General features: G+C 52.4%; 1 protein-coding gene across 1 annotated transcript; it reads left to right on the top strand.

The window, feature by feature from the left end:
* The first annotated feature begins 37,341 nt into the window (after positions 1 to 37,341).
* PTPRF (protein tyrosine phosphatase receptor type F) lies at positions 37,342 to 137,139 on the top strand. The gene is made up of 34 exons (XM_023221366.2): positions 37,342 to 37,489; positions 41,174 to 41,273; positions 50,696 to 50,775; positions 57,479 to 57,614; positions 66,440 to 66,585; positions 66,749 to 66,890; positions 82,284 to 82,472; positions 91,553 to 91,663; positions 101,815 to 102,084; positions 104,032 to 104,613; positions 104,873 to 105,009; positions 105,525 to 105,669; positions 110,808 to 111,113; positions 111,780 to 111,973; positions 116,834 to 116,951; positions 117,029 to 117,607; positions 118,320 to 118,417; positions 118,603 to 118,856; positions 118,942 to 119,035; positions 119,656 to 119,880; positions 120,218 to 120,372; positions 123,089 to 123,204; positions 127,271 to 127,368; positions 130,955 to 131,078; positions 131,244 to 131,419; positions 132,142 to 132,261; positions 132,568 to 132,722; positions 132,804 to 133,089; positions 133,197 to 133,375; positions 133,609 to 133,735; positions 133,969 to 134,094; positions 134,337 to 134,491; positions 134,583 to 134,718; positions 135,410 to 137,139. Exons 4-34 carry the CDS (start codon positions 57,524 to 57,526, stop codon positions 135,476 to 135,478), a joined length of 5,703 nt encoding a protein of 1,900 aa, XP_023077134.1. The 5' UTR covers positions 37,342 to 37,489; positions 41,174 to 41,273; positions 50,696 to 50,775; positions 57,479 to 57,523; the 3' UTR covers positions 135,479 to 137,139.
* The last annotated feature ends 4,264 nt before the right edge of the window (positions 137,140 to 141,403 follow it).

The following is a 141,403-nucleotide window of genomic DNA, read 5'->3' as shown; positions in this document are numbered from 1 at the left end:
AGATGCCACATCCAGCCCCCATTTTAAAATTGGGTTGTCTTTTTTTTATTATTGAATTGTAGGAGTTCTTTCTATTCTAGATACAAGTTACTTGTCAGATATGTAAATTACAAATATTTTCTCTCATTCTGTGGGTTGTCTTTTCATTTTCCTGTGAGTGTCCTTTGATGCACAAAGGTTTTTAATTTTGAAGTCTAATTTATCTATTTTTTTATTTAATTGCTTGTGTTTTAGGTGTCATACCTAAGAAACTATTACCTAATCCAAGGTCATGAAGATTCAGCCCTATATTTTCTTCCAAGGGCTTTATAGTTTTAGCTCTTAAGATCTTTGATCTGGCTGCAGGCACTGTGGCTCATGCCTATAATCCTAGCAATTTGGGAGGGAAAGGTGGGAGGATTGCTTGAGCCCAGGAGTTCAAGAACAGTCTGGGCAACATAGTGAGACCTTATCTCAAAAGAATAAAAGACAATCTTTAATCCATTCTGATTTAGTTTTTTGTACATGGTGTGAGTTAGGGGTCCAAATTCATTCCCTTGCATGTGGCTATCCAGTGTCCTACTACTATTTGTTGAAAAGATTGTTCTTTTGTTCTTTTCTCCATTGCATAGTCTTGGCATCCTTGTTGAAAATCAATTAACCATAGACTCTCACTTTTATTCCATTGATCTATATGGCTGTCCTTTTCCAGTACTACACTGTTTTAATTACCGCAGCTTTATAGTAAGTTTTGAAAATCAGAAAGTGGGAGTCCTCCAACTTTGTTCCTTTTCAGGATTATATTGGCCCTTCTGGATCCTTTGCATTTTCATATGACTTTTAGGATCATCTTGTCAATTTCTGCAACAGAGGCAGTTGAAATTTTGATAGAAATTGCATTAAATCTGTATATCAATTTGGAGAATATTGCCATTGCAACAATATTAACTCTTCCAACTTAAGAAAACAGGATGTTTTTCCATTTATTTAAATCTCCCTTAATTTCTTTCAATGGTGTTTTGTAGTCTTCAGTATAGAAGTGGTATTAGACTATTCTCACGCTACTATGAAGAAATACCAGAGACTGGGTAATTTATAAAGGAAATAGGTTTAATTGACTCACAGTTCCACATGGCTGGGGAGGCCTCAGGAAACTTACAAGCATGGCAGAAGGGGAAGCAAACACCTTCTTCTTCACATGGTGGCAGGAGAGAGAAGTGCCAAGCAAAGGTGGAAAAGTCTCTTATAAAACCATCAGATCTCATGAGAACTCACTCACTATCATGAGAACAGCATGGGGGTAACCGCCCCCATGATTCAATTACCTCCTGCCAGGTCCTTCCCATGACACGTGGAGATTATGGGAACTACAATTCAAGATGAGATTTGGGTTAGGACACAGAAACAGACCATATTAGAAGTCTTGTACATCTTTTGTTAAATTTATACCTAAGTATTTTGTTCATGTTGATGCTATTATAAATAGAATTGTTTTCTTAATTTTATTTTCAGAGTTCATTGCTAGTGTATATTTTATGAAATACAATTGATTTTTGCTTGGTTGTGGTGGCCCATGCCTGTAATCCCAGCACTCTGGGAGGCTGAGGTAGGCAGATCACTTGAGGTCAGAAGTTCAAGACCACACTGACCAATATGGCAAAACCCCATCTCTACCAAAAATACAAAAATTATCTGGGCATGGTGGCCCGCACCTGTAATCCTAGCAACTCAGGTTCTGAGGTGGGAGAATCACTTGAACCCAGAAGAAGGAGGGTTCAATGAGCCAAGATTGTGCCACTGCACTTCAGCCTGGGTGACAGAGTGAAACTCCATCACAGAAAAAAAAAAAATACAATTGATTTTCGTATGTAATCTTAAATTGTGCAACCTTAAATTCTGCAACAAAATATCTTGTTGATTATTTCTAATAGTTTTTAAGTGGATTCCTCAGGATTATCTGTAACAGCATTATGTCATACCACTTACAAATAGAAATAGTTTTACTTCTCTTTTCAATCTTGATGACTTTTGTTTCTTTTTCTTGTCCAAATGCCCTGGATAGAACCTCTAGTACAATGTTGAGTATAAACAACAAAAGCAGACACCTTCATCTTATTCCTGAACTTAGTAGGAAAACATCCAGTATTTCACCATTAAATATGAAGTTAGATGTGGGTTTTTCATAGATGCCCCTTATCATGTGGAGGATGTGCTCTTCTACCCAAAAAAGACCAAATGCACTTTATTCTCAAGTGCACATGGACTATTCCGCAGGATACACCACATGTTAGGCATAAAACAAGTGTCAATAAATTTACAAAGATTGAACTCATACAATATATCTTCTCCAACCACAGTAGAATAAATTTAGACATTAATTTCTAGTTTGTTGAGTGTTTTTACATGAAAAGGGTTGGATTTTGTCAATGCTTTTTCTGCACCTATTGAGATGATCATGAAGTTTTGAGGTTTTACTCTATTGATACAGTGCATTATGGTAATTGATTTTCAGGTATTAAACTAACCTTGCATTCCTGGGATAAATCTCACTTGGTCAAAGTGTATAATTGAGTTTATATGTTGCTGGATTCAGTTTGAAGTTTTGCATCCATATTCATAAGCGGTATTGATCTGTGGTTTTCTTGTCTTGTGATGTCTTTGTCTGGTTTTGATATCAGAGTAGTAGTGGCCTCACAAAATGATTTGGGAAGTGTTTACTTTTCTCCTATTTCTTGGAAGAGTTTGTGAAGAATTTGTATTAATTCTTTAAATGTTTGACAGAATTCACTAATGAAGCCATCTGGGATGGGATTTTCTTTGTGGATAGTATATTATTATTATTACTATTACTACTACTACTACTATTAATTCAATCTCTTTACTCGTTATTATGTCTATTGAGATTATTTGTTTCTTTTTGAGTTGGTTTCAGGAGTTTGTGTCTTTTTTTTCTTTTTTTTTATACAAAGTCTCACTCTGTCACCAGGCTGGAGTGTAGTGGCATGATCTCAGCTCACTGCAACATCCACCTCCTGGGTTCAATCAATTCTCCTGCTTCAGCCTCCCGAGTAGCTAGGATTGCAGGCATGCACCACCATGCCCAGCTAATTTTTGTATTTTTAGTAGACCATGTTGGTCAGGATGGCCTTGATCTCCTGACCTCGTGATCAGCCCACTTCAGCCTCCCAAAGTGCCGGGATTATAGGCGTGAGCCACTGCGCCCAGCCTAGTTTGTGTCTTTCTATCAATTTTTCCATTTCATCTGGAGTATCTAGCTTATTGACATACAACTATAGTCCTTTTTTTTATTTCTGTAAGGTCAGTAGTCCCCACTTTCATTCTTAATCTTAATAATTTGAGTCTTCTTTTTTTAAAACTGTCTAGTAAAGGTTTGTCAATTTTGTTGATCTTTTTAAAGAACTTTTAGTTTTGTTAATTTTCTCTATTATTTTTCTATAGTGTATTTTGTTTATTTCTGCTTTAATTTTTATTATTACCCTTTTTTTTTTTTTTTTTTGAGACGGAGTCTCGCTCTGTCGCCCAGGCTGGAGTGCAGTGGCCGGATCTCAGCTCACTGCAAGCTCCGCCTCCCAGGTTCACACCATTCTCCTGCCTCAGCCTCCCGAGTAGCTGGGACTACAGGCGCCCACCACCTCGCCCGGCTAGTTTTTTTTTGTATTTTTTTTAGTAGAGATGGGGTTTCACCATGTTAGCCAGGATGGTCTCGATCTCCTGACCTCGTGATACGCCTGTCTCGGCCTCCCAAAGTGCTGGGATTACAGGCTTGAGCCACCGCGCCCAGCCTATTATTGCCCTTTTTTACTTGCTTTGGATTTAATTTTCTTTTCTTTTTCTAGGTTTTTAAGGTGGAAGTTTGGGTTGTTGAATTGTGAGTTTCCTTCTTATTTCATGTATGCCTTTAACAGCTATAAATTTCTCTCTAAACATTGTTTTTCCTGGATACCTTTTTTTTTTTTTTTTTTTTTTGAGATGGAATCTCGCTCTGTTGCCCAGGCTGGAGTGCAGTGGCATGATCTTGGCTGCCTGCAAGCTCCGCCTCTGGGGTTCATGCCATTCTCCTGCCTCAGCCTCCTGAGTACCTGGGACTACAGGCCCAAGTTAATTTTTTGTGTTTTTAGTAGAGACAGGATTTCACCACGTTAGCCAGAATGGTCTCGATCTCCTGACCTCATGATCTGCCCGCCTTGGCCTCCCAAAATGCTGGGATTACAGGCTTGAGCCACTGCACCTGACCTTTTCCTGGATTTTATAAGTTTTGTCATGTTGTGATTTTTTTTTTTTCATTCTGTTCAAAGAAATTTTTAATTTCCCTTGTGATTTCTATTTTTTGAGATAGGCTCTTTCTATGTTGCCCATGCTGGTCTTGAACTCCTGCCCTCAAGTGATCCTCTTTGGCCTCCCAAGTAGCTGGGATTAGAGGCACACACCACTCTGCCCAGTTCCCTGGTGATTTATTGTTTGACTAATTGATTATTTAGGAGTGTGTTGTTTAATTTTCACATATTTATGAATTTCCATATTCTTTTTGTTTTTGAAGTCTAATTTCATTTTGTTATGGTTGAAGAACGTATACTGTATAAGTTCAATCTTTGTAAGTTTATTGACACTTGTTTTATGGCCTAATATATGATCTATCTTCAGGAATAGTCCATATGTACCTAAGAAAAATGTGCATTCTGCTATTGTTGGGTGGAGTGTTCTATAGATGTCTATAGTGTTGTTTAATTCCTCTTTTTCTTTGCTGATCTTTTTTCTAATTGCCAATTTTTGCATTTGTAATTTGAAGCTATCTCCAAAATCACTATTTCTTCCGTAAGATCAAAATTCTTATTTAGCCCCTTTAGTGAATATTTTATTCTAGTTATGGTATTTTTCAACTCCAGAGTTTCCATTAAAAAAAAAAAAATTTCTCAGCCAGGCATGGTGGCTCATGCCTGTAATCCCAGCACTTTGGATGGCCAAGGTGGGTGGATGGCCTGAGCTCAGAAGTTTGAGACCAGCCTGGACAACATGACAAAACCCTATCTCTGCCAAAAATACAAAACATTAGCCAGATGTGGCGTGTGCCTGTGGTCCCAGCTACTTTGGAGGCTAAGGTGGGAGAATTGCTTGAGTCTGGGAAGCAGAGATTACAGTGAACTGAGATTGTGCCACTGCACTCCAACCTGGGTGACAGAGTAAGACCCCAGCTCAAAATAATAATAATAATAATTTATATCTCTCTATTGATATTTTATACCTGGTGACACATTACAGATACAGATATATTCTCATACTTTCCTGTAGTATGCAGTATTCAGACATAGATTTTTTTCAGTGTTTTGAATATATTTAAATAGTTGATTTAAAGTCTTTGCCTAGTAAGTCCAACATGTGGCTTTCTTCAGAGGCAATTTCTATGTATTCCTTTTTTCTTGTGAATACAATTTTGTTTCACAATGTTTGGTTGAAATTGGACTTTTTAAATGCTATAATGTGGTAACCTGAAAGTCAGACTCTTCCCCCCTCTCCTTTGTTGTGTTGTTGTTACAGCTGTTTATTTATTCAGTGATTTTTCTAGATTAATTCTATAAACTCTACATTCTTTATTGTATGTGGCCAATGAAGTCTCTAGTCAGCCATCTTAGTGGTCAGTTAATGATTGGCCAGTGATTTCCTTTATTAACTAGAAGCAAAAAAGTCATCCCAGTCTTTACTGAGGGGCAGTGTGTGTGTGTGTGTGTGTGTGTGTGTGTGTGTGTGTGTGTGTGTGTTGGGACACACTTTTTTTTTTTTTGAGACAAAGTCCCGCTCTGTCACCCAGGCTAGAGGGCAGGGACATGTGATCTCGGCTCACTGCAGCCTCCACTTCCCATGTTCCAGTGATTCTCCTGCCTCAGCCTCCCAAGCAGCTGGGATTATGACACCCACCACCATGCCCAGCTAATTTTTGTATTTTTGGTGCAGACTGGGTTTCATTATGTTGGCCAGACTGGTCTCAAACTCCTGACCTCATGATCCACCCACCTTAGCCTTCCAAAGTGTTGGGATTACAGGCGTGAGCCACCTCACCCAGCCTAGGAGGCTGAGGCAGGAGGACTGTTTGAGCCTAGGAGTTCAAGTCCAGACTGGGCAACATAATTTTATAAATTATAATAAAAACATAATTTATTTATTTACTGAGACAGGGTCTTGCTTCTCACTATGTCGCCCAGTCTGGACTTGAACTCCTGGGCTCAAACAGTCCTTCTACCTCAGCCTCCTGGGTAGCTGGGACTACAAGTGTGCACCACCATGCCCAGTGCCAACGTGTTGCTGATGGTTTCTATGTGAGTAAACGAAGGGGGATGAATGCAGAAATAAAGATAAATACAAGAGGATCTATTTTAAAAGAAGGGGTCAGGGGGCTCCTTGCTTCTAGTGAGCAAACGCAGCCCTGAGCTTCCACAGCCCTTCATATTTATGAGGTGGAAAGAGCAGGGAGGGAGAGGTAATGGTTGGTCAGTTGCTTGATTTATCACAGGTACACATAATTTCTTTTTTTGTACAACAGGCTTCAGATTTCCTATAGATAATCACAAGGAACACTGTGCTGGGGGGTGGGAAAACCCTCAGTATCCCTTCTGGCGGCAGACGCAGTTGTCAGTTTTCCAACATCCTGCTTTCGTGAAAACAGTTTTCCATTTGCTCATATAGTCTCCAGTGGTATACTGAGTTGGTCACGACCCCCATTTTCTCGGCCTGTAACACCAATGAGTGTTTTTAGTTTAGTTAGTATGTTTTTAGTACAATAATTTTCATTAGGGTGTTTTGTTTTGTTTTGTTTTTGAGATAAGGGTCTCACTCTGTTGCCCAAGCTGGAGTGCAGTGGTGTAATCATAGCTCTCTGCAGCTTCAACCCCCTGGGCTCAAGTGATCCTCTCACCTCAGGCTCTTGAATAGCTGGAACTATAGGCATGTGCCACCGCACCTGGCTAATTTTTTTTATTTTTTTGTAGAAATGAGGTCTAACTATGTTTCCCAGGATGGTCTCAAACTCTCGGGCTGGGATTACAGACATGAGCCACTGTACCAGGCCAGGCTTTTTTTCTTTTCAATATAATAGCTTTATTTAAACATAATTTATATACTATACAGTTCACTGGTTACAGTGTACAACTGAGTTCACATTTAGAGTTGTGGTATAATCACAGAGTTGTAGTTTTTTTTTTTAACCATTTTTATATCTCTATTGAAATTCCCCATCTCTTAACACATTATTTTTAACTTTTCCTATGGGATCTTTAACACATTTATCACTTATCTTGCCTGCTAATTCCAACATTGGATTAGCTGATAATTTGTTTCTATTATCTTATTTTTTTCTTAACTAAGAGTCACGTTTTCCTGTTTCTCCACATGTCTGGTAATGTATTATTGCGTACAGGATGTTGCAGGTAAAACATTGGGGAGATTCTGTATTCTATTACCTGCCTTCAAACAGAGTTGAGTTTTGTTCTAGCAGACAGGTAGATTACTGGCATATCACTCAGATCTAGTGGAGGCTTGGTTTTCACACTTTTTAGAATGCATTTATTTAGTTTTGTCCTCATTCCTAAGGAGAATCTCTTGGACCTGGACATGGTCCCCCTGGGATGTCAATGGAAAGCCCGAGGTGTTTACCAAGCTCGCCTAACATAATGAGACTCAAACTCCAACACTGTTTCCCCTGAAGTGCACAGGTACTGACATCTCTGCTCAACAATTTCAGGCTTCCAGCTGTTATTCTCCCCTAATCTCTTTGGAATCTCCACTCATGTAGTTTAGGTGTCAGCCGCAGATTTGAGAAAAATGTGCACATAGATTCGGTGCTCTGCTTTTGTAGCTCCCTCCTGTCCGGTTTTACCTCCTCAATTTCCTGCCACTCCAGCAATCTCCAACTCTGTCCTCTGACTCCTCAGGCCACAACTTCTAGTTGTTCTGTGTCCCCATGTTCCACAAGAACTGGGAGGTGCTCTCCAAAGAAAGCTATAGAAATGTGGCTCTCACCCAGCATGGTTCCTTTCTTTTAAGAATTAAATCCCATCAAGTTTCTGCTTGTTTTTTTTTTTTTTTTTTTTTTTTTTTTGTCATTCTCCAGCAGCTTCATACCATTTAAAACAATATTTAGATCAGCGTTTATCATTGTTATCTTAAAGAGGACTAGTCTGATATAAGCCACTCTGCCAATACCAAAAGTTAAGACCTTGCTCCAGAACTGTTACCCTTGTACTATGTTATTAGGTATTCATTACCTATTTTATTGTACAAGTAATAAATCCTCATATATTTAAAAATTGCCAAATGATACAGAAATGTACAAAAGAAAATTTAATTTTTAAGTAATTAAAAAATTAATCACTTTAATTATTCTCACCCTACTCCCCTCTCCATGATAATTTGGCATGCATCCTTACAAACACACACAGACACATACATGGCTTTTACATAAATAATATGATTTTATGTGTATTATTTAGTAATCTACCTTGTTTTCACTTAGTATGTTTTTTAGTGATTTTCTGTGAGCACATATTTATTCTTTCATTAGGTGTTCATAAAGCATTTGCTATGTATCAGGCACTGTTCTAAATCCTGGAGATAAATGAGTGAACCAAACTTGCCTTCATGGAGGTTATAGTCTATCTAGGGTGGGAGGAGGTGAATCAGAAATAAACAATTAACAAAATAAATAAGGTGTTACGTGCTGTGAAGAAAAATTAAGTGGGAAAGGCAATAGGATTGCTAACCATCTGGGAAGAGAAGGTGTTTGCAAATTATTTAAAGAGTGAACAAGGAAGGTGACGTTTGAGCGGGTCAGAAGAAGTGAGGTGGTATGAGAGAACAACTCTCCAGCCACTGGGAACAGCAGGAGGGAGGACTTGGCAGGTGCCTGCCAGTGTGTTTGGGGGAACAGTCAAGGCCAGTGTGTGTGATGTGGAGTGAGCAGGTGCAGTAAGAGACAAGGTCAGATTGCTGTAGAGGCCCAAGTGGTACCGCACCTTGGAGACCACTGTAGTTTCCTGTCTACATATCATTCTGTGAAAGTGGGTTAGCTGGATCCCCTTTCACTTCAGCTGGCACCACAGGGTGTTCCTGTTGAGCCCTGGCCCCCACAGTCCGATGAATGTGTCTCTTCTCTGTGCTTTCTTGCTAGCCTGAGTCTTTCTTAGTGGTGCTGCAACTTAGCTATAGATTCTCAAAACAGCTTTCCCTGTGATTTCTTGGACACTTGCTTTGAGTCCAGATTCTCCCTTCATGGTGATTTCCCCACTGGAAACCATGGTGTGTTCTCCTGCCAGCAGACCTACTTCAGGATCAGGCTTCCCCTGATCAGGTCTCTCCCCAATCTCAAATATCAGAGAAGAGGGGCTGAAATGACCATCCACTCCTTCCCGGAAGGCCTTGGACTTCTTTGCAAACCTGTTCACCTTCTCCTCAAAAACCAAGTCTACATATTGAAGACATATGTAAGAATCCTGCTTTTATGAAGCCTTAAAGGCTCCATTTCACCATTCTCTTAGGGCAAGGAGTCCCTATCTAATGTACACTGCCATAAATAACAGACACCACTAAAGTTATCCTACTCTGAAAGGAAGAGACCTGTTTCAAGGTGAAACATTCAATCTATATAAGCAGAGAAGAGGGGCAGCCCCTTGGCACTCTCTTACATATGGATGTACTATAATTTAATTGGTCGTTCTTCTACTTTTGAATATTTCTTTTCCTCCTTTTTTATTATTATAAATAATTCTGCAATGAATATCTTGGCATGAGTGGAAAATATTTCTTGAGACTAGATTCTTGAAAGCAGAATATTGGGTCAAAAGACATAAGCATTTAAATTTAAAACATTCCCAAATTGCCCTACAAAAATGCTTTACCAATTTTTATTCCCATAGGAATGTCTGTTCCCCCCTCCATCACCATCACTAAATATTAAAAATCATTTTTCACCTTTGATATTAGTATTGTTTCAATTTCCATATCTCTGGTTGCTAGTGAGGTGGAACATTTTTTACATTTATTGGCTGTTTTTCTTTTTCTGTAAACTGACTATTCATAACCTTTGTTTTCTATTGGATCGTTTGTCATTTCCTTATCTTGCACATGTTGCTTTAAGTCTATTCCTAGGTATTTTGAAGTTGTTGTAAATGATTACTACAGATTAATAGAAAAGCTATTGATTTTTAGTACATCAGTCTTATTTCCGGCATTCTTCCTGAACATTTTTCTTGATTTTAATAGTTTTACAATTGATTATCTTTTTTGCTTAGGGAGACTATCGTATCATTTGCAATAATGGTTTATTGTGATTACTGATGTATTTGGACTTATGCCTACTATTTTTGTTATGTATATATATATATATGCTTTTTTAAATTTTTTTGTTTTTATTTTTACTTTTATTTTTGAGGCAGTTTCTCTCTTATTGCCCAGGCTAGAGAGTGCAATGGCGCCACCTTGGCTCACTGCAACCTCCACCACCTGGGTTCAAGTGATTCTCCTGCCTCAGCCTCCTGAGTAGCTGGGATCACAGGCACCTGCCACCATGACCGGCAATTTTTCTTTTTTTTTCAGATGGAGTCTCGCTCTATCCTAGAGTACAATGGTGTGAGCTTGGCTCACTGCAAACTCCGCCTCCCGGGTTCACGCCATTCTCCTGCCTCAGCCTCCTGTGTAACTGGGACTACAGGCACCCGCCACCACGCCCGGCTAATTTTTTATAATTTTAGTAGAGACAGGATTTCATCGTGTTAGCCAGGATGGTCTCGATCTCCTGACCTCGTGATCTGCCCACCTTGGCCTCCCAAAGTGCTGGGATTACAGGAGTGAGCCACCGCGTCTGACCACGCCTGGCTAATTTTTTGTATTTTTGGTAGAGACAGGGTTTCGCCATGTTGGCCGGGCTGGTCTCGAACTTCTGACTTCAAGTGATCCACGCGCCTCGGCCTCCCAAAATGCTGGGATTACAGGCTTGAGCCACCGCACCTGGCCTCTAGTCTATATTTTCTTCCATTGACCATGCTTTCTGGTTTCTTTTTTCGTTGCCTGCCTGTTGAGGTTTGGTAGCATTTCTTTGTTCCTTTTGTGGTCTATAAGTTCTATGTTCTGTTTCTATTCCTCTTGCATATTTTGTTAAATACTGAAACAAATTTTTCTGTCAATGTCAGAAATCCAATCAATTCGTAACCCCCCCTAAACAAAGTAAAATCATTAATACACTTGAACCCAACTTCCCAGGCCTCATTTCCCTTGTTTTATTAAAATAATTTGAGATCTTAGTACTAGATTGGGTTTTAAAATCTTTTTTCACATTGTGCCTCTATTACTTAGGGATACTTTGTTTTTTGCTTTTTGCTATATAGAAGTTATATTTTCTTCTGTCATCTCCCGTGATTCAAAAGATAGTAATCCTGTTTTTAATTTTATTACTGATCAACTTTTATATTCATGAAATTTCTCTGATGATGAAAGGTAAAAACAATCGATATCTCCTAACTCCCTTACTTGATGTCAAATGAAGGTTTTAATGTACCTTTATCCGCCTTGCCCACTTCTCACTCATTTCCCAGTCTTTTAAAATTTACTGTGGGTTTATAAATCCAGCTAGCATTATAATTATGTGCATCTTTTTTAAGAATAGATTTTTTGTTCAATTCTTATGATTTACTTAGTTGGTTTTAATGCTTGCAACCACTCTTCTATATTACAATGTTCCTATTTCCAAGATTTAATTTTAATTTCTCTCTCAAGTAGCTGAAGTTTGTCTTCAAGTTGTTTACTTAGGGAGAACACGTTTCTACATCATTCTTCATAAATCTGGATGATATTTCTGTTGTTTTCGCACAACAATGACAACTTGTTGGGTACAAAATTTTCATGACCATCTTTTGTACTCAAAACTATAACCATTGCTGCCTATCTTCTGGTGTTTAGAAATGACAAGGCAAAACCTAAGGCCAGCCTAAATTTCCTGCTTTGTAACACAATTTCATGTATGGATTCATTTCTTTTTTTTTTTTTTTTTTTTTTTTTTTTTTTTTGAGACGGAGTCTCATTCTACTGCCCAGGCTGGAGTGGAGTGGTGCAATCTCAGCTCACCAAAACCTCCGCCTTCCGGGTTCAAGTGATTCTCCTGCTTTAGCCTCCCAAGTACCTGGGACTACAGGCGCACACCACCATGTCTGGCTAATTTTTTTTTTTTTTTTTTTTTTTTTGTATTTTTAGTAGAGACGGGGTTTCACTATGTTGGCCAGGCTGGTCTTGAACTCCTGACCTCACGATCCACCTGCCTCGGCATCCCAAAGTGCTGAGATTGCAGGCATGAGCCGCCGCACCTGGACAGATTCATTTAATATTTTTCCTTCATCTTGGAAAAATTCTTTTTCTTTTTAGAGACAGGGTCTCATTCTCTTACCCAGGCTGCAGTACAGTGGCATGATTATAGTTCACTTTAGACTCGAACTCCTGGGCTCAGGCGATCTTCCCACCGCAGTCACCCAAGTAGCTGGGACTACAGGCATGTGCCACCCCACCCCAAAAAAACACAAAATTTTTGTATTTTTTTGTAGAGATGGGGTTTTACCATGTTGCCCAGGCTAGTCTTGAACTCCTGGACTCAAGTGATCTGCTTGCCTCAGCCTCCCAAAATGCTGGGATTATAGGGGTGAGCCACCACACCCCCAGCTGAAAAGACTTTTTTCAGTAAGTCTAGGTCCTGGTATATAATTCTGTATAAATTTTCTCTGGAACTTATTGATTGGTTTACCCAATCATTTTCAGCTCAGGAAATCACTTCTTCTTGGGTATGTGACTATTACATTTGTTTGTTTGGTTGTCATGATCACTAATATCTCTTGGCCATGCCCTCCTCTCCATCAGCTCCCACCAGAAAAACACAACAGCCTTCAGATGGATCTCTCTGATTTCCTTCAGCCCACTTCTCCCTTTTCTGTCAATGTCAGGAAACAAATCAATTCATAACCTCCCTTAAACAAGAAAACATCATTAATACACTTGAACCCAATTTCCCAGGCCTCATGTTCCTTGTTTTATTGAAATCATTTGAGATCCTAGTACCAGTTTTTTGTTTGTTGGTTTGTTTTGTTTTTCTTGGAGATGGAGTCTTGCTCTGTCGCCCAGGCTGGAGTGCAATGGCATGATCTCGGCTCACTGTAACCTCTGCCTCTCGGGTTCAAGAGATCTCCTGTCTCAGCCTCCTGAATAGCTGGATTACAGGGGTCCGCCACCAAGCCCAGCTAATTTTTGTATTTTTAGTAGAGACAGGATTTCGCCATGTTGGCCAGGCTGGTCTCAAACTCCTGACCTCAAGTGATCCACTTGCCTTGGCCTCCCAAAGTGCAGGGATTACAGGCGAGAGCCACCGTGCCCGGCCAGTACCAGGTTCTTTTTTAATCTTTTTTCACATTGCATCTCTATTACCTAGGAATACTTTATTTTCTGCTTTTTGCTATATAGAATGTTCTATTTCTTTTGTCATCTCCCGAGATTGAAAAGACACTAATTTTCTCCACTTCCATTCATTACTTTTGAGGGCAAAGCCCCTGACGGCTTCACTTACTACTGTGAATGTTGGCTGTCTACGGCTCTCATAATATGACCCAAACTCCTTAGCGTGGCCATGGCAGCCTCTGGTGAGTGTCCCCAACCTTAGTGGCCTCACCAGCCATGACACTCCTCCCTGCTGCCTGTGATGTAGCTGCACTGGCCTCCTCTTTCTCCTTCACAGATACCTGTGCCCTCCTGCCTTCTCTTCACTTTCTGTTCCTTCTGCCTTCATGGTCTGGCCAACCCCTCAGGGTTGTTTAGATGTCAGCTGAAATGTTGCTTCCTCAGGAAAACTCTCCCTAACTCCTCCACTTCTACTCCTCTTGATGTTCTGTTATAGCTCCCTAAACTTTGTCTTTCATTCCTTTTTCCACATAAGTATTTATTGAGTGCCTACTATGTGCCAGGCACCATTCTAGACATCAAGGATACTGCCGTGAATGAAAGAGACTAAGGTTGCTGCTCTCATGGAGCTAAATTTCACGGATGCTCCTTCATAGCATTTCTCAGGCTTATTATTTAAACTAATTGATCGTGGAATTGTTTTTGTTCTGTCTCCCCCACAAAGCAGTAAGCTGTATGAGGGCAGGGATCAAATCCACTTGTTGAGTCTTATAACTCTAGGATATAAGATCATGCCTGGTATATAATAGATGTTTGATGGGTGAATTAATGCTATTTGTGGAAGTCAGGACTCTTTCACATTGCAATCTGTCTCAAACTAGCTACAGCAAAAAAAAAAAAAAAAAAAAAAAAAGAACAAGGGGTGGATTTATCAGCTCACTAGCTGGGAAGGCTGTGGGCAGCTCTAGTATCCAGCACAGCTGGGTCTGGAGTCTTGCTCAGTGCCAGCAGGGCTCCCTCTGCTCCCCTGCGTGTGCTGATCTTATTTTCTCCAGCTATAGATGGATTTCCTCCATGTTGCCAGGGGAGATGGGTACTGACAGTTCCAAATTCACATATCCTCAGCTTAGCAACACCAGGAAAAAAAAAAAAGAAAGAAAGAAAAGAAAAGCACTTGTTTCTCTCAGCATCTGTATATACACAGGGCCCAGACACCTGGGGACTGGTCTGGCTTCCATCCCCTGGTGTTTTTGCTCTGTCCAAAAGAAAAAACCATTCTGATTGGCCAGGTCTGGGTGGTCCACCTCTCCCTAAGGGTCTGGGAAAGTCAGGTAGGCAGGGCAGCACAGTTGACCTTTGCCCCAGGAAGTCTCAGAGTTCAGGAGGTATAACAGGTATTACAGGTATTACCAACAAGAAGAAAGAAGTGTACCACCTGGACAAATGCAGCAGCTCCCCCATTTTTTGCATAATGGGCTTCTTGCCTTTCTTACTTTCTGCAGCCAGTGCTTTTCACATCTGCCTCCCTCTCAGCCTGCCCCATCTGTCTTTTCGTTAGTAACAGTTTCCTGAAGGTGCTGGCTTCGTGCTGAGGGTGAGAAATGGAGGAGTCCAAGGCACCTTGTACCTGCTCTACACAAAGCTACATTTTGAGGACAGGGGCCTCAGGTGGCGTCCTCATACTTTGGGAAGCTCTGCATCATGGGCACCGTCGTCATGATCCACCGGAGAAGAGCTACACAGACTCTATCAAGTCATTTTGCCCCTCTAAGCCTGAAAAGCAGGTTAGTAGAACCGCCCCACCCCCGATAACCCTCTGATTTCAGGTGTTGAGAAGCTAGCGTTTCATCTGGAGAGGGGCTGCCCAGATGCCCACTTCCCTCTGCCTCCTGTGTTCAAGGGCCAGGCCACAGACTAGAGCACCCTTTCATGCATGTGCAGTGCCCTCAGCATTTGCCGCATCAGTTTAGAGGCTCCAAGTCCCAGGGCCACACGGTTCTGAGGACACCACACACTGTTTTCATATAACACAGAGTTACGGTCTAGATTCAGATCATTATAAGCAGGTTTACGCACTTGCATGGAAGTCCAGTGTGATATTCCCGAGTCAGGCAGGATATGGAGCCATTTTCCACTGTGCAGGATCGTCCCGGGCTCCCAGAGCATCCAGCGTCCCTGGCCCCTGACCACTAAATGCCAATGGTACACACCCCTTTAATCATTGTGACCACTAAAAAGGGTCCCCCACAATTTTCTAAGTGCATGCTGAGGGATTGTCTACACATGGTTTCTCATCTTTTGAAGGCTTTGAACCTGGATTTACTGTTCCCCATACCTCCCAGTCCTGCCGGTACCCCGAGCCACTTCACTCCCTCATGGATCCCCTCTCCAGGAACGCGGTAACTACAATGTAGATCAAGGGAAGAGTGACCTTTGTTTTGCTTAGAACTTTTCCAATAGTTGCTCAGCATTTAGGAAAACCACTGGGAGCAAAGCCCCTTGAGGTATTTTCGTGCCAACGCATCACAGTGTCTCAGACTGCATTTATGCCTGTGATTGCCTGTGATGTTCAGTGACTGTACATCCACATATAAGCCTGTGGCCCCTGCATGATGTCTACAGTGCTGTCATGATTGAGATCTAATCCTGTATCATGTTCCCTTTATGTCACCTTTATGTTACTGTGGGGCCCTTATTTGAATATTTTGACATTTGAACATGTTAGATGTTTGAAACTATATACATAGTAGGTAATATTATTTATGCATTTGTTTCTTTTTTTTTTTTTTTTTTTGAGAAGAAGTCTTGCTCTGTTGCCTAGGCTGGAGTGCAGGGGGATGATCTCGGCTCACTGCAATCTCCACCTCCTAGGTTCAAGCAATTCTTCTGTCTCAGCCTTCTGAGTAGCTAGGACTATAAGCGCCCACCACCATACCCGGCTAATTTTTGTATTTTAGTAGAGATGGAGTTTCATCATGCTGGTCAGGCTGGCCTCGAACTCCTGACCTCAAATGATCCGCCTGCCTCAGCCTCCCAAAGTGCTGGGATTACAGGCATGAGCCACTACGCCCAGCCTATTTATGTATTTATTTCAAGATGGTAAAGAGAATGTTATTTGGTTGGTGCAAAACATTTGTTATAAATATGAATTGGGTGTGATAGACTTGAGAATAATAAGCCTAGAAGTTAGGCAGATGTCAGCAACAAGAAGGAATTTTTTTTTTTTTTGTTATTCAGAACGATCTTACTTTTTTTCTTTCTTTTTTTTTTTTTTTTTTGAAATGGAGTCTTCCTCTGTCACCCAGGCTGGAGTGCAGTGGTGCAATCTCAGCTCACTGCAACCTCTGCCTCCTGGGTTCAAGCAATTGTCCTGCCTCAGCCTCCCTAATAGTGTGCCACAATGTGAAGCTATTTTTTTTTTTTTTGTATTGTAATTTTTTTTTTTTTGTATTTTTCAGTAGAGACGGGGTTTCTCCATGTTGGTCAGGCTGGTCTCAAACTCTTGAGTTCAAGAGATCCACCCGCCTCGGCCTAGTGCTGAGATTACCGGCATGAGCCACCAGACCCGGCCCAATCTTATTTTTCTTAATAACAGACCCATAGCAAAGACATAGGACCTGCCTTTCACCAGGCGTGTCAGCCTTTGATACAGCTGGGGTCCCAAGAGCACTATGTTTCCGATTCCTCCACCTGTTACTCTCACAAGCATCACACCGAGACACTTCTGCTCCCCGGTCGGCCAGCCCTGGAGACGGAGAGTCCTGCCAGTGACAGACTGGCCAGGCTTGGAGAGGGCCCCTCCTCCACTCAGCAGTGGCATTATCACTTGCTCAAGGCCACTGCTTTTCTCAGGATCTCCTAGAGTCCTTCCATTTTTTCCTGAATCCTTTATAGCTGTGAAGGACTCACACTTCATGGGCCTAGGACCCAATTCAAGACAGGCACTGGGGGCTCCCCAATCCCCTTTTCCCCAGACACAGGTCCCCTGAAATACTCTCCAGGCCAGGGCAGGCAGTCTGGCTGGAGGTGGTCTCCAAATGAACACAGCCTGCACTCCCCATCCGTGCTAGAGAAGAGCTGGACGCCTTCTCTGAATCCCGTAGCCATTCTTCTGTCTTAACCGCCCTCTTCGGACTGCATAGAATCATGTTTGTTCTGGAAAACAGAGGAGCAGAAATAGGAGGTCTTCATTTGGATTCCAAGCACAGGGTCCTCTCTCACGTCCCCACTTGAACCTTCTCTGGGTCTCGCCGGCTTATCATGTCGCCTATGTGAGTGGACTGCGCCGAGCTGGGCCTGCTCCTCCTGACAGCCTTGAGGACAGTCCCCGCGTGTTACTGCATCCCAAATAAACAGAATTCCAACTCCAAAGGCAGTGACGGATAATGTGGACTTTTTACTGAAGGTTTTGTGAGACGACTCAGGAGTCATCATGCCCCCCACAAGCTTGTTCCCCCAAGTTCCCCACCCACAGCAGCTGCACACTCCTCTTCTTGCTCTCCGACCTTTCTTCCTTGCCTTCTCTCTCTATGTGCTCCAGCCTCCTCCCTGACACCCTCTCAAAGTTAGCGTGTAAAACCTGGGCATCCTTAGCCAGAGGCCCCCTAGGAGGCCTTGGTTCATCTCCCCACCCTCTCCTGCTAGAAATACTTGTGGTCTTCAGCAAAGAGAAGTGGGTGTGTTATTTCCAGCTCCAGCCCAGCCCCACAGCACCCTCGTCCCCTCCCCGTCTCCCTGTATCCATTGCCTTCAACTCTGAAACTTTGCTTATGGATATTCTTGCCAGCCCCAGCCTGGCCCGCGGGGGAACCCTGTGATTACCACCAGCACCCTGGACAGGTTCCGGGTGATGTCCTGGAGCCTGTCTGACTCTGTGGAGGGATGTCCGCAAGACCTGGGATTCACCTGGAACAGAGCCAGCCTGCCCGACCTTCTGCCTGGGGCAGCTCCTCCCACCCATGATGGCACCCCGACCCATCCCTCCCAGGGGAAAGGTAGTCTTTGCCAAGCTCTTTCTCCACATCACCGTCTGCCACAGATGGCTTTCACTGCCGTCAGCCATACATGTTTCCAGGGCATGAGAGGGTGGAGGGTGCCACAAAGTCCTGGGCTGTTCTGGGCTGTCCCTGAGGCTGTATGACCCTGGCCCTGCAATCCCAACCGATTAAACTTGCCCCCTCGGAAACATACCAGGAACGGTGTCCCGCCAGGGCCAGGGGCTGACAAACGGCCCCTCAGAGCAGGGCCTTGTCTATTGAGATTGGGACCTGCTCACCTTAAGCTCCCCACATTCATCTCCCCTCTGATCCCAACTCTGATTTGGGTTGCCTCCCTCTCTGCCCGCTCACTAAGGGCTGGAATGCAGGTGACCCTCTAGATTCTGGAGGGTCTAACATTGTTAGGAAACCCTGGCTAAATTGGTCCCACTCCAGCTGGCTTCAGACATTCCAGATTCTCAAAGCTGTGCAGTGCCCCTTGTCAAATTCATTCCGAACACCTCTGGAACTCATGCACATGTGTGGAGCGCCTTCCCATGTCTGGTAACCCGGGGTTACTAACTCAAGACCTGGCCTCCTAGCTGTCCACCGTCAGGGATCAGAGCCCTCAGCTCACAGAGCCACAGGGACAATAGCTTTAGCAGCTGGGAGTTCGATGTGGGTTCCCTCTTCAGAAGCAAAGCCCAGAAGGAAGATTCGCATGCAGGTGATTTAAGAAGAGTTTCCAGGAAGAGCCAGTAGGAGAGTGAGGCATGGGGACCAAGAAAGGAAGGGGGTTGAGTAACGGTGGGCTATTGAGCAGTGTCCCGCAGAGGGTGACTTTGGCCCAATCCCTTCATAGGACTTTGAGGCTGGTGCAGGGCACATGTCAGTTGGCCCTGTCCAGGAAGCGGTGGAGCTGCAAGGTTTAAGCCTGAACCCCTTAATCCCTGGTAAAGGCTGCCCTTGCCCCACATAAATTCCCGGGTACTTGCACCCTCCTTGCATTCACTTAAAATGGGTTCCAGGAGCCTGAGCTCAGCCTCTGGCAAAGATAGAGTATAGGCTGTTATGGGTGAAAGCACTCAGGTTGCTGGTGTGCAAAAGTGACCCGGGGGTATAGGGGCAAAATGCAGATGACATTGGCTACAGAGTCTCTCTGTAATCATTTCTCAATGCAAACTCTTTCTATTCCAGGCCTGCAAACCTCTCATGCTCCCCTAGCATGTTCCAGCCTCCACTCTCAGCCTCTTCCTATCCTGGGAGCAGAGCCCCTTGCTTGCTGCAGGGTCTGTCGCCTGGCATCTGCTTACCAGCAGGTGAGGCAGGCCTGGAACCCGATCCAGTCCAAGGGTCTCTGCTCCCAGCTCCTCTCCTCTCCAGAAAAGGATTCAACCCCTTAAGAAATGGGAAATCTGTTGAGGTTGGAGTTTCCTATATCCTCATAAAGGGGTGTGGAAATCGCTTCCACATGAAGGGCAGCAAGGGCCTCGGGCATACCACCTGCCCCGCAGAGCAGACAGCCTGTAGACAAGTGGGAATGTTTATCCTAGGCAAAACCATCCTCTAAGCCCTCACCCGAATGATGAGTGGATTTCTCTGAGCCCCCAGGGGAGCTGAAACATGCCCCTCTGCTTCAGCACCAAGCTCTCCACCCGCCACTCAGGCTAGGAGGGAATCACCGGTCCTTTGTTGCTCCTCTTTTCCTCTTCATTATATTTTGCCGTCTCCAGATTAAATGTGGTGGAGAGACTTTGGGAGGCCGAGGCAGGTGGATCACTTGAGGTCAGGAGTTTGAGACAAGCCTGGATAACATGGCAGAAACCCCGTCTCTACTAAAAACACAAAAAATAGCTGGATGTGGTGGCACATGCCTATGGTCCCAGCTACTCAGGAAGCTGAGGCACAAGAATCACTTGAACCCAGGCAGTAGAAGTTATAGTGAGCCGAGATCACCCCAATGCACCCCAGCTGGGGTGACAGAGCAAGACTTCATCTCAAAAAAAGAAAATGTGGTGGAGAGGGCTTCCCACATCACCACAGATGTATGGGTGTCTCACCCCAACCTGGAGTCAAGGTATCACGGGGTTTTCGTTTCAAAGGGTCACCGGCCAGCTTTGTCTCCCCATCCTCCTCCTCACCATCCAACTCCTACTCACTCCTCATCAAAAAAGAAGGCTGGCTTCTCTGGGGCATTTCCTGTTTAGCTTGTCATGGGAGGTATAGTCAGTGCCCTTAGACAGGTGGATTCCCACTCCTCCAGGTCTCCTTTGGGTGGCTGGCTGTTTGGACATACCACCTTAACAGTCCTGGCCTCTGGTTGCATGTTAGAAACTGTCAGGAGTCCTGCCCCATCCCCTCTCAGATATGGAATTTTCTCGATTGCTAAGTTATCTCCTGCCTATCTGGGGCCACCAAACCCATTTTGAAACTCAATCTCCAGTCTGCAAACCTGGCTCTACACCTGGATAAAATGAAAGAAATCTTTCAGTTGCAATAACAGAACAGCAGCTCAAATTACTATAGGGAAAAAATGGGGGATTTGCTGGTTCATTCATTGAAAAATCACAGAGGCAGTTAGCTTCAGGCTCAGCTGGATCCAGGTGCTTAAACAAAGAGTTGGTAAATGACAGCCTGTGAGCCAAATCTAGCCTGCCACTTGTTTTGTAAATAACTTTTTATCGGAATGCAGCCATGCTTATTTGTTTACATATTGTCTATGGCTGCTTGTACCCCACAACCACAGAGCTGAGTAGTTGCAGCTGAGACCACATGGCCCACAAAGCTGAACATATTTACCACTGGCTCTCTATAGAAAAAGTTTGCCAACCCCTGGCTTGAACAATATCATCAGGAGTCTGCCTTTATCTCTCATTGCCTAAAGGCTGTCATTAATGTCCTTGCCCTTCCCCCTAAACTGCAAAGACTGAGAGTGGCTGAGGTGTGACTCCCCAAGTAAAGACTGGGGAGAAGGATAAATGGCTTTGGAGCAGGCCAAAACAACAGATGTCTGCTCTACAGGCTCTGATCTTGTTTTCTGTGCAGTGACAAGCCATAAGCCACTTGGAGTTTATCCTTCAGCTTGGTGGCATCCTGAATGAGACTGTCCCTGTCTCCTTGTTGTGAAGCCCAAAACAAAATCAACAAGTGATCATGGCTGCAGCCCGACTATCAAGATAGACTGCTCAGTCAGCAGCACCGTTCCGGGGGCAGCGTGTGGATAAGGACATCTTCACACCAGCCCTACGGCCCTATCCGATTTGCATAGATCGTGCCAAGCACATTTAATAATGTTCCGTTCAGTCCCTTGGGCTGGGGAGTCCCCTTGGGGAGCAATTCCAGTCTTGCCAATTAAAGTTCTGCGGGTAAAATAATTCTTAAAATCTCACCATTTTTTGGTGAGAAGATCTCAAAACAGAAGATCCAAAAACTGAAAAGAACTTCTCCCACCACCCTCCTGCCACCGAGGATGCTGCTTGATCCTTGCTGGGGTAGCTGGGCACGGGAGGAAGTACGCCCTCCAGACTCGACTGTCCAGTTTCAGAAGACAGCAATCAAGGTGTGCCATTTTCAAAGAGCATCCCACGCTAAGTCATCTCCAGACGGGCGGGTTGGCGGGCAGTGTTTCCTATGGACTGCACTGGGGCGCAGGTGTCACATTTTATCTGGACATCCTCTGCCATCCTGGGCCAGAGGAATCATGCCCTAATTAGCCCCAGCATCTGTTCCCTCCCCAAGGCCTAAAATCATCATGCGTGGACTCAGCGCCGCGGGGTAGCCTTTTTGAAGCAGTACCAACTGCTTCCACAGACCATGTATGAGGCACGAGGAATCCTGTACAATACCTAATAATTAGGGCAATTTCTGTCATTCCTAGAGAATGGCGTTCAGGCCGTAAGAGAAGCTTTGTACCCTTCCTGCCAAGAGACCTACTTCTTCCCTTTCGCTGTCAACCACAGCTAGACATTTTCTTAGCAAAGCTCTTTGCCAGTCCCCTACATTCATCTGGGGCAGGGAGCTAGATTTGGGTTATATAATTCAAGGCTCTAAGTACAGCTTCTGAGCATTGCCCTAGGCTGTCAGCCAAGCCTCTTTTCCAGACCCCTTTGCCATTCCAAATGGTCTATGCTCCCTCATTAAAGATGGTCTCAGTGACCCGAGGATATGACCTTTGTAACACAGCAGCTGCACCTTCAGAGCACATGAAAACAACGTTGGAATTACAGGCCACTGGAGCATCCCCCCAGCCTGCCTCCCAATACCCAGTTCAGTGCTGGGAAGTGAAGGGTGCGACAGCCCACACCTGAAGGGTGCTCCAAATTCACATTCCTTAGATGTATTCTGATAATCCATATCAGCATTAAAAATGCTGGTCTGGGCCTGCGGCAGTGGCCAACACTTATAATCCCAGCACTTTGGGAGGCCAAGGCAGGAGGATCCACTTGAGCCCAGGAGTTTAAGACCAGCCTGGGCAACATACTGAGAACTCATCTCTACAAAAAATTTTTAAAACTTAGCTGGGCATGGTGGCATGCACCTGTAGTCTCAGCTACTCAGGAGACTAGGGCAGAAGGATCACTTGAAGCTGGGAGGTCTAGGCTACAGTGAGCCATGATCAAGCCACTGTATTTCAGTATTTCAGCCTGAGTAACAGAGCAAGATCCTGTCTCAAAAAAAAAAAAAAAACCTGGTCTGTTCATGGAGTATTGGACCTTACTGCCAAATGGCCATTGATGAGCAGCATCACAATTTTATTATCCCCATCGACCTGATATAACACCACCTTCCATCTGTTTGTCCTAGATCAAGACTGTCTGCCGGCATTCTTTCCTTTAGGGAACCACCCCTTCCTCATTCCATGTGGCTTAGGGGGCACTGATCCCCACTCAGTCCTCATCCTCAAGACCCAAAGGTGGGTGCGTGACATGAGCCTGCAAATCAGACTACTCCATTTCCAATCTCTAGCCATAGTGATTAGTTCAGGGATGGGCACATGACCAAGCTGGGCCAATCAGAATCTTCCCTGGGAGTTTTCTGTCAGAACTATCAAGAAAATGCTCCTGTATTCTCTGAGAGTGGAAGATGGAGCTGCCTTAGCCATTTTCACTGTCCATGTGAAGGAATAATTCTGCAATAGAAGAGAATGAGGGCAACAAGCAATGTGAACCAGAGAATAAACCAAGATGAGAGATGGAGAGGGAAGGAGGCACAGAAACAGAGAGAAACGTGGTAACTGTTATTTGAGTCCCTGAACCCAGCCATTTCTGAGTATCTAATCTAGGCTTTGAGAAAATAAAATATTATAAGCTCCAGTCTATTATTTCATCTTTGTTTAACATTGTAATTGAAACCAGAGGTTTCAATCCCAATAAATAAGGAATCTTCAGAGAATGAATAGTTATTGACACAGTGCTTTTGAGAATGCAAAACACTGGACTGGACATAATTTTTTGTGTGGCAAAAATTAGGAGTAAGGGGAAAGGTACAAAGTACAGAGAAAGGGAGACAAATACACACACACACACAGAGAGAGAGAGAGAGAGAGAAAGAGAGAGACTATTAACCATATGGAGTTAAGATCTTATTTCAAATTACATTTATTCTTATTTTATACCTTGTCATGATGATATTGAGTAGTTTGTATGCATGAAGCTCTCCTCTGACTTTCTACTCTAACTGCAATGGTTTATTGTTTTATAACCCTTAACCCTGAGACTATGACGCTTGTTTATTGTAGAAAATTGTATTTACTCCTTGTAAGTTTGTTATAAGGAATTGAACTTTCCAGCAACCCTGTAATATTTCACCTGAGCTGAGTATGACTTCAGTACTCTTGTTTTATTTAAACCAACCAGCAGTACAAGGCTGGTATACTTTCTTGGTGTTGGGAAAAAAAGTATTTGTAAAGTTTTTTTTCCCCCTTGCATAAGTTATACAAGAAAAACAAATACTGGTTATAACGGACTCACATTAAAAGCACAATGCACAATTTAAACTTTTTCTTCCACACTCTGGGCTTTTGAGTTATCTCAACCAATATATTGTCCTTTCTCGTTCAGGTGCAACAGAAAGAATCTTGAGTAACACACCTTCTGAGGGGGAGTGGTGAGGGAGGCAAGGGCTACGTGGGTCAGCAGGGTAAGGTGAGAGCATGGACTAGCTGATCCCTACTGTTCCTAATACTCTACCCTCTTTCAGGGCCTGAGGCTGCCCCTGACATTTTCAAGATACCTGGATACCATCTCTGAGCTAACACCGATTTCTAGAACTCCAGAATGCTACCGTGATGCCGTGGTCAGAGTGGGAATGTACGGGGTCAGGGTAAACGGAGCTGTTGACCTGAGTCCACCCCACGGAAGGCCCAGCAAGGCCCCAACCGTATCTTGCAGTCATTCTCCTGGTTTCTGAAGGTGTCATTGAAATCCACAGCACTGGCAGCCTGCATTCCCGCACCAGATCCCCAATCTACACGGATTAAGGGCTTTCTTTTTTTCCAGCGGAAGGACCTAGTGTGATCTCCTGCCTCCTCCTTCCCTAGCCAAACAAAATAAAAGCTATACTACATCCCTGGGATAATTAGAGATGTTAGTGAAACCACAAACAGCTTGAAATATACAGAATTGGTGATTGCTACCACATACCAGCTAATTCTCCAATTTGGCTGTAGCCAAAGAAAGACAGGCCTTGGAAAGTGGCAGTGGATCACCATATGGTTCGTTAGTGACAACAATTTGCGGCTGCTGCCTCAGACCTGGTCAGATCACATGTGTCCCCACAGCTGTCTTCCCAGCTGCCTCTCCTAGAGGTTGTCTGTGGCTGTCCGGTTGAACCATCAGTTCTCAATAACCACATCCCCTGGCAGTGCCAGTGCCTGGAGAGACTGCAGCCTCCCCCATGGGTGGCTTCTTGTTCCCTCTCATGCCAGACGCCCTTTGTTCCTGGGTGTGTTGCTCACCATGCCTCGGATGCCACCACGCTGGCTCACTTCACAGATGTGTTGGAATCTGGTCACAGCTGACACTGGCCTTACTCCACACTTCTGGATGATTTCACTCCAAGATACAATCTAAGCATGCAAGGAAGGAAACAATTTCTCATAAACAACCATATCAGTCAAAAAATGCACACTTGAGGCATAGAAAAATGTACAAAATCCTGGATGCAGTGGTAATCCCAGCACTTTGGAAGGCCAAGGCGGGAAGATCACTTGAGCTCGGGAGTTTGAGATCAGCCTGGGCAATATAGTGAGACTGCTTCTGTACAAAACAAAACAAAACAAAAATTAGCCAAGTGTGGTGGCACATGCCTGTAGTCCCAGCTACTCAGGAGGCTGAGGTGGGAGGATCAACTGAGCCTGGGAGGTGGAGGCTGCAGTAAGCTGTGTTTGCACCACTGCATTCCAGCCTGGGCAATAGAGCAAGACCCTGTCTCAAACAAAAAAATCAAAGGAAAATGTATGAAATCATTGTTGACATCTGACTTGAGTGTTTCTTTCAACACATGAGGAGAGTAGCCAGAGAAATGTTTTCGAAAATGGCTGGACCCAAACAGCACCTTAGTAAGCAAGGGCCTTTTCATGTGGGCGTTCACTGCACCCCAAATGGCCACCTGCTCAAGGCCAGAAGGAGGAAAACTTCTTCCAACCCTCTAGCACTTTCTCTGGCCTGGTCGTCTCCTCTAATCTCTTGCCTCCTCTCCTGCAGTAGTCTGCCTCTACCTCAATGAACAGCTATCAGCTGTTCATTCCCTCAGTTTCTCTCCAGATGAGGAAGGCTGGGGTGGAGATGGGCACCACTGGTTGGTGGAATATTGACAAGAAAGACAGACTTTTCACACTGCCAAGATCCATCCCCTCTTGGCATATGGCCTGTGTCATGATGCGGAAAGAGCTGTCGTCTGGTGACAAGTCAGGTGACCATATGTCCCTTTTGTCACCCTGGTCATCGTACATCTCATGCTTCAGGAAGGCAGATGTGGGCACAGAGAGGAACTTGCACCACCATAGTTGTCATTTCTGTCTCAGGGTGGTTGCCACGGTTTCCCCCTGATTTGGAGTTGGTATTCCAAATTCCATCCCCTCTCAGGCTGATCAATCTTCATTTCTTTGTGCCATAAATCTGCAAGCTTGGCAGTCCTAGTGAAGTTATACTCTGGAGTTTGAAAAGAACAATTTAACCATGATGCAGGTGGGTATCACTCGATGGGGAGAAAATCCCAGACAAGGCCCAGCTTTTAACCCACACATGACTGGGTCCTCTTGAGCCATTGCGTCTGACACCCAAGACCAGACTTGAAGTCAGTCCCTACATACCATGAAATGCCCCTCAGTACAAAGCCAAGTGACTGAACATTTCTTGAAGAGCTGGAGGAGGTTACGTGACCCTATGCACAGCAGAATCCCTGGAGAATCTCCTTCCAAATCCATACCCCTTTAGCATCTCTCCCAAGGGCATTAACCACATTTTTCCCCTTCTCATTCCCCTTCTCCCACCCACTGTCCACTCCACAGCCTCTTCCTGCCAGGCTGGCTCTGGCCCTCTTCTGTTTTGTATATAAAAATCCTGCCAGCCCGAATATACCATTCAGCAAATGAGAAGCTAGCCAAAGGGTACTCTGCAAAACAAAAGCGCAGTCATTAACTAAACAGCTCAACTAACCAAAACATTGTTCCACAAGTGTGCCCTGATGGACCTCAGTTTATCCCACCATGCCATGTTCAAAAGCCCAAATATTATCTATGTTAAGCCTTGTCCTATTTTTAAAAATAAAATTTCTACTCCTCTCCCCAACCTGTCTTTCTGTCCCTGTTCTCAATGTGTGAGGTTATGAAAGTAGAGTTAAAAGCTCTGCCCTGGCCAAAGTTGAGACTGCTTCACTCTCTCACCACCATTTTCAACTCCCAACTTTTATGTGTTTTTACTAAACTGCCCTCCAAACCAGCAGGTCCAACAGAACTTTCTGCATTGAGGGAAATGTTCTATATAGGCACTGTCCAGTATGGAAGCCACTAGCCCATGTAAGCATTGAGAACTTGGAACTGACTAGGGTGACTGAGGAACCACATTTCCAATTTTATTTAATTTTAGTTTAAATAGCCACATGTCGCTAGTGTCTACCATATTGAATAGCACAACTCTAGCTTCATTCCTCCAATGACAATAAGAGACAGTATATGAAACTGTCAAAACATATTTAAAGTCACCGTAGGCTGGGCGCGGTGGCTCGCGCCTGTAATCCCAGCACTTTGGGAGGCCAAGGAGGCCGGATCACCTGAGGTTGGGAGATCGAGACCAACCTGACCAACATAGTGAAACCCCATCTCCGCTAAAAATACAAAAAATCAGCTGGGTGTGGTGATGGGCGTTTGTAATCCCAGCTACTCGGGAGGTTGAGGTAGGAGAATTGCTTGAACCCAGGAGGTGGAAGTTGCAGTGAGCCAGGATCACACCAATGCACTCGTGGGTGACAGAGCAAGACTCTGTCTCAAATAAATAAATAAATAAATAAATAAATAAATAAAATTCACTGTAGGCTAGTATCCAGGATGTTCACTAGTTCATGTATTATCCTCTCACTAGAAGAAATTTTTCTTAAGTATAAGGAACTGAAAAAACAAAGCTGTTCCTTAATACCTAGTTTAGTTTAGTTCTTAATCTTAAGGATACCTAGGAATCACATAATCAAGCCTGTTTCCCTTTTTCCTTTGACTGTCAGGAAGCTCAGTCATATTTGAGTCCATCTCTACTATGAGTACCTTCAGATCTTAATATTACCCTCGGTTCCGTTTCTTTTTTCTACCCTGTTGTCTTTTTTAAAAAAGTATAGTTCAATAACTTTTATTTATTTATGTATTTATTTGCCATGACAGAGTCTTGTTCTGTCACACAGGCTGGAGTGTGGTGGCACAACCTCAGCTCACTGCAACCTCCACCGCCACCCTCAGGTTTAAGCAACTCTCTTGCCTCAGCCTCTGGAGTAGCTGGGATTACAGGCACGTACCACCACATCCAGCAATTTTTTTGTATTTTTAGTAGAAATGGGGTTTCACCATGTTGGCCAGGCTGGTCTTGAACTTCTGACCTCATGACCCACTCTCCTCGGCCTCCCAAAATGCTGGGATTACAGGTATGAGCCACCCCGCCTGACCAGTTCAATAATTTTTAGTAAATTTACGGAATTGTGCAACTATCACCATGATTTAGTTTAAAAACATTTTTATCATCCCCCAAAGAATCCTTGCACTAATTTCCAGTCAGTTCCTTTTCCCACAGTCAATCACTCATCAACTTTCTGTCTCCATAGATTTTCTTTGCCTGGACATTTTCTACAAATGGAATCACACAATATATGATCTTTTGGGTCTAGTTTCTTTCACTGAGCATAATGTTTTTGAGGTTCATCTGTAGCATCTATCCATATTGCGTTCCTTTTTATTGCCGAATAGTATTCTACCGTATGGACATACTCCATTTTGTTTATCCATTCACAGTTGATAAAAATTCGGGTTGTTTCTACTGTTTTGGCTATTACGAATAATGCTACTATGAGCGTTCTCACATAAATCCGTCTGTGGACATATGTTTTCATTTCTCTTGGGCAGATAGATACCTAGGAGTGAAATTACTGGGTCACATGGTAAATTTATGTGAAGAATCTGACAAACTATCTCCAAAGTACGGCACCATTATACATTCCCATAAGCAATGTACGAGGGTTCCAGTTTCTCCACATCCTCATCAACTCTTGTTATTGCCTATCTTTTCTATTATAGCCTTTTCAGTGGGTGTGAAGAGGTATCTTGCTGAGGTTTTAATTTGTATTTCTCTAATGACTAATGATGTTGAGCATCTTTTCAAGTGCTTATTGGCCATTTATACATGATATTTGGTGAAATGCCTCTTCAGTTTTTATGCCTTATTTTATTTTTTGAGACAGAGTCTCACTCTGTTGCCCAGGCTGGAGGGTAGTGGCATAATCTTGGCTCACTGCAACCTCTGTTTCCTGAGTTCAAGCGACTCTCCTGCCTCAGCTTCCCATGTAGCTGAGATTACAAGTACTCACCACCATGTCTGGCTAATTTTTGTATTTTTAGTAGAGATGGGGTTTCACCATGTTGGCCAGGCTGGTCTCGAACTCCTGACCTCAAGTGATCCACTCACCTCAGCATCCCAAAGTGCTGGGATTATAGGCATGAGCCACTGCGTTCATCTGCAATTTTTTTTAATTTTAGTTTTACTTTTTATTTGTTTTTATTTTATTATTTATTTATTTATTCTAGAAAAAGTCTTGCTCTGTTGTGCAGGCTGGGGTGCAATGGCACAATCTTTTTATTTTTATTATTGTACTTTAAGTTCTAGGGTACATGTGCACAACATGCAGGCTTGTTACATATGTATAAATGTGACATGTTGGTGTGCTGCACCCATCAACTTGTCATTTACATCAGGTATAACTCCCAAGGCCATCCCTTCCCCCTCCCCCCTCCCCATAATAGGTCCTGGTGTGTGATGTTCCCCTTCCTGTGTCCAAGTGATCTCATTGTTCAATTCCCACCTATGAGTGAGAACATGCGGTGTTTGGTTTTCTGTTCTCGCGATAGTTTGCTGAGAATGATGGTTTCCAGCTGCATCCATGTCCCTACAAAGGACACGAACTCATCCTTTTTTATGGCTGCAATGGCACCATCTTGACTCACTGCAATCTGCACCTCCTAGGCTCAAGCAATTCACCTATGTCAGCCTCCCACAATTTTTTTTTTTTTTTTTTTTTTTGAGACGGAGTTTCCTTCTTGTTGCCCAGGCTGAAGTGCATTGGCATGGTCTCGGCTCACTGCAACCTCCACCTCCCAGGTTCAAAGGATTTTCCTGCTTCAGCCTCCCAAGTAGCTGGGATTACAGGTGCACGCCACCACACCAGGCTAATTTTGTTGTTGTTGTTGTATTTTTAGTAGAGATGGGGTTTCGCCACATTGGCCAGGCTGGTCTTGAACTCCTGACCTCAGGTGATGAGCCTTCTTCAGCCTCCCAAAGTGCTGGGATTACAGGCGTGAGCCACCGTGCCCGGTCATCCCACGGAATTTTTAATTGAGTTATTTGCCTTCTTATTAGTTAGTTGTTAAGAGTTCTTCATATGTTCTGGGTACAAATCTTTTTATTAGATATATGATTTATAAATATTTTCTCCCAGTCTGTGGTTTGTCTTTCCATTTTCCTAATGGTGCTCTGTGAGAAGTTTTTAATCTTTATAAAGTCCAACTTTTCATTTTTTAAATTATTTGTGCTTTTTGGTATTGTATTTAAGAACTCTTTGCCTAACCCAAAGTCATGAAGAATTATTACTATGTTTTCTTCTAAGAGTTGTAGGGTTTTATCTCTTACATTTAGGTCTATGACCCATTTCCAGTTAATTTTTACACATGGCATGAGACAACAGTCTAAATTCATATTTTTTGCATGTGGATATTCAATTGTGTCAGAGCCATTTGTTGAAAAGACCATCCTTTCCCCATTGAATTTCCTTGGCACTTTTGTGGAAAATCAATTGACCATAAGTGTAAGGGTTTATTTCTGGACTCTCATTTCTGTTCCATTGATTTGATGTCTATCCCATGCCAGTGTCACACTGTCTTGATTCCTGTTCTTGTTGTCATTTTTTCTGTTTCTTTATATATTTATCTTTAATTTTATTTAACTGGGAGTATAGGTCCTCTCCTTTCCCTTTCCCCAAATTGATATCAGCCCTTGGCAAGGATGTAATTGAGGCTCCCTAAAATCAAACCATCAAAGCCCCTCTTGTGAAAATTATTGAGAAATCATTAAAGGGACTATGACCATATTCTTATTCAAACAAACCCCGAAGGGGATAAAGAAAGGAACAGACATCTACCCTTGCCACAATAATCGGATTTACTGATTCCCAGGGAACAGAGAAGACACACTGCTAATTATGAGGCAATTAAGGAATTATTTCCTTTCTCAATGTGGCTTTAGAATGTACTAGACCTAAGAAGTAATGTCTGTGTTCGAGCTACAGATACAAATGCATTTTATTTAGTAGGTTCAATATGTAAAGAAGCCAATGGGAATATTGGATATTGAAAAGAAAATCCTATTAGATGATCCTCACCCATCTTGAAGGATGGGCTGTCAAATGCCAACACCCTTCTCCACAAGAATGATCTTGGAAGGAGGTTCCAACTGGAGCATTACTGATGCTGATGCAACTTGATGAAGCCTGCAGACATGACTCCAAAGGAGTTATCCTGACTGGGAGAATTGCACAGGGAAAGGAAGGAAGCCATGAGTCTGGTGGGGAAGGAAGGGATTTTCTGGAAGTGAAAAAACCTGCACTGGTGGGTGTGGGAAGAGTTGATGAAGAATGCAGTTTGGAGAGAGGCTGTCTAATGGAGGACAGGAGAGAGAAGATAACACTTGATTCGTAGGTACTTTTCTCTTTGGTCTCTGGGAAAATCCTCGTTATTACCCAGCTATCACATTCTCTTCCTGCATTGTAATTCCTCTTTCAAGTTGCACTGCCCTTCATTAAAGCAAGTAAATATGGCAGCCCAGTGTTGGGCAATGGTCTTAAAGAGAATAAAAAGGGGCTATGGTGAAGGGGCAGAGAACCTGCCTCATCCCCCACCTCTTCATTGGGACCCATGGAAATCCTTCCCAGCAGAAACAAATTGCAACACGTGGCAGCCCTTAAAATGCACCACATGTCCTTAAAATGGTTTGCTTATAGAGTTTCTTATGGATAATAACAACAGCAAATAATAACAACAGCAAATATTTATTTTCTTGAGGTAGGATATTGCAAGCTCCAGGTGGTGACCAGCATTATGGGATGTGATTCCCGGCAGAGCTTAGACGAGCATTTGAAATGGTGAGCCAGCTCCCAAGTGAACAATTCAAGAGAGGCAGAAGACTGAGTCTTCTACTTCACTGCTTATGTTTGATGAAACCCACCTCTGAAGGGGCACTGGGGAGAGGCGAACATCTATGTGACATTTCAAAGTGTATTCATCTACTCACAGCTAGATAGAGAGCCCTACTATGTGCCAGGAATCTTTTATTCCATGTTTTTTTATAAGTCACTGAAATCTTTTCTGCAAGAAGGTAAAGTACGGAAATAGAAAGAGGAAAAAGCACTCAATAAATCTTAGTTGAATAAATGAATTGCAAGAGCCAGATGGCATGAGCCTTAAATGAGCAGGGATTTTTCCATGAGGCTGAAGGAATAATGATGTGGGAGTGGCTTCTGAGAGTGAGGAAGACGCTGCTCTGCCTCACTACTCTGTGGTTGTGGAATGGTGGCCTCCCCTGGAGGCAGCTGCTGTGTCCTCAGTTAGGCGGGAATTGCAGGGAGGAAGTCTGAAGGGGCTGAGAGTTTAAGAGGTTGAGGAAGGAGCAGTGGGGAGCTGGATGGGGGAGGGCGACTGCAGAAGAAGGTGGATGGATGTTGAAACGGGCTCTCATTCAGACAGTCAGGGATTACCAGGGTATGGAGCCTGATGGGATTAGCTTTTAAATAGTTCTCCAAACTGGTGCTATTAGAGGCTCAATTATGCTAATTCTAATAATCATCAAATAGCTTCTATTTTCAAGAACCTACAATGTGCCAGGCTCTGATGAAGCTCCTTACAAACACAATTTCATGTCCTTCCTGTAATGCTGCAAAGTAAGTATTATCCCCTTTTTACAGAAGAGGAAACTGAGACTTAGAGAAGTCCAAGACCACACAGCTAATAAGTGCCATGGGTCTTATTTAGAGCCAGGGCCGTATTTTCCCAAATATAAGGCCGCCCTCTTGCAGCCTAGTCTACCCTCACTGAGGCCAGTTTAGCCTGAGGCATTGGGTGGTGTTGGTGGCACGTGTATGGGGAAGTGTCCATGACATGCACCTATGCAGCTTCAAGCCCCTTGCCAGAAGCTCCCCTATACTTCTGAATCCCACTGCCCACATGCCTGGATCCCCACGGGCTCCATCCCACTTTGCACAAAGGGCTGGGGACCCAGAGAGATACACAGCCTTGGGGTAATGTCTGCTGCCTCAGAGGGGAGTTGACCCTCTATGGCCCCTTTCACAAGCACAACTGTGCAGGTCACATTCTGGCCAGCGCGGTGCAGCTAGCCGCCTATACATACGTCTAGAGTTACCTGCCTCTCACCCAACTGAGCGCTCAGTGCATGTGCCTAATTCACTAATGCATTCATTCAAAAAAGATGGATTGAGCACCTCCTGTGTGCCAAGCACTGTCCTAGTGCTAAAGATCTGGTGAGAGTCAAGTAATGGAGATTCCTGCCCTGCTAGACCTTAGAGTCTAGCAGCAGAAACAGTTGTTAAACAAAAATGAAATCAAACTAACTACAGAGGCTTCTAAATTCTATGAAGGAAATAAAGAGAGTGCTGTTGCAGTGATAGAAAACTATTTTAGATAGGGTGGTCAGCAAAGGCTTCTCTGAGACAGTGACATTTCAGCGGAGACACGACAGACCCCTCAGATCCCCTTCCACCATTTTTGGTGAGGGGATGAGAGGCAGACACAGCCCCGCCTTCAGCGTGCCTTGCCTTCCAGCAGCTAGCACCAGCTCTTTTATGGAGGACTGTCCTCGACTTCCTGGAGACACTCTGTCTGCATGCAAGCTAGAAAGGCCCCGAAGAGGGTGTACTCATCACCCACCATTCTCAGCCCCACTGTAGCCCTCAACAGATGACCAAGGAGGGTAGGTGGTATGAAGGCTTCGACGCCCTTGGCGGGGGTGGGGACAACACTGAGGCATAAATTTCTACTCCGGGACCCCTGAGGTCAGGCTGAAGCTACCCTTCCAAGAACATGGCCTGAAATCCCCCACTTGCTTGGTTTCTCACCCTTCTCTGTTCTGCTTCCCCTTCTGCTTTGCCAGTTTCCCCCGGGAACCCTTCCTTAATAAATCACTTCATCTCAGGGTCTTCCCCTAGGGAACCTGACCTAAGACAGACATGAAAAATGAGAAGGAGCCAGCCACGCAAATATCTGGGAGAAGAGCTCCAGGTGCCACAGGAGGAGCAGCATCTGAAGGGTGAACCTAATAGAGGAGATGAGTGAAAGAGTAACTTTCCCCTGCTTTTCTTCTTTCCTCCCTAGTGACCGTTCCTTTGTTCTCCTTTGTGGGCTCCTCTGTCTTTCCTTGGTCTCCAGATATTGAGGATAACAATAGCTAACATTTATTGGGTAGTTACTGGGTGCCAGACATTACTCTAGACACCTTATATGGATTTAACATATAGCTATTGAGTGAATGACATGGATGACAGGCATCAATCCACTAAAGGTGTAATGAGAAGTGTAAAGGAATGCTCTGGCAGACAGCAACAGGGCCCTGTACTTATTCAGACTAAGGGTCAGGGAAAGGCTGCCCCAAGGCAGTGATGCTTGAGCCAGAAACGAAGAATGAGTTACCATGTGAAGGAGGTGGGGTGGAAAGTCTTCTAGAAAGCATGGGGAGAGGGAAGGGGAAGATGCAGTATGTTTGAGGAATTGAAAGGAAGCTGGTGCCGCTGCAGAGGACTGAGCCGGGAATGTTGTGCTGGATGAGGCGGGGAGGTAGGCAAAGGGAGGGCGTTTCATCCATGTGGAGGAGTTGGCTCCTAATCCAGCCCCATGGAAGCCATTTGAAGGTTTTCATGGGGGAGTGACATAACCCCATTTGCGGCTGCAGCGCAGAGATAAGATGGGGGAGGGGCAGAGCAGATGTAGAGAGATCAGTGAGGAGGTGCTGCAGAGGTCCAGATAAGAGTTAATGGTGGCTTGGACCAGTGAGGCATCAGCGGAGTTGAAGAGAAAGGTGCAGATTAGACAGGTGATCTGCAGGTAAAATGAACAGGATTTGGTGATGGGTCCTAGGATTCTGGCTTGCCTATAGATGGACAGTGGGGCAACTGACTCAGACGGAGAACTCGAGAAAGGAGTCAGAGAGTAAAGATCGGGAGGGAGGTCTTGGGCATGCTGGGGCTGAGGTGCCTTCGGGACACAGGTGGAGATGTTGACTAGGCAGTTGGGTGGGCTCCTCTCCATCAAGGGCTTACACAAGAGGTTCCCTGGGTAAGAGTCATAAAGGTGTGAATCATCGGCAGATGGACAGTACTCAATGCTATAGGCATGGATGAGATCACCAGGGCAGAGTCCACAGTAAGAAGGGGAAAGACCAAGGCATGGGCCTTGGGAGACAGGAGCACTTAATGGATTGAGTGGAGGAGGAGGACCCCACAAAGGAAACTGAGAAGAAGACCAAGGAGTTAAAAGGTAAACCAGGAGAGTATGGTGTCAAGGGAGCCAAAGAAGATAGGGTTTGAAGAATGCAGTAATTAAGAGGTCTAAGAAAATGAATACTGGAAAAAAATGGCCTTCAAATGTTAAGACATAGAGATCATAGCACAAACACTGTGTTTCAGGGAAGATGTTGGGGGCAGAGATAGTAAAAGCCAGATTTGACCAAATGTTGGATGAAGTGAGTAGGAATGCCATAATGGCAAACAGAACACTCTTATGAAAGAAGAGGCTGGGGCCAGGCGTGGTGGCTCACGCCTATAATCTCAGCACTTTGGAAGGCCAAGGTGGGCAGATCACTTGAGGCCAGGAGTTCAAGGCCAGTCTGGCCAACATGGCGAATCCCCTAAATCCACTACAAAAAAAAAAAAAAAAAAGGCAAAAAAAATTAGCCAGGCATGGTGGCATGCACCTGTGGTCCCAGCTACTCAGGAGGCTGAGGCACAAGAATCACCTGAACTCGGGAGGTGGAGGTTGCAGTGAGCCGAGATCGCACCACTGAACTCCAGCCTGGGTGACAAAGTGAGACGAAGGAAGGAAGAAAGGAAGGAAGGAAGGAAGGAAGGAAGGAAGGAAGGAAGGAAGGAAGGAAGGAAGGAAGGAGGGGAGGAAAGGGGGGAGGGAAGAGAGGCCGGGAACTCAGGAATGGAAAACTAAATACTATACATCCTCACTTACAAGCAGGAGCTAAGCTGTGAGTATGCAAAGGCATACAGAGTGGTATAGTGGACTTTAGAGGCTCAGAACGGGGAGGATGGGGATGGTGAGGGATACATATTGGGTACAATGTTCGATACTCAGATGACTGATGCACCAAAATCTCAGAATTCACCACTGTATAATTCATCCATATAATTAAAAACCACTTGTACTCCAAAAGCTTTTTGAAATTTTGAAAGAAAGAAAAAAAGAAAGAAAAGGCCAAGTGCTGTGGTTCACATGTGTAATCCCAGCACTTTGGGAGGCCAAGGTGAAAGCATTATTAGAAGCCTGGAGTTTGAGACCAGCCTGGGCAATATAGCGAGACCCCACCTCTACAAAAAATAAAATAAATAAATAAAGTTGATAGAGAAAGGGACGAGAAAGTAAGCATGCAGGGAGTAGGTTTATGGATGGCTCCAGTTGAAGGTTGGGGTTGGTGCTCAGGGAAGAAGGGGACAATGGATAGATGAGGGGCCTGAGAAACAGGAGAGGGTAGGGAATCTAGGATTGGCAGAGACACTGGCCTGAGAGAGGAAGAGGGTGCTTCCTGTAAGGCAGCAGGAGAGAGGGCAGATGTGGGGAGGTGTGTGAATGTGCTCGTCGAGAGCCGGGGAAATTCTGTGATGGCTTTAATCCTCTCTATAAAGAGGTGGCAAGGTCCCATCTGACAGCAAGGGCAAAACGGGCTGGCTGAAGGTGTAAAGAGAATGGGGAGGGCTGGAAATAACCATTACGGACAGTGGGGTTCCAAGCTGACTGGAGAACCACGCGGAGGGCCCCTATGCAGTCAGTGGCCCCGCTTTAAGGGAACATCCGTCTGACCTGTGGAGTCATGTTGTTGCTTGAGCACCGCCCTGTGACAGCAGACAGGAGGGCTCACTTGGAGCTGGCTTTTTGCCAGACAAATGTGATAAAAAGTCAGAGAGGCGAAGAGGCTTGGGGTATTGACAAGAGTGTTATTAAAATGTTGGACCTTGGCATCTAAGTTGGACCAGGAGAAAAGTGAAAAGGAGAGAGCTGAGGAGAGCTCTCTAGGAGAACACGAGGTCAACAGCACAGAGATCCTATGAGATGGAGCCGTGATCACGAGGTAGAGGGAGCAAGTGGGAGCAGGAGAGGAGCAGTTTTGGAAGAGGACAGGACCCAGCGTGGGATACTTAGAAAGAGTGGGCTGGGCAGCCTTTAGGGGTCGGCCACTGTGACGAGAGGTCCAGGAGCTGTCTGTCTGCACCGGCACTGAAGGAACCCAGGCTGATGGCAGGAAGTAGCAAAGGCCACTGAGGAGTCCACTAAGCTGGAAACAGAGGCCCAGCCGTTAGCTTTGGCAACATGGAGGGGAAGAGTCATTATGTCAAGAGCAACATCAGGCCAGGCATGGTGGCTCACGCCTATAATCCCAGCACGTTGGGAGGCCGGGGCAGGCAGATCACTTGAGGTCAGGAGTTCGAGATCAACTCCTGGCCAACATGGTGAAACCCCGTCTCTACTAAAAAGACAAAAATTAGCTGGGCGTGGTGGCAGGCACCTGTAAGGGTGGGAGGGTGAGGCAGGAGAATCTCTTGAATCCAGGAGGCGGAGGTTGCAGTGAGCTGAGATGGCACCACTGCACTCCAGCCTGGGCGACAGAGCAAGACTCAGTCTCAAAAAAAAAAAAGAGCAACATCAGTGAAAGCCAGAAAGCAGGGTTGTGGTGGGCTGGGGAGCGAGCAGGAGATGGAGGAATAGAGGCGTCTTATAGAAATGGCTCTTGGGTTTGTGGGGAAGGAGAACAGAGAGGCACTCGAGTCTCTCCCACTCTGGAGAGGCGTGTGGGGCCAAGGGAGGGAATTTTTTTTAGGATGGGAGAGACATGAGACATGCGCATGGGCAGATGGGAATATGCTGTAGTGAGGAGGGTGCAGTGGACGGGGGATAGAGAGCAAAGCCTGGAGGCGCCGGCGCACCCTGAGCATAGGGGAGACACAGCGGGAGGAGGAGAGGTGTGTGGGTTTGAGGATTTGGTAGTGGGAGATGGGGGGGTCCTCCAGTGGTAGCTTCTGTTTTCTCTGGGAAACATGAGCAGAGTGTTCATTGAGAAATTAACTCCTGTATCTTTTCTCCCTGCCCATAGTGACTCAGCTAGAAGAAATGAAAGGCATTAGCCAGGGCCAGGCACTGTAGCTCGTGCCTGCTGTAATCCCAGTGCTTCGGGAGGCCGAGGCTGGAGGATCTCCTGAGCCCAGGAGTTCGAGATCAGCCTGGGCAACATGATGAGATTTTGTCCCTACAAAAAAAAAAAAAAAAAAAAAAAAAAATTGTTTTTTTAATTAAAAAAGCATTAATCAGGCTTTTGTGTTCTAAGTCCTGGGCCTTTTTTCTCCCACCTCATACCTGAGAAAGTAAACAGGCAGGGCGGGCGCGGTGGCTCAAGCCTGTAATCCCAGCACTTTGGGAGGCCGAGACGGGCGGATCACGAGGTCAGGAGATCGAGACCATCCTGGCTAACACGGTGAAACCCCGTCTCTACTAAAAATACAAAAAACTAGCCGGGCGAGGTGGCGGGCGCCTGTAGTCCCAGCTACTTGGGAGGCTGAGGCAGGAGAATGGCGTAAACCTGGGAGGCAGAGCTTGCAGTGAGCTGAGATCCGGCCACCGCACTCCAGCCCGGGCGACAGAGCAAGACTCCGTCTCAAAAAAAAAAAAAAGAAAGAAAGAAAGAAAGTAAACAGGCATTTTGTAGTTCTCGTGCCTGAGCTAAGAGGGAGAACACCACTGTGTCTTGGGGAATTGATGCTTTGGCATGGAGGAGAGGGGCGGGGGGACAGACATTCTCTATCCCACCCTGACCTGCCCACAAGAAAGTGGCTGCATGCGATTCGAAATGCCAAGGACTAAGGGCTGCAACTGTGGGGACTTGTGGGAGAGGTCCTCTTGAAAGAGCTGGGATGGAGGGAGTAGAGGGTTATCTGCCCAAGGACCAGGTCGGACAAGTGAGGCCCTGAAGATGGGCAAAAAATAGCGGAAGCCCTGTGACAGTGACCACTGATGTCTGCAACAGCAGCAGTCTGCAAATTCCTTCCACCTTTCTCTGCAAGGCTGTGGAGCATGGACTGACCATTTCTGGGACTGTGCAAACCCCTGGAGTTCATGGATGATCGGAGGGAGGTGAAGGGCAGCCATGAGTGATAGGGAAATCTTGCTGATCTGGTGGGTAGAGACTCAAGCTGAATTTAATTTGGTTTAGACCAACTAAGGGATGACTAAGAGGTATATTTACGTCATGAGTTTGCAGAGAGTGTCCAGTGGGCCCAGGACCTGGACAAAGGGTGAGCAGTGAGTGGGAGCTGACATCTGGCTGTCTCCTCACCCTGCACCCTGGGGCTGGAACACAGCAGACACACAACGACCATGTGATGCTACTCGGCCTTCACAGATGAGCACAAGGACATCCCTCCCCCCAGGCCCAGGAGCAGGGCAGCAGGGTAGCCCCACCTGGACCCCGTACTCACAGTTTGGCAAACTGGACAGAGCCTTGGCTCTTCTCCTTCAGCAGCTATCATGCTCTCCCAGGCCCAGCCACCTGATCTTCTCATCCATGTGGCTTCAGCATCTAGGCCTCTAGTTTCATTACCTTGGGTTTGTATCTAGTTCCAGATGGCATACATACAGAGATCTGGGCAGGCTGCTTACAGGCATTCTCTTGCCCTGCCTCAGCAAACACTTTGCCACATGTGGGTGAATGAGAGGGCAGATGCCAATGGGTTAGGATTCTGAGACCCCTGTGTCCCTGTGGGGTTTGGAGCAAGAGCCTGGTTGGTAGAACAGTGAGCACATTTGCTATTCAACCACAGGAAACCAGGGGTCCCAGCTCACCTACCTTCCAGTACTGTGCTCAGTAGCCCTGGCAATGCAGGGCAGAGGGAACAGCCCTGCCAGAGCTTCAGGACCACCAAGGCCCAGGCTAGCAGGCACACAGGCTAGCGAACACCACGAGCCCCTCTTCTAGTGCATGCCAGGGCTACAGAAGACTGGGGCTGGATGAGCGCTAAGACTTGGTCAGGGAGCTGTTTCCTCACTTAGTCATTTATGTCTGATGGTTCCTTGAGCACGGATAGGAAAGTCAATCTTCATTCCTTTAACAAATACGTATCTATTGTGTGTCAGGACCCTGTGCTGGCCACTGGGATATGACAGGGGACAAGGTGGACTCATTTCTCCTGCCTGCAAGGAACCTGCTGTCCATAGATCGGGGAGACAGACACAGATGCAAACAGTGGTGACAGCCAGGATGACTTCCTGGAGGAAACAATGGTTCCAAACAGATACAGTTGGCTCTGAGGTGCCAAAACACACTAAAGGTAGAGCAAGTCTTTTTTTTTTTTTTTAACGGAGTCTCACTCTGTGGCCCAGGCTGGTTCAAGCAATTCTCCTGTCTTAGCCTCCCAAGTAGCTGGAATTACAGGTGCACAACACCACATATGGCTAATTTTTGTGTTTTTTTTTTCTTTTAGTAGGGATGGGGTTTCACCATGTTGGCCAGGCTGATCTCGAACCCCTGACCTCAGGTGATCTGCCTGCCTCAGCCCCCCAAAGTGCTGGGATTATAGGGGTTAGCCACTGTGCCTGGCCAGTAGAACAAGTCTTAAGGGGCATTATATTATAACTGCATGCAAGAGAAGTTAGGACCAGTTTGGCTTTGTGTGTGTGTGGACTGAAACCCAAAAGCCAGAAACTCTCTGCATGTGTCCCTCGTGAAGCCATATGGTCTCTAGTCTCTATTTTTCAAAATTTGCAGGACTGATGACTGATTGGACAGTGATGCAGGAGGGAAGGTCTCTGCATGTCAGTGACTAAGTGACTGAAGATGACACTGCCTGAGACGGGGAGTATTGAAGGTAAGCAGATCTGGGGTGGGCAGGACAGAGGAGGCTCTTAGTTATACGGATCTGGAGCTCACAGGAGCGGCCCAGACTGGACATAGAGACTTAGAAGTCATCAGCATATGGTTGATAGTGGTCAAGATGGTCCAGGGAAAAGGGGCAGAGCAAGAGAAAAGAGGAGGCCTAGGACAGAGTCCCAGAAGAGCAGAAGAGGAGGTGGTAAAGGAATCGGAGAGAGGAGCCAATGAGGAGAGGGTGGGCCAATGAAGCGAAGGAAAAGAACTGTTTTAATAACTCAGCAATGGGCAGGCATAATTGGCTGAAAAGTATACTTTTAAAATTTGGGGGCCGACAGGGAAACTCTAAATCCTCAAAGTTCTGGAAAAAAAGGCAAAAATGCTTAAAGATGCATAAAATTTGCAATACTTCCCCTATGGTGCACCAAAATTACCAATTGTGAAAAACCACACACTGGAAATATTCATTTTTGATCCGTTTGTCATCCAAACCAAATTGTCTGTCCAGAATCACCAGAGCCAGTCCCATCCCCTCCTCACACACCAGGGGGCGCACACGCACTGTTTGTGAATTCAAGTTCAGGAAAAAAACAGGCAGTGAATCAGGTGGTTACCAGAACCTGATCCCTCAGCCCAGATCCCTGAACATCACAGCAACCTTGCCCTGCACATTACCACGTGATCCCTGAATCCAGGCACCTCAACAATGTCCAAATTTTATTTCTCACCTGACTCCAAACTCAGGTGTTATACCAGAAACACCCCGCAGAAGAAACCCCACAGAGGAGAAATGTCATCTCTTCTTCTGCTCAGTTACCTGACCCAGGGCAGTGGGGGTAGGTTCCCCCATCCTTCATGGTGAAGCCTAGCAAGCAGTGGCAGAGAATGGGGGGGGGGGGGGGGGGGGGGGGGGGGCGGGGCAGTAGATAGGAAAGAGCTGGTGTGGCTTTGGCTGACTCTTGAGTGGTTGTAGCATGGATTGCACGGGGGCGGGGTCTGGAGGCAGGGGCTCTTGGGTTGAAGCTTATCAAATCCCTCCAATCAGTAGGTCTTGGAATAAATCTTCAGGTAGGTTATTGGTTTCACCCAGACATTTCTAGGGTCATCATTTGAGTTTGATATGAGAAGTCAGAAACTCAATACTGAGATTTAAATTTGACTTGGAGGGCATTATCACGTCTTTAATTCCGAGGCCAATGTAAGGGTCACAGTTGGAATTGGTATAATATTGGGGTATTAGCCAGCCTCTATTTGGGGTTGACACTAGGTCAGAGAAGTGGAGGGTGAGCATGAGAATGAAGGGGCTTTGTGTGGGGTTTCTGCAAAGCCAGTCTCATCTTGGGTTCCAAGATTATTATTAAAGCTGGGTTGGTTTAGGGTCCTAAATGGTCTCAAGGTTGGGTGGGGTTTCAGGTCAGTATCTGTGTTTGGGGGTCCTTTTCTGGTGACTCAATCCCAACTCTGGAATTGAGAATCCCAATTCAGAGTGCATTGGTGTTGATCTGGGAATGGGAGAGCAGTACTGGAGTTTTATGTAAGGCTTGGGGTTCAGAAGAGAGGGAATTGCGGTCCATAGCAAGGTAGGTTTTGGACTTTAGGGTTCATTTAGGGACTGGGGGCTTAGCATTAGCACAGGGGTCCATTTAAGGTCCAGAGTTGGTGCTAGCGTCACTATCAAGGTTAGGGCAGGTAGAAGTAATAAAGAGGTTTAGAGTCAGAATTGGTATTTGGGATCAGTACAGAGGTTCCAAACAAAATTCCTACTTGTGCTAATTTGGGGGCAGATTAAGGGCTTTGGACTCAATATTGGGTTTAGGGCAAAGTGTGGGCTCAGTATCAGGTTCAAATCTGTATGGGGAGGAAATGGGGTCCTAGAGTGGTATTAGGTTCATGCTAGGACTGGGAGCCACTAGAAGGATCTGGATGTAGTATCAGAGTTTGGTCTGTCCATGTTCATTATTGGGGTTCGGGATCAATATTGAGGTCCCGGTCGGTTTCGACTTGGCGTTGAGTTGTGGCCTCTCTGGGCCTCCGCGGCTCCGCGGCTCTACGAGCGAGAGTGCACGAGGGGAGGGGCGGCGCCGGGGGCGCGCACGGCAGGGGCAGGGGCGCGGGCGCGAGCGAGAGGGGAACGCGCGGCTGGAGCTGGCGCGGGAGCGGCGGGAGCGGTGGCGGCGGCAGAGGCGGCGGCTCCAGCTCCGGCTCCGGCTCGGGCTCCGGCTCCAGCTCGGGTGGCGGTGCGGGAGCGGGACCAGGTGGAGGCGGCGGCGGTAGAGGAGTGGGAGCAGCGGCCCCAGCGGCTTGCGGGGGGACATGCGGACCGACGGCCCCTGGATAGGCGGTGAGTGACCCCCGGGCCCCCCGCCAGCCCCCTCCGCGCTCGTCCCTTCCCCGTTCTCCTTGCCCTCCCCGCTAGTCCACCCGGCGGAGCTGGGGGCGGTCCCGGGGGGACGAGGGCGCCGCTGAGGCCGGGCCGCGCCCCCACCTGCCGCGCCCGCAGCCTCGGCGAAGCCCCCCCCACGCCCCAGCCTGGCGGCTCCTCCCCGCTCACCCCGCGGCAGACGCGCCCCCAGCGCTGCCGGCTGGCTCGCTCCCCGCCGCCCCTCGCTGCCTCCCTCCCTCTCCGCCGCACCTTAGCCGCAGCCCGTCCCCCCCTTCCCCCGCCCAGTGCAAAGTTTCCCGTTTGCGCTCTTGCTCCCCCTCATCAGTCCCGCCTCGTCCCCCCTTCTAGCGCGGACGCGCTCCGGGGGCGGCCCTCAGACCCCTCAGCGCCGGACTCCGGGCGGGTACAGGCCGCGCCCCCGCCCCCGCCGCACAGGCGCCCCCTCCCAGCCGACTGGGGATCCGCAGCCGGCGCGCCCGGGTCTCGCTCGCGGCCCCGGCGCACGTGCGGTCCCGGGCTGCGCCGGGCGCGAGTTTGGAGCCCCCCACCCCCTTCGTTCGCGAGCACGGGGTGGGGAGGGGCCGAACGGGTTGTACCCGCCCTCAACCGGGTGCAACGCCCTGGAGGCCCTGGAGCGACCTGTCCCATGAGGACGTGGCCACTCGGACCTACTCCGAAAGTTTACTCAGTGGCCGCCCCGCGTCCCGTCCCGTGCCGTGCCGGCTCCCCATCGTCGTGCCCACGTCTCTGTCTCGGCTGCTTTCTGTTTTCCTTGGCGTCTTTGCCTCCCCGTGTCAGTGCCCCTGCAATCCCAGGGTCTCTCCGGCTGTCTCCGTTCTTTTTCCCCAGGTCACTCTGTTCTTTCTCTCCAGGTCACTCTGTTCTTTCTCCCCAGGTCTCTCCGTTCTGTCTCCCTGGGTCATCTTGTTCCCTGTTCCTGAGTCTCTCTGTTCTCTCCCCTTGGGTCTCTTCTGTTTCCTCTCCCTGGGTTCTGTCTCCCTTCCTAAGTCTCTCTCTGCCTCTTGTCTCTCACCCATCTCTTGGTGTCTCTGCACCCTCTGCTAGGCGCCCCCCCATTTCCCTGGAATGCTGCCCCTCTGGTTCTTCCACCCCGGAGGGGGAGGGGCTAGACTTTCTCCCCATTTCAAACCCCCTGCCCTCCCAGTGCAGGGCCCCTGAGTTGGAGCAGGTTGGGGGTGGGGAGCGCTACCTGCCTGAGCTGTGAAATGGGAGAGGGAGGCTGCCCCAGCCTGCAGGTTGTCTGGATCTCCCTGAGGGGCCACAGAGCAGGGCGGGGAGGCTGGATTAGGATGAGGAAGGCTCCACTTCTGAAGGAACAAGGGCAGGGATCCAGAGCAACCTGGTGCCAGATCTGGCCTGAGAATCAGCACTGGAGTGAGAGGCGTAGAAAAGGATGTGGGGTGGTGGTTCCAGGCGGGTGCTCATGGGGAGAGATCTGCTGAGAAGGGAAGATCTGATGGGGGATCCTTTGGGAGGCTTCGGGGATCTGAGGGATCCAGAAGAGAGTTCTGACAGGCTATCTAAGGAAATTTCTGTGCTTAGCGCCTTATTAACTCTTGCTTCAGGGAGCATGAAAATCCCTGTTTTTTACTGATTATATGAATGAGCCTAGGGCTTCAAGAAGGAGCAGGTGTAACTCCCCAAGTACAACCCCCTACATTCTCAGCCCCAGGCACAGGCCACACTCTCTCGTACCCTCTTGCCTTCATTTCCACACTCAGCTCACCCCCCTCCACCCCCACACACACTCCTTGTTCAGCTGCTTTCTTGACCCCACTCACAAACCTGGACCCGCATGCCGGCCAGGTCTCAAGCAATCTGTGCCTGCACACTCGCAGCACACCTGTGCACATGCACAGTCATCCTTGTGCATTTTTGTATATGCACTTTCTTGCACATTTTACTTGCTCTGTCTCCCTCATCATTTGAAGTGTCTGTATAGTGTTGTTTTTTTTTAATTTCTTTTTCCAACTGCTCTTCCTCTTCCCTCTTTCAAGAAGAAAATTGTTTTGACATAATTCCTTCCTTCCTCCGTTTCTTCCTTCCTCTTGCAACTACTGATACCTCCCCTTTATCCAGCTTTGTGTGCCCTGTGCAGGTTGGCTTGGTGTACAGGGCTGCCAAGAAAGGAGGGGCTGGTTGGGTGCTGGTGAAGAAATTTGGCGGGGCAGAGTTATAGACTGCAGCAGACGTAAACTAGCAACACATCTTTTGTAGGTAATCATATTGATATGCAGCAAAATACCAGCCCTGGCAATTTGGGCACAGTCCACCCTTTTTTCCATCAGCCCGAACTATGGGAGTCTAGCTTTAAGGGTCCTCACTGGGGGCGGGGAGGAGGGGACCCAGACCTCCTGCAATAGAGGTTGTGATACATACCACGGCTCCTCCACTTTCCAGCTTCAGGCCTCAAAGAGGCCCCTTTCTCCCTGAGTCTCAGTTTCACTCCCTGTAAAATGGGGCAGCTAATCCAACCTGGACTTGGTCCCAGGGCTGTTGTAAGAATCCAAGGGAACTGTGTGGCAGTGCATCAGCAGCAGTGGCAGTCACTTCCCATGTGACGGACACTGCTGTGTGCTTGGTCCAAGCTTGCAGCCAGAGCCCTGCCCTTGAGAAGCTCGTGGTCCCTGTGGGAGCAGGTTGCACCATGAGAATGCAAAAGCAATTCAGTTACCTGTTATTGATTGCTGACTGTGTGCCAGACCCCCGGGTAGGCACTTTCAGCCCCAGCTGCCTTGCTTTCTTTGGGACTAACAGCTATGTAGAAGAGGCAGCCCACACCTAAGGTTCAGGCATCTGCTCAACTAAAGCAGCTGCAGTTCTGAGTTGAGTTAGAACATTGGAAGAGTTCATCAAGAGACAGGGGAGAGTTCAGAGGTCAGGGTGAGATGAGTCCCAGAGGAGACCAAGAAGGAGTGATCTGAACTGGGTTTGAAGGGATGAATAGGAGTTTGAAGAAGAGAGAAGGGACTTGAGGCAGATAAAAAATAGTATGAATAAAGACTGGGAGGTGTTGTCACTTGTGAAGTGTTCAGAGATGTGGCAGATCACAGAGGGCATTGAATGCCCTGTTAAGTACCTGTCATTTTACTCTGAGAACCCAGAGAGAAAACACCAAGCTTAAAGCTTGGATAGGGAGGGTGGAGTGTGCGTTGGTCAGGTTTATGTTTCCAGAAAATGCTCTGTGGCTATGGGAAAAGGATGGAGACAGGATGCCCAGTGGGGCAAGAGGTGCAGGTAAGTAAGGTAAGAGAAGACGCTGGCTTTGATAGGTGGTAGCATGGAGCCATCTTGAAGGCACACTTGTCACGACAGAATGATTATTGCATGTGGGAATGAAGGAGAGGAAGAGGAAGGAATCCAGATTCCTGGGAATGGTTGAGCAGGCCTTCACTGAAGGCCCTGAAGCTTCACTGAGTTAGGGACTTGGTGAGGAGGGGCAGAGAATAAGCTCTTAGTTGGATATGTGGCCCTTGAGGTATTTGGGGCATTTGAGGCTCAGTGTGGGAGGCGCATCAAGGAGGGGCTTTGGTGTGAGGGTATGGGAGAGAAATGTGGCCTGGACAAAGAGAAGCAAGAGCTGTGTGAGAGCGCAGAGCTGTGCCCATCAGAGAAAGTAACCTCTGACAGTGGTTACTTGGATTCCAGTGCTAGGGTTGGACTCTGTTTACTAGCAGCGTGACTTTAAGCAGGTGGCTTAACCTCTCTGAATCCATTTCCTCATTTGTCAAATGATTATAATAAAAACCCATGCCTTATAAGGGTTGTTATGAGGATTAAAGATAGTATATATAAAGTGTGCATAGCACAGGGCTTGGCATCTAGTGAGTACTGTTGTCTGTGTTTGCAGTTACTGTAATCATCCTCAACGCGGCGGGGGGGGTGTAAACCCACTCTCCCATCAGGGGTCACATGAGGTTGCCTTTAATAAGAAGATAGACTGCTAAGGTTAGGGTACCTGTCTACCTAAGGTTGCTGCAATTCTGGGCTGAGATTAGCAGGTCGAGGAGCTCAACAAAGGGGATGCCCAGCCCCCATTGTTATCGATGGGATTGTGAATGTTGCTCAGGTGTTTGACCTTCAGGTCTTGAGAAGACTAGAGGTGAGGCCTGCAGAAGAGACTCCAGGTTTAGGGTAGGTGGAAGGGAATTTTGAGAAGGGGCAGCCTTGGGGTATTGAGTTCTCCATTTCCTTCCACCCTCCCTGGGCCCTGGGCTTCTACTGAGGCTCTTTCCACCAGCATCTGCCTCTGTGGTCCAGATGCACCACGTCTCTGTGGGACCATGACTTCTAGGTCTGAGAACTCCGGTTTTAGCTCCTTAGCAGTATTTTAGCTGCTGTTTCTGGGGACTGTTCCCGGTGCAGCCCCAGGGGCATTCTGGGGGTTGCTCCAGAGGGCAGCTGTGCCTGTATTCCCCTAGGTATCTACTTGCTGCTGACCCACTGCCGGGCCAGGTTTCAGGCCTGGCAGATGATGGGGAACCCTGCTGGGGCCAGCCCTGAGTTGACCCCAAGGGCTTTCTTTCTTGATATTGGACATGACTGTGGACTTCACCCCTTCTGAGGCCTTTCTGGGTGCAAAGCAGTGTGATTTCTTTTTTTTTTTTGAAACGGAATCTCACTGTGTTGCCCAGGCTGGAGTGTAGTGGTGCAGTCATGGCTCACTGCAGCCTTCACCTCCTGGACTCAAGCAGTCCTCCTACCTTAGCCTCCTGAGTATCTGGGACTACAGGTGTAGTCCCACCTGGCTAATTTTTGTATTTTTTGTGGAGACGGGGTTTTGCCATGTTGTCCAGGCTGCTCTTGAACTCCTGGCTCAAGTGATCCGCCTGCCTTGGCCTCCCAAAGTGCTGGGATTACAGGGGTGAGCCACTGTGACTGGCCAGCAGTGTGGTTTCTAACTTGGGTCCTGAACCATTCAGGCCCTTTCTGAGTAGCTTTCTAGTTAACCTTCCAGGTGTCAGTGCCAGCTCTGTTCTGGGGGTGTATCTGGTTGTCCTGATTGTTCTGGGCTCTGTCCCAATGTGAGTGTAGAGTAGTTCTGGGAGCTGCAGTTGGTGAATCTGAGTCTTTATTTGGTTGCCTGATAGGTTGTTTTGAGACCAGTTTGATCCCAGACTGATGTGGTTCAAAATTACTGTCTGGCTTTTCTAGGATTCTGCCCTCGTGCTGTTCTGTGTGCCTCTGGGTCTTTGCAAATGTTTAGTCTTCTAAAATGGTCCCTGGCCGCTTTGGGTACACTCCTCTTTCCAGGTGTGGCTTCTGCTCCATGTAGGGCCTATCTCAGATTCCAAGCACGAGACCCTGCTGTGGCCCTGGGTGTGGCAGCAGCGCCTGGCCAGCTTGGGGGAGGCCTTTCCCATTACCCAGTTCCCTGCCTTGGACTCTGCCCCTCTGCCCAGGGTCTCTGCACAATGGCATAGTCAAAAACCTCACTTGAATACTGTGAGGCCCTGCGGGCATCTCTAGACAAATGGGCCTTTAAGTTTGGGGCCTGGAAGCTGGTTTGTCTGGCCAGACCCGCCAGGCAGCCTGTATGCTGGGAGCAGCAGCTGCTGGAAACGAGAAACTCGACTTGGGGAGCTAGGAGGGAAGCATGCAGAGAGGGCTGCGGGTTCTGGTGCAGGTAGGTGGGGCAGTGGAGGCTGGGTCGGTGAGCTGGTGAGGGCCGTCTTGGGTCATTTGGGATGGCCTTCAGTTGATGAGAGCACCCCCATATTGGCAGAGGTGGTTAGTGCAACTTGAGGGTAATTTCCAGGTGCAGAGGTGTGTCCTTGATTTCATGATGAGGGTCAGTCTTGGGCCGGTAAGGACATTCCCATGCACCACCCTCCCACTGTGGTTTCTTTGTGTCCGTTATAGGAGGAGCCAAGGTGGCAGAGTGGAGTGGGGCGAGGATCACTGTGCATGTGGGGGCATGAGGTGAGAAGCCTGCTACAAGGTGCAGCTTACATCAAGTAGGCCAAACAGCTGAGCTTCTGTGAGGTGGTGTGGACGTGTCTGACCCCCAGCCCCACTCAGGATGGCACCCACGCTGGTGGGGGCTCAATAATGGCTCTAGAAGGAAGGGGCTGGGCTCTGTCGCTGCATGTGTGCCAGCGGAGGAGGCATCCAAGGGTACATCTTCATTTTAAAAATTATTAGAGAAGCAGAAAGTCAAAAATAAATATTGCTTCTGAAGCTGCTTTGAAGACTGGAATGTATGTTGGAGTGTGTTCTTCCAGGCTGGGCTGTTTTCTTTGAACTCATCCATGCGTTCATCCACTCATTCAGTGTATGTTGACTGAGCACCTACTACGTGCCGGCTGTCAGCCAGGCGCTGGGAATATGGAGATGAGCTGGGCAGCCACAGTCCATGCTCCTATCAAGCTTATGGTAGTGACTCAGTCATTGTAAAAATATGTAAAGAGTCATGTTTGTGGTCACGGCTCCAAGCCAAGGTCCAGGCGGATAGTCTGGGACATCGTGGAAGGCTTCCCTGAGAAAGCGCCACTGGATCTGAGATCCGAGGGTAAATTGGCCAGAGGAGCACGGGTAGCCTGTGCCAGGCAGTGGCATTCAGCACTGGCAAGGTTGGGAGACAGGAAGAAATTTGGCACATTTCAGGATCAGAAGAGGAAGTTCCCATTCTGGCAGGAGGAGAGCACGGGCAGGTAGGGCTGCAGAGGTGGGACGGGCCGACTTTGCTTGGCTCCGGGGTCATGCTGAGGAGCTGGGCCACATAGTCTATTGCTGAGGTCAGGGACTTGGTCTGTGTGGCTCACAACTATATGGCTAGTGCCTGGAAGGACGCCTAGCACATAGTAGGTGCTCAGGGAGTATCAAAATGAATGAACGAGGGAGTGAAGGGAAAAGATGGGCATTTTTACCAGATGGGGATGGTTCTACATGAACATTTCCATAACCTGCTTTTTTTTCTGCATAAACAGCAAATTTTTAATGTCTTTCTGTGTCAATACATATGCTGCTGTGATGAAATTCTTGATGTTTTTTCATATGCTTTCCTTTCTGTCCAGAAAGGAGCGGAGGCCCTGGTGCCCTGCCCTTGGTGCTGAGTATCCAGCAAGAGTGACTGGGGTGAAGAAGCAAAGACCTGGTGAGTGTGCCCCAAGAAGTGGCCAGGAGCATGAGTGCATAGGGGTCCCGTGGGCCAGGCTGAGCAGCTTAGACTTTGGTGCAGGGTCAGTGGAACTATATAGGGGGTGTCAGCAGGGGGCATGACATGATCCAGTGAGTGCTGGTGAGAGATGTGGAGGCATGGATCAGGGAGGCAGTGACAGAAGTGGAGAGAAGGGATGTGAGTGCTATTTAGGAAGGTGGAGTAGACAGGACATGGTGAAGGATTGAATGCGGAGCATGAGGGAGGGGAGGTGTCACGGATGGTGCCTGAGTTTCTGGCTGGAGTGGATGATAGAGGTGGATGGGGAATGACATATAGCTCGTCAGCTACTGTAGGTGTGAAATAGGCTTCTGGTGATGTCCTGGGACTTAGACCAGGATCTATCTTCTGCTTCTCCATTCACCACGTTTCTGTAGAAAAGACTGTTCCCATCGACTGTAGGTTGTGGTAGAAAGAAAATGGTGCCTGCAGGATCTGGGCATGTCCTCTGCATCTCTTTGAGGTCCCCTTGTCCTCCTCTCTGTTAGAAGCACAGAATGGGTGGGCTGGAGTTGTAGGGAATGAAGTTGGCGAGTTGGTTTAGAGTCAGCATCATGGGCCTTGGATGTCAGGCTAAAGACGTTATTTAGACTTTTTCCTGAGGGCAATACAGCAGCACTGAAGGTTCTTAAGCAGAGAAGCAATATCCATGCATTCATCTGTCCATTGCCCATCCGTTGATTCATTCATGGAACACTATCTGAGGGCCTGCTCTGGAATAAAGTGGCAAACAAAAGTGCAGATTTGCATTTTTATGTGCTGAAAGGTGGCATTGGTCTGTGTGCAGGCCAGGTTGGAGGGGAGTGATGGAAGGCAGGAAGCCCACCGAAGAGGCAGGAAGTGATGAGGTCTTACTAACACAGTGGTAGTGAGGATGAAGGCAGGGCAGATTCAAACTTATTGATGGGTTAGATGTGTGGGATGAGGACAAGGGAGCATTTAAGGAGGGTTTGCGGGCTTGGTGACTGAGCAGATGGTGGAGCTGTCCCCAAGACTGCACACCCTGGAGGAGGAGTGGGATTGGGGCAGATGAGTTCTGGTTGGGCCATCCTGAGCCAAGAACTCGGTGGGTCTGTTCATTCTCTGTAAGCTCCTTGAAGGCAGAGCCTCTGACTGTCTTGTTCATCACCCTGCCCACTGAACATCTGGATGGGTGGCTGAACTAACAAGGCTGTGGAAGAGATGGGTCTGGCCAGGGTAGGGGAAGGAAATGTGTGTGTCTTGGGTGTCTACTGGAGTTCAGGCCCTATGCTCGGTGAGATGGGCACTGGGGTTATGTAGAGGGTGCAGCAAGAGGGACTATGTCACAGGCTGGAAAGGTCAGATGGGGAGGGTGGGTATAGGGACATCATGTGTCTCTTCGCCTCTCCATCCTCAGATGATGGTCTGACCTACCTTGAAGTTCAGTCTTGCCAGAAGAGGTACCTGAAGGTGGAGCCCTCTGTCTTCTGGGGAGGCCGCTAGCTGATGGCATGTCTGATGGGGTGAAGATGGGGTGTGCTATAGTTCCTGACTTCTGGAAGCTGGGTAGGGCTGATATGGGGGTACAGGGGAAGGTACTCTGAGGTCCCAAGGCCAGGAGCCAGCTAGTACAGGAATTAAGCCAGGTTGGAGCTTCCTTGGGTACAAGGCCCAGGGTGCCCAGGGAACTGGGTTCTGGGGCAGGGGCCAGGGCAGGCTCTAGACTCAATTGGCAAAGGATCTTGTTGTCTGTGTTGGGGTTTCTCAGCCTCAGCACTGTTGATATTTTGGATCAGATAACCCCTTATTGTGGGGGTGGGGCTTGTTATTGTAGGGTGTCTAGCAGCATCCCTGATTTCTCCCCACCAGATGCCAGTAGCATCTCCCCGCTTTCCCCAGTCTCGACAATCAAAAATGTCTCCAGTCGTTGTGTAATGTCCCATGGAGGCAAAATTATCCTCAATTGAGAACCTCTGGTCTACAGCCTCTTGCTGCTTTCACTATACTGTGTAAACCTGGAAAACTGGGGCGGGTCAGTGGGGAAGATGGACAGTGATGGGCCACTTGAGCAGAGTTCTGAGGGGTGAGGAGTGCTGGGGCAGGAGAAGGTCATTTTTTTCCAGTAGACAGAACAGCAAGTACAGAGGCTTGGAGGCAGCAAAGTTGGGGAACAGTAATCCAAGAGGGACCCCAGCCCCAGAGGAAGGGGCCTTGAGGCTTAGGGATTACAGCTGCAGGAAGATACCTCTCCTGGTCCCCTTTGGTTGCTTGCCCCCAGAGCTAGTCTCCTGCTGACCCTCTGCCACCTCCGAGTCTGTGACACTCTTCCTAATCTCCCCCTCCACTCCTCAGTGAGATGGAGAAACTAAGAGCTGCAACAGGGTGGGACTCAGTCCAGCTGGTGGGAGCCCCAATACCAGCCGTGGGAGGGAGGGCTGTTCCTGGCTCTGCTCACAGATTCCAGCCAACTGGCTGGAGGAGGGAAGGCGGCCTCGCCCTCTTCCCCACAGGCCCCTCCTTCCCTAGGTCAGGGGTCCTGGCTGAGACTGTGATTTATTCCTGTCATAATCCAGTGGTTGCTTTGGTGAGAGTTGGAAACATGTTGGTTTTCCCTTCCCAAGTCTAACAAGGCCTGTTTCCGCCTCCGCGGCCGCTGCTGCAGTGCCACGCGGTGAACTGTCCAGGACATGACAAAAGGGCTCGGTTAGCTGCCCGCTGGTTAGAAGATGAACAGCTCAGAGCTCGCCCTGCCGACAGGCTCTTTCCTTCCCGTTGCCCAAGTGCTGGCCTTTCCTCTTGGCCGTCTGCTCTGTGGGGCCCTGGATACCCCTCCTTCTGTTCATGTCCATTTCTGGGCCCCAGGGTCCTGGCCTGGGGAGGTAAGGTAGGGGAGGCTGCAGAAACAGGTGGTATCTGGAGACTAATTAATATTTGTGAATAATAATGCTTGCCCAAGGAAACAAATCAATCTGTGTTTGCATATTTATGACGACTCAGGAATGATCCCAGCTGTTCTCCAGCCAGGGAACCCCCCATCATTGGTGTCACATGGTCCCTTGGGCCCCCACAGAGGCTGGCAGGGTGCTTAGGGTGGGCTGCATGGAGGTGGCATGGCTTCTGTGTTTTGTAACATGAACCTTCTGTGACGTTCATACGCGAACGCTGTGGCTTGCTCTAGTGCCTGCTTCTTCCTTTTCCCTCAAAGCAGTGATTCCCAGGCTCTTTGGTTTCACGAACCAATACAATTTCCAAAAGTACTCAAGAGCCAGACATGGGGTTGGCAATTTTTTATTTTGCCAAGTAAAGGCATTATAAAAAAACAACTGTTATCTGCTATCCCCATCATTTCATACAGGAAAGAACATTTTAACACCAAGGATAAAATCTGAGAATAAAGGACAGTTCTTCCCAAGAAAGGGCAGTTGGCAGCTTTGCACTGACGTAGCAAAGGAAAAGGATATATTAAAACCATTCTGAATGTGGAAAAATTGTGTCCAATTATATTCTATAATATCATACCGTATGTAATTGTGTTCCTACCCAAGTATGTCAGCTTGGCAGAACGGATGGTCCACAGTGCAATTCAGAGACGAGCTTGAGTGCCCAAGTGCCCCGGCCTTGTTTTTATCTCGGTTGTTGAAAGCCCAGGCTCACCCAGCCATGCTGGTGAAGTGGGTGCTGTGCTGTGAAGACCGTTGCATGGATTCACAAGGTGCTCAGCCTTGCAACCGCATTCAGGCTAGCAGCAGCCCTGCCCCCTGTTCCTCTCCCACCTTCTCCCTGCAGGTGACCCTGGGACTCTGGGGGCTGGTGTAGGGCCAAGGTCTAGACTTTAGGCCAGGCCTGGGGATCCAGGGCTGCTCTGCTCTGATGAGGGAGGCCCTGGAACTGGGAGTGGCCTGAACCGCCTGACACCAGGGCAGGCTCTGTGCCCGGAGTCCGGGGCGGGAGGCAGTTTGCTCTCACCAGGAGCTGGTGAGAGAGAGGCCCTGGCTCGTACAGCTGTGTGGTTGCCAGAGTAGTTGCCTGAGAATGTGTTTGTGTGTGTCCCTTGTGTTTCGCCATCTCCCTGGGCATCTGTGTCCTTGTGTCCATCGTGGACCACTGGAGGAAGCTCTCTCTTCTACTTTCTGGATCTGAACAAAGTGTCCTGAGCACCCCAACCCAGAGACACGGGGTTCCTGGAGGCCCCAGGTTGGGGGTAGGGTTACCTGAGGCCCAAGTTCTCTTAACACCCATGGCCAGACTCTCATCCAAGCTTGTACCACATGGGTGTCTATTCTGGGAGTTTACCCCCACGATGGCTCTCTTGGGAGCTCTGCCCCCACCGTGATGTCTGTAACAGCACGTTACATCTCTGTGATGATGTATGGGGAGTTGCACCCCTGTAATGTCCTTATCAGGCAGCTGCACTGTACCCTCTGGGTCCACCCACGTGATGTCTAGACCACATGGTTACACCTCCATGATGTCTGCACCTGGGAGTTACACTGCTATGATTACTGCACCAAGGCGGCTACAGGGGATTAAGCCTCTGCTCATTGTACTGGGGAGCTGTATCCTGTGATGACTGTACTGTGCATTTTATTTTCAGAGCAGGGAGATATGCTCATGCTGGGGGCCTATGTCCCTATGAAGCCTCTCTGGCAGGGGTTACATGCCTGGAATGCTTGTTCCTGGGAGTTAACATCTGTGACTATTACAGTGTTATACCCGTGATGCCGGTACAAGGCCGCTGTACCCTGTCCTTTGGTGCAACACAACTATTGTGTTATAAACTCATGTATCTCAATCAGGGGCTCCAGGATGGTCCATCAGAGGCCCATACCCCCATGATGACCTGGCCTGGCATAGGATACCAGATGTGTCCACAGGCCCAGGGAGGAAGAGCCACTCATAGTCCACCACCTGATGGCTGCTGGGAAGGTGCTCCATTGTTGGCTGCATGTGGCACCATAGCGCAAGCTCAGGCAGGGCCTTAGTGATGTGTGACCCCCATCCCAGCGTGGCCTTGCAGGCGTCCTTGTGGTCTCAGCCGCCTGAGCTCTGGGATCATGGAGCAGATCCCCCACCAGCTTGGTGTAAATGGACACCCATCATGCCCCTTCAATGTTCTTACTTTGTTGTTCAGCTCCTGTCTCAGATTTTTGGTGAGATCCTGGGACAGGGGACAACTCCCACCCATTTTCCTTTGTGTTTGGCCCCATCCCACTTTGCAGTCCCACCTGCTTTATCCAACACCCTTGCTCAACTGCTGCTCCCTGACCTCATGACCTTTGATTATCTCAGTTGAGACAAGGGTTCAAATTTCAGAAAGGACCAGAGCACCTTTGAGCCCTGCCCCTTCCTGTTCGCCTGCCCTGTCACCTTGAAAATTCTGTTACCATTGTGGGTCAGCGGGGACCTGGGTCTGATCACAACTCCCTGACCGAAGTCCATGGGTATCACTGCAGGGCCCCAGGGCGTGTCCTTCGTCATGGACTCTGATCTGTTGTGTCTTCACAGCATTCATGAGGGATTGACCACATCTCATCCCTCTGCCCAGAGCATGGTGTGATCAGAGCTTGTGGGCACTTCCACACATCCTCTGGTGCCCCCCGTGAGGGGTATGGGAGAGAGACCCTGGGGAGCTCACCAGTGGGGCCAGGGAGCGATAGCAGCGTATCTCCCGTGTACAGTGCGGCCACACTAGAGGCTTCACCCAGGTGTGCCTGGGGGCACTCCAGGCCAGGAGCCTTGGGAGTAAAGGCCTAGAGGCATTCAGCCAGTCCCAGAGGCTACTCAGTCTTTTTGTGCATAGCTTCCTGTCTCAAACATGGGCCCCTGAGGCTCACACCGCATCCTCCCTACACTTGTTCGGCTCTGGGCTTCTGGGGCAAGGGCAGAAGAGATGTGGGGTTTGAATTCTAGGGTCTAGAACCCCCATTCCTGGCCACTAAGGCCTCCCTGTGGTTTCTCTGTGAAGTGGGAAGGTACCATGGGAATTGGGTAGGATGAAGGTGGCCAGGCAGGGCAGCAGCAGCTTGTCAAGAGCACGTCCTGGCGAGCACTGATGGCTTGTGGCTTTGGCTGGAAGCCTCTGATACCTGGAGCTCATCTGCTAACAAGCCTGTGTTCTGGGGCCTGTGCTCAGCGTGCTTGTGGAGTCTGGCCTCCCACCTTCTCCCTCCCTGCTGGGGAGAGGAGGGGCAACAGAATTATCCCAGGGAGACTCCAGAGTCAGTCTGCTTAGCCCTTCACTGCACCTTGTCTCTGTCTTGTCTCTCTGTCTTCTGTCCCACCTAAGCGTCTCTCTGACCCTGTTTCTCTGTCCTCTTATGGGGGTGAGTTAGAAGCTCAAGGTCTGGAATGGAACACACTGTATACATTCTCTAATGTCACCCACTCCCTGTACCCCCTACTCAGGTTTAGAGAATGGCCTGAAGGCCTCCTGCACTCTTTCTCCTTCCACTGTGACTATTGGGCTGTCCTTATGGGTGCTGGGGAACCAGTGAGGAACTTGGGTGGTCACTGGGGTCAGAGGTCTAGGTGGTCATTGCACAGCCCAAGTGGCGGAGGGGTCTGTTGAACTAGGCTCTGGATGGTCAGTTGGTCAGTGGGGGTCAGGAAGCGGCAGGGGTGGCCATTAGGGATACCAGTAAATACCAGCTAACTAGCTCTGCCCTTCTCTCCATTACAGGTTGATTGTCCTGGGCTGTGGCTGGCTGTGGAGCTAGAGCCCTGGATGGCCCCCGAGCCAGCCCCAGGGAGGACGATGGTGCCCCTTGTGCCTGCACTGGTGATGCTTGGTTTGGTGGCAGGCGCCCATGGTGACAGTAAGTCTGAACCCTCAAGGTGCAGATCCCCCAGGTTGAAAGGTGGCATCCTTCCCAGCAGGACTCTGGGATGGGGACAGACCAGCTACTAGGAGAGACAGGATGGCCAGAAACTCTTTTTTTTGTCTTTTTTTTTTTTTTTTTCCTTTTTGTGGAGAACGGGGTCTCGCTGTACTACCCAGGCAGGTCTCGAACTCCTGGGCTCAAGCTATCCTCCCGCCTCTGCCTCCCTGAGAGCTGGGATTACAGGCGTGAGCCACCGCGCCCGGCCGGCCAGAAACTCTTGAGACCTTCTGTCCTAGAGAGCCCCCACTGCTTGGAGAGCCTCTTTCTAAGGAATGCCTGGGTACTTAGGAGCATCTTTAGGCACCAGAGTGGGGCAGTCGAATCGTGACCGTCTTACAGGGCTAGGGTGAGACCTGTCCTGGATTCATGTGGTCACTGTGTGGTGTGTGCGTGCGTGTGCTGTGTCCACTGTTGCAGATCTGTGCTGAAGGCACAGTGTGAGCTACAGCCAGAGGTCGGCATGGGAATCGGGAGTGGCACGCAGGGCATGTGTATGGATGCTTGCCCAGGGTGCCGGGTGTGTCCATAGGCCCAAGGAGGGTCAAAAGCAGGAGCCACCCATAGCTCTTCCCCTACGCTGGACCCTCAGGATCCAAATATGCAGATCTGAGCCCCTCCTTCTCCTTTCATGGGGACCTTCTAGGCAAAGGAGCATCCCCCCCACCCCAGCTCCTCAGCCCTGGAAATGGGGGAAGGATTGTGTTTGGCCGGCAGGAAGCTGAGCAACGCCCCTCTGTGTGTGTTTGTGTTAGAAGGGGGTGGAATTGTCCCCATCCAGATCCAACTCCGAACTTTGGTCCCTTTCCTGCTGCCCTTCCCCCTGCCTGGCACTATGAGACTGGCCGCAGCCCGCCCCGTCACCATGGTTACCACTGCTTGGTTACTGGTGGGAGGCGGGGCACAGGGCAGATTTAGCCAATCTGCAAGCTGAGGGGGAGGGGCGAGGTCGGAGCCAAGGTCCCTGGGGGAAGGGGCCGTTCCCAGCCTGTCCAGAGCCCAGGGGTGATCCAGGGCCAACCCTGGGGTCAGCCCACGCGTCACCAGGCCATAGGGCTCCCCCACCCACCTCCGCCTCCATATCTCTGGGCACAGATCTCTCCCCTTGCCCCACCAGGGCTCTTTCTTCTAATGGCTCATTAATTATTCAGAAACTGATTCTGGAGTGGGGTGGGACTGGCATGGTCCCGCCCTTTGTCCTTAGGTGCTGGGTCCTGGGTGGAGCTAGAAGGGAAAGGAGAAGGGGCAGGCATTCCCAAGGGGTGGGGCAAAGGGCCATGGGAGCACCAGGTACCAAAGAGAGGGCTGCAGAGGTGAGAGCAAGGAACAAGACAGGTGGGGAATCACATGGGGAAGTGGGGCAGTGTATCTCCAGGCTTGCCTGGAACCTGCAGGGGCAGGTTGGAGTAGAAAGCCCTATCAGGTGTGACCCCCGTGGTTGGCAGGAAGGTGAAGGCTTGTCCAGGTGTGGTCAGCAGCTCTTGGACACTGAAGTACTGCCCTTGCCCTCCCCGCTGACCCAACCCCAGGCACTCTGAGGGCCTTCAGACAGAAGCTCTAGGGCAGGGGAAGGATGGCCCAGCTGGGCTTCAACAGATAACACATTCTGGGAGAAGAGCTGTCCTCCTACTGCCTCAGACCCAACGCACTCCAACCTGTACCCCTCACTCTCATCCCCCAGCCTGCTGTCTTCCCGCGTTCTCTCCCGTGAAAGGCATTACCACCCACCTGGTCACCCAAGTCAGAACCTGGGCCTCCTCCCAGCCTCCTCCCTCCGTGCTATCCCACATCGAATCCATCACCAAGCTCCGTTGCTTCTACCTTCTGAATATCTTTGGAATGCATCCACTTCTCTCTCTCCCGCCTTCATCCAAGCCACCCTCGGCTCTTGGGCTTTTGCACACAGCAGCCTCCTGACGATTTCCCTGCCTCCAGTCTTTTCCTTCCTAATCCATTCTGCATTCCAAAGGTAGAGTCATGTCACCAGGTGAAAACATCATCATGTCCCTCTTCAGTTTAGAATCCTTCAGTCCCTCCTGCCCCCAGGCCCCCAGGGTTGTAACCCTTCTCTAGGCCCTGCATTATCAAGCTTCTATCCACCTCGTCCCTTGCTGTCCCCCCACCCACCCCACTCACCCACCATGCTGACTTCTTTTAGTGGCTCATCAATTCCCAGTAGGAATTGGTAGGGGCAAGGCGGAACAGTTTTTAAAGCAAAGTCAAGAACCTCCATGCTGGTTCCTTAGGAACCAAAGCCCAAAGACCAGGTCTTGAAGGTAGAAAGCAGCTGAAGAAGCTGAAATCCTGCCTTATCCAGGTAGGGAGTTTGGGGGACTCAGGCCTTCTCCCAGGCAGAGAGCCATGGGGCAGGAGCATGGGCTCGGGGTCATGGTGACTGAGCCCCAGGAGCCAGGGTCTGTCCTCCGGGCCTGTCTTACACTGCACACACTTATGGATCTCTCCCTGCACTGAGGCCAGTCTCGGGCTGAGCTTGAGTAACTACTAGCCAGGGGCAAGTGGCCATACATGGACAGGGCCACTGCAGAAGGTAGGGTAGGCCCCCCAGAGAATTGATGGCTGGGGCAGTGAAGCGCGGAGCGGACAAATGTGTTTCAATAGGCCTCTTAACGAGACAAATGAATGGGGGCCCTGGCCTCTGAGGGGAGTGGAGGGAAGCGGGTGGAGAAGCAGCTGCCAAGAGTTAGCCCAGAGGCCCCAGCGTCAGTGCCACACACGCAGCTCCAGTGGAGATCTGGGCACACATTGGGGTAGGATCTGCCACAGCGCAGCTTCCCCAGCCATGCTTCGTGGCTTCTCAGGAGGGGAGGTTGTGGGGCCAGAGGTGTCCTGAGCCAGGGCAGAGTTTTTTGCTGATCTCAAGTGCGTGTCACGTGCCTGCCTTCAGGCAGGACCTGTAGTGTGGAGGCACCGGCTTGTGAGCAGTGACCACAGGGTGTGCTGGGTGGGTGGCACTGACACAGGCCATGGTGGAAGCATCTTGGGAGGGGAGTTGGGAGGTTTCCTGGAAGAGGGGAGCCCTGAAGGGTGAGTGGACATTTGCTAATGGGGGTGTATTGCATAATGAGGTGGGGTTGGGGGGAAGAAGAAGGAATGTGGCTGGGCTTCTCTGTGGAACTCATGGGAGAGCCACGGTGAGAACCTGACAGCATGGGACAGAGGTGGGGTCCCAGGGCCAGGTGGGAGTGAGACCCTGGTTATGGCCCATTTACCCAGAATCCTAGGAGCCCAGAGCAGGATGCGTGCTGGCTGGAGGGGTGGGTGGTGGGTGGGTAGACAGAGGTGGACAGAGGCTGAGGAGCTGGGAGTGTGTCTGTTGTGTCATTTCCCTCCTCCCCAGAGCCTGTGGAGCACACAGGGTCTGTTGTCTGTTGTCATGCTCTCCCCCTTGTTCTATGGGTGGCCTAGCTAGACTCTGCTCCCTGTGGGACTTCCCACAGGTTCCGTTGCTTTCTCTCTCTCGGCCTGTTTTCCTATTGCACAATGCGGATGATCACTCCTACCTGGAAAGGTTAACTGAGGTCACGTGGACGAGGCGCCTGGAACCTAGTATGTATTCCCCTTATCTGAGGCCATGACCTGGGGCTCTTGCTGTGTCCCTGGGAACCAGGCTTGTCTCTGAATGGGCTCCAGGAGCAGTCAGAGGAGCTCACTGAGTCCCCGCCTAAGCTGCTCAGAGCCGGGAAGATCTGCCTCTCCAGAAGCTCCCTGCCCTGCCCTTGCTGACCCTCACAGCCCTGCCTCCGTGTTCCCTTTGTGTACATGTGTATGTGTACTCCATGGGAAAGGCACAATATAGCAGTCAGTTTCTATAGAAGAGCCTTGATGGTGGCCCCGTTTGACTGTCCCTGGGGCTGGACCCCTACAACCTCCCTGGGAGGTGGTTGCAGCCGCCCTTCTCCAGCCACTTCCACTTATTCCTTTCTTAGGCCACTTCCTCCCACCCTGCATGGGTTTGGTGGCCCGAGAACGTTGCCGTGCATATCCCGGGAGCTGAGCTGAAAGGGCTGTGCGGCCCGCGACCACTGTGTGTGTCGGGGAGGGGGCATGCTCTCGTGGGGCGTCAGGCCAGGTGGCAGTGGGTAACTGGCAGAAAGGCCCTCCTGGTGTGTTCTGGTGGCACCCTGTTGACCCAGTCTCAGAAGTTGTGTTCAGATCTCCCTGAACACCAGCTGTGGGTCAGGCACTGGGCAGAGTAGTCAGAGTAGCTTGGTTTGCTGCCTGCCTGGGGACCTGACACTGTGGGATCTGGTCAGTGCTGGGATGGGCGCCTCAGGCCATGGGACACAGAGCAGGCTCCTACAGCAGCTTGGTCAGGTGGGACATGAGAGAGGGGCTGGGCTGGGCACGCTCAAAGGCAGGGAGGAGCCTGAAGACCTGGCCTGTCAGGGTAGCCTGGGTGGTGGGTCCAAGCTGTGTGCTCTGCACAGTGCCGGGCCTATACTATAGTAGGTGATCAAAAAATATGTGTTGAAAAAGTAAAGAAGCCGAGTGTGGTGGCTCACGCCGGTAATCCCAGCACTTTGGGAGACCAAGGCAGGTGGATTGCCAGAGCTCAGGAGTTTGAGACCAGCCTGGGCAACGTGGTGAAAACCCTGTCTCTACCAAAAATACAAAAAATTAGCCAGGCATGGTGGTGTGCACCTGTGGTCCCAGCTACTCGGGAGGCTGAGGTGGGGGGATCGCTTGAGCCCAGGAGATGGAGGTGGAGGTTACAGTGAGCTGATTGTGCCACTGCACTCCAACCTGGGTGACAAAGTGAGACCCCCCTCTCAAAAAAAAAAAAAAAGACTAAAGAAAGGTGAGCCTTAGAGCTTAGGAGGACCACATTTCAGAGGGGAGTGGAGAGAGGAACGTCAGGCCTGTTGGTAGCTGAGGAGAAGTGTGGTTAGATCTGAGCTCCCCCAAGATTCTCTGCTGAACGAAAGGGGCAACGCCTTGTCTCCGGTGCTGTGTGTCCTGCGGGTGGAGGTGGATTGGAGGGAAGCGGAGGGCGAGGCCTGGTTGAGGGGCGGGGCCTGCCTGTCTGGTCCCCCGGGCTGCCCTGGGCCAGCCTGGCCGAGTCTGTTGGGTGGGTGGGCAGGGTGCAGGCTCCTCTCCAGCCTCAAAGGGAGGGGAGTTGTTCTGCCTCCTCGATAGCCCCAGGCCTTGGGCACAGCCCAGCCTCCCACGGCTCTCGGGCCCTCCTCCTTCCAGGCCGCCGGTGACCCACACCTGGCTCTCCTCCCCGGCGTCTCCTCTCTGCCTCTTTGTTTGGAGCTGAGGCCCCGCCCCGCCCCGCCCCGCCCCCAGGCCCACTCGCCCGGCCATTCCGGTTCAGCAGGTTCCAGCCCTCGGTTTCTGCCGCTGCAGGTCCCGGCAGGAGCTAGAGGGGCACTTTTTCCCCGGGTTTCTCTCCCCTGGTGCAGCAGGGGCCGCAGTCCTCATCCTCCTCAGTTTCTCAGTTCGGTCCTTCTTTCATTCTCCACTCCTGGGTGCCAGGAACTGGGTCAGACACTGGGACAGGAAACCAAACAGGCATGCTCTCTGCCCTGCCCGGGGTTATGTTCTAGGAGGGGAAGCAGCCATTAATCAAACACCAAAAATGTGGAAAAGTAATAGCCTCACACGTGTGCATAATAAACCGTGAGTGAAAGTTAGAAGCTCAGCAGGTAGGTAATAAGCTAGGAGCAGTGCTGTGGGAGGCAAGGGAGTTACCCTCGAGTTTCAAACCAGGAACTGAGCACATGGGTTGGGGGCAGGGGGACTGGAGAAGGCAGTGATATTCAAATAGAGAGCAGAAGGATGAATGGAAGTTAGAGGGTATGGTGGAGGTTGGCAGAAGCAGCAGCTTATGCAAAGGCCCTGTGGCTGCAGGGAACATGACATTGCTTCTTTAGAGGAGTCAAAGCTGGGGCTCTGGGGAGAGCACCTCGGTCAGACCCTGCGGCTTTGTCTGCCATAATAGGTGTTTTGTTTTGAGAGTGATTCGGGGGCCTTTGGAGGGTTTTGATGGGGCTGGGTGTCGGGGGAGTCTGTCAGCTCACTGTGGACACTAAGTAGAGAACAGACGGGAGGCATGGGGCAAGCCTGGAGGCAGGGGCTCCCGCGTGTTAGGCCAATGGAGTGCCAGTCAAGGGAAGGTGGTATCTGGACTAGGGTGTGGCAGCGCAGATGGAGAACCCTGAGCTGCTCTGTGGAGGGCTTCAAGTGTGAGGGAAGAGTGTGTGGTATGGGGGTGGGGGACAGGAGACACCCCCAGTGGAGCCTGAGCAGGAGAGTCGTGTCTGAAAGGGCCTGTCTGGAAGGAACAACAGGGGCCAACTTTGCAGACAGCTGTAGTTGGGAGAGCCTGGAGCCTCATTCACATGGCATTCAGGGGAAGGGCAAGGCACGCTGGGGGGTTCTGGACCTTCTGTGGTGTCTCCTTGTCTTTCTGGCCACTACAGCCTCCCTGAGCTGGCTGCCCAAAACTGCCCTAGGCACTCTAAGAACATAGTCAGTCCCAAGGTCTCCCGCCAGGGAAGGCCATAGGCGAGCTTAGGAGTGAGAAGGCTGGATCAAAGCCTGGCTCCACGCCTGCATCCCTCTGACTTGCCAGTCATTTCACCCTCTGAGCCTCTATTTCCCCACCTCTTAAATGGGGATAATAATACTACCTACCTTATGGGATTGCTGTGAGACTGATAATAATGTTGATACGAATGATGGCCTCACTCATGGAAGGCCCACCACGTAAAGCAGTTTACAGACATTCCATCTATGACAGAATCCCGTGTCACTGTTTTGGAGATGGGAAAACAGAGGCTCAGAGATGGTGAGTGACTCGCATAATAATTACATAAATCCCCCAGAGCCCCTGGCCCCTGGAGTTCTCAAAAGTTCCTTCCCTGCTGGTACCTGCAGCTGCTCCTCTCTACCTCGCTCCCATAGACCCTCTCCTCCTTGGAGACTGCCCCATCTGCTGACCCTTCTCTGCTGGATCAACACCTTCTCCCTCTCTGCTGGCTCCCATCAGTGTTTAAACATTGCCTTTCATATCTGTCTTCAAGAAAAAAAGAAAAACAAAAATTCACAAACCTCCCTTCCCCCCTCATCCTTTCCAGCTGCCGGCTGTATAGTCACCTGTACTTCCCTCTCTCCCTCATCACCTCCCAGTCATTCTTTGGCTGGCTTTGGTCTGGCTTTGGCCCCCCCACCCACCACTCCACTGACTCTGTTCTTGTCAAGGTCCCTGACAGTCTCGTGTGAACTGTTTTGTACCAGGTGTTTTACAGTCAAACATGCCTGGATTCAGGTCCCAGATGTGCCCCTCATTGGCATGTGACCTTGGACAAGTGACTTGACTCCTCTGAGCCTGTAAACTGGGAATAATAGCAACGAAGGACTAAAGATAAAGAACCTGGTGCAGAGTGGGTGCTTGGCAAAGGATTGTGATCATTGCACACGTTTCTGTGCCAGGTACCAGGCTGGGCCTGGACTCCTGGGGACTGAACAGGTGGTCTGAAAGGTCATTTCTCATGGCACTAGCCCTTTTTGGAGCTGTTCATTGGCCTGATTAATAGGAAACAGATCAGCTGTCAAGATTAACGAGTTATTGCTATAAGATTGTAGCAGATGAGTTGGGCTTCTCTGGGTTCATGACCCTAGGTGGTGGAATTCTTAGGGATAGGGGCTGCAGGTTGGCCCTAGTATGTGTACTAAGGTGATGAGGGTGTGGCAGTGCCATATCTGAGGCCCCACCTTTCCTTTTTTTTTTTTTTTTTTTTTGAGTCTCACTCTGTCACCCAGGCTGGAGTGCAGTGGTGCGATCTCTGCTTACTGTAAGCTCCGCCGCCTCCCGGGTTAACACCATTCTCCTGCCTCAGCCTCCCTAGAAGCTGGGACTACAGGCGCCCGCCACCACGCCTGGCTAATTTTTTTGTGTTTTCAATAGAGACAGGGTTTCACCGTGTTTGCCACAATGGTCTCGATCTCCTGACCTCGTGATCCGCCCGCCTCGGCCTCCCAAAGTGCTGGGATTACAGGCATGAGCCACCGCGCCTTGCGGAGCCCCCACCTTTCTTTTCCTCCCTCTGCCTCCCTGTGGACACCTTGAGGAGACTGTCAGAAGGCAGTAACCCAGTCAGTGGGGGAGGGATGGGAGAGGCAGATTTACAGGAAAGCATTCACCTGGGAAGACATCCAGAGATACTTAGGAACTGGACTGGACTGTCTAGGCCGTGGGGACTGCTGCTGGTATGTGGGGGCTGGGAGAGAGGGAGGAGTCACGGTTCCTGGCTAGAGCCCCGGGGTGGATGGTGGTGCCATCACTGAGATGGAGAGCAGGGGGAGGGACAAGTCTCGGGGAGAGCTGGAGCTCTTCCCAGAAGCTCTCCAGCATGCCGTTTTCCTGGAGCTTGGAATTGATGTGGGGAGGGCAACGGAAGGGTGCGGTAGTAGTGTGAACTCCAGACTCCCAACAGCTGGATTCCGATCTTAGCTCTACCACTTACCAGCTGTGTCATACTGGACAAATCCCTTAACCTCTCTGGGCCTCTAGAAACAGATAACAGTTGTAGCACCCACCTCATATGCTTAACAGAGTTAACAAATGTTAAGCTCTCTGAACAGTGCCTGGCACATACTAAGTGCTGCATAAAGGTGAGGTGTCCGTGTTTTCTTTGTAGGTCTTTCTCTCTGCTCCCATGACTGCCACCTGCCTCACTGGCCATTCCTGTAGTGACTGTGCCGTCTTGGTGACTTGGTGTCTCCATCTCTTCCAGGCAAACCTGTCTTCATTAAAGTCCCTGAGGACCAGACTGGGCTGTCAGGAGGGGTAGCCTCCTTTGTGTGCCAAGCCACAGGAGAACCCAAGCCACGCATCACATGGATGAAGAAGGGGAAGAAAGTCAGCTCCCAGCGCTTCGAGGTGCGTCTGTGGTGGGAAGGGGTAGGCAGGGCTGAGGGTCTGCCCACACTCTCTCCTTTCAGTCTCCCTCCCCATGGACCTTTTGGAGGTGGGAGGACAACTGACCCTGAGCAGGCTCCTGTGTCCTGAGTAGGCTGTGACCCCATGTCTGTCCCCTTGACAGGTCATTGAGTTTGATGATGGGGCAGGGTCAGTGCTTCGGATCCAGCCATTGCGGGTGCAGCGAGATGAAGCCATCTATGAGTGTACAGCTACTAACAGCCTGGGTGAGATCAACACTAGTGCCAAGCTCTCAGTGCTCGAAGGTACGTGCTAGGGAGACATGTGGCACAGTGGGCTGCCGGGCTGAGGTGTGGGAAGAGCCAGCCAGCCCTGATCCTACCCTGGGCCCATGTGCATTTGGCAGAAAGGAGGACTGGCCACCTTGGGGTCGGTGAAAGTCAGTGGTGGACAGTGATAGTCATTGGATCTGACCTGGATTGTGTGGCTTATGCTGAGGCCAGCCATGTGGGGCATGATGCCTTTGTATTCTACTGCTGAGCTGGGTCGTCGCTTGGGTGGGGTCTGGGGTCTGACTCAAGGTGTGGAGCTGCAGCTGTGTATCCCTTGGGTTACGTGGTTATGGCTGTGGCTGTGGCGGTGACCCTGATTTCCATGTGGAGCCTGGCCGTAGGTGTCAGGTGTGTTTCTTGTTGCCCCTGTGAGCTGAGGGTTGGAGCTGTGTCCGTGGATTTTAGTGTCTTCTCTCACTTGGTGGCTTCTCCATTCATTCACAAGCATTCCCTGGATCACCTTGAAGTCCTCTGAGCATGTGTCTAAGCCAAGTCTTGAGGACAGGTGGGAGTTGGGGGTGGCGGTTGGCAGCTAGGCTGGTGCCCAGGCCCAGAAGCAAGAGAGAATGGAGCTTTCAGAGAGCTCTGAGTAGTTCAATTTGGGTTTTCTGGAGGGCAGAGGGGGAGCTAGAGAGCACAGGAAAAAGGGGAAAGCAATTCAGCATGAGTCTGGAGAGGTTTGGAGGGCAGATTACACAGGCTCTGGCTGAGAAACGAACACTCTCCTAGGGACATAGGAAGCCACAAACAAGGCGGGGGGTGACATGATCAGACCCCAGCCACAACGGATTCATCGGTCTGAATTAGTATTTTCAAAATATAGCATCGATTGTTGCTTTCTCTTTTTTCTTTTTCTGTTCTTTTTTCTTTTTTTTTCTTTTCTTTTTTTTTTGAGAAGCAGTCTCACTCTTGTTGCCCAGGCTGGAATGCAATGGTGCGATCGCAGCTCACTGCAACCTCTGCCTCCTGGGTTCAAGTGATTCTCCTGCCTCAGCCTCCCAAGTAGCTGGGATTACAGGCGCACACCACCACGCCCGGCGAATTTTGTGGTATTAGTAGAGATGGAGTTTGGAATGTTGGTCAGGCTGGTCTTCAACTCCTGACCTCAGCTGATCCGCCTGCCTCAGCCTCCCAAAGTGCTGGGATTATAGGTGTGAGCCATTGCACCTGGCCAATTGTTGCTTTCTTTTTTTAAATGTGATGTCGATACCTGTTCCTTTTTGAAGAATTGAAAACTATAGAATAGCACAGAGGGAAAAATTAAAATGTCTCCTTCTACCTCTACTAATAAATTTGGTTATTTGCTCATGGCCTATTTTCTGTGCATATATATACATATATGTGTGTGTGAACAGAAATGGGACCACATACTGTCTGATGATTTGTAGACTGCTTAAAAATATATATATATGACTAACATCATTCTTGCCATTAAATATTCTTCTGTATCATTAATCCTTTTTTTTTTTTTTTTTTTTTGAGGCAGAGTCTCGCTCTGGAGTGCATTGGTGCCATCTTGGCTCACTGCAACCTCTGCCTCCTGGGTTCAAGCGATTCTTCTGATTCAGCCTCCCAAGTAGCTGGGACTACAGGCGCACACCACCATGCCCGGCTAATTTTTGTATTTTTAGTAGAGATGAGGTTTCACCATATTGGTCAGGCTGGTCTTGAACTCCTGACCTCGTGATCCGCCCACCTTGGCCTCCCAAAGAGCTGGGATTACAGGTGTGAGCCACCGTGTCCAGCCTGTATCATTATCCTTAATGGCTATGGGTAAGCTGTCACATGGAAGTACCCTACTTTATTTAGCCATTCCCTTATTGTTGGACACATATGTCGTTCTCAGTTTTTTGTTTCTATAAATAAGGTGCCATACACATCGTTGCAGATGGATGTGTTCACCTTCCTGATTATTTCCTTATTCTAGATTCATGGAAGTGGAATTGCTGAGTCAAAAGGCACATGCATTTTTAAGCCTTTCCATATTTCCAGAAGATTGTGTCAGTTCATACTCCTGCCAAGCAGGGCAGAAGAGTGCCTCTTTCCTGCACATCTTCCCCAGTGTTGGGAATTATCATCAAAAAATTTTTTGCCAAGTTAATAGGCAAAAAGTGGCATCTCAATTTAATTTGCATATCTTTGATTACAAGAACAGCTGAACATCTTTTCACATTGGCCGTTTTTACGTTTTATCTGTTCACACCCACATCTCATTCGGTTACTCTTTTTGTTGTTGTTGTTGTTTGATTTTTGGTTTTTTGTTTGTTTGTTTGTTTTTTGAGATGGAGTCTCTGTTGCCAGACTGGAGTGCAGTGGCGATCTCAGCTCACTACAACCTCTGCCTCCCGGGTTCAAGTGATTCTCCTGCCTCAGCCTCTCCAGTAGCTGGGACTACAGGTCCACCACGCCCAGCTAATGTTTGTATTTTTTGTAGAGATGGGGTTTCACCATGTTGGTCAGGCTGGTCTCGAACTCCTGACCTCGTGATCCACCCACCATGGCCTCCCAAAGTGTTGGGCTTACAGGAGCTACCACGCCCAGTGCCAGTTACTCTTTTGCATCTGTGTCTCATGTGAGTCCATGGGCTCTACAAGCTTAGAGGATCCATGGAGGACAGTGGTTAAGACTCTGTACCACTCACTTCCCATGTGTCTTTGGGTTAGTAACTATGCCTCTGAGCCTCATTTGCTCCATCTGTAAATGAATATAATGCCTACCACCCAAGCTGGTTTGGAAGATTGAATGCTCTGTTTATGAAACACTTCCCAGGAGTGTGGTGGTGGTTGCTGTGGGGCTGGAAGCTGTACATCTTGAGGCCTCACCACGTGAGCTGAAGGTGGTTGGCCTCTGTGCTGCCTGGCATCATCCGGGTGGTGCAGCCCCACTGCCTACTCCCATGGGGGGACTTACCTGTGCAATAGGAACTCAGAGAACAGGTCCTGGGCCAGCATCACTGATTGCTGAGTGTTCTCAGGCTCCTCCCTGCCACTGCTGACCTCAGTTTCCCCACTCGTGACCTGGGGCAAGTATTTCAACGCTGTCCAGTCTTCCTGTTGGCATCTGTCCTAGCAGGGAGCCATCTGCCCTGCCCTGATATTTGGTAGGCAGCTGAAGGACCAGATGCCCCAGAGGGCTTCTTTTCAGGCTCTCAGATTGGGGAACAGGGCCTCCTTGTTAGTGTTGAAAGAGAAGTCCTTCAAAAGCGCCTAAGCCCCAGGTCCTATGTCAGGAGCCCTCTTACCTCTGCCACTGCCCTGGGCAACCTTATCTTTTAAAGGGTTGAGGAGGATGGAGGTGGTCTTTCAGGCCTGGGGTGAGGAGAACTGACTCAGACTGACAGCAGGGGCTGGGTGCGGTGGCTCACACCTGTAATCCCAGCACTTTGGGAGGCAGAGGCCTGCACATCACTTGAGGTCAGGAGTTCGAGACCAGCATGGCCAAAATGGCAAAACCCCATCTCTACCAAAAAAATACAAAATTAACTGGGCGTGGTGGTGCACGCCTGTAGTCCGAGCTACTTGGGAGGCTGAGGCAGGAGAATTGCTTGACCCCAGGAGGAGGAGGTTGCAGTGAGCTGAGATTGCACCACTGCTCTCCAGCCTGGGCGACGGGAGACTCTATCTCAAAGAAAAAAAAAAAAAAGGGACTGGCAAGAGGTGTCCCTGCAGGAGGTGTCTCTGTTTGGTTTCTTTATCGGGGCGGGCGGTATGTGTTTGTGCTTCTGGGGTGTGAGACGTGTCTGATGAGGCTGGGGAGAGTATGGTGCAAGTACCCAGACCCTGTCCATGTTCCGGGGAAGGGTGTGGAGCTGTGGGCCTGAGTGAGCCCCTCCTGCTTCTGAAACACAGCACCAGGAAGACAAAATGCTGACTTATCCTGTTGGTCTGTGTAACCTTGACCAGCATTGGGCTTGACAGAAAGGCATGCTGGGGGAGAGCCAGAGGGTGAATACCCGCCCCCCGCCCCGCCTCACCCTACCCCTCCCCAAGCTGGGTGCCTGCAGGAACTGAGTGAAAGGATGGCTAGACTGGAACTCTGGGGTGGGGCCGGCAGGAGCCAGGGCCATTCTTGGGAGGCCACCACAGGGTCCGAGGAGGGCTGGGGAGGGGATGGAGCTGGTTGGGATCTGAGAAGTAAGAGTCCAGCCCCCCTCCTGAGTTGCACACAGCTCTGCCTGTGAGCTGGGCTCCTTGGAGAGTGGCTGAGGGCTGTCTGGAGTGAAATGGCTCAGGTGAAGATCAATGTGCCCCCAAAAACGAGTCCAGGCCTGCAGTCTGTTCTGTGGCCTCTGCCTTTGCCTCATGTCACACCAGGCCCAACTACTCTGGCTCCAGGGCCACTCCCAACACAGCCTGTGGGAGTGCCCCCCATTCATCCCCCATAGCCGTGCCCTTTGCACCCCGCTTCTGAGCAGGATTGTCATTCCCAGTGTGGCCTCCCCTCGACACCCCTGCCAGGGCTGCATATGAGGTGGGGGTGCCCAGCACAAGCTGGCCGGGGTGAGCCCGTCCTGGCTGTGATGAGCGTGGGGCCCGCTGCCCAGCGTTCCTGTCTGAGTGGTAATTGAAGCCATTAGCGCGCCAGCCTCTCCCTCGCCGGGTAATGGCAGGAAAAGCTCTTCTCGCTCCGCACTCTTGAGGCGGCGGCTGAATCACTCCCCCTCCAACCCGCCCGCCCGCTGCCGCCACTGAGACAGGGAATCTGACATTTTCCCTCACCAGGGAGGGGGAGCCCTGGGGGGAGGGGAGGGAGGCAGGCCTGGATTCCTGGCCTTTCCCCCAGGAGGATGGGGGGCAGCGAAGGTCTTGGAGCTCAGTCTGTAAGTCATGGATTCACCTGGGGCCGCGGGTTTCAGGCCTGGAAGGACTGGCTGGGAAAGCCCAGGAGGCCGCCAGACATTTAGTGGTGTGGGGAGGGCACTGATGACTTTGGGTAGCTTCTGGGAGGGACAAGGAGGCGGGGAGAAGAAAGAGACTGTGGAGGAGAGATGAGCTGTTTTGGACTTGTGGGGGGCGGGGGGTGCCTAGCTCCAAGGTAGCTAGTTTGTCTTGGGGTCTGAGTACAGGTAGCATTGTTTGTCTTGGGTTCATTGATAGGGCAGATAGCGTGCACCTCTGTGTGTGGTGTGGGTGCCCTGTGTTCCATGATTAAGGCAGTGTGTGTGTGAAGTGTGTGGTGCGGTGTATACAGCAGGGGTGCTGCCTTGCAAGCTGTGTGCACAGAACAGGGTGTGCAGTAGTCGGTGCACATGTGAGCTTCAGGCAGTGGGGAAGGGGCAGTGTGTGCAGGAGGCACTGCATGCTTTATGGGCAGTGTGTGCAGCACACAGTGCTTGTGTGCATCAGGCAGTGCGTGGGTGTGGTATGTAAGCAGGTGGTGAGTACCTTATGGGCTATGTATATACAAGGGATATGCATCAGGCGGTGGAGGCAGTAGGCAGTGTGTGTGTTTGTGTGTATCAGGCAGTATATGCGTGCAGCGTGCTGTGCGGCAGGCTACCTGTGTTTATATCAGGCAGTGTATGCGTGTTTATGTGCAGCAAGGGTGTGCAACAGGTGTTGTGCAGTAGGCCGTGTTTGTGCAGCAGGCTGTGTGTGTGTGTACAGCAGGTGGTGTGCAGCAGGCTGTGTGTATCACACTCTGTGTGTGTGTGTGCAGCAGGCAGTGTGTGTGTGTATGTATCAGGCAGTATATGGTGTGTGTTTATGTGCAGCATGCAGTGAGTAGTTTGGTGCACAGCAGGTGGTGTGCAGCAGGCTGTGTGTATGTATCAGGCTCTGTGTGTGTGTGTACAGCAGGTGGTGTGCAGCAGGCAGTGTCTTTATCAGGCAGTGTGTGGTGTGTGTGTGCGTGTTTATGTGCAGTGAGCAGTTTGTGGGGTGTGCAGCAGGCAGTATGTTTATGTGTGTGTGTCCAGCAGGTGGTGTGTAGCAGGCTGTGTGTGTGTGTGTGTGTGTGTGTGTGTGCGCGCGTGCAGTGGGTAGTTTGCAGGAGTGTACAGCAAGCAGTGTGCATGGCATGTACATCAGGTGGTGTGCAGCAGGCAGTGTGTGTGTGCGCGTGTGTGTACAGTAGGTATGCAGTGGGCAGTGCGTGTGTGTGCGTGCAGCAGGCTGGTGTGTACAGCAGGTGGTGTGCAGCAGGCTATGTGTGTATACATCAGGCAGTGTATGTGTGTGCAGCAGGCTGTGTGTGTATATGCGCAACAGGCAGTATGTGCAGCAGGCCACGTGTGTGGTGTGTACAGCAGGTGGTGTGTACAGCAGGTGGTGTGCAGCAGACTGTGTGCTTGTACATGCAGCACATAGTGTATGTGTGTGGATGTCAATGCTTGTGCATGTGTGTGGTGTGTACAGCAGGTGGTGTACAGCAGACTGTGTGCCTGTACATGCAGCACATAGTGTATGTGTGGATGTCAGACAATGTGCATGTGTGTGGTGTGTACAGCAGGTGGTGTGCAGCAGGCAGTGTGTGTGCCATGTGGATAGCAGGTGACGTGCAGCAGGCTGTGTGTATAGGTGTGCCTCGGGCAGCGTGGGGGGTGGGAGTGAACAGCAGGTGGTGTGTGCCTTACAAGCTGTGTGGGCAGCAGCAGGAGTGGGCAGCAGGCAGCCTGAACTGAAGTGTGGTGGGGTCAGTCTGGCACTGGCAGGAGGTCAGAGATGCTGTGTCTGGGCTCGTTGTCTCTGGGACCCTGCAAGATCCCTGTTTGGAGCTGTTGGTCAGCCAGGAAGCTGGGCAGAGTTGGATGTGGCCAGAATGGTCTGGCTGAGCTGTTCTCAGCACCTGCAGTGGTCCCTCAGCATCTCCTCTGTAGCCAGGCGAGGAGGTGGGGTGCACCAGATAGGGATTCTGCCCAGGCCTGCCTGCAGGAGGTCTTGGGACACTTTCCTCTCCCTCTCCTACCCCACCGAGTCCATAATCCCTTCTGTCTGTTCCCACCTGGCCTCAGTATACCCACCGGCCAGGACCATACTACCTATGCCATGCGGGCCAGGGAATCCAGGTGTCTGGATGGAGTGCCTCGTGTCGCCAACCTTGGAGCAGGCTCTGGGGAAGGGCTGTCAGGCACATGAAGTAGTGACCAGGGTGGAGGCAAATCAGTGCTGTACTGAGCTTGGACTTCTGGGTTCTGCAGGAGCTCTGACCTGGCTGGCTTTGGGGCTTGGAGGATGATGAAGGACCTCTTAAAATACCCCCTGACCACTCCCCAACACAGTCCTTTTGGAAACAGCTCTAGAGACAGAGGGCCAATGACAGACGTTTGACTCCGTCCTGAGGTATCCTGGGCTGGGCTGGAACTGGAGCAGAGCTGGCGAGGGAGCTTACATTTGCAAGATGGGTGCATGTGTGTTTCCTCAAGGAGTCTCTCTCCCTGCTCCACCTCCTGCCCTGTTCCAAACCTGTATATTCCTCCCACCCATGGTGGAATGACTTGGCCCAGGCCTGACTTTGATGGCTGGGGAGTTTGGGTAAAGGGCTATTGCAGGCACAAGATGGCTTCCCAAGGGGCAAGATGTGATCCCTTTCTATTGTCTACATGTGTGTCTGGGGTAACAGTCTGCTTTGGCAGAAGCTGGGCCTGTCACCTACCTGATTTCCAGCACAGAGGATGTAGAAATGGCCCCAGAACCTGGAACCCAAGCCAGCTTCTACCCCTCCCTTAGCAACTGAGGCATGACCTATATACCCCTGGTCCAGCTGCTGTGGTCCTCTGTGACCTGTCCTTCCACCCCCATGACCATAGTAGATTTCAGATCCACGCAGACATGAGGTTCTACAACCATTTCCTGGAGGTTCTAGACCCCAGGCATGGGGATGGGAGAGGTATTAAGTAAGTAGGCACTGCCGGGAAGGCCTTAAAGGTCAGACCCTGGGTTTCTTGGTACCTAGACTCTCCTGTTTTTATTAACTGTGATCTGCCTTCAAGTGCCCAAGTGGACTCCCTTCTGAATGGGTGCTCCTGTTTAGGAGGTGGTACCTCTGCCTCTTCTGTTAGCCGTGGACGCTGGGCACTTCCCCTGTGCCCAGCCTGACCCCCTGTCCCTATAGTCATGGGTACTTGCAAGGCCTACTGTGCATGTTCCCTAGCCTCATGACCACAGTGGAGCCAGTGGCTCTGGGAACAGGCTCACCAAGATGGAGGTTTAAATGCCCAAATGCCCTGTGCGTGCACGTTCTCCATCCTTGGTAAGGTGCTCCCTCCCACTGGTTTGCTTGCTGGGGAGAGAGGACTTTTTTTTTTTTTTTTAGATGGTGTCTCACTCTGTCACCCAGACTCTGGAGTGCAGTGGCACTATCTTAGCTCACTGCAACCTCTGCCTCCCGAGTTCAGACAATTCTTCTGCCTCAGCCTTCCGAGCACCTGGAACTACCGGCATGCGCCACCACACCTGGCTAATTTTTTGTTATTTTTAGTAGAGATGGGGTTTCACCGTGTTAGCCAGGATGGTCTCGATCTCCTGACCTTGTGATCCACCCACCTCAGCCTCCCAAAGTGCTGGGATTATAGGCGTGAGCCACCGCGCCTGGCCCTGAGAGGACTTTTTTTTTGAGATGGAGTCTCGCTCTGTCACCCAGGCTGGAGTGCAGTGGTGTGATCTCGGCTCACTGCAACCTCCGCCTCCTGGGTTCAAGTGATTCTCATGTCTCAGCCTCCCAAATAGCTTGGGATTACAGGCATGCGCCACCACGCCCGGCTAATTTTTTGTATTCTTAGTAGAGATGGGGTTTCATGAAACATGTTGGCCAAGCTGGTCTTGAACTCCTGACCTCAAGTGATTCGCCCGTTTTGGCCTCCCAGAGTGCTGGGATTACAGGCATGAGGCACCGCTCCTGGCCACATTTTAATCAGAGGTATGACATGATTAAACTTAAGCTTCAGAAAGGTCTGTGTGGGTGCATAGTTGGGGCTGGAAGGAAACCAATGACAGGTTGTTGCAGTCCAGGTGAGAGATGGCATTGGCGCAAATCTGGGTATGGGTAGGGGAAGATAGGGGAACAGATCACTAGAAGGTTAGAAGGAGGCTGGGCACGGTGGCTCATGCCTATAATCCCAGCGCTTTGGATGGCCAAGGTGGGCAGATCACTTGAGGTCAGGAGTTCAAGACCAGCCTGGCCAACATGGTGAAACCCCGTCTCTATTAAAACTGTAAAAATTAGCTTGGTGTGGTGGCGGGAGCCTGTAATCCCAGCTACTCTGGAGGCTGAGGCATAAGAATTGCTTGAACCTGGGAGGCAGAGGTTGCAGTGAGATGACATGGCACCACTACACTCCAGCCTAGGCGACCGAGCAAGACTCCATCTCAAAAAAAAAAAAAAAAAAAGAAGAAGATTAAAAAGAGTAGAGGCCTGCCTGGCTACCTGTAGGATTGGGGAGGTGCAAGGCTCCAGGTTCCTGGCTCTGGGGCTGGGTAGGTGGTGGTGCCATTTCTAAGATTCATGTACTGGAGGAGGACCAGGTTTGAGGAGGCAAGTTGGCGAGTCCAGTTAGAAATCTGTTGAGCCAGGTATGCGCAGGCATCCAGGGGAGGTGTTGAAGAGGCCTCATACACATTTGCCTGGCACTCCAGGGGACATCTGGAATTGGAATCTTGCAGGCTGAGAAATAGCAAATCTCAGGGAGCCAGAGCCAGGACAGAAGGAGCCCCAGGAACTGAATCTTCGTGTTCGGAGGAGGTTCCTGAGAGACTGGAGGGAAACCAGGACTGTGTGAGGCCAAGAAGATCAAGAGAAAAAAGTGTGTGAAGGAGTGGTCAGCAGGGCCGGTGCTGCTGAGAGGCCCAGCATGTGTCCTTAGCAGTTAGTTCTGTGGAGCCATTGTTGGCCTTGGTGTCGGGAGACAGCAGGGTGCGGCCGGTCCACAGGGCTGAGAAGTGAAAGGGAGGCTATCAGTCTAGAGTGATTGGAAGTAGGGCCTGAACCTAGGGAGTGAATGGATGACAAGAGTCTCCCTGGAGTAGGACTGAGGTTGGGGAGCCACTGAAGGAGAGTCCAGTGTGGACCAGAGTCTGGAACTGCAGTGTGGGTTGGGTGTATGCGTAGGGGATGGCCCCCGGGTTCATGTGGTGGGGAGGCCTCAACCAGGTTGAGTAGGGTGATGTGGGGTGCCAGGGAAACCCGAGGAAGGGGGGATAGGACTGGGAGGGGGAGGCCGCGCCTGCCAACAGGCCCCAAACAGCTCAGATTGAAAAACAAAACAGGCTTTTAAGATGCCAAGTTTGATGAAATCCGAGTGCTGGAAGAGGTGGGAGTTTGCTCTTGGAAAAACAGCTGAAAATCGAGACTCAAAGCTGCGAAGGGAGATGGGCCCAAGGCTCCCCAGGCCCCCCTTACTGCCTGGAAGCCTGGGGGTGGGGCTGGGCTCTCTGGGAGTGTGTGGGAGCATGCAGATCTGGCAGCCTTTGACTTTTGGGGGGCATCTGGCCCTGGCCCTGCTGAGGATGGAGCTGCTGGAGGTGGCCTCGGCTTCTGTGAAGAGGCTGGAGGGCAGGGGGAGCCAGCACTCCTGCCACCTATGAGGTTCCTTCATGTGTCTCATCCCTGCATGTGTCTCCAGGCGCATGTGTCTTGGCATAGGTGTGTCTGGCTCTGCATGTCTCCACATGTGTGTTTGTGTGTCTCTGTGTGCACCGCCTCTGGATCTGCTTGCATGTGTCTGTTTCCACAGGTGCTTGTCACTGCAGGTGCCCCTCCACATGCACATGTAGGTTTCTATTTTTACACCTGTCTGTTTCTCCATGTATATTTCTGTGGGTTCCTGGCTGTGCATGTTTCTACGGTGTCTGTGTGTTGAGAGGCAGGGTGAGGCCAGGCCCAACACTCAAGCTTAGGGGAGGCGGTCAGGCTCACAGACGGTACCACCCCAGGGAGCCTGTGTCTGTGTGTGCGGGTGTGTGCCTGCATTTGCACGGAGACGCCACGAAGCTGGGTAAACACGGGTGAGAAGGTCATACTGACAGACGGTGCTGCCTGCCCCGGGACCCTGCAAGGCGTCTCCATCTGTCAGCTTCCCTGGTGCGGCCCCTCCCTCTAGCCCAGAGACTCCCCCTCAGGCGTCCAAGGCTGAGCTGGACAAAGAGACCTGTGTGTACTTTGTAGGGGGCCTCAGCAGCCTCCACCCCCATCTTAGGCTCATCTGTCAGGACCCCAACACATGCCCCAGCTCCCACTAGACTCGCTTTGGTACTGTCATCTCACCACCTTCCCCGCCAACAGCCTTTACAAAGGCAGTTTTCCCCTCCTCCCTGGAAAGCTTTCTGCCTCCCATGCTCATGTGTTTCCTGTTCTTGAATCTCCCTCCTCCAGGAAGCCACCAAGATAGCAAGTGAGCTGTGGAGTCAAACCGATCAGCTCCAACACTGCTGTGGGAGGTTAGCCAAGTTCTCACCCACTTCTGAACCTTAGATTCCCACCATCGACCCCCGACCCTCCCCCCGCGAGGGTTTGTCATCGTCTTCTGCCCATGGGGCAACCAAACCTCTTCACAGAAGGGGACAGGTCTCATTGCTGCAGTGGCTAGAGGCCAGCTCTGTTAGGTGCAGGAGGCATTCACACACACGTGCACACTCCCCACCTTGCACACAGATCTGCGCGAGCCGGGGAGACCCTAGGGAATGTGTGTGCATGCTGCCTACGCATGCAGGTATAATCCGCAAATGGTGTGGGGAGTCGGGCTCCTGCGTACCTCTGCAGGCCCCTAAAGTCCCCATGGGCTTCTCCTTCCATCCAGGGGACCCTCTTATCAGGCGATGGCCTGAGATGCGTAGTGCGGACGCCCCCGGCGCTGAGGCTGCGGAGGCAGATGGCTCCTCCCCGCACTGTGCGGGGTACCCGGTTGCGGGTAGAGGGAAGGGCCGCGTCGGTGAAGCAGGAAAGCCTAGTGGGTGGATTCCCTGGAGCTGGGGAGCCGGGGCCTGGGAAGGGGCGCGGAGGCTCCACCCAGGCGGGGGCGGGAAGGGCGGTGCCGGGGCGGACAGCGGACGCGCGCGCCTGCACGGACTCGGGCACACGCAGCCCTTCAGCCGAGGCACCCGCCGCTCCGCCGTCGCCATGGCTACCGGCTGGTCTGGAGCGGGGAGGGGCCCTTCCTCCCCTCCGCGCCAACAGGATGCGATTTGAGGGGAGTCGGCATGACTGGTGCATCCCCGGGTTGGAACGTGGGTGCGTGCCTGCAAGTGTCCACACGTGGGGGACCCTGGGGTTCGCTTTGCGGTAAACACAAACGCCGCGGCGCTGTGCGGGGCTCTGCAGTGGAGCCGAGCTGAGGCGTGGTGTGGGGGAGGGCTGCCGGGCCCCTCACTCTCAGGGTGTTCATGCCTAGAGTGCTGGAGCTGGGGGCCTACCACCCGGTCTCCTCCCAGCCCCACCTCCGATTTGGCTATGTGACCTTGGGCAGGTGTTTAGATGTCTAGATCTCTCTAAGCCCCTGGTTGCCTATATACCTCATAAGGGTTTGGTAAAGATTTAAGTCATTTAGTAAAGCGTTTTAACCATAGTACCTGGAACCTAGTAAATGCTCCATAGATCTTACTGTCCCTCATACCTGGGTCTCAGTGTTCCCAGTTGTTGATGGGTTTGGAGTGATCATGTGACATCAGCTGAGGAGTTGCCCAGGTCCTCAACCTGAGTGTTGAGGCTGCAGTAGACCCAGCTCCTGCGGGTGCCTGTGGGGGAAGGTGGTAACTGTGCCAGTCTGGCTGGTAGGTCAGTTTACACCAGGATGCCCAGTGGCTCAGCCGGGCCAGGCGCATGGTGGGCATCAGGAAGGGGTTGCTGTACTTGGGTGAATTGAATGTTCAGATGCGCCTGGATGGGAGAGAAGGAAGAGGCAGCAGTGAGTCGCTCCTGAGGGGCTGAAGCCCTCCTGTAAGACCCACTTCCCTTCCCAGGTGGCAGAGTGGCAGCTTTCTGCATGCTGCCTGGAAGCCTAGTTGGCACAGGGGACTGGCTTTTGGGTCCTGCTGTTTTATGGACAGCTCTCCACACATTCTGGTTTTAGGCTCTGGAGGCAGTGCCTGAGGGATGATCTGAGCCAAGGACAGAGCCACTGAGGGCGTGATAATTGAGGGAGGAAAATTAATTGTCCTTAATTTGGCATAAATCCCAAAGACCTTCCCCGTGTAAAGAATTCAGAGTAGATTCCAAGACACGAGGCTGCACACATTTGTACTTCCCTTCCCTTTCCTGTCTGCGGGTGGAGATGAAGGCCACCTGACTCCTGGGCCCTGACTCTGGCAGGCCGTGGCCATGTCCTCCCCATGAACTGAGCAGGTAGGAATGAGGTCTTGGAAGAACTAGACTGGTGCTCTGGAGGGCACCTAGGATGGCCCTAGCAGCCGTGAGTGTCCCCAGGTATTGGGGAGGTGAACCCTGCACCTCTGGTCCCCCTCAGGCCTTCGTATGGAAGCAAGCAGCAGCTGGGCCAAAGGAGGTTCAGTCCTCTTCATTTCTGTCCTCCTTCCCTTCTCTTGCCACTAGTGAACATTTTACTTTTAAAAATCAAAGCTGAAAGGGTGCTGTGGGATCATATTTACAGCCAAGGAGACACTGGGTTTATATCCAGAACTTCTAGGGCTGCAGGTAGGGAAACGTGCAGCCAGGTCCCAGGAAAGGATGGGGTGGCAAGGCCGTCCTGGGAATCCTGCTGCTCCCTAGCCTGAGACCTCTGCTCCTCATGGGCCATAGTCCCTTTGGGATGCCCCTGGCAACTGGAGCCTTGGGAAGCGTCCCCTGGGGTCTGGCAGCAGATATATAGGTATCTTGCTCCTGCCTGTTGGGGCTCCTCCAACTCCCTCTTCTACCCCCCTCCCAATCGCTCCCCCCGGGTCTCCAAGAGGCTCCAGGGCGAGCTGGTTTCTGCCAGCCTTTACCTTCACGTCTGAGGGTGCCATGTGCCTTTACTCTGGCATAGAAGCCTGACTTCCCTTGGCACATGTTCCCACACACCCATCTTGTGCTGGGCTTGTAGAAGGGAGGTACAGAGTGGTGCTGGTCTCCCCCACCATGAGCCCAGCTCCCCCTCTTCCCCAGGAGACAGACAAAGGACACACATTCCCCTTGCCCCACATTGCGTGTGCCTGGCATCCACAATGGGAGAGACGCTCTGCTGAGGCCTTGAAAACGCTTGGTGGTTTGGTCCTAGTGGGAAGGGCCTCTCACCAGCCTAGGAGCTTCTGACTCTAGTCTCAGTACCTGTCTGCCCCAGTGGCTCAGCCCTTACTAGTTACACCAGCTAATATTCACTAGGAGTGAATTCTGCATCAGATGCTCTGCAACACCTTGCATGCACTATCAGATACAGACCTCACAATGGCCTTACGAGGTGGGCACTTGAACCCCGTGTACAGATGAAAGCAGACACAGAATGAGTAACATACCAGGCCCTAAAGCTAGTTTGTGGTGAAGGTGGGAGTCCCATTTGGCCTATGACTAGTCTGAGCCTGTCCTGGACTTGTGCTTCCAAGGGCTGGAGAGTGGATAGCCTTGCCCTCCAGGCCCTCGGGGCTGATATGGGAGCCCATGTGCAGTGGGAGTGGGTTTGCTGCTGACATCTGTTCCTCTTACTCCATGCCAGTGACTCCTCTGTGTACCGTCAACCCCTAGCAAGCTGGGAGAAGGCAGCCAGGAGGGCGTTTTCCCCATCCCCACCAACTTTTGGTGTCTTTAGAGCTTTTTTATCTCCTGTGCCTCCACATGCTCGGGCATGGTCCGCAGCCCTGACTGTGACTCCCAGGGTCAGGACTGAGTGAGAAAGCTCAAGGTCAAGGCTGCAGTAGAGAATAGGTCAAGGTCAGGATCAGAGTTAGAAGGGGATCATTGGTAGGGCTGGGTGCCCAGGGTCAGGGCTAGAGACCAGGCAGTGACCTGGGGCCCTGCCATGTGATAAAACTGAAGGCCAGATGGAGGGAACACTGTGTGTGTGGACAGGGGAGAGGGGGCTGGACAGCACAGAGGCCTTCAGGCTGAGCTGTGGCTGTTGGATGCTGCATGAGCTCCCCACTAGCCCCCACCCCTTGCAGCCCAGCATCCATACAATGCTTTCTGCTGTGACCAGCAGAGCATCGATTCTCGTTCTTCTCAGGGCCTGGAGAGATAAGTGCTGACGCCTTCAGTCTGAGGCATTGCCTCTCAGACCTGGAAACTCCCTGACAGGGGCAAGGGTGCCCCACTGCAGCCTCTGCCCTGCCAAAGAGACCTAGGGCCCTGTTTCCTCAAATAGGGGTACACGTCTTGCTTAGAAGTCAAGGATGGGGGAGGAGAGTCTTGAGGGCCCTGGCCAACCTGGAGTTGGGGAAGTTACCCCCAGAGGGGTTATAGGGGCCAGGCAGAGCCAGCCCTAATACACACATTGCTCTTCGTCTGCAGAGGAACAGCTGCCCCCTGGGTTCCCTTCCATCGACATGGGGCCCCAGCTGAAGGTGGTGGAGAAGGCACGAACAGCCACCATGCTATGCGCCGCAGGCGGAAATCCAGACCCTGAGATTTCTTGGTTCAAGGACTTCCTTCCTGTAGACCCCGCCACGAGCAACGGCCGCATCAAGCAGCTGCGTTCAGGTGAGCAGAGGGCAGGGGTCAAGTGACCATTCAGACCTCAGAACAGGCCTCTTGCCAGATCCCAGCACAGCCTACCCCCTTGGGCCTGGGCGCCTCCAGGGCTGAGCGGAGGGGACCTAGTGGGGTGGGCTGGGTCTTACTGCAAGTGTGCCTGGCCCAGGGAATAGAGCTCATGGTTGGCTGTGCCTTTACCTTCTTGGGATTGTCAGACTCCAGACTTTGGGCCAGTTCTGCCCCTCGCAGCACATGTGACGTGCCAATGTGGTGGACTTTTCACGGGTGCTCTATGGCTGTTCACCCTCCTCCCTGGCCTGAGACAGGGCCTGGATGATGCTTCTCTTTGCTTCCTCAGATGGCAGGGCTTAGCTGGGAAAAGAGGCCAAAGGTGCCTGATTCATCAGGCCTCAAAAGGCTGGACCTTAGGGGCCTGGAACTAAGGGGACTTGCTGTTGTCTCTCGACTACCAGAGCCACCTGTCTCCTCGGGATGTCTTTGTTGAGCCAGCTCGGAGCCCTGGGAGCAAGGATGCCATCGTGCAGGAAGGAGGTGTCGCCCCATTGATCGATCTGCCTGTGAGGCTCCCGCCAGGATAATTGATTCAGTTTTTGTGGGAACAGAGCAGGCGGGAAAAGAGGCTCAGAATCAGCTTGGCTGCATTCTGCATCTGCTGCCAGCACAGCCTGGACCAATAGTCTTTGCTTCAGAAGCTCTCCTGCTAGCTATGGGATGGTGGGCCTCGGGCAGGATGGCCAGTGCCGGCCAGAGCCCCTGCTGCCTGTCAGCTGTGATGTCAATGCTGAAAAGGAGGACATGACTCTTGCCCCTTTTAGGGGCCTGCAGGCTTCAGAGGTGCCCTCCCACTCCCTGGGATACCAGCCCCTCCCCATCAATTCCCACCAGGCTCACAGCCCCTTGGTGACCTGCAGGAGGAGGGAGAGACAAGCTTCCCAGCAGGGCAAGATTCTGGCCCCAGCCACGGCCGCCTGAGACAGCCCACGAAGTGTTAGCTCATTTAATTTAATTAAAACTCAACAAGATGGAGGCAGCTGTAGCGCAGTTAATTAAAACAGCCATAATCAAGGCAGCAAACGGCCGGCAGTGTTTGTGGCCGCTGCCCAGCGCAGCACAGCGGCCGGCACGGTTCGGCTCCTCTGCGTTTTCTCAGAGTTCCCCCAGGCAGGCTCCCCAAGCAACCAGACACTCCTCCCTGCAGGCCTGGGCCCCTCCATGGAACCACATGGACTTGTCTGGCAGCAGCTCTGGGAAGGCTCTCACACGTTGGTTCAGCTAGCATTTATATAGTGCTTGGGGTGCCGGGCCCTGGGCCACCCCTTCCTTGCCTGTCACTCCACTGGATGCCCCTCAGACCCCATCCCCCTTGTCCTCTCGGCAGCAGCTAACATTCCTCCCTCCTTCCCAACCACACTCCCATTTTCCCTAGCCTTCCAGGACTCTTATCTCTTGCGACTTCCCTCTTCCTAGCACCCCTTCCCTGCAGCAGCATTTTCCCTTCCACCAAGGAGCCTGGGAGCCCTGCCCTTGCCCCATGGACACAGCCTTGCCCTGGAAGAGCTCACCCCTCCTAAAGCTCCAACTGCCATCTCCTCACCTGCAACTCTAGCTTCAGTCTTTCCAGCCCAAACCTCTTACCTGAGCTCTGGATCCAAAGATCAACCTGCCTTCTGGTCTCCCTGACCAGTGATGACCAGTGATGAGTATGACCTTCCTGCCAGACAGCCATGCCCTCTTTCTGTAAGTGGCACCCCCCAACCTAAGGAGCATGGGTCTCAAGTTGGTTTGTTTTGAGAGCTCTCAAATGTATCACCCTTGTGGCTCTCAAATTGGCCCCCTTCTCCCCTCCTACTGCATCAGTCCTATCCTAGGCACCAGATGCCGCTTTCTGTACCTCTAGGCCCTCCCGAGAATCCATCGTCCTGCAGGTCAGGTTTGCTGCTCGTATCCTTCCTGTGCTCTCACCACCTCAGTGGTGTCTCCTTGCCTACCTGGTCAAGTGACGCTCCTGAGCAAGGCTTGGGGGGCCCTTCTCAGTCTTCGCCTGCCCGTGTCTCATCAGGTCCTGGCTACACCACTTACCAGCTCTCTGGCGTTGGTTGTTTAACTTTTTCGTGTGTTAGTTTTCTCATGTTTGAAAAGGAGTTACAGTAAGCAGCGAGTGAGTCAATAGCAGTCAAAGCTTGAGTTGGTGGACTGGCCTCTGGTGAGGGCTTCATGGAGCTCTTTCTACTTTCTATGCCCTCGACCGTCCTAACACTGAGCTGTGCTGACCTGTCCTTGGTCCTTGCCCACCTCCGGCCCTCTGTGCACCTTCCGGCTGCTCCACTTGAAAGCCTCCACCCTGCCCAGCCTCTGGCTGCTTCCTCAGGCCTCACCTTGCTTTACATTGTCACCATCTGGCTCCAGTTCTGCTCAGCTAGGCCTTGCAGGGAGGACCTGGGTCTGATCACACTTGCTGAGCTCAGCTGTAGGACAGGTCTTCTCTGAGCCCTCGTCAAGTGAATGATTTCATGAACTTGACCTTTGGCACTTGTCCCTATAGGCTAATATCTGCTCTAATGTTCACTCCTCCTCCTGCTTTCCAGGTCCAAGGAAGACTTCCTTGTTTCTTTTTCTGCCACCTGGAAGTTGTGACCTCAAGGTCATGGGCCTAGGGTCCAGCTCCTGGAGTGGAGCCAGATGGCACCTAAGGGGCCTCTACCATCCCACCGTTGCAGTAATAACTGGGCTCTCTCCCCTCCCTGCCTGACCTGGCCTGGGATCATTGGCCTCAGTTGTTCCTGGCCTTATCCCATTACCATTTAGAAGGGTGCTGAGGCTATTCCATGCACATTTTTCAGGGACGACCCTTCATGGAGTGGACTCAGGCCCGTGAGCACTCAGCTGTTTACAGGGACCTTCATGGTTTACGCATCACCGACAGTTTACAACAGAGCTTTCCCCGCTTTTGTTGCAGCGGATTCTCTTGCAGCCCTGTGAAGTAGGACAGACTGTGATTACCATGCCCACTTCACAGCTGATTTAAGGGAGTCACTTGGGGTCACGCATCAAGACTCGTCCTAGGAGCTCCCCTGTGAGATCACCACAGGACCTATTATCACAATAGCAAACCTGGGGCCCTGAGGAGCAACTGGACCCTGCTGGGGCTTCAGAGCTGCACATTCCCAGATTCTCCAGACCCCAGGCCCCCACTGACCAGTACCCAGAAGTCTTCCACCATCTGCGACCTGAGCCACAGCACATCTAACCAGGGCATGACCCCCTCTCCCCCAAGCAGGAGCTAGACAGGAGGTAGCTGACGGCATGCACTGCCCAGATGTGAGCTCTGCTCAGCAGGCCTTTTCTTCTCTATAGTGACGTGACATGCTGCCAAAACCGCCTCCTGGAGAATTGGAACTTGAGACTGGGGTAGGCCCAGGAGGAACAGGAGCAAGCTTATAGAGTGGAAATGGAGTTGTGAGCAGGGGCTTAGAGCCTCTGCTGGGTCCTGAGAGGAGCTGTTGGCCTGCAGGCTGTGCCGAGCCTGGACAGGGCTTGAGGAGATTCCCTCGCTCCTGCTGTGGCCTGAACATATGAGCCGCCATCCTTTGTCATAGAGGACAGCCTAACTCACTGAGTCCATGTGCTCATCCAGAGAGCAGTCTCTTCCCCACCCCGAGCACTCTGAGGCAAAACCTGAGGGTCTTAAGAAGAGATGCAGCCTCTGGCTGCAGGAGGAGGCTCACGGGTGGGACACAGAGGGCTTGCAGCCCCTCACGCTGCTGGCTGGCCCCAGCTCTGGCTGGAAGAACCTGTCCCCGCCCCCCACTCTGCCTTACCATCTGCGGGGCCTTCCAGGAGGGCACACTGCCAGTGCGTACTCACAATTTCCTTTTGGCCCAGAGTTCCCTGGCACCTCTCGGGCACGAGTACACCCCTAGGGATGCTGACTTCTGGGCCCCTTCAGTCCCTCACACCCGTCTTGTGAAATGGAAAAGGCAGATTCTCTGTTTGGTGGGGAAATTACTGTTAGGTTCTTTCAGAACAGATTAGGTTCTGGAAGAGCTGAGGCCAGGAGTGAGGGGTGCCAGTCCTGGACCACATCCACTGCTCCCACCCCCCACCAAGCCCTGACTTGGATGACAGGAGATCAGCATTGTCAACTTTTTGGTCTCAGGACCTCTGCTTGTAAATATCAGAGAACCTCAAAGAGCTCTTGTTTGTGTGGGTTCTTTTTTTTTCTTTTTTTGAGATGGAGTTGTGCTCTTGTTGGCCCAGGCAGTGGTGCGATCTCGACTGCCCGCAACCTCTGTCTCCCAGGTTCAAGCGATTCTCCTGCCTCAGCCTCCTGAGTAGCTGGGATTACAGGCATGACTCACCACAACTGGGTAATTTTGTATTTTTAGTAGAGACGGGGTTTCTCCACGTTGGTCAGGCTGGTCTTGAACTCCCGACCTCAGGTGATCCGCCCGCCTCGGCCTCCCAAAGTGCTGGGATTATAGGGGTAAGCCTCTGTGCCCAGCTGTTGTGTGGGTTATTTCTATTGATGTTTACCGTATTAGGTATTAAGATTGAGATGATTTGAAAATATTTATTAATCTATTTTAAAATAATAAAAATCCATGATATATTAGCATAAATAACATTTTTAAGGAAAAATAATTATATTTTTTAAAACAAAAAAAATTACCAAGAGGGACAACATTGGTTTACCCTTATTACGAATCTCTTGATTTGGGGCTTAGTAGAAGGCAGCTGGATTTCGTAACCACCTCTGCGTTAGGTCAGTTGTGATGGCACATGTCATGTAGCCTCTGGATTTCATAGCCACTTCTGCGTTAGGTCAATTGTGATGGCACATGTCATTAGCCTCTGAAAAGCTCTGTGTTCATGAGAGAAAGTGCATAAAGCAAATAATTTCTTAGTATTATGAAAACAGTTTTGACCTTGTGGACCTCCCAAAAGGGTCTCTTGGAGAGACAGAATCACTGTGTGGGTTCTTCCCACATAACCCTCACTCCCAGGACCCAGCCTTTGCCCTCTCCCCTGCTTCTGCATCTGCAGGACTGGCAGCCTCATCCTGTGGGCAGGCTATGAGTTAGATGGACCTTGTCAAGTCCTTCTGCTTGACTTAGAAGCTGGTGTGACCTTGGGCTTTGGGTAGTTCCCTGTCATCTCTCGGCCTCTGTTTTCTCATTTGAACTTACAGATGAAGAATTCCTCTAGGTGCTGTTGTCAAGTCCCCTGAAACAGGGATTGGCGTTGGTTTTTCTGCACACTTCCCAATCCCCAGATGTGGGCAGGAAGCGAGCAGCAGGGCAGGGTAAATACAGCTGGACCTGGGCCCATCTATGGGCTCCTCACTCCTCTGGGGGAGGCAGTGGTTGCACAGGGGGCTTGAGCCTCAGAGAAGGTACCTGTTGGGGATGAAACCTGCTCAGATTTCCTAATAGGCCTGGATATAGAGGGTGAGCGCCTGGCCCTCAGGGTTACCAACCCTCAGGGTTATGAGGTGCCAGACAGGGAAAGGTTGGGCACTGATCTCTGCCTCTCGCCAGCCAGGCCAAAGGGGGGAAGTTCAGTAGTCCCCCAGTTTTTAGCGGGGTTGAGTGGGCTTTCTAAGGACTCTGCCTCTGGGCTGTGAGTTTGCTGAGTCCTGCTGCCCTTTCCGCTGGGCTGGGCTGCATGTTGTGGGAGGCCCAGTGTGCTAGTAGCCCATGGCAAGCCTTCCCTTTAGCCTCTGTCCTGTCTGCCTTAACACCAGGCTTTGTTTTGGTAAGTGCTTTGTTTTGGAATCTTACCCACCGGTGGGATTTGGGTGGCCCTGTGGGGTGGGGTTGCTACCTCTTTTCTTCACCTTCCCCCTCCATTGGCCCCAGCCAGTGTGGTCTGCAGGAGTCCTGACTCACCTCCCTGATTCTCGTCACCCCCAGCCCCACTGAGCCCCCTCCTCGTCCCCAGAGCAGAGCCAGTGACCTGGGACACAGCTTCACCCACACTCAGCCTGGCTCTGCCTGGTGCTTGCTCACACATCGTCCGCGTCGGCCTAACTCAGGCCTCAATTTCTCCATGTATTTAAGGTCTTTTCTTGTGTTTTATTTTACCTGATTTGGCTTTGTGTGGCTTTCCTTCCTTTTGTACTAATGCTTCTCTCTGATCTTATTTGCATTCAAATTACCTCGCCAGGTGGTTCACCAATCAGAGGTAAGAATGCTGTCCGTGCCTCTCGCCACACCACGCCTTGCCACTGCCGTCACCTCCACTCCATCCCGTCCAGTGTGTCACCTCCCCATCCCCATCCCAACCTCTTCAGCCTCCTCATCTCCAGCTCCAGCACCCCCAACACCACCGGCCACCACACACATCCACTCTCAGTCATTCCCTCCTGTGGACTCATCCATTGCAAGTCTGAATTGTGAAGATACTCGCCGAGCCCCGTCCTGGACGGCAAGCCCTGCTGCCCAGGTCTTCCGGGCCATCCCCACAGAAGGGACCCCATCAGCTCCTGCTGTGAAACTTAGCCTACCCCTAGCTTCCCTAGACAGAAAAGCTTCCTGTAAGGTTGAGGAGCATGACCAAGCCTTGCCTTTTCTCTTGACAGTCTCCTCTTTTGGGGGGACCTCAATTATTACTTGACTTTCCCTTTAGTATCCTGGCTCCGTACTGTAGTAGAATGAGGATCATCCCTTCAGCCTGGCAAGGATTAGGAGGAACGTTCACTTAGGACTTCCGTGTAGGTGCTGGGATGACAACAGGGAGGTAAACAGGCTCGTGCATAACTCCATCACCTGGCCTGTCAGCTCGGAGTCCCCACTGGGCTGCCTCCATGCAGCAGGGCCCTGCAGCCTAAGAGTTAAAAGCACAGATTCTGGACTCAGGAAGATCCAGGTTCAAGTCTGACTTACCACCTATGTGATCTTCAGAAACTCAGTTCATCTCTCAGAAGTGTTTCCTCTTTAAATTGGGGCATGGCCACCTGCCGCACAGGGTCATGAGAATTAGAGGAGAGGAGGATGTGTAGTGTTGGGCGCAGAGCAGACACCTGTAAAATGGTGGCTTGTCTATTCACATCATTTTCTCCCCAGTTCTCTCAGTGTCTGTGGGCACATCTAGACCTTCAGAGCTCAAGACCAGGATGGTCTCAGGGGAGAGCAGCTGCCTTCCTGGGTGGTATCTTGCCCATCACCCTGAGGCTGGCTCTTGCTTCACCTGGTAGCCCCCCAATCCCCGTGCCCATCTGCTCAGCCTGTGCTGACTCTTTGCTGTGCCTGCTGCTGGGTCCTGGTGTTGGTTCCAGATTTGGGGGATTCTGTATGCAAATAGGCACCCGGTCTCTGATAGGCCCCCTGACCACTCTTAGGTTCTTGTTGCAGAGGAACCTCCTGTTTTCTGGGTCAGAAGTTCCACCCAGGCAACACTTTCTGCTTTAAGCCTGTGGCACCAGCCACCAGGTCTCCCCCACCCCACCCACACCCCCTGCCTCACTGAGGTGACCTTAGGGCAGCCTCAACCCCTCGGGCCTGAACCGCACCTGCTTAAATGAACGTTTTCTGTAACAGTGTCCATCCATCCCATCAGCATGACCTATTGGGTGCCCTTCAGGGCTGCTCTTGAAGGAGATGGTATTTGGCATGTGCACTGGGCCCTGGTGCTCCCTGGCACCTGGTGGGGAGGGCTGAGGCCAGCACCACAGAGGCAGACTGGTCCTGCGTCCTGCATTGGTGGCCTCCCCTCTTCCTTCACCTCCAGCTCCCAGCCCCCTGGGGGTTCCCAGCCCCTCCTGCTGCCCTGGGTTAGATGGTGGAAGAGGGACATCAGGCAGTGAGGGGGCTATAGGTCAGACCCAGGGTGGTCCCCCTTTGGGCCCCAGCCGTGAGAGCATGACTTGGAACTTTTCCTCTGGCTCCTGTCCAGTCCAGGCAAGGGGGGGCCCGGCAGCTTCTGTCCGTGTCCTGTGTGGGTGTGATTGTCCATCAACCTGGGCCCTGGGAAGGTGGGGGCTGTCAGGTCAGGCTGGCTGTTCTGTGCAGGAGGTGGTTTTGTCAGACTGTGTCCTGTGGGGGTTCTTAACTGTTGGACCGTCCTGTGTGGGTGTAATTGTCTGTTGGATTGTTCCAGGGAGGGGTGTGCTGCCTGTGCCCGGGGGTGTTTCTGTCACAGACAGCTTGCCCAGTGTGCTTTCACAAGCAGTTTTTTCAAGTGTTTATTGATGGGGCCAGGGGATGGCCAAGTCGAGTGGGTCCGCCCCCACCCTGCCGCTCTGCCTTGGCCTCCCCCGCCAGGACCTGTCAGAACTGGCCTCAAGCCCAAGATTCCTCCACCCTTTCTGAGGGTCCTTTTGCTACCCACCCCAACCCTGGCTCCTGTCTGTCCGTCTGCGGCCAGAGCAGCCCCTCAGGGCACTGGCCCGAGTGGGAGCTCCAACCTCCATTAGCCTCCTGAATTATGCAGGAGCCGTGGTGGGTCGAAGCACTTTAGCAGGACCAGGCTGAGGAGAGGAGCCGGAATGGGTGGGGCTGGTGGGGAGGGGGTGGAATAGGAGGGGAAGATGGTGCTGGGAGCAGAGGCTGCTGGGCATCAGGCCCCCAGGGCAAGCCCATTCTTTCCTGGTGGGTGGCAAATTCTCAAGCTCCAGCCCAATGAGGGCATAGTGTGCTTGTGAATCCCAGGCCTGCCATTCTGCAGGCTGCTCCCACACCTGGCTCTGACTGGCCTAGCGGGGCTGCGGGGCCGGGAACACTAACAGGGATGTTGATTGGGAAACAGGCTTCAGTACTGGCAAGAGTGTGGCGGAAACTGAGTGGAGCTGGGGGTTGGGGTACAGTCCCTGGCAGAGCAAAGACGGGTCTTGCTGGATTGTGGGGAGCATGGGATTGCGCTCCAAAACACAACCCTTGGTTCTAGCCAGGAGGCCACTGGGCTCATCAGGCAGAGCTTCCTGGAAGCAGCAGGGGTGCCAGGGTGTGGCCTGGATGAGCTTCGACATCTGGTCAACATCAGCCACAGACGCTGTCGAGACCTCTCACCGTGTTCCAGGCCACACTCGACATGGGCCATACCTGATCTCTTGCTTCGTGTCCCCACAGGTGCCTTGCAGATAGAGAGCAGTGAGGAATCCGACCAAGGCAAGTACGAGTGTGTGGCGACCAACTCGGCAGGCACACGTTACTCAGCCCCTGCGAACCTGTATGTACGAGGTAAGGACGCAGGCAGTACCTGGCCCGTCACCACGGAGCTGTGCTGCACCTGCCAGGCTCTCTGCCCAGAGCCCTTGGTGCAGACACACAAGGGACTGCCATGGGCCCGTTCTCTTCTTCCTGCTTCTTTCTGCAGCAGCGATAGCAGCAGCAGCAGCTCCCACTGGGCAAGCTCCCGGCATCTGCCACTACTTTGCCTTCCTTCCCTGCAGGCCCGCGGGGAAGCAGCCACTCTTAGGAGCATTTGTATCTCTTGTAGGTCCTGCCGCATGGGCCCAGAGCCTCATGGGAGTTTGGAGCCATCCAAGCACACTTCTTGGTGTATGTGCATGTGTGTGTGCACACACAGGCACACTTCTCTGTGTGTAAATGCATGCATACCTGGCCTGGCTTTCCTTTAGTACATCCTCCTGCCTGCCGCAGCGCGGTGGGCTCCAGAACCACTGTGGCTCTGGGCTTTGGGGTAGCCAGGCCTCAGAAATGGACCAGGCCAGGTGAGCCTGTCCTCTGGCCAGGTCTGCCTGGGGCCCTCCTGGAAGAACCGTTGTGTTCAGCTGTGAGCCCCTATGGTTATGTTGCCTCGGGTGAGCACCTGGTGTGTTCCAGGTGTTCATTGCTGGAAGCGAGTGGACAATGTGCTTTCCGGAAGTCCAAGTTCCCAGGAGAGAGGAGCCTGGGGACTGTTTTGGGGTTTCCAATCTGTGCTATGTTCACAGCCTAAGAGTGACTAAAGCTGGCCACCTTCCTCTTTCCTGAGAACACACTAGGTCTGGTATACATGTGCCCAGGAGGGGCCCTGAGAGCCCCTTCTACCCTCACACTGTCCCCTCACCTAGCCCTCCTGCACAGATGGATGTCATTAAAAGTTAAACTGTCAGCCAGGTGTGGTGGCTCACGCCTGTAATCCCAGCACTTTGAGGCAGGTGGATTACGAGGTCAGAAGATCGAGACCATGCTGGCCAACGTGGTGAAACCCCGTCTCTACTAAAAATACAAAAATTAGCTGGGCGTGGTGGCGGGTGCCTGTAATCCCAGCTACTCGGGAGGCTGAGGCAGGAAAATCACTTGAACCAGAGGTTGCAGTGAGCCGAGATTGTGCCACTGCACTCCAGCTTGGCGATAGAGGGAGACTCCATCTCCAAAAAAAAAAAAAAAAAAAAAAAAAGTTCAACTGTCTCCCCCCAGGGGATCTGTGAAGGAAACTGGACGTGGCTCCTTGCAGTGATGATTCCATCATGCCAAGTGCTTAGCGCAGCCTCCTGAGGGATGTCGTCTGACTCTCCACCCAGTGGACTCAGCGGGTGATGGCAGTGGCCTGTCCCACTCTTTGGGACCATGTGGTCAGACTTGCTTACTCAGAGCAGAGAGAATTAGGCGGTCAACCAAAATACACTTATCAGGGGGTTGCTGTCTGTCATGGGAGAGGGTGGTTCTGGAGAGGCCACAGGCTGCCAACCCATTTGGTAGCCAGTTGAGCTGCAGAGGAGCTATTCGTGGTGGGCAAATTGTGCTTCAGAGACTATTAAAAGTGCTTCATGGGAGTTGGGGGCATGGGATGGGAGGTCCCCTAGCTTACTGTCAGGTGTCTTGCTCGTCAAGGCTCAGGCCTCAGGTCAGCTCATCTGTTTTCAGGAACAGGAGCCCAAAAACTTCCCAAATGGCCTAGAGGAGTAGAGTTGTAAGCGGCCCAGCCTTCACCCCACCCTGCCCCAGGCAGAGTGTCTGGCAGGCATAGGGGCTGGCGAGTCCGCTCCAGCAGAGGAGCAGCTGGAATGACCCTTCTCAAAGGTCTGCCTCCTCCCACCCTGACTATCCCAAATGCTGTGCTGTCTAGAGCTCTGTTCCCAAGACTAGGGTCGAGAGAGTGGCAGTTCCAGGCCTCAGCAAGAAAGCCTTTTGTCTGCATCAGGGAGAAGAGAGGCCCAGTAGAGCCACTGTAAACCTAAGCCAGCTGCAAGGGCATGGCCTATGGGCACATTTCCTAGGGCACAGCTACAGGAGGCAATGCTGAGGCAGCAGAAGGCCCAGAGGTGGATGGACGACCCCCCGCCACATTTTCCTCTTGGCTAGGCAGCATTCTCTCAAGTCACTGTTACACTGGCCCCAGCCCTGGAGGCAGAGCAATGGGTCTCTTTGGAGATCGACTGAGCTTAGCTGCTGTAGCTGGCAGCTCAGTCACTGCCCAGGGAGCTTTTATGTGCAGTCCGGTGGAGCTCCCTGTTTACACTTGGTAGACTCAGGCAGGGCCCTGACTGGCTCCTGCCATGGCCCATCCTCTGCCCCTACCAGCTCTTCCTGAATCTACCCTTCTGGCTCCATCCCCACTTGCCTTTTGGTAGGAAATACGGGGGTTCCTTTAGTTCCAGCCCCACTTGCCAGGGACTCTAAAACAGCCAAGCCTGACTTCTGTTGTCTCTCTCACACATACATACAATGTTCCTGTGGGCCCTGATGTCTCAGGACCAGTTCTAAGCTCTGTCGCCAGGACCTGCCTCATCTAGACCCTAACTGAATCTGTAGCCACTCTGCTTTGCCAAGAGCAACCTGCCCCATAGGCCCAGGATAGGCCCTCCTGTCCTAACAGCAGGACTTCGGCACACCTGAAAGGCCCTGCTCCCTGGGCCCCTGGCTTCTGGTGCCCCCACCCCTCCTCATCTCATGCCTGGCAAAACCCCTGCCTTCTGCCCTCAGCAGTACTGGGGGCCCTTCAGCCCCAGGGCCTGGGGACAGCCTGTACCAGGCTGACCACCAGCTCTGCCTCCTGAGCCCTGCTTGTGGGTGGATGGCTATGGAGGAACCCCCAGTGCTGGCCTGCGCCCTGTCCATCTCCCAGCAGAGAGGCTTCGAGGTTTCCTCCCATAGCAGGCTCCTGAGCCTCAGTCGGATTGATGTGGGCTCTAGCCTTGAGTTTCTCAGCCGCAGCACTGTTGACATTTTGGTCTAGATGATTCTTAGTTGTGAGGGGCCATCCTGTGCATTGGAGGGTGTTTAGCAGCATGTCTTGCTCACTAGACGCCAGTAGTACCCCTCAGTCAAAACAAACGTTGCCACATGTCACCTGGAGGAAATTACTGACGGCTTCCTACTGCCATTGTCTCTCTTCTGTGTCCACTGGCCGCAAGTCTTCGTCTCCTCATCAGACTTGGCTTTGGTATCTCCCTCACATTTCCCTTCTGTCCCCCAAATTCTCAGGGCTCCCAGTGTCTCTCTGAGGCCACGCAGCTGCTACATTTAGTGGGACAATACATGTGAAGCACCCGGCACATTGCCAGGCACAGAGGAATCACTTGCTAGTCAGTAGCCTCTACGGCTGTCCGGATAGCACCGTGGAGGGATGTGTCATCCAGTTACATCTGACTTTGTTCACAGTTGTCCACAGCTCCACCCACAGTCTAGCAGGCCCAGGCATGCTGGGTGGGCCAGCGCCTTTCTCCGTCACCACCTGACTCTCCCCGAGTGACTCATTCTCTCCTTCCATCTACAGCTCCCTGGGTGTACAGCTGCTGGGGCCAGGGTGGAGCCCTGCCCTCCTCAGAGCCTGGCCTACCTGTGCCAGGACTACCAGCCTTCCCCCTTCTCTCCAGGGACCTGGCTGCAGGGCCACAGCTGTCTAAAACAGGGACAGTGCCTTTCTCCCCACAGGTGCCCAGACGTGCTCCTCACACTGGTGGTGTGTTTGGGGGTGATTTCTGGTGGCTCGTGTACCTTGGCAAGTTTGTGGGCTGGGAGGGCCTTGACCCCAGAGCCCAGTCCACAGGGTCTGTCTGAGCTGTGGGGTGCGTGTGAGGCATGGGGGCCTGCCTGTGCCCCATTTCCACCTGCCCCGGCCCCACCCTCGGCCTCTCTGGCGCCTGCTGGCGGGCGTCAGCTCTGTCCACCATGTCCTCCATGAGTCCTGAGTCTTTTGTGAGCGATGTGGTTCATGTGCACCTGTGTGCATGTGTGTGTGCAAGGGGGCACAGGAGTCTCGTCTCGTCTCCGTGCTGTGTGGGCAGATGAAGGTTGGCCTGTTTTTACTCTCTCTGTGTTTCTCCTTGTCTTTTTTTTATTCCCTCCTCATCTTCATCGCACTCTGCCATCAACCCAAACTCTCATCTCTCAGATCAGCGAGAAGGTTGGTCCTTTTCACTTCTTATCCATCTACAGTTCGCCCGTCGATGGGACGCGCCTGTCAGTAGGGCCCAGCGGGCTCGGTCAGCTCCCTCAGGCTCGCTGTGCCGTGCCTGCCTGCCAGTCTCTTGTTTGGGCCGGCGGGCAGGCAGGACCAGGGGTGGGTGGGCAGCCCCCTGACCTGCATGTTCCTGCTGCTTGGGTCCCTGGTGTACCACGTGTCTGCATGTCCCCTTAGCCTGGTTCCCCTGCAAGGGTGATGGGATGGGCATGCTGCATGGCATGAAACTGCACCCCACCTTTGCACCCAGGCCAGGCCAGCTGTCTGATCCAGGTGGTGCTCAGGAATGGTTGTGGGGGGGCTGTGGTCAGAGAGAGGTGTAAGAGCTGTAGCACTTTATGTGCACCTGTAGGACCTTTCACCGCATTCCTCGCCTAGAGACCCAGGCTCGGCCCAAACCCCTCCTCGCCTAGTGAGCCAGGCTCGGCCCAAACCCCTCCTCGCCTAGAGACCCAGGCTCGGCCCAAACCACTGGGACGGTAAGGCAAGAGGCTAGAATAGGCTGTCCTCCCAATATCCTGTAGCACAGGGCAAAAGTCCTGCAGTGTGTACCCTGTCCTTGAGGCCCTCAGGTCCCCCACCAGGGCTCAATGGGGCAACCAGCCCTGGTCTGCCTCAGGGAGCTTGGTGTCCATGGCACAGGGTGAGTAGCATCATCTTGGCACACTGAGGAAGTCTCCCATAAGGTTGTCTTTTCCTTCTCCAGCCAGATCCAAATTAAGATCCTCCTACCTGCCCCAGGCCCCTCTGCCCAAGCTTCCCAGCTAGCTCCCGTGTCTGTCTGAGGGTGGAATTTTTTTAGCCCACCAGCCAGCTAACTGACATTCCTTAGCCTGGTGCTTTGCATTCGGGCTCAAGTTGCTTCTACCTGGAGTGACTGAACGGTCAACTGCAACTTAGCAAGATCCATACGGGAGCCTGGAAGTGGCCCTGAGTCAGCCACAAGTTTGGAAGGGTTTCCTGGAGACTGTCCTTGAGCCCATTCCCGAGCAGGCCTGTTTGGGGCTTGGTTTTCAGTACCCCCCCACCCCGAGCCAGACCCCCACCCATGATGCTGGGGTTGGCAGCCGGGGCTAGTGGTCCTTCATGTATCACTTGGTCTGTGTGGTCAGAGGAGACTCACGTGTCCACTGGGTTTTGGGGGTTCAGGACAGAAATGTAGGACAGGCTGAGCCTCAGGGAACAGACCCAGGCCATCCCGGTTCCCTCTGCCACATCCTCCGTGGCTCGAGTTTCCTCTGTGAGGGTGAGGGAGCCAGTCGAGAGGAGGGCTATAGCCTTGGCTCAGATGTCAGCTCTGAGCATCCATCCATATGCGCTCCTGAGTGCTGGGGCATTTCTGTTACACCATTTTGCTGACCGGGCAGATCTGCCAGGGCATTCAGAAAACAGTCATCAGCAGAGACAGCCCAGCCCACAGTGGCTCCTTCCATGCCCCTTCCTCTACCCTCCTGGTACCTCATCCCCTCCCTTACCCCGTCCCACCCCTACCCCACCCTATGGTCCCGCCAAAAATAAGCACATGCACAAATATTTAGCGGAAAGGCAGAAATGGGTTTCTAAATATTCCAGGGGGATTTGCTGGGCTGGTAATTTGTTTGGTGCTGATAATTGCATCTTACATTTTTCCAGCTTTACTTAAAACTGTGTGCCGGGTTTGCTGGCATTTAATTACTGCTTTGCGGCAGCCACAAGGTTATTTATTAAAGAGTTATTTTATCTTGATACAGTGGATCCTGCCCCTCATCCCCTCCTTAATGTTGCGTTATTTTCATCAGAGAAATTTCTCTGAGTGAATGCAGATTGCGGGGCTGCCTCCCTCTGCGATTAGGCTGTCACTCCACTGAATGCTGATGCCTCTGGGCGCCGCACCGCCCTATTATAGGGGGTTGTCAGCGCAAATAATTAGACTTAAAAGTTACAGCTGAAATATAATCCAGAAATGGCAGGGCCCTGTTTTGGAAATTGTCTATAAAATGTCAGCACTAAGGATGCACAGGGAACGGTAATAGACCGGCATTGTTGGAGCCCAAGATTAGACCTGAAGTGCATTTTTCCCAGCTCAAGCTTTTCCTTCCCTGCTGTTGCTTCTGTCAATAAGACTGTCCAGGGTGAGGCCTGCTTCTTTTTGGAGGCCTTGTGCCTGCAGCCGTGGGAGGAGGATGGTAGGGGCTGCTGCATGAGATGCCAGCCACTCCAGCCTGTTGGCGTGGGGGTGGCTGTCTGGGCAGGTCTAGGATGCAGGTCCCTGTTGGTACTTGGGATACAAGGAGGTTCTCCCTTGCCTGTTTCCCCCACCCTTCCTCTGTAGACATACCCTGACCTCCCTCACGTGGAAAGTGTCTCAGTCGCAGTGAATCGTTTGCGTGGCTGAAGCCCAGTGTCCTTGTGAGAGTGAAGGTGGTGCGCCCAGGAGCTTCTGGCCCTGAGGCCCTTGCTTGGTGTTGCAGATGACCCTAAAGGCCACTATTGACCTCTCACGCTTATCCTTAGCCCCTAGAGTTCTCCCTGCCACCTGCAGCTAGGAGGGAAAAAATAAACACAAGTCTTTTGTGTTCCTGAAGCGCCTGAATTTCCTGACTGCGGCAGGAGTTGGAGGCTTTAGAAGGTGTGGCTCAGGGCATTGGCCTGACCTCCAGGGCTGGTCCATGAGGTCTGCCTTTTGGCCTGAAGACCCTGTCCTCCAGGGACTCTTTGGGGGTAAAGTCCAGTCAAGTTTCTAGATTGGTGCCCAAGGTTTATTGGCCAAGGACCTACTTCCTTCTGCTGGGGCTCTTTGTCCTGGTATCCAGCGACCTGATTAGGCCCCATGATTCCACCGCTGGCTGGGGTCAAGCCTGCAGTCATCACCTCTCCCCAGCACAGGCTGTCTAAACCCATCCTTATGCCCACTGGAGCAGCGTCCTCTCCTGCCAGCATCTGTTAATTCTGATGCTTCTCCCCAGAGCCCTCTGGGTTGTTTTTTTTTTTTTTTTTTTCAGGCCTGTCAGCCAGGGCTCGAAGGGTGACACAGTTTTTCATCACACAGACCTACTTCTACTACGGATATAAACTTGGTCATGCTGCTTGGTTTTAAATCAGTTCCCGCCGGGCACGGTGGCTCACGCCTGTAATCCTAGCACTTTGGGAGGCTGAGACGGGCGGATCACGAGGTCAGGAGATCGAGACCATCCTGGCTAACATGGTGAAACCCTATCTCTACTAAAAATACAAAAAAATTAGCCGGGCGTGGTGGCGGGAACCTGTAGTCCCAGCTACACGGGAGGCTGAGGCAGGAGAATGGCGTGAACCCGGGGGACAGAGCTTGCAGTGAGCAGAGATTGTGCCAGTGTACTCCAGCCCGGGGACAGAGCTAGACTCTGTCTCAAAAAAAAAAAAAAAAAAAAAAAAATCAGTTCCCTTGACTGTAATTGGCAGGTGATAGCATCTACAGCGTGGAAACCTGCACCTAGTAGGTGCTTAAGCATAGCTTCCCTTCCCATGAAGAGGAGGAGATGGGGCACCCACTGGCCGAGAGGACAGGAGAGATTTGGTTCATTAAGGCTGCTCCTCTGTGCTGCCCCCACCGTGCTTCCATGGCAGGCCTGGACTTGATCTGCAAACAGACCTGCCTGCCTGTGCCCGTCCCTGAGGCCCATCTCCAGAGCAGAGGGAAGGCACACACCACCAGGCTGGGTGGTAGTCCTGGCTGAGCCTCCTGCTCTCACCTTGGACCATTTAGAGAGCATGCTCAGAGAGTCCTTTGTTGCCATGAGACACTTGCCAGCCATGCCCCGGGATCCACCTGTTCTGCCACAAGAACTGTGTCTGTGACATGCTGTCATCGTTTAGGTAGAGACTCTTGGCACTAGAACAGATGACAGAAACCCACTCATACCAGTGTAAGCAAAACAAGGAACTCTTGTGTTACAAACCTGAAAAATGTAGTAGATTTGGTGTTGGGCAGGGCTAGATCTAGGTACTTAAACAGGTTGGCCAGGCATTTGTCTGTCTGTTTCTGGCTCTCCTCTCCTCTGTTGACATCTTTGTTCTCAAGTGGCTTTTCCTGTGTGTTGGGAGAAGCCATCCCCAACTGCTCTAAGCTTAGCTGCCTCAGTAGAGAGAAGGTTGCTTTTTCTAATAGTTTCTGCAGAAGTCCAAAGGCTGTTTCTCCATAGTCAGATCTGGGTCACACGCCCCATGTACCAAGAATGGGGGTAGAAGTGGTTTCCCTAAAGACAATGGGAGTGCTGATTGATTTGAGGAGAAGGCAGAACGCTGAATGTCTACAAGACACTCTCATCCCTTAGGTGAACCTGGGGACACAGATCCAGCCCACCAGCACCTGTCAGGCCTGGCCTCCTCTGGGGCTGCCAGGGTTTGGATTCTGTCTGGAGTACCGAAGTCAGGCAGGCTGTGGAGGGGGTTGAAGCAAGTGCTAAGTTAGGTAGGGTCTTGTAGGCTAGGCAGAGATGTCACTGGGAGCCATGCAGGAACTTGTTAAACAGGGAGTGGCATCAGATTTGTGCCAGCTGTTTCTGGAGAGCTGGTGAGCAGGAATTGGAGCGGGGAACAACAAGGCAGGAGGACCAACGCAGAACCCATTTCAGCAACCCAGGGAAGGATGATGGTGCTTGGACTTTGGTGGTGGCAGTTGCTTCTGCGTCTGGAGAGAAATACATGGATTCGAAAGATATATTAGGCCGCCCCGTTGACAGGACCTGGTGACTTGCTGAATGTCTGATCTCTGGGTCTCCGTTTTGACCCCTGTGTAGTGAGGTCAGATGTTGGACCGGATGGTCTCTGCAGTTGCTTCTAGCTCTGGTTCTGTGATTTGGGGCTGCGCGAGCAGCATAGTCTGGTGCTCATAGTGGAGGTGCTCCTGATGTGGTGCTGTGGGGTCTTTGCATGCCTGGGGTCCCCAGTGAGGTTCCTCGGAGACCAGTGCTCTCAGCAGTGCTCTTGGGTACTGACTAGCCTGCTGCCTGCTGCCTCTGGCCCTGCGTGTGAGAGTGCCCGTGTAGGGCACACCTTGGCCTCTGCTCACCAGCTGCATGGCCCATCTGCATGCCAGGCATGCCTGCCCACGGCTGGGTGTCGTCACCTTCTTTCCCTCTGCATGCTCCTGTGTCTATGCCAAGCTTACAACTTCAGGGGGGTGGTTCTAGGCTGTACCCTGGACTGAGAAGCTCAGAACAGCTTCCGGCCAGGAGAGTCCAAGGCTGGAGGTCGTGGCCAGGCACAGCCACCCTCCCCTTGAGACCCTTGTTTGTTGGCGCAGGAAGCCGTCTGTTCGGCGCCCTCATCATGTTACTGCCATCGTCATGCCCATCCTGCCCGCGGACCACGTCCCTGGCCTGCCCTGACCCCTGCCCAGCCCCCCTGAGGGCAGCCCCTTTGCTTGGGTTCCCAGATTGTGCCCTGAGCATGGCTGAGACCTTGGCAGGTGGCGCCACCACTTAACCTTATTTCTTCCCTTCAGGCTATGGCCTGGAGGTGGAGGCAGTGACTCCACAGCAGGTGGCTGTGGCCCTCTGGACTGACCTTCTGCCCCGCCCAGCCGTGCTCAGAGGACCCTCCACCCTAGGGCCTGCTTTCTCTCCCTGGTGCCCCAGCCAGGAGCAGGCAGAGATGGGCCCTGGAGGACAACCTGGGTTGTGGTCCTGACCAGGCCTGGACCTTGTCCTGAGTCCCTGTGTGACCCTGGGCAGACAGGAGCTTCCTGACAGGCCTCAGCGTCCTAGGCTATAAAATGGGAGATTGGTTGCAAGATCTCTCATTGAGTAAGACATTGTGTTCCAGACAGCCCCTGAGTGCGGGGGCCACTTACTAGGCTGGAGGTGGGGTGGGAGTGGATGGTGAGCTGGGGTCCGGCGGTGCCACCCCTCTGAGCGTGGGTTTGGCTCTAACCAGAGGGGCTACCTGGATGAGGGGCCCCTGCCCTTCCATGCAGCCGTGTGTTCTGCCCGGCCTGTGAGTGCCTCTCTCCCTCCTCCTGCAGTGCGCCGCGTGGCTCCTCGTTTCTCCATCCCACCCAGCAGCCAGGAGGTGATGCCAGGCGGCAGCGTGAACCTGACATGTGTGGCAGTGGGTGCGCCCATGCCCTACGTGAAGTGGATGATGGGGGTCGAGGAGCTCACCAAGGAGGATGAGATGCCAGTCGGCCGCAATGTCCTGGAGCTCAGCAATGTTGTGCGCTCCGCCAACTACACCTGTGTGGCTATCTCCTCACTGGGCATGATCGAGGCCACAGCCCAGGTCACAGTGAAAGGTGAGTGTGGCAGGTGCTGTGACCAGTACCCTCCCTGTCATCCGGGAGGTCCTGGTGGCGGGCGAATGTGAGCTGACTGCCGTGGGCACGGGCATGGCTGAGGGATTCTTACCCTTTCCTGGGTGTCCCTGCCCTGGGGTCCTCCAGCCCTTAGAGGGAGGGAGGGAGGGATTTCCATTTTTAGCCGGCTTAATGATAATAGTTAAGGCATATTGAGTTTCTCGGTAGCAGACGGCATGCTAGCAAGCACCGTTTCTTTTGTTTTTTTCTGTTTTACCCTGAGAGATAGGTGCTCTTGTTATTTCCATTTTTCAGATGAAGGAACCGAGGTACAGAGAGGGTATATCACTTGCCCAGGGTCACACAAAAATAAATGACAGAGCAGGAACTTAAACCCAGGGTGGTCTGAATCCATAACTCTCCCTCCTAACCACTATATAGTACCAGACCTTCAGGTGTAATAGCTTCCCAGCAAGAAGGATGTGGTAAAATAGTAGGGGAAGTGGGTTCTCTCTGTCCTGGAGACAGGCACACATATTACACATATGTTATATATATGTAACAGATTCTGGCTGGGCACGGTGGCCCATTCCTGTAATCCTAGTGCTTTGGAAGGCCAAGTTGGAAGGATTGCTTGAGCTCAGGAGTTTGAGACCAGCCCAGTTAACATAGTGAGACCCCATCTCTACAAAAACAAAATTCAAAGTTGTGCATGGTGGCACACACCTGTGGCCCAGCTACTTGGGAGGCTGAGACAGGAGGATCGCTTGAGCCTGGGAGGATGAGGCTGCAGTGATGCAGTGAGCCATGATCACACCACTGCACTCCAGCCTGAGTGACAGTGAGACCCTATGAAAAAAGAAAAGATTCCTTCCTGGTCTCCCTGCTTCAATTCTCAACAGCCTCTGATCCATTATCTATTTTGCAACTTGAGTGATCTTTAAAAAAATGTAATTCAGGATCAAGTCACTTCCTTTTGGGAAAGGGAGAAACACCTCCCAGTGGCTTCCCGTTGGTTTAGGATACAGATCAGGATCCTCACTGTGGTCTCCCAGGGCCACTGGCTTCCCACCCTGTCCCAAGCCAGCTGCCCAGACACACGCTGCTTTCCGTCTGCCATGCTCCTTGTCCGGTCCCTTCTGTCACTGGCTCCATGTACCCCTCCAAGCCTCAGCTCGATGATGCTTTCCTTCCCTCATCACCCTATCCAAGGAGATTCCCTGGATCTTACTCCACCTCAGCGCCCTGATTCTTGCTGTCCTTGCACCTGCCAGAATCATGAGTACCATCGACTTGTGTATTGATTCTCTCTCGTACTGAGGTGTAAACTCCATGAGAGCAGGGATGTGACTGTGTGGCATTGTAGCCCCAGCGCAGTGTCTGGCATTGAGTGGGTGCTTGTTAATTATTTATTGAATGATTGTGGACTCAGGGCCTTCCCACTTCAATTTGAGCCAAGCCACAAGGTCTATGGGGCCGGCAGCCCCATCACTCTTTCTAAAATTCTGGGCCAGTCCCTAAGGAAATATCTCCCCTTCCCCTGCCTATTACACATACTGTCCACCACGTGAGCTCAGGTGACCTGCAGAGGCAGATAGCTGCTACCCAGTCTGGGTGCCTTTCATCTACATGGGACTGCCAGGGTCACCTCACCTCCAGGTCTGTTTGTTAGATGAGTCTTGTGTACTGATGGGAGGGTCCAGTGAGTCCCACGGTTGATATGTGTACATACTAGATGACCCAAGGCCTGGGGGCCGCCTGGCCACCATCCGCCACGTGTGCCTTCAGAGGTCACCATAAGCTTTTCTGGACATTTTTCAAGGTAGGCTGTGGGTATCAGCCACACTCAGGTGGCCCCACCAGGTATCCTGGATAATCCCCAAGTATAGGGTTGGTTCCTAAGGATCTTGACCTCGGGCAGCTTTGAGCCTTCCACTTTGTCTCCAGCTCTGCCGAAGCCTCCGATTGATCTTGTGGTGACAGAGACAACTGCCACCAGTGTCACCCTCACCTGGGACTCTGGGAACTCAGAGCCTATATCCTACTATGGCATCCAGTACCGCGCAGCGGGCACAGAGGGCCCCTTTCAGGAGGTGGATGGTGTGGCCACCACCCGCTACAGCATTGGCGGCCTCAGTCCTTTCTCGGAATATGCCTTCCGCGTGCTGGCGGTGAACAGCATCGGGCGAGGGCCGCCCAGCGAGGCAGTGCGGGCACGCACGGGAGAACAGGCGCCCTCCAGCCCACCGCGCCGTGTGCAGGCACGCATGCTGAGCGCCAGCACAATGCTGGTGCAGTGGGAGCCTCCTGAGGAGCCCAACGGCCTGGTACGAGGATACCGCGTCTACTATACTCCGGACTCCCGCCGCCCCCCGAGTGCCTGGCACAAGCACAACACCGACGCGGGGCTCCTCACCACCGTGGGCAGCCTGCTGCCTGGCATCACCTACAGCCTGCGCGTGCTTGCCTTCACCGCTGTGGGCGACGGCCCTCCCAGCCCCACCATCCAGGTCAAGACGCAGCAGGGAGGTAGGTGGGGGCACGCTGGCTGGGCAGCCGACAGCAGAGAAGGGGAGGCTGAGGTTGTGGCGGCACCTCTCCCCCTTCCCTCGGCTGTGAGGTTGGGGGCTGTTGGGAGGATCAAGGTGCCATATTCCATAGATGTATGGTCAGTTGGGATGTAGGATAAGGGTGTGAGATTAGGGTCTGCCTTCCTCGGCCCCCTCTTCCCTGGGTGCTCCTGACCTCACGCAGATGAGGCTGACCTGCCTGGTGTGGGGTGTTGCAGTGCCTGCCCAGCCCGCGGACTTCCAGGCCGAGGTGGAGTCGGACACCAGGATCCAGCTCTCGTGGCTGCTGCCCCCTCAGGAGCGAATCATCATGTATGAGCTGGTGTACTGGGTGGCAGAGGACGAAGACCAACAGGTGTGCAGCGGGCAGAGAAGTGCTGAGGGGGTCTCCTGGTCCCTGAGGGTCTGCAATGGGTTTAACCCCAGGAGGGTGTTTTCTGGATTCTGTGGCTTGTGTGGGCATAGCCTGTAAGGTTTCTGCTGGAGGCTTGGTGGTGCATGCATGCCATGTGGCCTGCACAGCCTGTATGATTCTGGAGTCATACAGGCTGTATGACTCTTTGCTGGGGGCAAAGTCCCCAGGGTCTGCCTTGAATTTCCTAGGCTCTGTGGCTCACATGACTGGCAGAGCCCTAAAGGTTCCCCAGAAGCCATGTGTTCCAGGTGGCTCCCGTGGCCCATGTGGTCTGTGAGGCTCCTGTGGCATGGGCTAAGCCCTGAGTTGCTTGTGTGGTCCATGTGGCCTTATGGTGTGGAGCCAGTTCTGGAGCCATGGTGGGTCCAGAGGTGTCACATGGCAGCCCATGTTGGGAACAACCTCTGAGTGACCTTTGAGCTCAGAGCTGTCAGTGAGTGCTCCTGCTCTTCCAGCACAAGGTGACCTTCAACCCAACCTCCTCCTACACACTAGAGGACCTGAAGCCCGACACACTCTACCGCTTCCAGCTGGCTGCGCGTTCAGATATGGGGGTGGGTGTCTTCACCCCCACCATTGAGGCCCGCACAGCACAGTCCAGTAAGTGTCTCCCGAGTCCACTGCCTGTTTCACCTGGGTTGGGGGACACACACACATACACACACACACACACACACGCACACACACATCCTTCCCCCGCAACCAGGCGGGTGGGGTGGTCAGGTCTGCTAGCCAAACCGGACTCTGGCCTGGGCTCTGATTTTGGGCCTCGGGAGAGGGCCAGGTAAGTGCCTCCCAATCTGTCCAGTCCAGGCGGCTGCTGCCCTCCCTGCTCCCTACCCAGCCTCCTGCCCCTCCTCCCGCCCATGCCCCACATGCTGCACAGGTAAGTTTTGTGTCTGTGCCTCATCTCCATCCCCACTCTGTGCTAGTCACACTAGCTGATGGGCCGTCCTCGGTGGGTCTGCTGCGTCCCAGACCTGCTTTGGTGGCTGTTTCTCCTCCCCATGGCCCCGCGTCTCATCTCCCCATCACCCACATTCCCTTCCTCATACCCCCGATAAAAGTTACCTGGGAGTCATGTGATCACCTTCAGCCGACTGCACTTGGGGACAGGTCTGAAAATGCGGCCATGTGACCCAGCCTGCCCACATGGGCATTGAATTGTAACCATGTGGCCATGCAGGGGACTGTTTGCAAGGCTGTCTGTGTGATGACTCTGGTATTGTGTGTTACTATATTCTGCTTATGTGAGACTCTGATGCTGCAGCTGTGGGAGGGGCACTGCCCATGAATGTGAGTGTGACCATACCTGACCAGCTGGCTGTGTATGTGTGTTGGTGGATCTTGGGCATGCACCTGTGTATGTGTGTTGGTGGATCTTGGGCATGACCCTTGTCTTTGTGGGTAACTCTGTGGCCTGACCCTGTGACTGTGTTGGTGGGTCTCAGTAGTCCCCACAGAGTAGACTGAGTGTGTGTGTGACTCTGTGGTTGCTGCTGGGTGGCCTGTGTGTGGTCACACAGCCACAGTCAGCTGCTGTGTGAGACTCTGTGTGATAGGGTGTCACGAATGTGACTGTGACTGGGTAGCATTGTGGAATTGAGATGGTGACCACATCTGATGTGGCCATGTGATGACCATAAGCATGGTGGTGTCTGAAGTGGTCCTTATGAAGTGGGACCGTGTGCATGTACCAGTGATGTCAAGAGGCTGCGTGTGACCTTGTGTTTGTGGATTCATTCCAGAAGCACCTGCTGTGCTCCAGCTGGGGGCCAGGCCCCATGCACAGTACAGGGCTGGCAGCATAACCAGACACATGGCGTCTGCCCATGGGGATCCCGCATTCCAGCAGGGCAGACAGACATTGCACCTGTAATTACCCAGATGAGCTTTTTTATTTTATTTTTTGAGATGGAGTTTTGCTCTTGTCACCCAGGCTGGAGAACAATGGCACCATCTCGGCTCACTGTAACCTCTGCCTGCTGGGGTAAAATGATTCTCCTGCCATAGCCTCCCGAGTAGGTGGGATTGCAGGCGACCACTACCACGCCTGGCTAATTTTTGTATTTTTAGTAAAGACAATTTCACCATGTTGGCCAGGCTGGTCTCTAAGTCCTGACCTCAAGTGATGCACCCACCTCGGCCTCCGCAAAGTGCTCCCAAAGTACCAGGATTATAGGCATGAGCCACCACACCTGACCTTCAAATGAGCTTTTAATGACATTTGTGTAAAGTAGGATGGAAGAGCCGGGCGTGGTGGCTCACGCCTATAATCCTGGCACTTTGGAAGTCCGAGGAGGGCAGATCATCTGAGGTTGGGAGTTCGATACCAGCCTGACCAACATAGAGAGGCTCCGTCTCTACTAAAATATACAAAATTAGCTGGGCGTGGTGCCACATGACTGTAATCCCAGCTACTTGGGAGGCTGAGCCAGGAGAATTGCTTGAACTGGGAGGGGGAGGTTGCAGTGAGCCGAGATTGCGCCATTGCACTCCAGCCTGGGCAGCAAGAGTGAAAATCTGTCTCAAAAAAAAAAAAAAGGTAGGATGGAAGAGACAGGTTGGAGAGATGATGAGACCTCCTTTGATCTGAGGGGTCAAAAAGTGTTGCCTTGGGGAAGTGACACTTCCCCAAGACCTGAAGGAAGAGTGGGAGCCAACTAGTAAATGAACAGGAGCAGGGAGCACACAGGCCTTGGGGAGAGTCTGCAGGCCTGAAGGCCCTCTAGCTGCAAGGCTCGTGGTTATGGTCACTGGGTAAGCAGCAGGCCAGTGTGGTTGCAGTAGCTGCCGGATCTATGGCAGGGCCTTGGGGACACAGGGTAGGCAGGAGGGCTGACTCTGGCTGCTCTGTGAGAATGGACAGGGCAGCCTGCGAGGAGGCAGAGACCAGTTAGGAGGCTTTGAAGCGGTCCGGGGAAAAGATGGTGGCCCAGGTGAGATGATGGTGGTGGATCTGAGAACCGTCAGGGATGCTGACTGGTCAGACTTGGTGATGGGTTATGAATAGGGGCCCAGAGGGGAGGGAAATGGAGGTGAATCTTGTTTCTGGTGTGTTAACCTGGGAGGCGGGTGGTGCTGGCGTGGGATGGGAAATGGGGCAGAGGCAGGTGTGAAGACTGCAGCTGGTCTCAGACACCCAAATTCAAGATGCCGTGTGCCGTCCACATGGCAGAGTTTGACATGCTGTGGGAATCCAGGGCTGGGCCGGAGCTGAAGGACCCTGAGAAGAAAGACTGCAAATGAGAGGAAATCAGGGGAGGGGAGCGACTTGGAGCTTGGAAGGAGAGAAAGTTTCAAGAAGTAGACGAGATGCTGCTGAGTGGTCAGGAGTACCTGTTGGACCGAGCAACATAGAGGAGTGGCCCTGGAGACGAAGTTTGGTGCATGGTAGGACGAAAGCTGGTGTGTGTTTCATGAGGCCTATGTGGATGCTGAGGATGTGGAGGCAGCAAGCCCAGACGTTGCCAGAAAGTGTAGCTCTGAATGAGGGGACCATTATGGCTAGAGAGGGCTGTGGGGCTGAGGGTGGGATTTTTCTTTCTTTCTTTTTTTTTTTTTGAGACAAAGTACAAAGTGTCACTCTGTCTCCCAGGCTGGAGTGCAATGGCACAATCTTGGCTCATTGCAACCTCCGTCCACCTCCCGGATTCAGGTGATTCTCCTGCCTCAGCCTCCCAAGTAGCTGAGATTGTACCATGCCCAGCTAATTTTTGTATTTTTAGTAGAGACGGGGTTTCACCATGTTGACCGGCCTAGGAATATGAACTTCTGACCTCAGGTGATCCATCTGCCTTGGCCTCCCAAAGTGCTGGGATTACAGGCGTGAGCCACCACACCCGGCCTGGGATTTTTCTTTTAAGATGGGAAAATCTCAAGCATATTTAAATGCTATTGGAAACAGTCAATAGGAAAAAAAGAAACCATGGAAAAGAGGATAAATGGTGGAGCCTCGGGAGGTGGAGAGAAAGGGCACAAAATTGGTGGTGGGAGAGCTTAGCCTTGGACAGGGTGGCTCAACTCTCCATTCTCATGGGTGGAAAGGAGAGAATCACTGCAGATGCAAGTAGAGTGGGGGGTTGTAACAAGAGATGGAGAGAGCTGCTGCAAAAGTCCAGTCTTCTCTGCGGAGTGGGAGACATAGTCATGTGCCAAGAGGAGGCAGGAAAAAGGAGCTGGAGGTCTGCGGAGCGTGGAGGAAGGGGACTGTGTTTCGTGTGAGGTGCCAGAGCGAGCCAGGCAGGAGGCAGAAATAGGTAACATAAAAGGTCCTGGAGGATGAGGCCTCTGGGGACATGTGCATTGGATGCCATCCTGCCCCAGTGCTGCTGTAGAGAAGGCGGGGGAGAGTTGGATTCATCTAGCGCTTGGCACAGGCCAGGAAGGAGCATGGAAAGATCAGGAGGTGAGGGACTTTGCGATATTAGTGAGAGTGTGGCAGGTGGTGGACTGTGGAAGCTGAACATGGAGGGTGGGAAGGACAAGGTTGATGGACAGGCATCCCGAGGAGCTGGTGAGCAGGTGCAGTGCCCAGGACCTGGAGTGACTGAGCAAGGACAAGGGGGTAGGGTCTGCAAGGGGATGTTAGAGCCCGTGATTCTGGAGGGAGGGCCATCCCCAGTACTAGCAGCCTCCAGGGCATAACCACAGCTGTGTAGGGGAGGAGAAAGTCTGGAGATGAGGGGCTCTGGGGCCGGTGGGTCAGGGGGCTGCTGAAGTCCTCATGGCAGGGGGTGGTGACAGAACTTGAAGAGGAAACCTGTGCATTTCAGCAGAGTCCTCGGTGGGTGTGGAGTCTGGACGCATCACTGGACACAAGGAGACACATGTCTGCCTCCTAATTCCCAAGGAAGCTGTTGAGTGAGGGCACCTCTGTTGGGTACTTTTTCTCCAAACCCCAGGGGCCATTGGCCTTCATGTCCAGTCTCCAGTTGGTGATTACCTGTGGCACTGGCAAAGAGACCATTTCCAGGCAGGCACAGGTGAAGGCTGCCTTATGCCAAAAGGGCCACTGGGGCCACTCTTCCTCAGAAGAGCAGAACTGTGCGGCACAGTGGGCATGAAGCAGTTCTCCGTATGTGACTGTGTGTGTGGGTGGCGGTGGGATGGCCACGTGCTTGTGTGTATCTGATATCGTGTATGTTTTGTGTAAGGCGGCATATGTGTGGGAGAGACCTCGTGTGAGAGAACTCGAAGCTGTGTCAGAACTGGAAGACATTGTGTGAGAGACTGTGTGTCAGATGCCGTGTGTGAGACACCAAGATGCTATGGGTATGTGATACTCTGTGTATGTGTGAGTCTGTGTGAGAGACACTGATACTCAAGACATTGTGTGTGTGAGACACTGAGACCCCAAGTGTATGTATGAGACACCCTGTGTGTGACTGTGTGAGAGGCGTGTGTGAAGCACTGAGACTGTGAGGGACACTGTGTGTGGAGAGGCACAGAGACTGTGTGTGTGTGAGGCTGTGTGAGAGTCAGTGTGTGTGATACTGTGTGTGTATCACCGTGTGTGTGTGTGAGAGAGGGAGGGGGAGAGAGGGAGGCAGGTCAGAGGGAGTCAGGCGTCCTTGGCGAGAGTGGCAGCAGCCTGCCTGGAGGGACCCTGGGATGGTCATTTCAGCACCTGAGGGGTAGCCTGCCCGGGTGAGTCTCCAGTCCACTGTGACTCAGTCATTGTGCCTGTGATCCCCACCCTCCATCTGCTTGCTTCCCCCCCCATTTGTCTTCCCCAGCCCCCTCCGCCCCTCCCCAGAAGGTGATGTGTGTGAGCACGGGCTCCACCACGGTCCGGGTAAGTTGGGTCCCGCCACCTGCCGACAGCCGCAACGGCGTTATCACCCAGTACTCCGTGGCCTACGAGGCGGTGGACGGCGAGGACCGCAGGCGGCATGTGGTGGATGGCATCAGCCGCGAGCACTCCAGCTGGGACCTGGTGGGCCTGGAGAAGTGGACGGAGTATCGGGTGTGGGTGCGGGCACACACAGATGTGGGCCCCGGCCCCGAGAGCAGCCCGGTGCTGGTGCGCACCGATGAGGACGGTAGGCAGTGCCACTGGGGCGGGAGGGGAGGAGTTCTGCCTCAGACACCACCCGCCAAGCACCCCAGGGCCTTCCTTTCCCTACCACAGGCCCAGGTCAATTCATCTTTCTCGTTCAGGCTTAATGGCCCAGAGTGGGGGGATGTCACTTATGGGATAACTTAGGCCCAAATCCCAGCCTTTGGGGCTGTCTCCAAAGGAGCTGAAGTCTTCACAGGCTAAGATCGGAGACGTAGCCCCATCTAAGATTTGAAAGGTCAAGATTGGGAAGATTGGTGCAAAAGATACTCAAAGTAGAATCAGCAAGACTCCACGTTGGCTGGACATTGGCATGATTTGAGGCCTAGGAAGAGTCAGGCCAGGTTGTGCTGACTGGGGGTGGTCAAAGACCTGGTGTCCCACCTCTACCTGTTCCCCCATGTTGACCCTACCCACCAAGTGACAGGCCTGGGCCAGAGGGGTGGGCAGGGCCAGTCCTGGGCTCTTACCCGCAGCAAGCAGAGGGAGCCTTCCTTGTGCCTCACCAGGGACAGATGATCTAAGGAGACTATATCAGGGCCTTTCCTGGGGGAGTGGGGTGCTGAGGCAGGACCCTTGAGTTTGCTGTGCCCACCTGTGCCAGGGTCGATACCTCCAGGCCTGACTTCCTTCTCTACCTGACCCCCAGTGCCCAGCGGGCCTCCACGGAAGGTGGAGGTGGAGCCCCTGAACTCTACTGCTGTGCATGTCTACTGGAAGCTGCCTGTCCCCAGCAAGCAGCATGGCCAGATCCGCGGCTACCAGGTCACCTACGTGCGGCTGGAGAATGGCGAGCCCCGTGGACTCCCCATCATCCAAGACGTCATGCTAGCCGAGGCCCAGGTGCAGCATTGGGTGGTGGTGGGGTGGCAGAGTGAGCACAGACCAGCATGCACAAGCTCCCATTTGGGGCCCAGATACCCTCTTCCCCTGCTTGCCCTCAGCAGTGCTATGACTACCTTTCGTTGGTTGTGAGACCCGAGATGCTTTGCAGCATCAGGGATTAGGCTGGGGTTTTTTTGGTGCGTGTGTGTGTGTGTGTGTGTGTGATGGAGCTTCACTCTTGTCACCTCTAGAGTGCCTCCCGGGTTCAAACAATTCTCCTTCCTCAGCCTCCTGAGTAGCTGGGATTACAGGCGCCTGCCACCACGCCCGGCTAATTTTTGTGCTTTTAGTAGAGACAGGGTTTCACCATGTTGGCCAGGCTGGTCTCGAACTCCTGACCTCAGGTGATCCGTCTGCCTCAGTCTCCCAAAGTGCTGAGATTACAGGTGTGAGCCACCCTGCCCCACCAGGCCAGGATTTTGAGATATGTCTTCTCCCTAGACAGTGCTGGACTGGCATCCACTCCTCCGACAAAAAGGGTAAAGAGAGTGCTCTGGGGCTGTCTTACCCCACTGGCGGCCACGGGTCTGTGGCTGCTACCGAGCTCTGTGGGTAGCCAAGCACAGTGTTGCCCTGCTCCTGGCCCCACAGGGAATGGTTCAGCCCCTGATGTTCACCCTCAAGGGCTAGGCCTGTTGGCCAGCCTCACACCTTCCTCTGTGCGCGTCTGTCTTCCTGGGAGGATGGTCCTGCTCTTGAGCTTGGGGTGAGCTCCCTGGGGTATTCTGAACACTAGTTGCTATTCAGATGAAGAACTTGGAATGCTGGGAGGTTATGAGAGTGGTATGGAATTATTCAGCAAGTAGGTGGCTATACTTGGATAAGAAGCCATGTCTGTGGACCCCTAGGAAAGAGCTGCAGTTGCTATCATGAGCCCCCTCCCAAAAGATCCTGCTGGAGAGTCACAGCACCTAGTGTGGTGCTCTTGAGGTCTCCCCATCCAGGAGCAGGGCCTGGGAGGGACCCACACACCCATCCCCGTCCAGCCTCTTACCCCTGCCTGGCGGAGAGCAGGGGTGCATGTACCACTCGATGCTGTACACGCTGTGCAGAGGGGTGTCACCCACACAGATTGGAGGCTCACCCCTCTAGCAGGGTTCAGCTGCTAGAACCCTGCTAGAACCTCTAGCAGGGTTCTTTGCTTCAAAAAGAATTGAAGCCGGGCGCGGTGGCTCAAGCCTGTAATCCCAGCACTTTGGGAGGCCGAGACGGGTGGATCACGAGGTCAGGAGATCGAAACCATCCTGGCTAACACGGTGAAACCCCGTCTCTACTAAAAAAAAAATACAAAAAACTAGCCGGGCAAGGTGGCGGGCGCCTGTAGTCCCAGCTACTCAGGAGGCTGAGGCAAGAGAATGGCGGGAACCCGGGAGGCGGAGCTTGCAGTGAGCTGAGACCCGGCCACTGCACTCCAGCCTGGGTGACAGAGCCAGACTCCGTCTCAAAAAAAAAAAAAAAAAAAAAACACACACACAAAACAAAAAGAATTGAAGCAAAATTCTTTCTGCCCAAAGGGTGCTCTCTTCCCCCTCTTAGCCTGCCCAGTGCTAAGGCATCCGGGGTGGAGGAGGCGGGCATGTGCACCCACCTGCATTCCTGGGGCAGGCTGAGGGCTCCTTGTGGAGCCTCAGTGAACACACCTACCCAGAAACATCCCAGGAATGGGTTTCCCCCCTCCTCTGTGAGGGGCCAGTGGGGTTCCAGAGAAGCCACTTCAAGTACCCTCTTCTGGTCCCAAGAGGTTCAGAAGGGAACTGGGCCAGAAGCTCAGGGACGCTGAGGCTAAAAGCCTCCGACATCCCATAGTGGGAGGTAACCCAAGTCTGGGCTCCCGGAGGACCCTGAAGATGGAGGCCTGCCCCTGTAGACCTCTTGGGACTGGGTCATTCTGTTCCTCGCCAGTGGGAGAGCAGATGGGGCCTGGTCCCGAGCCTGGCCACAGGGCCCAGTTGTCCCTGTGCTTCCATCAAGGGCACCACATTCTGTCCTACACCCAACAGCACCATCTGCTCAGCTCAGGGCCCCCATCAGGCCTGAAAGAACTATGTGGTGCGTGTTCCCACCCCCACCCCCGAAATGTGGAGCCAGACCCGTCTCCCTTTATGTCTGATACCATCTCCCTGCCTCCCTTTTTCCCCTCTCATGGCCTTCATTTCTCTCTCCTTCTTGGAGTCTCTGTTTTTTGTCTTGCTCATTCTCTTCTCTCTTCTCCTTCCTTCTCTCCTCCCCCTGCCTTTCCTCTGACTCCTTCCCTTCATCTCTGCTTGATTTCATCCTCTGCCTTTCCCTTGTTTCTTGCTCTGCCTGTAGCGCAGGACAGTGTCCATGTGAGAACCTCCACACCACGGCTTGGTTGGGATAGCCCAGGTCTCCCCCCAGGCAAGGAGACTGGAATGGAAGTGGGCCCAGCCACACCCTATAAAGTGGCCATGCACTAGGGACCTGTCCAGAGCCTCTTCTCATATTCTGTTCCATGCTTCTTGCAAGGACTTTCCAACAGAGTGTCCCAGGACAGGAGGAACTTAGGCCACCTAGCATGGAGGCCAGTGGACAGAGGCCAGACCGGCACTGTGGGGGTGCTTGGGCTGGAGGACCCAACCCTCCGGCTTGGAGACGTCCTGGACCGTCTCCCTGTGATGTTTCACGGGGCCTCGGAATGGAGACCTCACAGTCCCTCCACCTGTCCATCTAGAATATCTACATGCACCAAAGGCCCACAACATTGCCAGCCTTGAAACATTCCTTCCTACCTTGATTCTCAGACACCCTGAGGAAGGAACAGGTATAGGTGGTTTCCCGTGCCTGTGGGCTACAGCCCAGGCTCTGAGCTTGTCACTTGCAGCCTTCATAGTCTTGCTGACTGGCTTGCCTTTGGGCTCACCCTAGCCACGTGCCCTGTTCACCCCCAGCTCTTACTGTTGTGGGATGCTTCTCATGCCTGGGGTGATTGTATAATGTATGATTACATCTGGGATGCCTTGAGGGGTGGAACGAGACACTGAATAGTCATTCCATGGCAACAAGCACAGGCCAGGACTGTCCGAGGCAAACCAGGGCATACGGGCACCGCATTCACCCTTCAGTGTCTTCTTCCCCTCGGCCTGAGCTGTTGAACCCACCCTCCTTGTCTGGCAGCCTCTCCCTCCCAGCAAGCCCAAAATTGTCAAAGCATCTGTAACTGCTTTGTGTTCTTAGGCCCGTCTGTCAGCGGGTCCTCTCCCGGCAGGCTGCCTGCCCTCGCAGTCTCCCTACCCTCCTCAGCCCGCCCTGGCGCACACAGTTGGTGCTCAGTGAGGCAGGTATTCAAATCTTTGAACCGGGAGTTGTCCTGGGGTTCTGCCCCCATGGGTACTTCGAGGCCCAAAAGCCCTCCCTCTGTCCTCCCTGGGCCGGGTCCCTTCCAGACCACGCGCCCCCTCCAGGTCAGAGTCCTTCACCATCCTGTCTCCCTTTCTCTCCCTCTCCCGCGGTCAGTGGCGGCCGGAGGAGTCCGAGGACTATGTAAGTAACAGGTGTGCGAACGCGGACAAGACATGGGTCAAGCTGGGCTCATGGGACACTCCCCCTCTCCCTCCTTTCCTGCCAGCCTGCGCTGCCAAGATCCACGGGGCTCCAGCCACATCCGGAGAAAATTGGCGTTTAGACACGAGCACTGAGCTGAGCAGCGATTGGCATTTCCTCTAATCCTTACTTCTTGCCTGTCGAGCAGCAATTTGAGGCCAGTGTTCATGATCAACCAGGGCCCGGCCCCTGCTCGGGCCAGACAGGGATGGAGTTAAATCCGATCCTGATCGTTAGGCCTTATTGATCCCTGAGTGAAAAATCACCTGCTTTAGGGCCCAGGCTGGGAGGGCGGTCTGGAGAGTCGGGTTCTGGCATTGGTGCATTCTGGAGCCCCAGCCCTGGGAGACCCTCCAGCTGGGGCAGGCGGGGCCCATGAGGGGGTGGTGGCAGCTGCAGGGGCCCCACTCAAGGCGAGAGCTGGAGGGATACCAGGGTTGGTGACGGCACTGTTCCCACTGCACGTTGGTCCCTGCCCTGCTTCCCACTCTTCTCTCTGTGTGGTGTGGCTTGACCTCCCATGGTGTTTCTCCGCATGTCCAGAGATGATGCCTTTGCAGCAGATGGGTATATGGGCAGGGTCTGCCAAGGTGGGAGGACATTGCCCTGGCTGCTATCTCAGGCATCACTGGGAACAGACGTGGAAACCAGTTCCCCAGGTGTGGAGGTTTTCTTATGCTCCTGGCCCCTCCCCCGCCTTTCTCAAGAGATATTGCAGGGTATAGACATTCTCAGAGTTAGTGGCCTATATGGAGGCAGCAGAGTCCTGACTGGGTCCTATAGGATGGCACCTTAACCCACCCCACCACCTTGCTGTGTGTGTGCATGCATGCACTGGTGTCCACACGCGACCTTACGCCTGCTTACACAGGAGCTGTAGGCTGTGTGCGTGTGGGTGTCAGGAGCCATGCAAGGCGCTGGGTGTGTGCGAGGCTATGCCCTGTTTACATCCTCAGTCTACGTTCACAGCACAATGGAGTGAGGGAAACAGTCTGGCCCTTTGTTCTTGTCTAAAAGCAACAATGAGCTGTCTGCCCCAGGCGGGCGGCTTCTGGGATGGGCGGGGTCCTCCCAGGCCTGCATCCTACCTACCTGCTTCCCCTCCAGCAGAGGCCACCATTGTACAGCCCCACCTTCCACAACCCCTGGCCTTGTGTGCCCAGGGGCTTCCCTCAGGCTAGGGTCCTGAGGTCCCTGACAAGGTCTGGCCTCTCCCTGCATTCTTGTGATGGGAATGGACCCCTCCTCCTCCCTCAGGAAACCACTATCAGCGGCCTGACCCCAGAGACCACCTACTCCATTACTGTCGCTGCCTATACCACCAAGGGGGATGGTGCCCGCAGCAAGCCCAAAATTGTTACTACAACAGGTGCAGGTGAGTGAGGGGTCAGGACAGACCTGAGGGTGGGGCAGCGGGAGGGCAGCGCCAGAGCCCAGCCTGTGGTCCTTCAGTCCCAGGCCGGCCCACTGTGATGGTCAGCACCACGGCCATGAACACTGCGCTGCTCCAGTGGCACCCACCCAAGGAGCTGCCTGGCGAGCTGCTGGGCTACCGGCTGCAGTACTGCCGGGCTGACGAGGCGCGGCCCAACACTATCGATTTCGGCAAGGATGACCAGCACTTCACAGTCACCGGCCTGCACAAGGGGACCACCTACATCTTCCGGCTTGCTGCCAGGAACCGGGCTGGCCTGGGTGAGGAGTTCCAGAAGGAGATCAGGACCCCCGAGGACCTACCCAGCGGCTTTCCCCAAAACCTGCGTGTGACAGGACTGACCACATCTACCACAGAACTGGCCTGGGACCCGCCAGTGCTGGCAGAGAGGAATGGACGCATCACCAGCTACACAGTGGTGTTCCGAGACATCAACAGCCAGCAGGAGCTGCAGAACGTCACGACAGACACCCACTTTACCCTTTCTGGCCTCAAGCCAGACACCACTTACGACATCAAGGTCCGCGCATGGACCAGCAAAGGCTCTGGCCCACTCAGCCCCAGCATCCAGTCCCGGACCATGCCAGTGGAGCAAGGTGTGTGCTATGGACATGGCAGCCCTTCCCAAGCATGGCTGCATCTGGGGGTCTCTGCTCTCCTTGAGCCACTGACCTCTGGCGACTGTGATCCACCAGCCTCTGGTGTGTGACCTCCAATCTCTCATGACCGTGACCACTAACCTCTAGTGAATGGGCACCACATTGTTGGTGCCTGATCTCTGCTGTCTTTGACCTACTGACCTCTGCTGTGTGACCTTCTGATCTCTCATGACCTTGACCCACTGATCTCTTTTGACTGTGTCACTGTTCTTGGGTGTGCAACCTCCTGACCTTTGTTGTGTGACACTAATCTCTTGGGGCCTTGACCCCCCGACCTCTAGTGAACATGCTCCACCACGCTCTGGTGTGTGGCCACATGGTTCTCATGACCGAAACCCACTGACCTCTGATCACTCTGGCCTGGTGTCCATCGGCTCAAGTTTTTACACTCGTGTTTCTGGAGATCCTGACCCTGGTTGCCGTGGCATCCCCCACCCTGTTTGGTGCTCGCTGTGGAAGAGCTTGGGCTGGGAGTTCAACTGTGCCGTTTGAAGCTGGCTGGGAGTGGGGCGCTTGGTACTCTGCAGCCATCCTTCAACCCCCCGTTCCCCAGCCAGTATCTCATCCTGGCCATTCACCTTCCACCCTTCCAGCCCATTCACCCCACCTCATACCCAGTGGAGCTGACTCTCTCTCTATGCCTCTGCAGTGTTTGCCAAGAACTTCCGGGTGGCGGCTGCAATGAAGACATCTGTGCTGCTCAGCTGGGAGGTCCCCGACTCCTATAAGTCAGCTGTGCCCTTTAAGGTGAGTAAGGGCCACAGCCAGCAGAGCCTGGCACACACACAGGCCTGCTGGGTGCTATCTTTCCAGTCCTAACCCATGTGCGTCCAGCTGTGGAGCAGGTCTGTGGTTTTGTATCTGTGCACTGTGCCTTGCAGCCCATGGTAGGGAACCTCACCCACAGGCATTGCCCCTCCCATCCCCCACAGATTCTGTACAACGGGCAGAGTGTGGAGGTGGACGGGCACTCGATGCGAAAGCTCATCGCAGACCTGCAGCCCAACACGGAGTACTCGTTTGTGCTGATGAACCGTGGCAGCAGCGCAGGGGGGCTGCAGCACCTGGTGTCCATCCGCACGGCCCCCGACCTCCTGCCACACAAGCCGCTGCCTGCCTCTGCCTACATAGAGGACGGCCGTTTTGCTCTCTCCATGCCGCATGTGCAGGACCCCTCACTTGTCAGGTATGCACACGAGGTGTTGGGGGAGGCAGGGCAGGGCTGGAGGTGACCGGCAGTGACAGTCATGATTCCTGCCCTGCCCACCCAGGTGGTTCTACATCGTGGTGGTACCCATTGACCGTGTGGGCGGGAGCATGCTGGCGCCAAGGTGGAGCACACCCGAGGAACTGGAGCTGGACGAGGTACCTGGGGAGGGGATGGGGACACTGACAGTCCCATTGCAGTGGTCGACTGTGGCCTTCCTGCCCTGAGCACTGTCCCAGTGACTCTCAGATTCACTCCCCACATGGAAATCTGTCTCCTGGCTGCTCTGGCTGGCAGCCTGCCTCTCTCTGGAGAGAGGGACTCTGAGGAAACTGGGAATATTCGCAGAACTCCCAGAGGGTTTATGAAGAATCCCTGGGGTGGGACGTCGTGGAGATGCCTCTGCAGGTCTAGAGAATGGCAAGCCCCGTAGACACTGCAGAGCCTCGCCGATCTAGAAGCCATGGAGGGCTCAGTGAGCCCGAGAGCCAGGAGTCCCTGAAATTTTGAAATCCTTTAGTCCTTTCTCAGCCAGTGTGGAAATAGCCTGGTTAGGGTGGAGCAGCTTACCCACAGGGCTGCTTCTCATGGGCTGGTGGGGAGGAGTGGCTTCGTGGTATCTCTTACTCTGTAGGGGCAGTGCGTTGGGCAGGTATGGACTCTTACAGGGTAGGTGAGCCTTGATCTCAGCCCAGAGAGCTGACATCCCAGGCCACAGCCCCAGGGCCGGCCGGCATGCTCCAAGGCCCCGCGTGACCCCCGTGCTCTGCTCTGCCAGCTTCTGGAAGCCATCGAGCAGGGCGGAGAGGAGCAGCGGCGGCGGCGGCGGCGGCGGCAGGCAGAGCGTCTGAAGCCATATGTGGCTGCTCAACTGGATGTGCTCCCCAAGACCTTCACCTTGGGGGACAAGAAGAACTACCGGGGCTTCTACAACCGGCCCCTGTCTCCGGACCTGAGCTACCAATGCTTTGTGCTTGCCTCCTTGAAGGAACCCATGGACCAGGTCTGCCTGAGCTGGCTTGGCTCTCAGCACCCTGATCCCCCTGGCCTGGCCTGAGACTAGGCCAGTCTCAAACACCACAAGACCCCAGGTCTTTATCAGTCCGTGAGCTTCGAGATCCCTGGCCTGGGGCAGCACTAAAGACCCAAGACCTGTCCCAGGGATCCTGGGATGTGGCCCTGGGACCCAGAAGCCAGACCTAATGTGGCTCCAGGGACCCAGTCCTGCCAGGCCCAGTGTAACCCAGACCCAGAGCCCTTTCTCCAGGATTGATAGGCAGAGGGTTGGGGGGGTCTCCTCACGCTGAGCTCACAGCCCACTGTTCTCCACCGGGCCACAGAAGCGCTACGCATCCAGCCCCTACTCAGATGAGATCGTGGTCCAGGTGACACCAGCCCAGCAGCAGGAGGAGCCGGAGATGCTGTGGGTGACGGGTCCCGTGCTGGCAGTCATCCTCATCATCCTCATTGTCATCGCCATCCTCCTGTTCAAAAGGTAAGCACTGCCCTCAGGGCTCCGGGAACGGCTACCTGCCCCTCGCCTTTCAGGCCCTCTCTGCGTGTTGTGCCTGTGGAGAATGCACAGCCTTGCATCCTGGACCCTGGGCCTCAGGCTCAGCAGGAAGGCAGGGAGGGCAGGAGCAGTATGTGTGCCTACCTGCATCTGTCAGGTGAGGGAGCCTCTGTGGCAGCCTGGGCCTGATGAGCTAAAGCCTCAGAGGGTTGTCCCATGTGCATCCCTGGCATGTCTGTCTGTCTGTGTTTCTGTGGATAAGAGTGCGTCCGTCTCCTCTTCGGTTTTGAGACACTGCCGTCTCCTGAGCTCCTACCTCGAGTCCTTTCCTTCTGCCACCATTCCTGGATGATTCCCCAGCCCCGCTCTCCTGCTTAGGCCTAGAGAGGTCAATCACGGATGCTCATTAACAGACATGACTGATGGCTTGCTGTGCCCGTGCCATCCGCAGCTGCCTCAGCCTCAGTGTATCTTTCCCACTCAGTTCTATCCGAAGTGGCAGCCACCTGCCCTAGGAGTCTCCCTTCCTATCCGTGCACCTTCCAGCCTGAAAGGGATTTCCAGAGATTTAACTTTGTCACTCTCTTTTTTTTTTTTTTTTTTTGAGATGGAGTCTTGCTGTGTCTCCTGGGCTGGAGTGCAGTGGCCGGATCTCAGCTCACTGCAAGCTCCGCCTCCCGGGTTTACGCCATTCTCCGGCCTCAGCCTCCCGAGTAGCTGGGACTACAGGCGCCCGCCACCTCGCCCGGCTAGTTTTTTGTATTTTTAGTAGAGACGGGGTTTCACCGTGTTAGCCAGGATGGTCTCGATCTCCTGACCTCATGATCCGCCCGTCTCAGCCTCCCAAAGTGCTGGGATTACAGGCTTGAGCCACCGCGCCCGGCCTAACTTTGTCACTCTCAGTTTGAAACCTTTTGGTGGCTCCCCACATAAAGCCCAGCCTCTTTAGCCTGACAGCCAAACACCTGGCTAATCTGACCCCGCCACACTCCTGACACTGTGACACTGAACTCATTCAGTGCTCAGGCCCACACAGAGTGTGCCCTCTGCGGATCTCCCTCCCCCTGCCCACCTGGCAGCAGCAACCTCATCGTTCAGGACTCAAGTCCAGTCCATGCTCTGCTGCCTGCGAGACCTTGCCTGGCCCCTACGCTTTCCTTGCACAGCCCCACATCTGTCCCCTGTGACGCTCCACTGCAAATGCAGCTGGTCCTGTGTGCCAAGCCTTCAGCCCCCAGCACTGGGCTGAGCCCACAGGCATGTCAGTGAGCACCTGGCACATGAAGATACGCTAGTCTGTGTGTCTGAGCACATCTCTGCACCATGCAGGAGTGCCTGTATCCTGTGCCCCTCCCCTGGACCCACTGCTCTGTCCTAAAGAGCCCACTCCTTCCTCCCAGGGTAGATGGACCTGTGGGCGGGTCCCTGAGGAGTGTCCCACAAGCGCACTAATCCTTCCCACTTCCACCTGCATTTTGGGTCTGTCCAGAGAGGTGGACCCCCTCCCTGTGAATGTCATGGATGCCATATAAGGGGCCTGCAGGGTCCCCATGTCATTAGAGGGCTGAGTGCTTGGTGGAAACTGTGACCGTTCCTTTCTTCTGTCCTTGCTTGTCTTTCGGGACCTAGTAAACAAGAAAGGTAGGAGTTGTTCCTTCTCTCTTCACACACCTCGCCCTCTACTTCTAATCCTTGTGCACATCTTGGGCCAGCAGGGAGGGATGACGCTTTCACCGGAAGTCCCCTGGCCTATGGCTTTAAGCAGCAAACTGTCCAGTCAGCTCAGCAGGCTCCCCGGTTCAGGACTGAGTCCTCATTGGTGTGAGGAGGCAGGTTCTGTCTCACTCTTGCCAGTTCAACTCTGCAGAGGTTGCTCCTTCTTTGGGGCACACGCATAGTACAGACTTCATTGCTTTCCCTGAGCGTACAGAGCTCTCCAGAACTGTCACCCAGCTCCCGGTTCTCTGAGAAGTTGCCAAAGTGCTGCAAGAGACAGTCTTGCCTATGTGCAAAGAGCACTCACTGTGCAGAGAGGCGTGTCCTGGTACACACCCGAGCACACTCACTCAAATTCTTCTTCCCCAAGCACACGCGTCTGCAGACCACAAGTAGCCTCTGGCTATTTGTTGGCAGCTGAACCCTATGGTCTGTCTCTGACCTGTCCTTGCAGACGGGAAAACTGAGGCCAGTGAGAGAGGACTCTGCCCAGCTAGGGTGACGCCTTCCCCGTCCCTCCCCTGCTGCCCTGGGCATTTACCCTGATACTCTGAGGGCCAGAAAGCTGGGGCCCTGTCCCATGTGCTGTTTGTGTATTTTATGTGTCATTTGCATGTTTATTCCTGGTGGTTCCTGCTACTCAGCTGGGTGGCCTTGGGGATAGCAGCCACTGTCCTGCAGTGACCTACCTTCTATCCAAAGGAGCTGCCCTCCCCTGCGACCCCTTCCTCTCTGCTGCACTGCCCCTCTGCTCATGCCACACTCGTGCTGTCCCTACCCCTTCCCTGCCCTGTGTTCTCTCATGTCAAGGCTGCTCTGGCCCTGGCTCCTGCGCACTCAGAGATCCTGGGAAGAGGTGGGGCAGTAGGAGGACAGAGCCGTGGACATGGTGGCAGGGGGCTCCTTGGCAGCCAGCCATGCCATGTGTCACTGTCTCGGCCTGGACGTCAGGTTCTCACTAGCCTCCCTTCTGTCTCTCTAGGAAAAGGACCCACTCCCCATCCTCTAAGGATGAGCAATCGATCGGACTGAAGGACTCCTTGCTGGCCCACTCCTCTGACCCTGTGGAGATGCGGAGGCTCAACTACCAGACCCCAGGTAGGGCACTCCCATGGCCTGTGTGCCCCCAGCCCAGACCTAGCAGGCCTGTGGCTCCATTCTGCAGGTCTCAGGGTCTCCACTGAAGTTCCTGGGCCACATGCACTTGTTCCTGCTCCTTTTCTTCCTTTCTGCCCTTCTCCCTGCGCTCATCCATTTTGGTTGGAATGACTGAGGAACCCCCATATCCTGCAGCTGGACAGGTGCCCCAGGCCAGGACCCTCTCAGGTGCAAAAGCCACTTAGCCCCTGCCTTGTCTTCAGTCAAGGCCTCTGAATATGGGCTAAGGACCTCCCAGAGCCCACATCTCTGCCGCAGGGTGGCCAGTGTCTGGCCGGCACTCTGGCCCCTCCACGTGAAAGAGGGACGTGTTAGCAGTGGGAGATGCCTCACCCAGACACTCGTGGGGAGATGAAGTGCATGTACCTGGGCCTTCCTGGAGGCCGACCCCAGGTTTACCATACCACATACCTGCCCCTTCTCCTAGCCACTCTCACGGGGCTGTCCAGCTCTTCCTTCTACCTGAAATGTCGCTCCTCCCAACACCCAGCAGATGCAGCTCAGACCTCTCCTCCTTCCCACACCCCCACAGGGTTAGGTGTCTCTCCTTGGCTCCAGGAACTTCCCTCCTTCTTCCTTTTGACGGCTCTCACGGTGAGGTGGGATTGCCTCAGTGACAGTCTCTGAGCTCTGCGGTGCCGGGAACTGTGTCTTGTCATCCCCCATCCCTTGTATTCAGCACACGATGGGTTCTTGTTGAATGCCTGTGAAATGAACACACAGACAAATGAAGGAATGAGTGAACTAATGCATACACACAGGGTTTGTGTATGTATGACCTGGTTATTACTGCATATCAAATTACCCCAAAACTTAGTGGCTTGAAACAGCAATAATTATGTATTATCTGTCATGGTTTTTGTGAGGCAGGAATTCAGACAGGGGCACAGCAGGAACAGCTTGTCTTTATTCCAGAAAGTCTGGGCCCTCAGCCGGAAGACTTGAAGGCTGGGAGCTAGAGTCATTTGAAGTAGGGGTTGGCAGACTATGGCCCATGGCCACTTACGGCCCACCACCTGTTTTTGTAAATAAATTTTTACTGGCCGGGCGCGGTGGCTCATGCCTGTAATCCCAGCACTTTGGGAGGCTGAACCTGGTGGATCAACTGACATCAGGAGTTCGAGACCAGCTAGTGAAACCCCATCTCTACTAAAAATACAAAAATTAGCCGGGCGTGGTGGCGCCTGTCATCCCAGCTACTCGGGAGGCTGAGGCAGGAGAATCACTTGAACCCAGGAGGTGGAGGTTGCGTGAGCCAAGATCGCACCGTCGCACTCCAGCTGGGCGACAAGAGCAAAACCCAGTCTCAAAAATAGCAAACAAACAAAATTTTACTGTAACAGCCACACCCATTTTATATAGTACCTATCTGTGGTTGCTTTCACACTATAAAGGCACAATTAAATAGATGCAACGGATCCTAGATGTCCACAAAGCCTAAACTGTTTACGCTCTGGCCTGTTGCGGATACAAGTTTGCCAACCCCTGGATTCTAAAGCCTCTTTCATCCGTGTGACGGGTGGTTGATGAGCCAGCTCTGAGCCTTGCTGTGGCTGTCAGCTGGGACACCCATATGAGGCCTCTTCAGGTGACCTGGGCTTCCTCATAACATGGTGACTGAGTTTTGTGAGCACGTCTGGAGAGTGTGCCAGGCAGACCTAGCAGGCTGTTGCAAGCTAATATGATTAGATCTCTGAAGAATCAAGCACCAGGATGCTGGGACCTGGAGTGCAGAGAAGCCTCATCGGGGATGGGATGCTGAGCCATGTGGGCATTGGTCTAGAAAAGAAGGGTGGGAGAGAGCTCCCCAGTGGAAGCATGTGCAGAAGCTTGGGCGGATTGCATGTGCATCAAATTATGAGCACCTGAGGGTTTCTGCAGCATAGCGGCTGGGGGAATACTGAGCCAAGAGAAGACTGGAGGACTAGGCAGAGGTCCAGTCAGAAGGACCTTGAATGTCTGGCTAAGGGGCTTAGACTTCCTCTTGAGGATGCCAGGGAGGTATTAAAGGTTTTCAGCAGGGGAGCCAGATGGTCAGAACCATGCTTTAGAAATGTCACTCTGGCTCCTTGAGGTGACTGGATTAGAGAGGAGAAACTGAGGCAGGGAGACCATTTAAAAGGCCACCAACAAAGTGAAAGGTGGCAGTGGGAACAGAGGGGACAGACTTGGGAGACGTGAAGGAGGTGAGAGCAGCAGAGTCTGAGCAGCAGAGTCCACGTGGGGAGAGGTGAGGGTGGCTCTGCAGTCGCTGGCTGAGTCAGCAGGGCTTGGGGTGTCCTGGGGCCAGCGGGTCTGTGGGTCTGAGGACTTCTGAGCTGACATCAGGGCTGAAGCCCTGTGGGAGGGGCCAAGGAGCATGTGGTAGTCAAAGCCTGAGAATAAATGGGCTCTCCCAGGGTGAGGGCCAGAAGGAGACCTGGACCAAAAAAGGAACCCAGGGTAGGGAAGGTGGTGCAGCGTTAAGGAAAGATGGATGGAGAGCAGCTAGAGAGATTGAGAAGAAGCAGACACAGCGAGAGGAGAGCAGGAGCACAGTGTCCCTGATGCCAGGGTGGGGGAAGTTGTGCAAGGGACGAGAGGACTTAGTGAGATAGGGTAGTGGGAACACCCAGTGGGAGGACCGTTGGCTTTGGCTTTGGGAGGCGGGGCCTTGAAGAGAGGGTGGTGGCCACGTCCTGTGGGCAGAAGTGTTTCAGGGAGCCGCATGGCAGGCGGGGGATGAGAAAGTGGAGAAACCCCTTTCAAAGACGCTGGGAAGATACCTGGGAAGGAGGCAATGGACAGGGCGCAGTGGGAGAGGAGAGGGTGTGGGATCTGAGAAGGAGGGCTCTTTTTTCCAACATGGAACTCGTCTGAAAATCACCAAGGCCAAATTTTGGTACCAAAAGGGGCAGGGCTTGTTTGGACTTAAGTATTTAGTCATAGAGCCCCCCGAGACTGCCGAGGCCACCAGGGCTTAGAAGTGCTCGCCTCTGGGGGTAGGACGCCCCGTCTGTATTCACTGGGAGACGCAAGGAGTCTTGACGGAACTTGTCCGCAGCCCCAGCCCCTCTCCGCCCTGTCCTCTACTCCGCCAGCCCCTCACAAGCCCGTTCGGCACCTCCATTGCGTGTGACAGTGCTGTAAGCAGAAAAAGTTAACGGGCTCTCTTTTCTTGCCCCGATGTTTTTTTTGTTTTTTTCTCTGCAGGTTCCAGTGTCCCCAGTTGCCCGAATACCTCAAGTTAGTTTTCAAAGTTCCCATGTTTGGGGGATACTTTGGCTTCTGTGTCTGTTTCTACTCCTTACTTTTGTTTACCCCATCACCTCCGTCCTTCCTTGAATTCTCTCCCCTTCCCTCTCTTCTCCCCCAATCCCGCTGCCCCCTGACCTTTTTCCTTCCCCACCCTCCCCTCTGCCCACCTTGCTTCCTCTAGGCCTGTTTTCTCTCCCACTAGCCCCGTCTCTGTTCCTGCCTCTCTGGCCTCCAGTCCCAGCCTGACACCCTTCCTTATGCGTGCCTCTGTCTCCCACCTCCCTCCTGATCTCTGCTTCTCTCTCTGGGTTCCTCTGCCATTGTGTCTGTACTTCGTGACCACTCCATCTGCACACTTGGTGCCCGGGATGACGATGGCCGTGAGTCTCCCATGGTGACTGCCGCCAGTAGGTGCAATGGAGCCCAGCTCCCATCACGTCTGCTGCCACCGACCTGGGCATCTCACCCCTCCTGGGAGGAAGAAAGCCTCTCCTCCCTCTTGAGAGACCTGCCAGGCAGGGCCTAGTGCCCCCACTCAGCACCCTGCCACCAAGACAGGCTCCACATGCTCATGGCACAACACTGCCTTCTGTCCTCTCCCACCCTCCGCCATCCCTGTCGCCGCATGTGCTGCTGTCTCCATGCCACCAGTGCCGAGTGCTCCATGGTCACACTTGTTCACATGTGCACATACATGCATTGGGGCTTTCTCTGCCACCCTGCTCAAGCCTCTCACTAACACTGCCTGTGTGTGCCCTACCTCCCCCAGGTATGCGAGACCATCCACCCATCCCCATCACCGACCTGGCGGACAACATTGAACGACTCAAAGCCAACGACGGCCTCAAGTTCTCCCAGGAGTATGAGGTGAGACATTCCTGCCCCCTACCATGTGCCTGGCCCAGGCCTACCCCAAACCAACTCCTGTCCTATCCTAAGTCCCAGCTGTGGTAGGTGAGGGAGGTGGGGTCCAGGTTTTCCAGGAGCACAGAGAAGGAGGTTCGGCAGTAGCAAGGGTCAGCGGGGAACTGGGCGCCTCAGATGCTGGGTCTGGCCAGAGCCTGGCCCAGCACCTTCTTGGGGTCACCCTTAGGAGATGGCTTCAAAAGGCTGTGAGTGACGCCAGGGTCTGGACACTCAGACACATGCCCAAGTGCTCACAGGCAGACACAAGGCCACAGGCATACAGACATAGATCAGTGACAACAGCCACAGTAGCTGGCATCTGCCAAGAGCCTCCTGCAGACCAGCACCAGGCTGGGCACTTGGCATACATGATCTCTTTCGGTCCCCCCCCAGTCTTCTGAAACGGGGACTGTTAGTATCCCATCTTCCAGATGAGGAAGCAGGGGCTCAGAGAGGGGAAGTGACTTGCCCGAGTCAAACAGCTGATGAGTAGTGGCACCAGGATTCAAACCCAGGCTTGCCTGCTGCCCTATGCTCTGCACATCCATGTGCTCACGTGTATTCTCAGGATGCCGCAGCTCACAGAGGGGGAGTCAGGGCCTCAAGCCTGGCTGCTCAGGCTGCACAAGTCCTGCTCAGAGACCTCCACACGTTCACCTTGCTCCGGACTTAACTCCTGGGAGCCTGCCGGGGTGACTCAGCATCCCCAGGCTGCCCATCTAGGAAGGGGATTTGCTAGAGAAGGGGGTGATTTAAAGAAGAGACTCCTGGCCAGGTGCAGTGGCTCACGCCTCTTTGGGAGGCCGAGGCGGGTGGATCACCTGAGGTTGGGAGTTTGAGACCAGCCTGGCCACCATGGCAAAACCCTGTCTCTACTATAAATACAAAAATTAGCCAGGTATGGTGGTGCATGCCTTAGTCCTGGCTGCTCGGGAGGCTGAGACAGGAGAGTCGTTTGAACCCAGGAGGCGGAGGTTGCATTGAGCCAAGATCATGCCACTGCACTCCAGCCTGGGCGACAGAGTGAGACTCCCTCTCAAAAAAATATAAAATAAAAAAATAAGAGACCCCTAACCAACAAAAAAAAAAGAGAGAGAGAGACCTCCCCCTCTTCCACCTCCTCGAGGAAGCAGCCTGTGCTTGTCTTTCTGTCTTGTCCATGGCTGTTTCCTCAGCACCTGGCACTGACCTCAGTAGATGGTTGGTGGATAGGCAGTCGGGGGGTTGGCTCAGCCTAATCTGTGAGTTTGCGCCCCTTCTGATGTCCACCCTTGGCTGTGGTTCAAAGATTGCCCCTCCAAGGGCTGTGGGCCAGGTTTCTGTAGAGGAAGCTAGGCTTGGCAGGCAAATGGATGAATATGTCTGCGGCACTGCAAGCCTCTGCCTATGGGTACCCCCCGGGGTCCTGCTCCACACAAGGCTGGGCTTTGGGTCTCGGAGCCTGTAAGGTGGGCTCCCTGCCTCCCATGGCCTCCACCCACACTCATCTGTACCATGTCCCACACCTGCCCTTCCTTCCAGCACAGCCCTGCTTCCCCATGTGGACTCATGGGGCCTCTGCTCACAGTAGTCCCCTTCCAGCTTCTATCTGCTTCCCTCTTCTGATCAGAGCTTTCCTTACAAGACCCTCCTCCAGGAAGCCTTCTCAGGCTCCCTAAGGCTGCTGTGGGCTCTCCCTTAGCCAGAACCCCATAGATCTGTTGTCTTTTTTTTTTTCTTTTTGAGACGGAGTCTCGCTCTGTCGCCCAGGCTGGAGTGTAGTGACGCAATCTCGGCCTCCCGAGTTCACACCATTCTCCTGTCTCGCCTCCCGAGTAGCTGGGACTACAGGTGCCCACCACCACGCCCGGCTAATTCTTTGTATTTTTAGTAGAGATGGGGTTTCACCGTGTTAGCCAGGGTGGTCTGGATCTCCTGACCTCGTGATCCGCCCGCCTCAGCCTCCCAAAATGCTGGGATTACAGGCATGAGCCACCGCACCAGGCCTGCTGTGTTGTCTTCCGTTCAGTCAGTCACTGATCACACATTTTCCATGTGCCAGTCCCCGTGCTGGGGATATGGAGACACATGCCCTCAGGGAACCCAGTCATGGGGAGCATGGCACGTGCAGACACATAATCAGCATTGAATATGTGACTCTGACAGCACGACCTCATGTTGAATAGGACCGACAGGCATGCAAAAGGTGGGCTGACAGCACCAGAGCAGCCCCGGGGTGGGGTGTGCTCCAGGGTCTCACGGAAGCAGTGACGCAGTCCTGTGGAGAATAATGAGGCTGGGAACAACATATGGAGGACATTGCGTGCTATGCTGAAAACTTCAGATCGTATCCATCTGGAAAATGTGAAGATAATAATGGAACCTATCTCATAAGAGAATTTGAGGAGGGAATACATGCAAAGTGCTCACAGCGGTGCCAGGCACACCACGGGTCCTCACTAACGCTTCGCTATTATCATTATTGCTCTCTGAGGTGATGAAGAGCCACAGAAGGCCTTTAAGCAGGAAAGTGATATTCACATCTGTATTTTGGAAGGATTATTCTGGCTGTGGGGCTGAGTGGGTCAGCGTGGGGCAAGAGGAAAGAGGCAGGAAGAGGCTGAGCCTCAGTTGGGGTGGCCTGGCCCAGGGCAGTGGCAGCAGGTTGGAGAGAGCTGAGGGGGTGGGGGAGCACCAGAACCTGGTGACTGGCAGGGTGGGGCACGGAGGAATTTTGAGGTTGACTTGTAGGTTCTGGCCTGGCACCGAGGGGTGAGGGTGCCTTTCGCTAAGGTGGAGTCCCAGCAGCAGCACCAGGTTTGGAGGGGAAGCTGATGAACTCAGCTTTGAAAGGACTGAGGTTGAAGGACTTCCTGGTGGAGGAGTCAAGGAAGCTGCTGGGTACTACGGGGAGAGCTCTGCGCTGCTGCGGGGGTTATGGGCAGCTCTAGCATATGGTATAAGAATCAGGTGAGCAAATGAGGTCACCCAGGAAAGGTTGTAGAAAGAGAAGAGGGCCTGGAAGGAACCCTGGAGGAGCTCTGTCCTCCTGCCCATGGGAAGGGCAGGGGAGAGAGAGGAAACAGAAGGAGCAGCCAGAAAGGAAGAGAGCGGAGCAGGGAGGGTTCCTGGACTACCTGAGAGGGGCCACTATCCCTTCCATCTGTCCTGGCTCATTTCATTAGTGAATGTAGGCCTTCGGGAGGGACTCCGGGTATTCAGAGTCCTCAGCAGTGTCGGGACTGCCTGAGAGGGGGCCACCACCTGTCCTAGCTCATTTCATTAGCTGAATGCAGGGCTTCCCCTGCCCCTAACCCAGCTCAGACCACTCTACCAGACAAGGAGATTTGGTACCATGGTCAGAGGAGTCCCTAGCCCATCACTTTTCTGATAAGTCATGTGGCAACCTGTGAGCTCCATGGCTGGCACCACGAGATAGAGGGCCTGGCTGTGGCCTGTGGAGTGAAGGCAGGATGTGAGCATCACCGGGAAGGCTGGGTCCCCTGCAGGAGAAGCAGGTCAACCTCGGCTCTTACCCTACCCCACCTGCTTTCTCCACCGTCTGCAGTCCATCGACCCTGGACAGCAGTTCACGTGGGAGAATTCAAACCTGGAGGTGAACAAGCCCAAGAACCGCTATGCGAATGTCATCGCCTACGACCACTCTCGAGTCATCCTTACCTCTATCGACGGTGAGTCAAGGGGGTGCCCCTTCCGTCCCCTTGCTCTCCTCCCTTGCTATCTAGGGCAACATGTCATTCTACAGAGGATGTTCACCAGTCTCGGGTGTACTGCGGCATGGTGGGCTGTGCTGGGGACCCTGTAGTAAGGCCTTCCCACCTTCTTTCTTACCGCAGGTGTCCCCGGGAGTGACTACATCAATGCCAACTACATCGATGGCTACCGCAAGCAGAATGCCTACATCGCCACACAGGGCCCCCTGCCCGAGACCATGGGCGATTTCTGGAGAATGGTGTGGGAACAGCGCACAGCCACTGTGGTCATGATGACACGGCTGGAGGAGAAGTCCCGGGTGAGGCTGCAGGGCCCTGCCGGGAGGTGGGCGGGAAATGCCCAGCCACAAGGTGATACAGGGCACCTTCTTCTGTGCCGCGTTCTTCTGTGGAGGAAGTCGCTCAAGGGATCCCCAGATGCTATTGTGTTTCTGGGGGTATTATGTTCCGCAGATACTGGGGTGTTTCTGGGATAGAGCCTGTTCCCCAGATGCTCGTGGGTTCCTTAGGATGCTAATATGTTTCACCAAATGCTGTCATTTTCTGAGAATGTTAATGTGTTCCCCAGTTGCTGGCATGCTCCTGGGGTGTTCACATGTTCCCCAGATGCTGGAGTGTTCCTGGGGCATTAACACATCTCCTAAGTTAATTAGTGGAAAGAGCTGCTGTTATCTGTTTTTGGACTGCAAAGCATTGACTGGAACGTAAAATTTACAGAGCTTGAAAATGGCACATAAACGTTATGGGTAAATTTGGCAGAAAATGTGCCTGGTGCGATCTGGCCTTGAATAAATAATTTTCAATTATGGCCCTTATTCCACTAGCTAGGGCAGGGTGGTGACATAGCTTGAGGACCTGATGTGACTTGTGGAGGACAGGGGGCAATGGATCTGAGAGCTCAGGGCTAGGGAGCCTTTGTAGCCAGAAAGGCTACAGCCAGGGAGTAGACCAGCCTCCACCCTGCTTCTGCCCATCTGAGCCTGTGGGCTTCCTTCAGCCTGCCCTGCTCATCCCCCTGCAGGTAAAATGTGATCAGTACTGGCCCGCCCGTGGCACCGAAACCTATGGCCTTATTCAGGTGACCCTGTTGGACACAGTGGAGCTGGCCACATATACTGTGCGCACCTTCGCACTCCACAAGGTATGGCCCTTCCCCAGTGCTTCTCTCTTACCCAGACACCATGAGGACAGTAGCCTGGTGTGGATGTGGTGTGCTGGGTTGGGGGAAAACCGGAGCCTGGGTGTTGGAGGGTCGGAGGCTCAGGTGTGTGAGTGTGGTGTGATGATCCATGTTACAGGAACAGTGCTGGGAGCTCCTTCAGGCTACTCTCTGTGGCTTCTGAGTCCCATCAGGGAGTGGCAGGTCTGGCCTCAGCGTCAGGTCATTCTGCCCTGAGTCTGGCAGGCAGGCTCCTAGTTGCCAGTATGTCCCCACTTTGTCCCCCAGAGTGGCTCCAGTGAGAAGCGTGAGCTGCGTCAGTTCCAGTTCATGGCCTGGCCAGACCATGGAGTTCCTGAGTACCCAACTCCCATCCTGGCCTTCCTGCGACGGGTCAAGGCCTGCAACCCCCTAGACGCAGGGCCCATGGTGGTGCACTGCAGGTGAGAGGGTACAGTGCCACCCCGAGGGGTGGGGTGGGAGGTGGGGGCACCTGTGCCTCAAACTGAGCCTGTGTCCTGCAGTGCGGGCGTGGGCCGCACCGGCTGCTTCATCGTGATTGATGCCATGCTGGAGCGGATGAAGCACGAGAAGACGGTGGACATCTATGGCCACGTGACCTGCATGCGATCACAGAGGAACTACATGGTACAGACGGAGGACCAGTATGTGTTCATCCACGAGGCACTGCTGGAGGCTGCCACGTGCGGCCACACAGAGGTGCCTGCCCGAAACCTCTATGCCCACATCCAGAAGCTGGGCCAAGTGCCTCCAGGGGAGAGTGTGACCGCCATGGAGCTTGAGTTCAAGGTGGGGCTCGCGCCGGGCCTGCTTCGCTCCAGGGCCTAGGCTGGGACATGCGGATGACCCCCACCCCCACAGGAAGCCTGGCCTGAGCAACCCCTCTCTCTCAATAGTTGCTGGCCAGCTCCAAGGCCCACACGTCCCGCTTCATCAGCGCCAACCTGCCCTGCAACAAGTTCAAGAACCGGCTGGTGAACATCATGCCCTATGAATTGACGCGTGTGTGTCTGCAGCCCATCCGTGGCGTGGAGGGCTCTGACTACATCAATGCCAGCTTCCTGGATGGTTATAGGTCAGCGTTTGTCACTGCCCCACCATGCCCTACAGGGGGCTAGGCCTGTGCCTGGCTGGTGGGGGTGGGCAGCAGAGTAGGGCCAGCCTAGAAGACCAGAGAGGGCTGGGTAGAGCAGTGAGGACTTCCTGGAGGAGGGGTGATCAGAGCAGGCCCCAAGGGGCTAGGCAGCCTAAGGGGAGACTCTGGGGGCAGCAGCACCTCCAGCATGTCCAGTCTTATGTCCACCCCAGACAGCAGAAGGCCTACATAGCTACACAGGGGCCTCTGGCAGAGAGCACCGAGGACTTCTGGCGCATGCTATGGGAGCACAATTCCACCATCATCGTCATGCTGACCAAGCTTCGGGAGATGGGAAGGGTGAGCCCACCCTTTCCCCCAGGGCCCCTGTCATACCTGGGAGAACACCAGCCACCCTTGGGGGAGCTGCCACCTATGTTACTGTCTCCTTTCACACCCCAGCTGCTGCGTCAGCATAGCCTCAGGCCCCCGTTATTACCACCTGAGGCATTTGTCCCAGAATCCTGTGAAGCCTGGCACCCCTCCCCCATTCCTTCTCACCTGATCACGGAGGCCCGGCCGTCTGTCCACAGGAAAAATGCCACCAGTACTGGCCAGCAGAGCGCTCTGCTCGCTACCAGTACTTTGTTGTTGACCCAATGGCTGAGTACAACATGCCCCAGTATATCCTGCGTGAGTTCAAGGTCACGGATGCCCGGGTGAGTGAGTGCGCTGAGTGTCCGTAACGCTGCCTGTCCACGTGGGGCGGGTGGCTGCCGTAGCTCAAGCTTCAGGAATCTGAGGCAGGGGGTGGGTATTGGGGTGTGAGCACATCTCCCCCTGTGGCCTCGGGTGCAGTGACACAGATGCATGCCTGTGTCATGGTACTACCCTGGTCTGGTCCAGAGGGCTGGCAGTCTAAGGCACAAATCCTAATCATGTCCCCCACCCGCCTTTCCAGGATGGGCAGTCAAGGACAATCCGGCAGTTCCAGTTCACAGACTGGCCAGAGCAGGGCGTGCCCAAGACAGGCGAGGGCTTCATTGACTTCATCGGGCAGGTGCACAAGACCAAGGAGCAGTTTGGACAGGATGGGCCTATCACGGTGCACTGCAGGTGGGACTGGCCCCGTGGAGGGCTGGGGCGGGTGGGCCTGAAGGCTGCGTGAGGCAAGCAGGACTTCTGATCCACCTGTGTTTCTGAGCAGTGCTGGCGTGGGCCGCACCGGGGTGTTCATCACTCTGAGCATTGTCCTGGAGCGCATGCGCTACGAGGGCGTGGTCGACATGTTTCAGACCGTGAAGACCCTGCGTACACAGCGTCCTGCCATGGTGCAGACAGAGGTAAAGCAGACCAGCCTGCAGGGCCAGGGCCTTGGCAGCAGCCCTGCTGGGAACCCTAGGCTTCAGCTGCAGTTTGTGCACGCAGGCATGTGCGATCGTGCTGCCAACCTTTTACATGGCCTGCAATAGGCATGGTGGTGTGTGCTTATGGTCCTACCTACTTGGGAGGTCGAGGTGGGAGGATCACTTGAGGTCAGAAGTTCGAGGCTGCAGTGAGCTGTGATTATGCCACGGCACTCCAGCCTGGGTGACAGAGCAAGACCCTGTTGCTGAAAACAAAAAACAAAAATGCTGCAACATTGCCTGTGCTGCCTGGGGGCTCAGGGGTGAGTAAGATGTGTTCTTTCATTCAGCAGCTCTCTGCTAGCCCCAGGGGTGTGCCTGGCTCTGGGCAGCGTTGCACATAGCAGTCCTTACGGGGTGCCCAGTCAGGAGCAGAGAAACATGATTGGGATGGCAGATGGAAGGCAGGTAGATGTGGGGGCCTGGGAGAGTGACAGGAGAGAGATGAGCCTTCAGAGGCTCTTTCAGGCTCCCCCGCACACTGCCTGACGTAGCTGCCAGGGCCCAGCACCTGTTCTTGGCCAGCAGAGGCTGACTCCATGGCCCATGGCTGCAGTGTTGAGTGTCAGCTGTGTGGTGGGGGTGCCCACTGGCGCAACCCACACTGACCAAGCCCCTGTCCTGGCAGGACCAGTACCAGCTGTGCTACCGTGCGGCCCTGGAGTACCTCGGCAGCTTTGACCACTATGCAACGTAACTACCGCTCCCCTCTCCTCCGCCACCCCCGCCGTGGGGCTCCGGAGGGGACCCAGCTCCTCTGAGCCATACCGACCATCGTCCAGCCCTCCTACGCAGATGCTGTCACTGGCAGAGCGCAGCCCACGGGGATCACAGCGTTTCAGGAACGCTGCCACACCAATCAGAGAGCCTAGAGCATCCCTGGGCAAGTGGGTGGCCCGGCAGGCAGGCACTGTGGCCCTTCTGTCCACCAGGCCCACCTGGAGCCCACTTCAAGCTCTCTACTGCGCTGCTGCGTTTCTCATGCTTCTTCTCATGGGGTGGGGTTGGGGCAAAGCCTCCTTTTTAATACATTAAGTGGGGTAGACTGAGGGATTCTAGCCTCTTCCCTCTGATTTTTCCTTTTGCGAATCCATATCTGCAAAGTGGGGCACTGTAGGGGTTGGGGTTTATTTTGTTAATATTTTGAGTTCACTTTGGATCCTTATTTTGTATGACTTCTGCTGAAGGACAGAACATTGCCTTCCCCATGCAGAGCTGGGACCGCCAGCCTGAGCGGAGGCTCAGCCGTGGGCTGGGAGGTGGCGCTGATCCGGCTGCTCCTCCAGCCCTTCAGACGAGATCCTGTTTCAGCTAAATGCAGGGAAACTCAATTTTTTTTTAAGTTTTGTTTTCCCTTAAAAGCCTTTTTTTAGGCCACATCGACAGTGGTGGGCGAGGAGAAGATAGGGAACACTCATCCCTGGTCGTCTGTCCCAGTGTGTGTTTAACATTCACAGCCCAGAACCACAGACGTGTCTGGGAGAGCCTGGCAAGGCATTCCTCATCACCATCGTGTTTGCAAAGGTTAAAGCAAAAACAAAAAACCACAAAAATAAAAAACAAAAAAAAACAAAAAACCCAAGAAAAAATAAAAAGAGAATCAGCCCTTGGCTTCTGCTTCAAACCCTCAAGAGGAGAAGCAACTCCATGTGCCTGGGGTTCCCAAGGGAGCTGCTGGCTGACCTGGGCCCGCAGAGCCTGACTTTGGTCCCCAGCATTGCAGTATGGCGTGGTGTTCGTAGGCTGTAGGGTCTGGCTGTGTGGCCAAGGTGAATAGCACAGGTCAGGGTGTGTGCCACACCACATGCACCTCAGGGCCAAGCGGGGGGCGTGGCTGGCCTTTCAGGTCCAGGCCAGTGGGCCTGGTAGCACATGTCTGTCCTCAAGAGCAGGGGCCAGATGATTTTCCTCCCTGGTTTGCAGCTGTTTTCAAAGCCCCCGCATATCGCTCTTTTCCACTCCAAGATGCCCTCCTAAACCAATGTGGCAAGACTACTGGACTTCTGTCAATGGTCCTCCAATCAGTCCTTATTATCCCAGCTTGCTGAGGGGCAGGGAGAGGGCCTCTTCCTCTGGGCAGCGCTATCTAGATAGGTAAGTGGGGGCGGGGAAGGGTGCATAGCTGTTTTAGCTGAGGGACGTGGTGCCGACGTCCCCAAACCTAGCTAGGCTAAGTCAAGATCAACATTCCAGGGTTGGTAATGTTGGATGATGAAACATTCATTTTTACCTTGTGGATGCTAGTGCTGTAGAGTTCACTGTTGTACACAGTCTGTTTTCTATTTGTTAAGAAAAAACTACAGCATCATTGCATAATTCTTGATGGTAATAAATTTGAATAATCAGATTTCTTACAAACCAGGCCTCTGTCTCAGCTGTTTCTGGAACCAGAGAGTCTGGGCCAAATCAGTAGCTAGGATGGGTTCCGGAGATTCCCTGCTTCTGAGGAGACGGGGAGGGTATCCTAAGTATTTGTGCCAGAGTAGGCTCCTGGCATGGCTACCCACTTTGAGAAAGGAGTGGTTATAAACCCTGAAGACCAGGCCACCAAGAGCCAGCCAGGCCGGAGCCACCAGTGCATGTGAGGAGCACCCTAGGCCAGGGAGCATACCTTTTGCCTCTCTTTCCCTTTAAGACTCCGTGGGTTGCACTGTGGAGGCACTGGGACTGCTCCTCTCCCACTACCTTGGAGGAGAGGGATGGCCCTGTGGCAGTAGAGACTGACTGTATGGAAATTGGTTAGTGAGGTGTGTAATTATTGCAATGTGGATAATGGACACAAGAAACACAGTGTGTCCACCTGGCCCGTGGATGCAGCTGCATCGCCCACTGAGCTGTGCAACTGCTCCACTGGTGAACAGACGAGTCCTACCAGGTTGTCAGATTGTGGAACTTCTAGGGATACAGATGAAGGAGACCCAGAACAAGGTGCGAAGAGAAATGGCATAAGTCAGCAACGACTACACCAAGGCAGCACCTGACCCAGGGAAGGCTTCCTGGAGGAGGTGGCATTCAGAATGTTTCGTAGAATGAGTAGCAGTTTTTTTGTTTGTTTTTGAAATGGAGTCTCACTCTGTCGTGAGCCTGAAGTGCAGTGGCACAATCTCAGCTCACTGCAGCCTCTGTCTGCCAGGTTCAAGCAATTCTCCTGCCTCACCCTCCTGAGTAGCTGGAGTTACAGGTGCCCGCCACCATGCCCAGGTAATTTTTGTATTTTTAGTAGAGATGGGAGTTCACCATGTTGGCCAGGCTGGTCTTGAACCCCTGACCTCAGGTGATCCACCCACCTCGGTCTCCCAAAGTGCTGGGTTACAGGCATGAGCCACCGTGCCAAGCCAAGTAGCAGTTAGTTTTTAAAGGAAGGGAAAGGTTTTCCAATGGAACATGTACAAAGGCTTGGAAGCTTGTAACAGACCAACTTTGCGAGAAACTCCAGGAAGAGCGTTAAGACTGGAGTAGAGAGACATGGCTGGGAAGGGGGGCCGGATGGAGCCAGATCGTGCAGCTGAGGGGATTGAAGTGATTGTCAGAGGGATGCAGGTATCCCTGGCAGGTGCAGTGCTTCTGTTCTTAACACCCTGGGCCACCTCCACTGAGTCCCTCACCGCGTTCTATTATTGGCAGCCATCTCCTTGGGGGCTGTGAGTGACTGAAGCCTGGCACCAAGTCTCTTCGGGGTATCCCCAGCACCTAGTTCAGTGCCTGGCATATTTCTATTCAGAAAAAAGGCACCATCATTACATGATTATTGATGGTAGAAAATTTGATTAACTTTGCTAAATAACAAGCCATTGAACATTTTCAAGTAAGGGATAAATACCAGGTGTTCACTTGAGGAAGAGCAGCAGTCAGGACCGCCCCAGGCAGGCTCTGCGCTGAGGGCACGATGGGCCTGCTCGCCAGTCCTGCTCTGCCGGGAGCAGCCGGCAGAATGATCCTCCTCTCTCCACTCAGATGAGGAAACAGGCTTATGTGGAATCACTCGTCAGATACCACAGGGCAGGTAAGCGCCAGAGCTGGGACCCGCGTTTGCTGATGTCTGCTCCAGAGTCCCTGCCCTTTCCATTGCCAGTGTCAGCCTTCCTTCTCCTCCTCTTCCCTCCCTCCTCACTACCCCCTGCAAACCTGCTCCTCCAGGGACCCCATTGCAGTGCTTGGCACCCCACGCACCCAGTATTCCAGGCAGGCATCGCTTGTGTGCTCACCCCCACGTCCACTCATCATCACACTGTGCCTGCTTGACCTCCACGCCTGTTGTCTGCATCTCCACAGCCAAATCCCAGGCCGCTTTCCCTCTCGCCTGGACTGCCGCTGTGCTTCCTACGAGGCAGTCTGCCCCAGCACTGCCTGGGCCAACCCGTTCTCAGCACAGCAGCCAGAGTGATTCTGCCTTGCAAGGCAGACATGACCAAGTCACTGTCCTGAGGAGACCCTGGCAGGCCCTCACGGTCCCCATGGTTTTCCATGCTCTGCAGAACCTGGCCTATGTGACCTTATCTTCCTTCACCCCTCTCGCCCCCTGCCCTCCAGCCGTCACAAAGTCAATTCTTTAAGTGTCCTGCCTGCCTCACCTTTTTTGGTTTTGTTTTGTTTTGTTTTAAGATAAGAGTCTCACTCTGTCACCCAGTCTGGAGTGCAGTAGTGCGATCTCAGCTCATTGCAACCTCTGCCTCCTGGGTTCAAGTGATTCTCCTGCCTCAGTCTCCCAAGTAGCTGGGATTACAGGCATGGGCTACCATGCCTGGCTCATTTTTGTATCTTTAGTAGAGATGGGGTTTCACCATGTTGGTCAGGCAGGTCTTGAAATCCTGACCTCAGGTGATCCGCCCGCCTCGGCCTCCCAAAGTGCTGGGATTACAGGCGTGAGCCACTGTGCCTGGCCCTGCCTCACCATTGTCTCTCAGCTCCAGACCTTCCCACAAGCTGTTCTTCTGGAACATTCTCCCCCACTTCCGCCTGGCTAACCCCTCATTGTTTAGCCCTCCCCTGAAAATATTTCTTCAGAAGCCATTCTTAACTGTCCTAAATGAGGCTAGGTGACTGCTATGCAAGTTATTTGAAATATAATATTTCATGTAATTCTCAACAATGTATGAAACCCATTTTATCGATGAGAAAATTTGGCCTCATCCACTCCTTCAGCAAATATTTAATGAGCATTTGCTGTGTGGTAGTCATTATCCCAAGTGCTTGGAATACATCAGTGAATGGAACAGACTTTGCCTTTGTGGCATTCATCCTCTAGTATCAGGAAGCAGATGATACATACAAGAAATAAACCAATGTGTTTATAGTTTGTTAAAACGTGATAAGCCTAATTAGTGGGGAGTACAATAAGAAGGATCGAGGGCCGGGCACGGTGGCTCACTCCTGTAATCCCAGTACTGTGGGAGGCCAAGGTGGGTGGATCACCTGAGGCCAGGTGTTCGAGACCAGCCTGGACAACAGGGTGAAACCTTGTCTCTACTAAAAAATACAAAAACTAGCTGAACGTGGTGGCGCACGCCTGTAATCCCAACTACTCAGGAGGCAGAGGCTGCAGTGAGCTGAAATCACACCACTGCACTCCAGCGTGGGTGACAGAGCAAGACTGTCAAAAAAAAAAAAAAAAAAAGGGATTGGGCATGTGAGGGAAGGTTTGATTGATTTAGGGTGGTCAGGGGACACATCATTGAAAAGATGGGACTTGAGGAAAGACTTGAATCTGGTGAGGAGTTTTGCATATGTATCTTCAAGATGAGCCTCCAGGCAGAGGGAGCAGCTACAGCAAAGGCCCTGGGTGGGAATGTGCCTGGTGGATTGGGGGTGCAAGAGGGTAGCAGGGGATGAGGTTAGAGAGGAAGTGGGGCCAGCTCCTTGACCATTGAGAAGACTACAGAAATCCAGTGGTGGAGAGAAGTGACCAGATTGTGGTTATATCTTAAGGCAGACCTGATAGAATTTGCTGATGGACTCGATGAGAGAGAGGAGTCAAGGTTGACCCCACAGTTCTGGCCTGAGCAGCTGGGAGGATGCAGTTACCATTTGTTGAGCTGGGGAAGGTTGGACCGAAGAGTTAAGCACTCTACTCAAGGGTCCCAACTGGAATTTGGTGGAGTTGGTATCACTCCCAGCTCTGCTTAACTCCAGGGCTCTTCTCACACTGCTGCCTGCCTAAAGCTGGAAATCATCAGATGCATTAAGAAAAAAATATTTGGGGCCGGGCGCGGTGGCTCAAGCCTGTAATCCCAGCACTTTGGGAGGCCGAGACGGGCAGATCACGAGGTCAGGAGATCGAGACCATCCTGGCTAACACGGTGAAGCCCCGTCTCTACTAAAAAATACAAAAAAAAAAAAACTAGCCGGGCGAGGTGGTGGGCGCCTGTAGTCCCAGCTACTCGGGAGGCTGAGGCAGGAGAATGGTGTAAACCCGGGAGGTGGAGCTTGTAGTGAGCTGAGATCCGGCCACTGCACTCCAGCCCGGGCGACAGAGCGAGACTCCGTCTCAAAAAAAAAAAAAAAAAAAAAAAAAAATACTTGGGGCCAGGCACAGTGGCTGACGCCTGTAATCCCAGCACTTTGGGAGGCAGAGGCAGGCAGATCACGAGGTCAAGAGATTGAGACCATCCTGGGCAATGTGGTG

This window comes from Piliocolobus tephrosceles, chromosome 1 (assembly GCF_002776525.5).
Source record: "Piliocolobus tephrosceles isolate RC106 chromosome 1, ASM277652v3, whole genome shotgun sequence".
Lineage (NCBI taxonomy): Eukaryota > Metazoa > Chordata > Mammalia > Primates > Cercopithecidae > Piliocolobus > Piliocolobus tephrosceles.
Note: the sequence above shows the minus strand (reverse complement) of the source record. Positions and strands in the feature narration are given on the sequence as shown.

Bases quoted from the DNA above. Each gene is read 5' to 3' on its own strand.
- PTPRF (XM_023221366.2), top strand. From the start codon at position 57,524: ATGGCCCCCGAGCCAGCCCCAGGGAGGACGATGGTGCCCCTTGTGCCT. The intron at 102,085-104,031 runs GTGAGTGTGGCA...CTTTGTCTCCAG, and splicing joins AGCCCAGGTCACAGTGAAAG to CTCTGCCGAAGCCTCCGATT. The intron at 120,373-123,088 runs GTAAGCACTGCC...CTGTCTCTCTAG, and splicing joins GCCATCCTCCTGTTCAAAAG to GAAAAGGACCCACTCCCCAT.